Source organism: Balearica regulorum, chromosome 12 (genome assembly GCF_011004875.1).
Source record: "Balearica regulorum gibbericeps isolate bBalReg1 chromosome 12, bBalReg1.pri, whole genome shotgun sequence".
Taxonomy (NCBI): Eukaryota; Metazoa; Chordata; class Aves; order Gruiformes; family Gruidae; genus Balearica; species Balearica regulorum.
Window position 1 is genome coordinate 19,906,213 of NC_046195.1, and position 144,179 is coordinate 20,050,391.

Here is a 144,179-nt window from a genome sequence, read left to right on the forward strand (position 1 = left end):
TTTCCATTCATGAATTGCGCAGGAAAAAAAAAAGGTCATTTCCAGCAATCGCTGTTACCTCTTAAGAAAGGTGTGAGTCACCCAGCCTCTTCCAGGTAACGGAAAAACTTGGGAAGGAATTAGTTCCTGAACAAGTCCTCACTGGAAAGCTGGGAGGGAATGGAGAGCAGAGTGGAGGACTCTGCAAGGTGGGGAAACCAAGGAAATCCTTACACAGATACCTGTTTTTAAAAAACAGTTATTTATAGTGTGTAGCATAACCAACCAGACAAATTCAGTGGCGTTAAGAACAACAACAACAACAAGATAATTATACAGAATAATGCAAATTGACAAAATGAGTTCTGTGGAGTTAAGGGAGATCTGTAAATCAAATCCAGAGTAGATTGTTAAATGTATGTAGTGAACAAGTACAGAGGCAGCACGGTATACACAGACAGGAGGACCTGAGCAAAATTCAGAGGAATTAAATGGAACAGAAGAGTTTCCGCTGAGTTTAATGGACTAAGATTCCATTTTCCGTGTAGAATTCTATCACAAATATTTTGGCATGGTCAAAGTGACACAGCAAAACCAGATGCACAGTGTCTAAGCGTTAAACCAGGGCCCATTTTGTGAAATGGTCAAAATAATGCAGTAGAGTCTGTCATCTGTGCTCATACACACTGCCTACGGTTGTTCTGCACTTGCATTTTGAGACTCTTCTCAGGACAACATTAAAAAAATGTGACGGTCATTGAATAGACTGAAAATCTTGAAGCACCATGATATGAATTTCTTTAACATGAATCGTGTTCCCCATGACCTCGGCTTCTTGTTTCTGAGTTTCTGTCAGTAAAAAGTAGAAAATGAAACGCGTGACTTCAGGAATGACAAACCTGATGTTACCACAGCACACGTGGCCAGTCCCACTGTGACACCCCATTCCCACTCCTTTCTGTGCTGTGGGTGCTTATCCTCAGTTATCTAGTGGTTTATGGGCAGAATTTTTAGGGGTCATCGCTTTGGTTGGCCGTGACAGTAACCCCCTTGAATGGCCTTCTGTGAGCTTGCTACCTTCCGTACCCCTAACTGCAGTGTGATGTAGTTATTTGGCTGTTTTCTGTACTTAGACTGAATCTTCACCTTCAGGACATTATTTTCTGTATTCCTCTGTACTCACCCAAAATTTGCCTCAACATTTTATGTTTGAATCTATTTATCTGCCTTTTACTCTTCCTTTAAGACCCTAGTTTCACATCAACTTAAAACAACAGGTCTTGCAATTAGGTTGGATACTGCAATGCAAAATTTTTCCTTAGCAAAACTCTAATAGAGTTAATTGGCTTCAGTGGGAGACTTGTCTGAGTAGGAAGGGCAAGATTTGGCCTCAACGAGACTATAAATTCCAGTTTAAAACTCAGTAGTTGTTCAGAGGCTCACTCCTGTGACAACATTATTCTTCGTGTTTCTTTCCCTGAATTCCCTTCCTAGTCATAGCAGGAAAACTTTCTGGCACCAAAATCAAATGATAATACCCTGGCCATCTCCCAAACCCCCGTTACGTCTGGTAGAAAGCATCGTTGTCTCCACTGCTCTCAAAGGGAACGTAAAGCCTCCAAGACGTCGGGTTTCTCCATTTTGTTAGGAAAGGACACTTCTTTTTGTGTAGGCAATAAACAGGTCCCAATAAGCAACTGTGATCTTGCCAAACTCACCAGTTGCTTTAGATGATGTAATAAGTACTTACACATCCAATAAATCCACACTGCAGTATTTAAGGTATTCTTCACAGCTATGTAAGGACACATGCTGCTATACAACAGCTACTGAGGGAATTCTGCCTGCTCAGCCTGAGCGGCACCACTGAACTACAAGCACTGGTTCAGGAGTCCCATCCCGCTACTGCACATTTCCCGTCCCTCTGAGAAGCTGTAGGCCATTCTCCTTTCTTGGTGTAATTCTCTTTGTGGTAAAACACAAGCATTTAGGATATTACATGGTCCAAAATACAAGTAAAAATTAAACACAGCCTAGTTCAACAGGCGATACGTAGGTATTTTCACACTACCAGTCTCTATAACAAAGTACTCCTACAGTTTCTTGTAACTGCACAGAAAACACTTCATTCTTCATATCTGAGATCCAAAAACATTTCCCATTCTTTCAAATGCTTCAGTCACTGAATTACATTCCCCTTTGCCAAGGAAATCTTGAGAAAACAAGTCAGTCATACAGCACTTCCCGTAGGTCACCAAGATCATGCCTGAGCTGCCGTAAGGGGAAAAGAGCTTTTCCAAACCAAAAGCTCTGCACTGAGGGTGTTTTAGCAATGGTCCCCCTGGTCTCTACCAAGGCACTGGATTTAGTTTACCAAATTATCTCAGCTACTGTAGAACCACATGGAGAGCCTCTCACCTCTAAAACTTACGACACGAAACATTTATGACCTTGTGAGCTAAACGCATCTGGAAATGAGACTGGTACCACCCTGTTTAAAAGGCCCAGGCTCTCCTTGGAAAGCCGTGGGACTAAAAGTGCTGCTGCACTCTGCACTAGCCTTCGAACAAAAGTGCAAACTTACGATAGAGGCACTTTTGGTAAGAGGAGCTGATAAAACATCCACTGTTCCTCCACTTCTTACAGCATAAACAACGGTATGTGGCCTAAGTCATATCCAAGTTTGGCTGCACCCAATGTGATTCATGATTTTCAAGAAGAACATGCAGATCCTGCTATGAAATGAATACCCAGCACCAACGATGTGACATTCCTTGCTCGTCCCAAGCTCCCCCAATGCCCAGATACGTGCAGGGGATACACAGGAACCACAAAACAGAATTTAGCAGACTCGCTCCTGAGAAGACAGTAATCCAACACCACTGTGCAAGACAAGCTCACAAGAAGGGAATGGATGAGATTAAAAATAAATCATCTGGGCTGTAGATGTCTCAGGAGCAAGGGGTGTTCAGCAGTTTTGAAGACAAATAAGAACTGCAAAAGAACCTGTGGAAAGACCCAATTTTCATTCGCTATCTTCCCTCCCCACTGCACCTTCTGTTCTAACACTGGGCCAGTGATTGAGATGAAAGATGTTTATGAAACCTGGAGCTCAGCAGGGAATCGGGGCCAAGTTTTGCTATTTCAACAGTAACTTTCTTGACAGGTAAATCGTAGAACACAATATTTGAGCTATCTATCATACAGCACAGTTCGGAGAAAGACTATACTTCTGCAGCGAAGCCAGCTCTTCACAGGCAAATAATTTGACTTCCTCCATGTTAGCTTCCACTGGCCTCCAGGAAATGAAGTCTAACTCACAAAAAATAGACATTTTGATGAGAGTTTAAAATGAAAAGTAAAGACTAAAATGCTAGTCACTGTACACCACTGTCACATTTTTCCCCACAGTGAGTAATTTTGGTTCCTAACGGAGTTCACACTCTCTACCTACCACAAAACATCTGTGAATTAAACAGCTTGGTGAAACATATCTTATATCAGACTGAAAAATGTTAGAATCAATGAGACACTAAATGATCTGATGCTCTTGAACTTTGACCTTGCTGAGGACTGTCAGTGAGCGCATCCAAACACTTAGTAACGATTCAGAAAGTGGGTCATTAAGACATTTTGTCATGTTATGCAATTTTTTCCTACCCTCTAAACAGGGCTTTTTTCCAGGCCCAGTAGCCAACAATAAATCGATCACAGTCTCTCATAAGCCTTTTGACTTAAATTCTATCCTGTAGGTTGGGTTAAAACCAGAGCAGAAATCACTGCAGGGGGTGAGGCGCGAGGGGGCTAGTGGTGACTGCAGGTTAGGAGATGTTTGCTTGACCCACAGCTGTTCTTGTTGCCATTCTTTGTGGACTCCTCTTCATTATCTGTAACAGAATCCTCCTCCTCTTCATCGCTCCGGTCATCTTTCAAGTCCTAGGGAGAAGAAAGCACCGTGAGCATATTCTATACTTACAGTATTTACTGTCAGGTAAGTTACTGGATTGTGATTATCAGTGCAGACCTTTCAAGAAGGCCTACAGGGACCAGACAAGCAAGTCTTTTATTTTTAAAGTGAACTGGGTATCTGGATCTTTGCAATGATTTTTAAAAAATAACCAATTTTAGTCAGGTGCCCCCACTTATAATTGCAAAATGAAAAGATGGTGCATAAATTTCAGAACACAAGACATTCTTTCTCCTGTCTTGGAAATTCCCCAACATCCTCTGAAGATAAAACTCCTCTGTCCTCCATTTGCCTCAGCCAAAACAAAACAAAACAAAACAAAAGGTGCTAAATGGAACAAATGAAAGGGAGCTCTAAGAACACTAGCCAATATCAAAACTGTCCCCCAGAAACAGCCCCTGCCCCCAAAATGGATACTGACATCCAAGGAGAGACCAGTTAACAACACTTCAAATCTCACAGAACCTAATGTTCTTCAGACAAAATTTCTTCTGTGACCTCAGCCCAGACATTTGACCTCCTCTTGCTTGTTTCCGCTTTCCCTTGTAAAGCGTTACTAGTAATCCCTAGGTGCTGTGGGATTAATTAACAATTACGAAGTGCAGAGAAGATGAATATTGTATAAAGGCTAAATATGATGAATACACTTACCTAAACATAGGAGTTGTGAGGCTGCCTGCTTCTAATGGGTATAAACTAAACAGTGACTACTTATGCCAGCATCTCCTGGTATGAACTTTGTTTCAAGAGGCTTACTGACCCTAAACTATTCTTCCCTGCTTGATGGTGTAAACATCATGTCGACATTTGCAAGGGGGAGACCATGTCTATACAGCTATCATATACATCTTGGGTGTACCATCCTGCTAGAGGGAATTGCCAGGGAGGAGGTGATGCCTGCTCCATTAGTAGCACTGAAAGGGAGTCAGTGAGACAGTCTGCCCTTATGAAAATTACTTCCCAGCTATAGAGAACAGCTTTTAACGTTTGGCAATCATGCTTCATCCCCAGCCAGTCAAACACAGCACTTGCTAACGAATGTTTCCACCATACAGAGAAAAGACATTGTGTCTACCCAGTATTTCACAGCAACGGATAGGGAGGGGTAAGACAACTTTGTGCTATTTGTCATGGCACATAAAATATACCATTAGTCTCTTATTTCTCAGCTCCTGCCGTAACCCAAGACCCTACAATGTCTTCAGAAGTTCAGTTCAAACAATCGAGGCTTTGGCATTAAAACCAAACACCTCTATTTCCCTTTCAGTTCAAGAAGCTTACAAGAGCTGTACCTGTCTCCCTGGAAGGACTTTCCATACCAACTGCTCTGCAGACTCAGGGTAGGATGCTCAAGGGAAAGACGCTGTAAATCAAGTAAATGCTTCCTTCTGCCTAAGCGGTGAGTGAGAACAGAAATGAGATCAAAGCAGGCACCTAAGAAACTTTTTCCACCTCCAGCAGTTTCCTGTGGGATTGGCAGCCACCAATGGTCGTCTCTTCCAGTTACTTTGGAAGGTGCCTGGTAGACCTGATACCACCTGATACCCTCTAGTTCTTGTGTTGGAAGAGATGGGCGATAGTCATTCCCTTTCCCGCATCTTGTGATTTAATAGACTACCTCTCACTGAGCTGGCAGGCACGTTAACCCTTGCGCAGACAATCTGCTGCCTGTACAACCACACCGGAGACTGCTCCATCATGGATAAATTTGTTGTCCTTGCCATATGTCCGGACCTCAACTAAACAGGCAGAGACTGCACGTTCTTCCTGCTCCTGAAGTGATGTGCCAAGGTCAGAGATGAGACACCGAAAGGACAAACCAGGGTTGTTCCTGCATGACCTGTATCTGCTCTCAAAACTAACAATTTCACTTTCTTAGCCTGCTGGTCTGAGGTCTTTCTTAAGCACCAAATTCATACAGAGAAAATAAGTGACAGCTCAGTAATAACTCATCCAATTGCAATCTCATATCCCTTTATATATTACGCTTCTAGTAAAATGTATAGGACTAGAAAGAAAATTAAAGCCTAAACTCCATCTCATCAGAAACTATAAACTTCCTGGAGATTTTCTTTTGCCTTTTCCCTAGCAACATACAAAGGGTATCAAAACAAACAAATCTTACTGTAAATACTGTAAAATAAACTTGGCATGCCATCAGTTAGAGAAAAGGAAAGACAGCCTTTCCCACACAAAGAATTTATGAGGTTCTGCCTCTTTCAGATCACCTCTCTCACTCCTGGTAGTTTTGCGATTTGTATTTGCAGTAAAAGACAAATGTTGAGGGTGTGGGGGGAGGCTTGTCACATTTTTGCCACCAGAAATGTTTCAGAAGCAAAAATGCAAACTAAACCTAAGTACAGCATCTGATGCAGAATCTGCTAGACCCACTGGAAGAACTCTTATCTTCCTGAGCAGCCTCTGGCTGAGGCTGCAACTGTGAGGAGCGACAGGGAGGAGTGCCTTTGTGCTCATTGCAGATAGACTTGAGTCAGGAACGTTTGCGAGTGCATATTTCACTTTGAGTACCTCCTTGGGGTCCACAGAAGTTGCTGGTACTCAAGCATATGCTTAAGAATAGCTGGCAATCTGCTTTGCTTTGAATGATAGCCGATACGTGACATCAATTCCTGTTTTCTATGGAAATAAGCTGGCATTTTCAGCTTGGAACTGGAAACTCGGGTAAGATTTGTTCCCCAGTTTTAATGCTGTCAAGCTGGATGCTCTGATTAAAGGCACTATATGCAGTAATTAAAAACCATGCAAACGTTTTTTCCAGCACACTGGAAATCCCTGCATTTAAGATAATGTCTTACATATTTCAAAGCAGCAGGAATTAAATGTCTTTGCATGCTGAAGCAACCACTGCAAACTTGCTTAATTCTGGGAAAGAGTACTACTTCTAAAATCCTGATATTAATCAAGAAAAAAATGCTGCTAAATCAAATCTATATTTTTTATTACACTTTTAATGATGAACCTGCTTCCTGACCAAGTGCCTCTACAAATTCTTGTTTTAGAAGAGTCTGGGCATTTTTGTCTAGCTTAAGTGACAGAACAAAACTTTAAATAGCCATACCTTCATCTGTAACTAGAAAACCAAACAAAACTGTCTTTGCAAACTGTTTAATAGACCATTATAAATATATTAAGAAATCGTAAGTGAAGTTTGTGCCCCTTAACTTTGACCTTCTAAGAATAACAAAAAAGTAACATTTCTAGGATTTCCCCTGCTTTAATATCAAGATGTTTTCTCTGAGCCCCTCACATCATATATTATAGCTGTGTTTTCCAACTCAAAGACTGCTCTTACTGTCCCTGAGCAACAACAGATGAATATACTATCAGAAACACAAGAGCTGGCAAACTGTAAATACCACAACTGAGTCCATCATTAATACTCAATGCTTTGGTTTAATGGCATCAACTGCATTTATTATACCTCAGATGGTTTAGGGTAACAGACAAAATGAATGTGTATATTTTATGTTCTGGATGACTAACCAATTTAATCTTTCTAAATGGATGAATGGTTTCAAGGTTTATGAGAAGCAACACTAATGCTATAAAGTCTGCAAGAGAGCCATTTGTAGTGAAGCCAAAGCCGCAAACTTTTATAATCTTTTTTCCTTTTGTTTAACCCTTCCACCTGCTGCTCAGTCTGCCTCTTTTAGTTAAATGAACCGGATTTGTTAAGGTAGTTTTGGCTTCTTGCATTTCACTGCTTTTAGAACGTGTATCATTCAAGTCATTAGCACCACATCTTATTACATGAACAGTAAAGGACCTTCCAAGAGACTTCACCAAGGAAAAAGACTTCTTGAAATTAAGAGATGACCTAACTTCATAGGCCACTTCCCAGCCTCTTGTAAGCAGGAAAACAGTGGTCAAATCTCCATCTAAACTAACAGAGAATTTACTCCTAATTGTGCAAGTTTGTCTCTCAATAAAGCACTCAGAAATCACTTCCCTCTTGACAAGCTCTTGGCGCTGCACTCTTTCTGCTGATGAGAGCATCGGGAGAAGGACACGGCTGTGCTGGAAGACAGACGGAAGTGTGGGTTTCCTGTTCCTATGTGCTGGTGCTACCACCTGAAGCTCAGTGATGGAGAAGTGGGACGGGGCAGACACTACCCTTCGCTCCTGCTCCCCTTTACTGGGCACACAGCATCTTTGTCCGTGTGCATGTTGAGGTTGCACCACAGCCATGGCTTCGTAGCTGCTATGCATAGTTAGAGAGGAAAGTGTAAAAGCAGAGGGAAAGACAGTGCCAAGCAGTATTAAAAAAAAAAAAAAAAGGCAAAAAGATATTGTAGCAATGAGGATTGATCCTATAAACAGTGAGGAAGCCTTAGCAACGTGCCTTCTGCTTTCTCAGAAGGGGAAGGGCACTCGCTAGTAAATGCATCGTTGGGTCAATGTGGCTTACTGCAGATTGTCAAGTCAAGGTCTCAGAACGTAAGCTGTTATTATAATGACATGCCTTGAAACAGAAATAGTCACTGAGTCACCCTTGAGAAAAAGAAAGAGAATCTGGCTGAGAGACATCTGAGCAGAAGATGTTTCTGCTGTGAAGTTCAGTTGCGGCAACATTTTTTTCATGAATCACCTTCCAATTCAGTTTCTTCCTGGTTCTCCCTGACAAAGGCACATACTTGTGAAGAGACATGCAGTAACTTCAGTCAACATTTACAAAGGCAATAGCGTAGTGTCTGCTTCACAAACTCATGGTGTGGGTTTGGGAGGACAGTGGTGCGGGGGATGTTCGTTCATTTGCTTTTTCAGCTAACCAGTTGAGTGGAAAAGGATGATACAGGCTTACTGTGCCTTACCATTGGCAAAAGTACGCAAGATCGGCCCAAATCAGTTCAAACTTTCTCATGGTATAACTGTATCCGTGTGTGCGGTGGGAGAGGCACCAGGCCTAACTCATCTGGTAGGGTCAACACTCACTCAAGGTTTCTCAGCAGCCCAAGGAGATTTCAATTTTGTCCCTGCCTGGACAAGACTAAAACCAATTAATCTTTTAGGTTAAGCATAATTTACATCCACAGAGTTAACTGGATTTCTTCTACCAGGTACAGATACATAAAAGCAATTTACAGCTGATTCTGGAGTTTTAATCATGTGTTTTCTGATTTGGGGAAATTTAGATTTTTGAATTTTCGAATATTTATTCTTATCCTTCAGTTAGAATTTCCTGACTCTTAAATGTATCTTATAGTAAAATTGGAATGTCCTAAATCTTATACCTTAATTCTACCTTAAGAATATTTTCATTTATATATCTACAAACATATTGACTAGATCTTGATTTTTCAATGTAAAGACAATAAATTCCACAGCACCTGCACATATGGAAACAGCTTGCAGTACAAAGATGAAAGCTATTAGTCAGGTCAGCAACCACTGACTCAAATAAAAGAGATAATAAACAAGAGAGATAATAAAAAGTCAGTCCAAATAGATAGAAGGGGGGTACTTTTCTAACAAATAATACTATAAAGTTGATGAATGTCTGAGTTCAGCATGTTTAATTCAACATCAATAATTCAACTCAGCTGACATATGACTTAATATGTCTTTACTTTCCTGTAGAGACTAAGCAATATACATTTGGATTCAAGCAAACTGTTCTACATTTCCAGCCTGGAAGATTTTACTGGAAAATGTATTTCCCTTTTCAGCTTATACATACTAGGCAACATAAATAATGTTGATCTTCCATGGAAGATGCGCTGCTGGACTCTTTCTTTAGTTTTTAAATGAAGATGCAGACCTTCTAGATTAATTGTACTAGACATCTTGTGGCCAAAACTACTCTTATTTAATCTCTCTCTTCTACGTAATAGCCATTCCCCAAGCTTTCTACTTGGAGTTTTCAGAGGGAACTCAGAGACAATGTGCGAAAAACAAATTAAAAGTTACACTAATTCCACAAATACTGAAAAGAATAGTCTCATAAAATGAGATGTTACTATCATAACATGTCTCTGATTTTGATTGAAGGAATAAATTTAACCTCAAAAAAACCCCTACCGTTTGTGTTGTCACTCAGCATAACACACCTGTAACTGGAGCTATAATACTCTGACTGTTCAGAAGAAATAAATCATTGTTTACAGTTAATCAGGTACTCTGTGGTTTCAATAAAGTCTGCTAGCTGTGTTATTGAAATCCACTAACTAAACCTTGCACTCAAGTGTATGTGGCTTTACGATAATGTCAAAAGCCCAGGAGGTACTGAGTGAGTCATAATGTCCCACTGCTTTTTGAATTATTCCAATTTTAAATCCACAGTTGGCAAAGAAACAAAGAACAATATAATAGGCAGTTGATGCTGTTCTCTATAGTGAACTTTTTTTTACCCTAGGACAGAACTTGCATTAAGCCAAGGAGTTCAGTGGTATGAACTTTTATCAGAACATGCACTTTTATTCCTTATAAATGCTTTTTTGGATACAAACCAGCTGATCAGACACTCACACTTTTCTCACTGAGAAAAGTATGATACCGCACTTAAGATGAATGTTTTGAAACAACACAGCTGCTAAAGAACATTCCTACAGAAGCCTCATAGCACCATTAAATTAACCTGAAACCACAAAGTACACAACCGTGTAAATGATAAGCACTTCTATCTGAGGTGCCCGTTAGGGTGCTCATTTCTCTATTTTCTTTGTTAGGAGGCATTCCATTCTTCTGGTGTATCGAAAGGTTATCTCCATACTTGAACATTATCAATCTAATTTTCAAGACACATACTTAACAAGTAACGTCTTTTCATTTGACATTCATATCACAAGATCTAAAATAATTTCAACACAGTATTTCTAAACACCCCGATATCGAGGCTGGATGTAGAATACTTTAAGTAGTACCTAATGAACAAAGTTTCTTAAATAGCATTAGAAGTCCCTGAGATTTGTGGGCTTAAGTCATTTGGGGGGGAATTTACTTCAGTGAAGTTCAGCATTTCGAAAATGGGGTATCTACTCTATAACCAACAGAACTGGGGCTCGCCAGAGGGTGACTTGCCACACCACCACCAGGCTGACAACATGGACTCAGTGACTTGCCCACTGGAAACACCACTCTTCCTCCACTGCTTACAGAGGGATCCTTGAACTTAAGCTAGGCACAGCTTAAGTTACGTGAGACAAATCCTGCCCTCACATGCTTCACACCCGTCACTGCCCGATTAGACCGAGACTGATCAGGTTGGTTTGTTTGCTTTCTGATGTGAACTCTGCAGCATGCAGTGCCTGGTCAAAAGTTGTTAGAATCGTGTTTTGGAGGGGAGACTGCTCCTTTTAAGATTTCCTCCTTCTTCGCATGTAATGAGGATTATGGAGCACTCCTAGGTTCTCCTGGGCAAACATATTTTCTTTAAACACAAGATAGAACAATTTCCTTTCTCAATTGGTATTAATCTATCATTAACTAGCTTTATTTCAAGCTTTTTTTTTTTTAATCTGTTCAGCAGGTTGCAGTACCGTGAACCTCTCTGAAAGTATGAGAATCACCTCGTAACAAAGTCACAATTCAAACTTCTGCAGCATACATTAAAAATAGTAAATGAAGGCATCAAAAGTTCTGTAGAAGGCCTAGGGTTTGCTCTGTGAATTGACTTTTGGCAATTGAAAAAATATATACATATGCACACCATTATATATATATATAGTTTTTATATAGGTGCATATATATAAAACTAGCAACAAATGGAACATTTCATAAATATCCTGCTAGAAAATTAAAAGATATGAGCAGTTAACTAGGGAAGCCAGAAAAACTGTCAGCAAATGCCCTTCTGTGAACAGCAAGGTAAATCAATTAATTTTAAAGCAAAAATTTTACCAACGTTTGTCTTTTATCTGAATTAGGAACTTTCACGTAAGAGTCATTTAGATCAGGGATTTACTACAAGTAGAGCTGCCTTGTGCCAGACATACATGCAGAGAGAGGGCTGGAGGTGCTTGTTTGGCCAGATCCATTGCTGGTGAAAACTAACACAATCCCACTGACTTCAAGTCGAGCCGTGCTCATTTATACCAGCTGAGAACCTGGCCCTGTATCAACACTGCAGACTTCTGCTGAACTGGCCAGGGCAGGAAGCTTTGCTTTCAGAATTACATCTAGTTTTGATTTTTCTATTCTTAGAGGCAATGGTCATCTGCAGGTTCTACTGAAGTCAAACTCAGCAACTTTGGAAACAGTAGACTTTTATTGCAGCATGTAAGAGACCTGCACAGCCCCATTTATGGCATGGCTAACATCAGAGAGGCAAAGGGAGCATCCACACACCCAATTTGTTGGACCATGGCCAGAGGACTGAGTCTGCTCTTGTATGTGCATAACAGGGCTGTGGAAGGGTACTTTGTCCTAATGCTCCCACCCCAGCATACCTTCACAGGCCTGTCTATTCCAATCAAATGCTCAGAAATATTTTTCTTCAGTTTTGCATTAGTTCATTCCTCTGCAATGGTCATAACAGTCCTTAACTTTTCTAAACTGTAGCTGATTTTTATATAATATTCAATTGAAAGATGTTGTGGAATTCTGGGCATTCCAAACAGTTTCTTTTAAAAATAAAGTAAAAACAAAATAAAAATTCCAGCAAAGAACATTGTTGCTGTTTTGAAATCTGAGAGGTACATTTTAGTGTATGGCATAACATACCTCCCTGGAAGTCATTGCTCAGCTGCTGACCCCTTTAATAATCTGGAGTAAAAAGTAAAGATTTAAACAGCAATCTGCCTTTTAAGTCACGGTGCCAGGAAATGAACTGGTTGAGGCAAAGGAGACCAGACCGCTCTTGGATTGGCACATAACATTTGTGCGGTAGAGAACTGGTGGTTTTTCCTCTTTCACAGACTCTGCTGGGCTACACACTTTGACAATGTACGTTACTGAGGTCAGCCTTGACTTCAAATCCCCAGTAAGGGAAGACTTCAGATCTCCCCAGCGTGCACACAGTGGCTTTTCTCCTTTTTGCCTATCATTGTAAATACCAGCCAGCAAATCTCTTACTCTTTTATGCTTTCTTCTGCCTGCCTCTCACCCCTCCTCCCTCAAATGAATTTGGCAGCATAAAGTGAGATATGTAGCCAGGCTTTCGGCTTAACTAGATTGCTGTAGCAGAATGGGAAATATGCAGATGAAAGAAAGTCATAACAGGAAGTAATTTCCCTTTACTAGGGCATGAGCCTTCATGCTGCTGACCTGGCTGGCTAGCTCCCATCTCCAGGCTATTAAAAAGCTCGTGTCCCAAAGGCAATAATTTGAATCAACTGGGAAAGTTCCCAGATAGACTGGTTTTCATCTCTAAGAGGGAAAACTTTCATTTGTCCTATTTTGTTTCCCTAAAAAGCTATCCTCATGAGAAAATCTGCTATAGATATTTATCTGTTGAGAACCAACAAATTCAACTTCTCCATAACCCATTTTTCTTTAAAATGGGAAAAAAGGCAACCCCTACAATTGAGTTCAATCTGTTTTGTGTTTGTCCTAAACCTTCACTTAGAGAACTCACAAAGCGGGACATCATCATGTTCTGGCCCTTCTCAGTCTAGAAGCAACCACAAAATCTCCAGTGAAAGCTTTTCCACAACTTCCCAGTCCCACAGATTCATGAAATTGTAACTAGATCATCATTATCCTCTAAAATGTACTACTGCTTTTAAAGTGACTACTTTGAGTTAAGGCAAGCACACCTCTTGGTCCATTTTATCAGCACCCTGATAGCCATTGGCACAGAGCAGGCTTAACAAAGCATGTAAGTAAAAGGAAACAAAACACTTACGTGCCTTTAGTTTAGGAAACTAAACCCTGTCGTCTGTTTAACTCCTGTAGAACGATGTATTTTCTGAAATGAATGCTTCTCACTGAATGTGTTAATTCTCATTAAATTTCATTTTCTCATTATAAATGTCCTGAAAATAGATTTTTTTACTGCTTCAGAAAGAAGAAAAAAAAAAATCAGCTGAAAGCCTGACTTTTTAGGAGCCTAATAAACTGCTGTGCATGCCAAAACTGAATATACATTTCATTTCATGCTTCATTTTCACATCCCAGTAATCACACGGTGTATGGAAGCGCAGCACTGTTGTGCACGATCAGGGGTCAAAGTTTATTAGCTGGGAGCAATCAGGCTCAGCTCACCTATGGTGTGTCTAGTGCACACCAAGCAGCACACAACTCAAGCACATGAACGCTAGTTCCAGTTCTATTTGCCACAAAAGACATTTAAAATGTAATCTCTCTAGAGGCCATTCTACTTTCATGTGACATAGTTTCTTTTCCCCCCTCTCTGTAGTTTTAAAAATAAGATTTCTGTTTAGGATTAAATATCAGAACAGCTAAGTGTTTGCAGCCACAGCACTCCTGGGTGAATGGAGGCTGAAGAGTGACTCTTGTTTAATAAAGCTAAACCAGTAGATTTTAACCACTGTGGATCCATGGTCTAATTCTAAAGCATATAGATCTGGTTCTAAAGGTAGGTAAGGAAAGCAAAGCAAGTGCTAGTGGCTTAGATTTGTCACACAGAAGCCTGTATTTCCATGGGAAAATGCTTAAGGACATGCAAACCAAAAAAAACCCCATTGCTTTAAACAATGTGCTGTGGGTCTGTGCTTCACAAACAAGAACATTTTCACCCAAGTTTAAAAAAAATTAGAATTTCAGTGCTAAAGAGTGACAAGTCCCAAAGTCTGCTCTACAGCATTGCAGGGTCTTTTCTGCTTCACAAAGAGGAAAGAACCACAGTGGATCAAATAAAACTGCAGCTGATGACTCCTAAATAATAGTGACCATTAGTAAGAAGGTCATTGCCTTACTTTAAGGCAGCCTGACAGTGACAAAACAATTAAAAGAGAAAGAAAACATATTCCTGGTCACATTACAGTCCATTAAAAACCTGCCATTACCTTCTGCCATTGATGGACTTTGCATCAGCCCTTAAGTATCTGAGTCATGTGGACATCATACCCATTTCCTACAACTTACACATATTTTTCAAGATTTAAAGCACTGTAGTCTCAAGACTTTAACTCAGTGTGTAATGGTTTTAACATATATTTTACATCTTAATTTGCCATAATAATGTGGCTATAAGCTGCTGTCATTCGCTCCCTTTTTCTGACCTTGGAAATAAAATGTTTAATCTCCATGGGATTTTCCTGGCGAGATATTTTAAATCAGTGCATATGTACATACTTTTCGATATGTTTTTTCAATTTTCCTAAAATATTCTCATATGTGCAGACATGATGACTAGACATGTTTCAGTGGTGCTTGAAACTTGATACAAGTGGGTAATTTAACCATGTAATTGAACAATATTACAGAAATACACGGAGTTTCCTAGCAACAAAAGGCCTTGCATATCAAGATGGCAGCCAGCAGCTAACATTGCAATTGCCGAACCTAACTTGAAAAGAAATTACACTGAAAAACGTCCTTCTTCCTTTCGTGGCAGAACTGATCTAAGATACATGGCTACAGGTCTGACCTTGAAGGGCTTTTCTTACATGCACATGCCCTACTCATATTCAGGGTCACAAAACATCATATGAGAAAGGACATTTGGGTTCCTTTTGGGGTATTTTTGTATTTTCCACAAGTAAGAACAATCTTTGATTTGAAAAATGTAATACTCCTGTGCCTATAGAAAATAAAAAGCTTCTTCATGCAAAGTAGCTGAGCACAGTTTAGCTTGTCGATGCAGAATTCCCCCTTGTTAGGGCATTTCTGGAGGACTGCGCCAGGGGAGAGGCGGCACAAGTCCCACGAGCCTGGAGACCAGCGCTGCTCTGTGCTACCAGAGACTCCTGTGCCTGAGAAAATAGGACACAGAGGGACAGTGCAAAATCACCTCCTCCATTCTTCCCTTTTTCCTCATTTTTATTTGCCTCTGGCTGCAGTATTGGGAGGAGGGAAATCACAAAATTTTAGTCCAAGTTCTTTTTTGCTGAAGCAAATCAGTCAGCTGAGCGGTTATCCCAGCGGACTGAGGATAATTGTCCCCTTTATTAGTGCAGAGGGGGCACTGAGATGAAGAGCTCCTGACCAGCCAGTCTCAGACCAAAGCCATCTCTTCCTGAGAGGGCAGAGTAAATCATAGAAGAAGCTATCATCTCACAAGGCTGCAGTACTCAGTCTCATTTCTGTACTAATTCCTGCCACAGTCTGGAGATAAGAGTATTAATTTTAGATACACAGCTCTAAACAAGATGAGACTCAGCTCTGTGCAACCCTTTGAATAACAGCAACAGACTTGGTGGGTATGTGACACCCTGGAGACTTGGGCCCTCCTGTTTACATCCCCCACCAAGTCCCACCTTTCACATCTGACCCAGACAAGTCCTTTAAGCTGTCCTTTGACAAGGGACAACAGCACCTCCCACTGAGAATAAATACATTCAAGCCCATTGACAGTGCAATGACACAATCCAGAAGGATACAACCAAGGGAGACACCTGCTCCTGGACGGATGGAGGAGCTGTCAGCTGCTGGACTGCAGTGGTTTTCACTGCTGACCCCAAGAACCCAGGGTAGCTCAAGGCACATAGGGAACTGGAAAAAATTCCTTACACCCTTGCTCTGCTCAGAGCTTCCTTCAGTTAAACAACAACATCAGTCTCTATTCCCAGTTACATCATGACTTCATTTTTTCCATCTGAAGTAGCTAACTGTTGCTTCAAGAAAAATGTCAAAAATTGCTTGTTTTCTGAATGAAAACTGAAAAGTCTTGGGCAGAGAAACAAAACCCTGCTAATACAAGGATGATGGTTTACTGGTATTTCACTAAAATAGCAACAGCTATTTGTGTGGAGTATGTCTATAACAAATATGTCGGTATAAAAATGCTGCCTTGCAAACACCATTCTCTTCAACGTTGCCTTTACAGCTTTGGAGGAACTGGCCGCTTTCACAGCCAAGTTTGCCACCGCTATGGAAAACAGGCTGCACATGCAAGCCAGCTGAAGTCATACAGACTGAAAAGGGCTAGAGCTGCTGCTGCTACCACTGTAAAAGTGTTATTTGGAAACCATCTTCTGAGAAAGCTGTATAAGGAATCAAAAATCCACGGTAGGGATGCAGGCTTGATGCTTTTCCATTTTTTAGCAATGACTAATACAAAAAAGCTCTTATCTCAAAATAAAACATTTCTGCCCCTTACAAAGGCATATAAGCAGGCAGGACAGACTGGCCTTATATAGCTGGCCTAGAAACGTCCTCTTCACCACTGTATCTGAAGACCTTCTTGCATTGTACTCTTGTAACCTCAACCAATGTGGATGAGAACCATGCCAAAGCCTTTCTCTTCCTCAGCTGGAAGGCAGAGGGATGTCCCTCTTGATTTCATCAGAAGAGTTGTGCAAAAATAGCGCAGAGACAAGGCCAAAATCAAAAAAGAAAATTAAAACACTAACACTCAATAAGCCAGGCCAGAAATAATTTTATAATTACTCTAACAGAGTTAAGTGACATGCAAGAAATACAAACGTCTCCGTGTCTAAGGGAACGTAGAAGCATGTTTTAGAAGCAGAACAATTCAAGCCATTTCTTCTGCTGATTTCTCCCTTATGTACAGCTGTTTGCTGTCTAACGAGGGTTGAGTTTGTAACTGCAGTTTTCTTCTAGGGTCTTCCTGTGATATCCAGCTGCCTATTTGCATAAGATTTGAAGGAATCCAATAATCCAAGAATTATAGAATGATTTCTGTTATCAAACAACAATTAACAAAAGTAGCAAGGAATATTTCTATTTCCTTAAGATGCTTCACAGTGTGAACTGCTTCAGATAAAAGGACACAGTCAGCTCAATTAAGTTTTTGCATCTTGTTCCTCAAAAGAAATACCATTTTATAATAGCACAACTTAAGTTTCACCTTAACTAACAAAATATACCTGGCAATGCTTATGCCAAATCTTAAGAAACATTCTCCGATGTCCTTTTCTAAATCCTTTTTGCTAAATGTTTTATCTGCACTGCACCACACTTCATACTTCATGACAAGAGACCTTGTGAAAATGTTAACTACTACAGGCAAACAAGACCTAGATTGCAGCAGTTTTCCTTACAGCTTTTTCCCACGTGAATTTTCTCTACAAGGTAAAAGTAGATTATGGCAGCACCAGACCTGCACTGTTTCTCCACTCCAGTTGAATACAATGGTATTTCATTGTGTCGTAATATAATACCAGATCAGCTTCATATGGTTTTCTTAATCCAAAAGCAGTGTTCAAGTAGGGCTGCCCTCAGATTTAGACAAATCTGAAGAACTTTAAATACAGCAGAAAGCTTGTAGCCAAAGATCTCATCACATATCGCTTTTTTTTTTTTTTTTTTTGGTATGCCCCTACAAAGTCCAGTGAGAAAAACCGCAAGATACAGGCAAAAAAAGGCTCTAGCTGAAGTCTTGATATTCTGATCTACAACCTTAGGTGTGACAATGAGAGGTAGAAAGCACATATGAACATCTCTATACTTTGTAGATCCCTATCAGAAACGCTGACACGGAAGTTCAGGAAAATAATAAGAAATTCTACGTAAATCTACTGGCAGCATTAGCATCTGTTCGATACTTCACACTTCTTTCCACAAATGCAAAATTGCTTACCTTTAAGAAAATGAACCTTCTCAAAATCTTGAAAATTAAGTAACCCCAATATAAATGCAAGCCTTGAAGGATCAATAGCTGCCCATTGAATAAAAAATATGCTATGACAGGAGTCGTGGAGTAGTATGTAGGCTGATACAATGTGGCACGAAGAATCCTGAAAAATAAAGGTCACTGTTATGGTGCAAGAATCCTTCTCTATGCTTAATTTCACATTCCAAACAAATTAACTACTTCCACAAAATATTAAAAAGCTCTGCAAAGATGACAGATTAATGAACAAGTCCTGTCTTAACTAGATTATGCACCTCTATTGAAATATACACTTCAGAAGATCAGAAATTTGAGTCTTGCATGAAAGTATTCTAAATAAGGTTAGAAAAAAATCCCATTTTTTTAAAATCTCGAGCTCTGTGTGGTCTAGATACTATGCAACTCAGAGCTTGTCTATGCTTTTTTTTTTTTTTTAATGCAAATTCTTTCTAATCTGAAATCCACACTCCAGAGAAAATCCTACATGCTTTGCAACAGAGTTTTTTGTTAATTAACATATGTTTTGTCCATCATCAGACTTCACTACTATTTTATTTGGGGCTTTTTGAATCCCTTTAATCTCATCATGTTTTGCTTCCAAGCTCAAGAACTTAAGAACAAGAAACTCAGTGAAGCAAAATGATTGGAGATCACTTGTATAGTTAATCAAAAAATAACAAGAAAGCAAAAGACATCAGCATATCTGAAAGAAAATACTACAGGAAATTAAAACCTTGTGTTGATCAATGTTCAGAACTATTAATTTAACCAGCTTGAGTCTCTAAGGGCTTGTCCATGTGCAGGGAGGGGCATGAAGGCAAAACTAGAGCAAGTCAACGAGACCGTGAATGTGAAACACATTAAATACTTTTAAAAAGCTAAACATGTCAAGCATTAAGCCCACTAAGCACCCATATGGATCCCCCAAAGCAGATTAAATCATAGCACTCCAAAGTCATGCGAGTATTTAGCAAGTTATGATTTATTTGCATTGACTTCATAAGTTGGTTCACCTGAACTTTTCTGAATGCTCCTCACGTGAGTGAGGTGAGGTACTACTCACGAACTAGGTAGCAAAAAGAAGGCTCTACAAAAAATTAACTACAATCATATAGGAACTGTACTGTACTCTGACTTTGCAGCTACAGCAGAAGGGATGGAATGAAAGGGGAAATGACTTCTAGTTAAGTAGCTCGATCTCCTCAAAAATGCAGAAGCTCATAGCATTTAACTACAATTTATGAAATTAAGTTAAATAATACATAAAAGCCTTTATTTAGGTGTCATGGTTTAACCCCAGTTGGCAACTAAGCACCACACAGCCCAAACCAGCACATTAAGTTAGCATATTTTCATGAGGCTCATTTAAAAACTATTTTTCCTTAATTTTTTTAAGAAAATGACAGTTTTTGTCAAGTCTTGTTGCTGGCCTTAGTACCCAACAATAGCAAAAGTTCTGCTTCTGCTCTTTTCCTTTTCCTTTCCTTTTCCTATCACAACCAATATGAACCTCTCAATGGAAATGAGAACGAAATAAAAGCCTGTGACTATATTGAATATTGCTTACCAGAAGGGGAACAGGATGATTCTTGTGATGAAAAATGCAATAGAAAAGATGATAAAGAGCATATTGCAGGTTTTCTCCCAGCGAGCATAATTAAACATTTTGGCAGCCTGCATTGAATAAAAAACATCAAACACATTACAAATATTGTCTGAAATAAGTCCCTTTCTGCATTTTCATAAACAAGGACTCATCTTCCACCTAAGCAGGAAGAAAATTTCCTCACTGTTTGACATGTAAGGCAATCATTTTACTGATGGCTAATAAAGCAGTATCAAAACAGATTCTTTGTTTATATTTCTCCTTTCATCTTAAAGGAAAGGGCTCTGTATCGAAGGCCTAAAGAACAGCTCTCCAATCAGAATATAAAAGTGTCACGAGAACACAAAGTGCTCTTGAAAACAGAGGTAATACCTCATTCCTGTACCAGACTCAAAACAGGCTGAATCAAAGAGGCCATATTTACAAGCTCAAGAATGGCAGTGACCCCTTATACCCAGGCATTCAGGTGCATTCATGTTACTGACCCTTCTCTGTGCCTAATTCAGCGTTGGTCTCTATCCTACTAATAAAGATTATAATTACTGCTTCTCCCCTAGCTGAACTGTACAACTCTCCATGCTTCATTTAGGAATCACCCTGGGTACTGTTGAATGAAACAGCTGTTCAAGAGTGAGCAAAGCTTCAGGTGCCAAGCCTGGGTTTCAAATAGCAGTTCGATGTACTTTTTTATTTTGAGTGGCAGGGCTGAATTCATTTATTCTGGTACCCAACTTCAGTTTCCATCTGAGTGCTGTCCTACTGGTTGTCAACTATTTGTAAGGCCACACAGTTAGTAGGACCACAAAGCAGTTCAGGGTTAAAAGTAGCCCAGCAAAAACCTAAACATATGTGTTTAATCTGAACCAATCCCAACTGCATGACCCCACAACTAGTTGTTCTAACACAACTGATGAAGTATCAGGAGCAGAAACGAACAGTGACAGACAGCAGCCTACAAGGACTGCTTACACTGGCATTGTCACCAGAAGAGGTGACGAAACTATGCTCTCAATCTTGGTGTTACAAACTCAGGATAACTCTACTGAAGGAAACACAGTGTGCATTCATCTACGAGAAACCCAGCAGCAAGTCTCTATGACCACAGTGCTGTGGACACTTCTTAAACATTTCTAAACATTGATATTTAGTTCAGGGAGGGGACTTCCCCTTCAGCCCAGGGGAAGAAACTTTTCTTCTGCGAGTAGATACAGCTGATACCTTGTTCACGGACAGCTTGAGTGCCTCCAGCCGGAACTGTATAATGTACGTGCACCCCTTGGGTCAACACAGTGGTGTGAAAGCTGTACTTTGGCTACTTTGGAGAAGTAGCCAAAATTTTGGCTGCTAAATTTGCTTGAGAATTGGTATCACGACAAGCCTTTCACAGGCTAGCCAACTTGGTCTAATTTTAACAGTGAAACAAGAATAATCCAGGGAGGCAGCTGTATTTCCAGTCCCCATTCTGTACTGAAGAACTTCTCTTCTGCTCTTTCCTCATAATGGATTCTGTAACATACTATCGAATTAAGTTAGCTAGAAGCTCTTTTTTATCTTACAGTTTATGAATCTGCGAAGCCATGTCTCTATGGGGATAGGAAGGGATTGTATAAAACTTGTGGCAAAAAGATTAAAAAGTCAATAAACATAACCTGGACACCAACCAAAAAAAAACCCCAAAACAAACACCAACAAAAAAACACAAACAAAAGGTGGAAGGCAGGGTTACCTCAAGCCAGAAATCTGCAGTATCGTGCACAAACATCACCAATGTTCCAAGACGCACGTAATTGCCACACCAAGAGCCGCTCATCAACCCAATGGCTGCCAAGTGATGAACAACATGAGCCAGAAAATCCTGTGAAAGAGAAAAGAAAAAAAAGGTAAAGCCAAGCAAGTACAGCCCTTGAGGGTCTGTCTCCGTGCAGATGAAGTGACGAGCAAGACTTGTCATGCACAGAGAGATGCCCTGGCAGTAATGGATGTGTGCAGGTGTGCCAGGGATAGACTGATGCTGCCCTCATGTGGCTGCACCACATCCAGTACCAGGACTGTGCTTTTCCTTATATTTTCCTTATAAACGTTTCCCCCTCCCCTCATAAAAACAGAGGTTCTCGCTACAAATAAGCATGACCACTTGCCTTCCTTTTGTTGTCAATCCCAAGCGTAAATAAGAGAGACCAGTAAAAACTAATCTCAGCCATGTAGTACCAATATTGGGATGGCAGCAGAGTCTGTAGTGAAGAAAAATACAGTTAACTCTGAGAATAGCAAAAAGTGAACGCCAAGTGAAATTACTTCTTTTTTCCTTTCCTCATTTCTTTTCCTCCTCTGCTGAGTCTTGCTTAAAAAATTAAACTAAACTAAATCCCTGTTCTGGGCTTCATTAAGAAGGATGTTCTGGGAGCCAAATATTTTAACCTTTACTCAGACCAAATTCTCAGTTTCTGCAGTTCCTCCCCCACCTCTGAATTTTAGCATGCTTTTTTTTTCTACATTTTTGTCAGAGAACTACACGCAGAGTGCTTCTGCATTTAATTACAAACAACTGCAAATAAATGAAGCCCTCCATTTTGGTGAACAATTAACATCTTAAACATTCACACAGCCCATGACTAAAACGTCAGCTATTTATGCTAAAATCTGATGCATCTGCTTAGGGCTAGATGCTGAGCTTGGCTGCTCCCTTGGTTCAATAGGTTTCCCAGGCAGCAGGAAGCAGGCTTCGTTATCAGGTCCCACAAGTAAGAGAAGCTGGGAAAACTCAGTTGGGAGGCAGAATTATTTTTATTTTTGACCTCTGAGTAGGACAGGAATAAGAGGGCAGTGTGATGGGTCATAGATTTATAAAAATAGCAGGGGGGGCACATAAGGACCTCTGGCAGGTGGGCAAGAAGGCAGTTTGCTTGGAGTGATCTGTTATGGGACTGTTAGTAAAATATTTTAGGAAGAAGCGAGAGCCTCGTAACCCTTGGTAACAACCAGAGTACTGAACAGAGATCCCCAGAGCAGGGACTCACATTACGCCAAACCAAATCACTGCAGCACTCCCGAGTAATAAAGCTCAGCAGACACACAGCTCTTGGCATAATCCTCTGCGTAACGCTATCCTGCAGTGCCTTGAAGAATCGTAAGGACTGGTGCAAGCTTAGGAATTCTGCACTGAAACCCGTAACACAGATAGATAGCATCTACTGCGCACCACTGGTAACCTGAGCTGGGTGGAAATAATAGTGGTCTGGCTGGAGGGCTGAGCTGCAGGCCCAGGCAGATCCCGGAGAAGTCCTGCAACAGTCAGCAGGAGGTACCAAAGAAGGGCAAAAGGCTTTGGTGCCACACCCCTCAGGTGTCAGGCGGTGCCCCTTGGGAGGGAGAAGCACTCCTGTGGATTACCCCTTCCAATGGGGAAATACTTGGAATGCCTTGAGGCCAACGGCCCAATGCCAAAAAGCTCACCTGAAATGGATAGCCAACCCACGTCTGCCATATGTCGTAAAACCAAGGTTTCTGGGGAAGACAGATGATTCAGAGACTGATCAGCTGAGCAATGGTAAGTCATCTTAACTCAAAATCTTCAATACTTAAAATTTCACTAAGTGGAGAAGGCTAAGAAGCAATAGGCTTGATAGCTCTTCTCCACCAATTTCTAAGGGGATCCTACATCTCAGATTTATTATATTGGTCCCAGCTTTTTGGCTTCTTTTCAGGACACCTGAAACGTTCCAGTTCATCATTTCATCATCCAAAGCAGTGGGTGTGTGTTTTATTACTGCAATTACTCAAGATATGTTGCCACAGTGATTAGATTTTGCTGTGTTTACCAGCCACACACACTACTGGTTCATGATGATAAACAGTGTTTGGGGAGAACAGTCAGAGGAACACAGACACGCTGAGAACTGTTCTGCTGCTCAGGAGAAGCATTAATGACACCCCAGGCAGTGCTCACATAGTTACAGGCAGCACTCTCTCTGTTATTCCCAACTTCTGACTCAGCAGCAACATCTCAATAAACAGACATGAAATACACCATTGTTGTGGCCCTCAAAAGTCCTGCCAGAAACGTTTATGGCCATGTGATGCATTTGTAGGTGTTAACAAGGCATGTTTTAACACTATCTGTGTGACTTTTAAAAACTTTCCTTAGAAATACTGATTACTCATAAATTATCACAGAAGTTCAAAAGAGAATTTAAAAATTGAGTAAAACCTGTCATCTAGATTACAAACATAGATTTAAACCCCAAAGAGCCACTGAAGCCAGTGAGTCTTTCAATGGGCTTCAAAAAGATCTAGAAATCAGTCTTTATTTTGTTAAAAAAAAAAAAAGAGTATCAATCCTTCAAAAAAAATTAACTTACATCATACAGAAATATAAATCCAGCAATAGAGGATGTAAGATAGAATGAAAATCGCCAGCTGCAAAATTAAAATGAAAAAGTAAGAACAAAGCATTATATTTTTTTATGGATATCATCCTAAGCCAGAATTACTGCAAATCATTGTATATCACAGACAATCTTCACATAAACGTGCTCTCATGCTCTACATTAACGGTTGTCACATATTAACTGTATCTGAATTATTAATATTTAAATACTTAAGCTTTGACTAATTGCTAAAGTAGTAAATTATTTTACATTATCACAATACAAATATCTTGACTGTGATTACAGCAGTAATTTTCCAGCCAGTCACGAGCTGATCAAGAGAACAGGCAGAGCAAATATAACAAATTCCCTAAAAATTAATATTTGATAACGCCACCCCTTCCTGCTGTATCAATCCCTCCAGACTATTCACACTAGACTAAGAACATCTCACAGTTCCCTGACTCCAGAAGGTCTTTCAGCCACATGGCACATACTTTCCAATCTGCTCAAACACTGTGAATGCTGTGAGCACCAACAGGGACTTGTTTCAATTTCTGGGTTAATTTCTTTTCATCTTTCTTAATACCGATTGTTGAAAACAGGGAAGCCCTATGAAACTTTAACAACAACTACTGGATTAGTTTATGTCTTACTACAGAGGTCTGAATTAACTCTAAACCTCAATCTTTGACTAGGTGTGCCAGCATTTAGCCTGTTTAAGCTTTTTGTGGCTTAAATGGATATCCATCAAGGCAGATAAAACTTTCAGGTTTTCACTACCGATCTAGTAAGTCAGCAAAGGGAAGAAAGTTCTTGTGTATCTCAGTGAACCGAAACTATGTCGTTGCTTATATATGTCAGAGCAGGATGCTGTGATTTGGAACTAGCAATCAGCGTTGTAATGACTCTGGAGCCTGCGTGGGAGGTATTGTCCCTGGGACTGGGTGCGGCTGGAGACTCAGCCAGAGCGTTCCCACTCCCACCTCTACAGGTGATGGAAAGCTTCTTCCTTTCCACTCTTCTCCTTGGCAGGAACAAGCCTGACCTTTCCCAGAGCAGCTCTTCAAGATCTTCAAGCTCTTCTTTAGCTCTTCAAGCAGGAAAACACTGCCAGGACTTCACGTGCTAAGAAAGGTCGTGATCACAGACAGACACATAGCCCCAAACCCAGTGAAAACATTTTATAGAACAAGAGGTATCCCAGAGGACAGCAGCAAACAGCCTCCCAGAAAACCTAAATTTGCTAAAAAGGAGGAGAGCGCTCCTCAGAAAGAACACTGTACTAATGAATTAAGATATGTATAAAAATAAGATTGTGGTCTTTGGCAAACATTAGTGAAGTACCGTATGACAGAAGATGATGAGAACCTGTCCAGTCAAAGCAGCCCCTCCTTTCTGAGCCCTACATTACCTGAAGGCTGATATCCTGGATGAAAGAATGAGATGTTCAAAGACTGAGCCAGCATTTTACAAGAAAAACAAACAAACAAAAGATGAGGACATGGAATGGCAGAGGCTAGACAAGCTAATGTGTCTCACACCTGTGGAAGTAGTCAAGAAAACAATTATAAAAATGCCACTTGATACACTGGTAATAAACAACTGTTTCACTTTTCAACTTTGAAGCATCTTTCCTCAGATTATTTGAAAATAATACTTCAGAACACCCACTGCGCAGACAGAAAAATTCAAAGGTACAAGGTGGAAATCAGGAGAGCAAATGGAAGGTGAGAGTGGAACCCACAAGTGATACCTGGTGCAGAGTTGACCAAGAGATGCTAGGAAAAACAACACCGTGACGTGGGACAGACATTGCACAGGGGCTGATTCTGCCCTCATGCCTCCTATTTCAAGGAAAGGAGGTGTGAGTAGTCCAGTGGATATAGCAGGACTTATTCTGTGTTGATTGTACAGTGTAAATAGTTTTCTGAATCAGATCCAAAGCACAGAGCACCTAACAAGACTGTGTCATTAATCCCCAGCCCTACATATACATATTGAACGCACTTGGCAATAAACACTCAGTACTTCAGATAAACTCAGACATGCAAGACTGCCAGAGCACTACCTCATTTTGCATTCAGCCAAACTTCTTTGTGAATTTGGTGAACAAAATCTAAAGTAAAACCCATCCAAATTCACCAAATTTTACCCAACAAGTGCCTTTTAAGCTCCAAAGCTGGCAACCAGAGAGAGCACTGAACAACAGCTATGCAAAAGGATTTTCTGATTTAACTTCAGGAATCTTTTCTCTTGAACTGAGTCTAACAAAAAAGAATTTAGTAGGTGAAGTTAAAGGCTGCTAAGTCTTTTATGGCATGGAAGGTTTCATGCAAAGGGCTTTCCAAACGCCAGTGTTGCTTAACCAGGAGCACTAATAGCTTAAGTATGGTTTAGATCCGGCTCATCGGATTTTCCTTGTGATTCAGAAAAATGATCCTGGAGATTGCAGGCTTTCAAAAATTTCATAACGCTCATAACACTGACTACTAACGTGGAATAACTCTGTTCCTCATTTGTTGCTTTGAGAATTACATCCAATTAAATTCACTGACAAAGAGCAGAGCAAGGTTCACAAAATTGCACAAGAGAAACCTGTTTGCTTCATTCTCACTCAAGCTGCCAAGCAAGTTTTAATTTCAGTCTTTGGCTGTGCATTACTAGAGATGTGGATCCGTGGCAGGTAGGTCTTTTATCAATAACAAAGGAAATTTTATTGTCACTTGTGAAACAAAATTAACTGATCCACAAAACAACAGCAAAAATAAACCATGCATGTCTGGTTGCCAGGACAGTTTACTCAACTCAGGCTTCAGAGCAACACATTTAAATGAGCTGGATTTATGCCCAGCAGAGGACATCATCAAATCATTATCATACTGGTTCACACTGAAAATAATCTTGATAAAGTACTCAACTTTGAGCTTTGTAGCTGTACTTTTAGTGTAGATTAGCTTAAGGAATGAAGGTTAAAAAAACTTAAATATTATAATCGTGAATTTTTGCCAATGTAATTACACTAATCAAAAAATCCAAATACAGAGGACATCAGGAAAGTGTTTTACACTGGTGCAGTTAATTTCAGTATCCAAAAGGGGCAAGCTATGTAAGTAAAGCCATGCCCATTTGGGGATTTGCAATTTGTATGAGATTTTGGATAACACTAGAATAGTCAAATAGTAAAATGTTTAGGTATTTAGAAGTTCTTACACACTCATGAAAAATCAGACTTTTAAATGCTTTTCCAGTTTTCAAACATACGCAGGTGGTTTTGAAACTTTATACATATTTATTATTATCACTCAAAATTGTTCAGTGGTCCACTCTCATCAGTGTATTTGAGCCCATGTTTTACACGTTCAAGCTATGACACCTATCATTTAGTTAGGATGCCATGATTCCTGCTCTTGAACTGACTTCTGGACACAAAATAGCATCCCAAAATGACAGCATGGGTACGTACATAGACGAGATCGAGTAAGCATTTTTGTTCTCTTATGATTACTGGCAGACAGAAAAATATTTCCCTATTCTCTGCATGTTTTCATTAAGCACTATGTAGCAGGAGCCTACAAATAAGTCATTACACAACAAAGAAAACTGTAAAATATTTTTGAGGGTTTTTTCCCCAGGAGAAACTGTTAACCTAATCTTTTAAAGTCACACCACTTGGAGAAATGCTACTAGATCCTTTCAATTTTTTGTGTATGCACAACCCAAAACCCTTGTCAGACAGACTCAGCTTTCCGGAAATAAGTCACCCTTGAAAAGGTACCTGAAGACCTCAATCTTTTTTTTTTTTTTTCAAAACAGTAAAATCAATAATAATCAAAAGCACTGTCTTTTCTTACAAAGCTTCCTGGAATTTCCGAAGCACTGTTGGGATCTCAAGGTTTCGCCGTCTCCTAAACCACTTTTCCACCAAACGGACTGTACAGTTGCACTTTTTGGCAAGGCCTTGAATCTCTGACTGCAAAAAAACAGAATAGCATTAGCAACAAGATGTACTCCAATGTCATTTTCATTTATTTTGTAGTTCACAGATCAGCTTCCCACTGTTGTAAGTTCTTCATTTAAAAACATGACTAACATAACTATCTATGGGGGTTTACCTTGCAGGCTTCCTGGTTTAATTTTTGAGTGACACTAACAGAAACCCTGGATTTTTGAGGCACTAACTTATATAAATAAAGCAAGCATGAAATGTACAGATCCACAATCTGTGCTATTTCCTTTCTGGTGGCTTCTGCTATGTTTTAAAGATGTAACTTCTACTGCTAAGCAAGAGGTTGGACTGGAGGGGGAAGTGCCATGTATCAACACACACGGTCATTGTATTTAATATCTTACCTAATTATAATTAATTATTAGATTATACTTAAATGAGTCTCGCAGGTGAGACACAGCCCTGGAATTAAGGCGACCCGAGTTCTGTTCTCAAATCCAAAGTCCTTCTGTGGTACAGGGCAAGTGAGTTAATCTTGCTGAGCAAAATCCAGACTGCCTTTCAATACCTAAAAATAAATTAGGGCTAGACCACTGCCTAGAAATGCATCCAGACATTCAAATGCAACAGTCAGGTGTCTGTGTCCTTTGAAGGTGAAGCTGCTCTGCCATGCAGCCATGCTAGCCTGTGCTAAGCACAAGGCAGCGCGACTCCTGCATTTCTGGGTGCTCAGCGCCCCACGTGCAGCAGCCTGTAGGCTTCCTCCCTCTCCTTCATCCCCAAGTGCGGAAGGTGTGGGCTGACCTTCCCTGGGGCTGCTGTAGGAGCAGAGGGAGTGTTCAATTCATCCCTGGGGAAGTTCTTTCCCAGCAAGGCTAGTATGCAAATAGTGGGTGGCAGCAACGCTGCATCCACCAAGGTAAGTCCAGTTCAGTTAGTCTCCTACCCTCAGAGAAAGCTCTGGCATGTGAGCAAAGGCACCTCAGCTGCCAGGAAGTGTTTGCCAGGAGTGCAAACAGGCTCTGTGTTCAGCCCATCCTGCTGGCTAGAGAGCTGTCTACTAGCCACACAGGAATACCGACTTTGTGCTCACAGACGATAGAGCCTAGATGCCCTCAATCACCAGCCAGGCCTCTGCATGCTTTCTCAGGCACACTGGTCCCCAAGCTGGGCACTTAAAGGAGGCAGCCTGAATCTTTCCCATGTACTGACAAGTATAAAAATGCTGTGCTTTCTTTCAGAGATTAACTGTCAAACTGTACTCATGCAGAGGGAAGGTATGAAACAGATTGTGATACTTGCGCAGGTAGAGAAGAGCTCATATGCGTACACAAATACATCTATTCCTGATTGTATCAGGCAAAAGGACACAGTAAGAGAACAGCAGAGTTAGGGATAGAAAGCAAATTTCCACATATCAATAATTATCAATACCTCTCATTACTAGAAAGCATATATTTCTTTTCAAAAAACAGTGCAGGAACTGCAATTGTTTGGTTAAGTGAACTTTCTGAGGCTGCATTCATAGCAAAGTACCTGTTTCCCATCAACAATCAAGTTGCCTCATTTTTTGAGATGGTAAACATTAGCTTTTTTTTTTTCTTGTTCAATTTTAAAAACAAACAGCAAGGTAATAGAAAGATTGCTTTTCTTTTTCACATAAGCCAGGATTAAGTATGCAGCAATATAACGGATCAAAAGGCTTCCATGCCTGCGTTCCAATATTATTGCTTGCAATAAATATGATACCACTTTCCAACAACAGATGTCAGCTGATGTTTTCTCCAGCCAGAATGAGTTAAAGATGGAACACTGATCTTCACTGGAAACATTATTAACAGTCTAACCTAGAATAGCATGCCAGAAAATTAAACATCTTAAGCGTATTTTCTGTTTTGGATGCCATATACCCTTGTCAGCAGAACAGCAACAAGAACCCAAATAAATTAAGTCATCTGTCAATCAGCTGGTACTCATCCCATGATGTCATTGCTGATAGCTGATTGAAACAGTAAGACTTGGGATTTTCCAAAACCAAAACTAGTTTAAAAGAATGAGAATCCTTACTTGGGATGGATGTTTTGAGCACTCCCGGAAATAACTCTCTAAAACAGGATTAGGCTGTGGCTTCACACGTCTTACATTCTTTATACCTAAGGCTTTTGCTAGAGGTATAGCAACATATCTGAAAAGACATACCGTGAAAAACTTTAAAAATACAACACAGTTACAAGACTTTAGCTATTCTCATGCCAGGATATGAAGAAAATAAGTCTGAAGCAATTTAATCTGCCATAGGATATGACAGTGCACTGTGAGAGAAAGGAATCTCCCTAATCCCAAGAGAGAACCATAGCATATTAGCAGTTATGCAAAAAAGCAGACCCAAGGATTCAAGTTTGTGGTTGTGAAAGGAAAGATCCTGATTTGTCTGTCCTTGTGCTTTTCACTGGCATACTGGAGTTAAGCAACAGTTAAGAGAGAGTGAAACAAGAACAGATGCTTTCTCTGTGCGAGCTGAAAGATTGCTACCGGGCTACTTTCTCCTAGTGGCAAATAGCCACTTCGCACATTGCTTCACCAGGCTACCAGTGCCCAAGATACTGGATTTGGCTCGTGGCACACAGCAACTCCCCCAGAGACTGAAGGCTTCTCTTTCTCTTCCATTTTCCAATACAAATTGCTGCAGAGCATGCCAAATGCTTCACTCTTCTACTTGTAAAGGCTTTACTGAAAAAGCCCCCCTGACTCATGCTGATATCAGCAATTGATTCCTTATTACTCATAGCAGTGGTCAGTTTTCCTCATTCATGGGTAGATTCACCGCAGGCCAGATGTGTGGGCTAATTATTCACATGAGTGATTTCCAATAGCAGCACAGTGAATTGGGCAAGCATTTACTCAGGACACACTGTGAATGGTTATAAACATATGATCCAAATTACTTTTCATCTTTAACATGAATGATCTTATTTGGTTCTTTTTTAAGTCTATCCAACTTATGACATTCCAAATTTCCTCATTCTATCCTGAAATAATTATAAAAAAACCTACTAATCACATTCTTTGGAGGAAAAAAAAAGTCAAGCAGAAAAGGCACAAATAAGTAAGTCAAAGCTCTGCAAATCTTAATATATTTGTAGCTTTCCTCTGTGGAGCCAACCTCTGCCTGTCCCATAAGATTCCTGCTGCAGAAGCAATCCATCTTTCAGTGCCAAAGTGAGAAAAAAAGGAATCAGCATTACTAGATCTGCATAAAACGTTCACATGAAACTTTGAGATCCCTCTGGTCTGCCTAGTTTTGCTGCAGCTAGACACCTGGGATCCATCAGCTTCACACTAATGTTCTGGTGGAGGACCAAATGAAAGGAGAGGTTTGGTTTGGAGGACAAATACCTCTACCCTTCCACCAAAGGAGGAAAAGCAAAAGGAAATCCAAATGGTTTTATATTAACTGTATCTCCAGCAAAAGGAGATAATTAGAATTATCCAAACGCTGTTCTAGAAAAGCTACATAGAAGTATTTTCCTTCTAGATTGGACTACAGCCACACATTCCTAACAGAAAAAATATTTCCCCATTTTTCACCTGCCATATTATCTGTACTAGATCTTTCTAGCAAACCACCAACTAATAATAATGTTATAAAAACATAAGAACATTGATCTAAAGATATCTTATTTTTCAAAAAATTTTAACATTAATGAGGATTAACATTAGCACAAAATTCCATTTGTGTTTCTTACCTTTCACTAAAGAATCGGATAATCAGTAATACAAAAGCATATGGTATTGTTGCATATAATTGATGTGGTTTTGGAAAGACAAGTCCATCACGGTCTACAAAATGTGCCCATGTGCAATTGATAGGCATCCAGATATTCTCCCACCAGAACCAGCTGTTGAGCGTCTTTAATATGTGTGCCATGCTAAGCAAATAAAGAGATAATTAAAAATTATTCTCGATGTATTAAACAGAAAATACGTGAAATAAAACATACTGAACCTTGCTGTATAGAACGGTGGTTCCCAGCTAGCAGGACATTTCCTAAAGATAAGGTACAAGCAAATAGTGTATGAGTCTTGGGTCCCACAAGAACAAACTGGAGAGGTAATCTGCTGTCTCATTTCAGTCATTCACACTAGACTGCTTAATAACTGCTCAAACCTTTTGCAACAATCACTTATAATCTATCACTCCAATACACAAAAGATACTAAAGAGAACTGATCTTCCCCAGGCTGCCTTTGTAAATTAAATGTAAGCGGGTGGAAGAACGGAAAAGAAGTGAGAAAGTCCAGGGGGTGACTCAGTTCTGTAATAATTAAGACATTTTGCTGTTGAATTACTGCTCCCTAGTATGCTAATGGAAATATACACCTTGATCCTGATTTTGCAAACATCTGTGCACAGGACCAAGTACAAAAATTACAGTGCACAGCAAACTTTTGGGGGGATTTGCAGGAAATGCTATGATTTAACTGTGACCAAACCCTAGATCGGAACAAAATGTCCAAAATCAGTTCTTGAAGGAAGGAGGGGAAAAAAAAAAAAAAAAGGAAAAAAAATCACTTAAACCCACTTAAACTGAAACATTTCATTCTTGTAAAAATCTCATTTTTAACCTTTGCATTCTACCTTATGCATTTAGAAGTTTCTGCTATCCCTCATTTAGTTGTAAGAACTTTACAGTACAAACATGTTATATATCCTATGAAAATATTCTAAAATTGAATGAAAATAGAAGTTACTATAATGTTTTCTATAAGGCTGAAAATAAGTAATTTTTCTATAATTTCTAGGAGTCATAAATTTAAATAACTTTTTCCAGACTAAAATTTCCTATAAACCAGAAAAAAATATGAGGAAATAATTGATTTCACCGAACCATAGTTTTGATAGGGAAACGGTTGAGCTGGGAGAATTTCAACTAAGTCTCCTCGTAGCATTAGATGTCCCATCAGACTATCTCACAGCAATATATGTATATAGGATCAAGTGCTGAGATCAAATCAAGACAAGGACAGACAGTAGTTCAGGCTGTTTCATGTTCCTCCATATTCAAGCAGGGGCCACATGACTTTAGTTTTACTTGCAGCCAGACGGAGCTTCCCCCCGTGCTGGATTTGGACATCATGCTTAGTGCACGCACGTCGGCTTTCAAGATTCAAGCACGGCTGGCTTTGAAGCCCGCTTTAATTAAACAGCTAAACGAACAATCACTGCAACCCATACATAGGCTGTTTCCACTAAGCTGAGGCCTTGCTGCAGGTTTGGGAAACGGTGACTTGTATTCATCAAGCAGAGCCAGGTTAACAGACACTGTGAGTCAATTTACTGGCCAAGCACAGTAGTCAGTATTGAAATATTAATAACCTAGCCATTTAATCTTTTTAAATGCCAAAAGGGGACAGTAAAAACCCACTGAATGACTTGTGTGTGTGTATAAACAAATGCAAAAATAAAGGAGGGAGAAATCATGATTGTTCCTGCACTGAGATTTTATATGGCCAGTTTCAGCCTAGAGCACTTTTTTACTGCTGAATTACAAACTCCTGGAAGTAGGGATTTATAATAGGGCTGCTAACAGACCCTTAACTGCAGCTAGCAGGCGCCATGATAATGAAGCAGGGCTTTGAAACATGACATTTTAGGTCAGACAGAAAAGCTCGCAGACAAACTGCCCTAGAAGACCAGGGGAGAGACTCATTACACAGTTCTGCTTCCTAATATATCTATATTTTTAAACTAGACTGTGCACTGCAAACTATCACAAACTAACTGGAATGAAAATAGGCCATTCTATTATAACACAGCAGAAAGAGGACTAACAGTTGGATTATGGTGAGATGGGTTGTGACTGAATATGCACCCAGTACACTTAAACCCTAGAAAAACCCAACAGTGCCTATTTTCGTACTGGATTCTTGGAATGTCACTAATTCATGTTTTCCTTCCACACATGGATGCCTTACTGTACGACTACCTTTTCAGGTCCTGAAGTGGTTAATACATCTCTATTCAACGAAGCTCACAAGCACATGCTTAATCTTTCAGGAAATTCTGGGATTTGGGGTCTGATCCAGAGTCCACAGATTTCAGTAGAAATCTTTCCCACAGACACCAGACTCACTCATTGAAAGGTGGGTTCTCTGATATTTCTTCCATAAGCCCCTGTATTTGTACCAGGTCTTGCCTTGCACACAGGGGATTAGACCATCTCTGATGAACATTGTCCAAATAATTAGAATACTGTTGATGAGATTCCACAGGTCTGCAGCCTATTCTTGTTTTATTACCCATAAATTGGATGTACACCCAACATCCAACCTATATTCTCACTGCAGCAAATCAGGCCATCCACTGGGCAATCTTGGAGATGTCCATCTTCGTAATAGCAGCTGTTTAAGTAGTTGGGCTGTTTTCCTGTCTCCCTTCAGCTTCAATTTTCATCATGAGGTTCCTGGAGCACCTAGAAGGTGAGGAAGTCCTTCCAAACACACTTAGGCAGCAGTGACCTGAGTATTTTACAGTTTCTCTTTCTGCCCTCTTTGCTCTTAAATGGCTGACAGCTGTGGCAGTAGTATTTTTATCCCTCCTTAAATCATGGAGATCCTGAAACACAGAGGAACTCCATAAATATTACTTTGTCACATACATCATATACAAGAAGGTTCTCTTCTCCTGTACTACAAGCTGTGGCCCCTTCAACTTGCTGAGAAGTATCTCATGAAACCCACACATCCTCTGTTATGTTTTTCTGTATGAAACAGAAGCTGATACCTGACAGGAGTCTCCCATCTCAGGAATCACCAAAGCAAAGCAGGAATAACTCAGTGCTAGCTGTATTTATCATCTTCTCCGCAAACACACGCTTGCTACTTCCTAGAAACCTTGACTAAAATTAGTACTGGAACTCAATTACATTTTTAAAGATGAAGCCATTTATTATACCTCCACCAAAAAGGTTCTTTCAATGCTCCCACAGCATCACCGATACAAACAATCCAGCTCTATGGTTTACTCACCGCATCTACAGCAACCACTGTCCCAAATGCTAATCCTCATTATCAGCTTTCTCCGCATTATGACTTGATCACTTCATTCTAAATTAATTACTTTGAATCCTTTTAACCCTAAACAATAGCTGTATAAATCATGAAAGAAGAGGCCAGAGGATGGAGAAAAGGAGACAGATAGAAAACACGCAGGTAATTCATCTCTGGCAAGCTTTGTCTGTTAGAAAAACCATCTCTGCTCCTTCCAGTTACCAGCTGCCTGGCACAACTGTGGCAGAGTGACTTCTCAGAACCCGTAATCCCACATCTGTGTCAATTCACCCGGCAGAGATTGAATGGCGAGAGCAAGCAAACTCTGCTTTCAGACCACATCAGGTCAAAGGCACATTGCCATTGCATAGGAGAGAAAATTTGCCTGTTACTGTTTGCACGCTACTTTTTCTGCAAAAAAAACATTTTGCCCCCACAAGGTCTGTAGCTCTGGCATATTACATCTAGACCAACCTCAAACACTTACATGTATTTTAAATAATGTTGTCTATACTGTTTAGTCTTGGTTTTAATCCAAAGATTTCTGGCAGCTTGTTGAATCCTAAGAGGTTAGGAAGACCAGCAACCCTTTGGCCATACAATCCTACACTGAGAACACCTCTTCTAAGTGCCCATACTGTGAGTGGAAAAGGGAAGGCATCACCACAGCTCTTCTTGTGGAAGGGACTAATAAATACATAGACATCTTTCAGCTGTCCCTTCTGCCACACAGGGGCTGTGAGGAGTGATGGTGAGGTAGACAGGCATTTCCTCATATAGTGCCCGAAATCTGGGTGAGAAATGGGAGAACCGATGTATTATCACTTGGCTGAGCGGAGTGTGTTTTGCAACAGGCTCATTTTATGCTGCCGAGAAATCTTCACCTCCGAGAAGCGCTATGACTGCAGTTCTTGAGACCCAGGTTCTTTTCCCTAGTACATCAGCGTAAATCTAGAGGACACTTACTTTTGTCAGGAGCTCGTTACCACACAAAGACATGTTCCAGTCTAACCACAAGTGGTGGCAACCAGTTCCAGTGCTGAGATGATGCTGTAGATGCTGGATTTCAAAGGCAGCTGTTCTTTTTAGTTTGCAGAAACTGTCACAAGTTGTTATTTTCCCCTTGCACACACTACTTCCAAAGAACAGGCAGCGGATACAAAGGCTCAGCTTGTCCTGATTTGGGATCAGCTCTAACAAGAAACTTGAAAGCCTACCCAGTCTGAACCTCCTATTCCTCAGAGTGCTGAGCTCAGAACATTTTTTTTTCTCCCCTTACTGCTCACAACAGCACCAAACAAGATGTGTTGACTGAGAAACGATAACAGCCAAGTGATCCATATTCTGCCCAACCTATGGTGAAAAAACCCTACTTCTTCCCAAATTCCTATCCATACACCAGAACCACCAATATCATTTTCATTGGTAAAACTAGAATCCTTGCCCTTGCTCTAGAAGGACCTAAAAGTCAGTCTAACAATAAAATAAAGATATTTTTAGAAAACTAGCAATTTCCCCTGCATCATGGAAATTAAATACACCAAATAAATCTAATCACCTCCTTGCTAAGGAAGGATCTCCTCTGTAGCCTAATCTAGTTTTAAATGGCCTAGTGCAAAACAGGAAAATCAGGAAAGATTACTTCAGAAACTGCATCCTTTATAATTAAAGGAAAGCCTACTCAGTAGGGAAGTACCAATGTGAAGTTTCTTTCAAAGCTCTGTTCCGTGGATCCTTGCTATATTCAATTAAAAAAAAAAAAATCTCGTATTTTTAATGCCATTAAGCAAAAAAGGCAAATTTTGGTTTCACAAAAGCTACACGGCTACATTTTGAAAAACAAATTCAGGAACTGCTTTGAAGTGGAATTTCTGGCTCCTGCAGTCTGGGGAATGAATAAAAAGAAACAGAACCAAAGCTTTATGTTCTCCGCACAAAAGTTCTTGCTTGCAAAAACCTGCATTTCTAAAATCAGAACTAAGAGAAGGCGATATCCAGGTTTGAAGGACGTGTTAGGATTTCCTATACTTATTTACTGAATAAATTAGAAAACCCAATGGATCACTAACACAAACATAGACGTGAAAGAAGTCTTAATTTCTCTAATCATTTTATTAGACTGTCTACTCAGTGTGACTCCAGAGGTGTAACAGGGAAAAAATGAAATGGGTGAAAAGAATAATGTAATTCTCCTATTTCTCTCCTCATTTGGTAGAACTGGTAAAGCTGGTGCAGTGACTGTTGGGAAGAATCAAGTCTCCGAGATATCAAAAGAGATAGCAAGGCTGTTCCAGGCTGTTAATCACCAACATTAGACCAAAGCGGTTTAAAAGAGTAAAGATCAGATCCACCATATCACAGGTTTCGGTTTTGCTTAAGACTAAACAATACGTGCAACACACAAGTTTCAGCAACAGATTTGTGTTCTGCTAAAAAGAGATAGCACTTTGTAGAATCCCAACTGCAATCACCACCATGAAATGGGTGAAAAAATATAGGATCTACACTTTGTTGCTAACAGTTATGCAACCTCTTCCCTACTGAGGATAGCAAAAGCACTACTTAAGATACACCTTAAAAAAAAAATCCTAATACTACAGAAAAGTGAGTTTTAATAAAATCCAAAAAAACCCATATGTACAAACCCTAGCTTGTTAATGGTTTAGTATTCATCCAAGCGTTGACAGCTGATATTGTGCCATACAGTCTTTCAAATGTACAAAAGATGTGTAAAGCAGCTGTTGGACGCACTTGCAACTTGCAAGTTTGAGAAATCACAGGATGTGACACCAGATTAGTTTCTCCACTGATCATTTTTATGCTAAAAAGTTATTAGTCCCAAAGGCAGTAAAAGCAACCCGGACCTCCACTGTTTTCTTCCACACAAAACCATTCATTCAGGCATCAGTTGTTAGTTGTAGGTATTTGCCAGTTGGAGACAGACGTGGCTTGCTCCTGCTTCTTGGCACTGCTTTTTGCATTTGATCAAGCAGTGTTTTGTGCCTAATTGGCATAAAGAGTTTGAACTACGGTTTGTGGAGGAAATAACTGAATGAAGGATATTGGATTGATGCTACCATCTCTTTCCATCTTGTCTGTCCAAATGTGACAACAGGAGTCCAGTTAAATTCCACACAACCCAAGCCACAGCGTGAATGCCATCTTACCAAGCCTACATGTACAACCAGTGGCAGCACAGAAGAAAAGAGCTGTTGGACTTAAGAGGTTCCTGTGATGAAACACTGAAATACTGCATACATATAAAACAGCTGAATTAAGATTGCTATGAGACTTTTAACTTCAAATTTACTCCCTAGCTTGTACAAATCTCAACTGTAAACTTTTAAAGTGCCTAGTTATAGGGCAATTAGAATATTTTACTTTTTACGGTTCCTTGTAACTTGGTTACTATATTGTAGCAGGCTAAAATGGCACTTTAAATAAATCTCAATTAAGGTGGCAAGTGAGTTTCATATTTTTCCCTGTTCTCTAGGGGGAAAAAATAGAACCAGACCTGATTGAAATAATTCATTTTCCAGGTGAAGGTTACCATGCTCTCTCTACTTAAAGGTAAATCATTTTTGAGTAGCTAAAATGGTTTTAGCTGATTGCAGGCAGCTGACGAAGGTGAAATACAGTTCTCACACTGTACAGTTACAGTGCAAACTGTCTACTTTTAAGCTTTAAAAATCCGTAACATTGATAGAGTTGGGTAAAGAGCTATGAATTAACTTAAATATCTGCAATAATTCTGAAGTAAAAAAATAGTTCTTGGGGGGAAAAAAAAAGCAAGCCCTATCCAAACTACAGGTTCTTAATAGATGCTTAATTCATAAAAAATTCAAACAGAGCTAAAGGACTAACACTAGTTGCTTCAAGAACTTGTTAGTAACGCTTGTCAGAACCTATGGAAAACTTTTTAAGTATGACACTTTTCTTCAAATTGTTACTATTGGGGAAAGATGCAAAAATGATTAATTTTTATAGCTTACCAAAATTTTATTTGAAATAAAAACCTGAAATCTAACTTAAAATTGTAAGTTATATAATGGAGATTTTACCAGAGTTGTGAGCCTTCTCAGTCACTTATTTAAGATAAGGGTTAAGGGCAGAGAAGAACAGAGAGGCATACGGGTAGACAGTGGGCAGGATAAGCACACTATTAAAAATACAACAGTACCACAAAACATGTGAAGACAGCAGAACAGTAGGAACTAGAGAGAGGACCTGAGGGTGCAGAGGCAAAGGTTGTTGGCTTCTTTACCTGCACAAGGGATGACTCAAGGTTTTAAATTAGCCCTTGGGAGGTTGGGAAAGGGACAGGGCCGGTGCCATTTGCGCTCTGGAAAACTGTCCAATTTTTAGCTTCCTGCAACAGCGATCATGGACACATAGTGGCTCAAGCTTGGACATTGACTTTATGATGTCTACACCAGCCTGAACCAGCAATTAAATGAAGTCTGTTGTGCTCCGCTGTTCTCAGTTCTGTTGGTTGTCCCCTCCTTTGCAGTTTAACCTGTCCAAATATCCTCCACCCACAAAGCCAATGAGAAGTGGAGCCAGAACATAACTGGTATTTCATTATTTCAGCCACTGTTTGGCATCCTTTTCATGTCCTAACAAATGCAAGGGAGAGATCTGCAGCTCAATCTGTACCAGCATAGCCTCTTCATCAACAGTGGTACTCCAGCTAAAGATTTGACCCAAGCTAGGAAGCTAGCTAAAAATAGGAATGCATTACAAAAAGTAAGAAGAAAAAAAAATGAACAGGGTTCCTCTATCTGTATGTTATAGCATTACTATGACAGCACTCTTTCTGGCAGCTTGTTTAAATGTGTTATTTATAGCACTAGCTTCTTCAGATCTTCAACAGGTAAGTCTTATTAAAAAAACCCTCTGTTAAACTGAATTTCTTATCGAACATGTTTTTCTTAGCATTTTAGAGAACAAAATTAGAACTAGCTTTTTCAAGCAACTTAAGTTCAAGGGGTTTGCTTTATGGTTGTTTTTTTTTAATGCAATCCCATTTACATCATTAGCTAACACTATTTTTCCTGTTAATAAATTTTCCTCCCTTCCAGTTCAGAAAGAAGTGGTCTTACAAGTGCTTAATAGAATAAATGATACAAGAAGTAGAAAAACAAAACTAATACTGTAACCTGTACTACTTTTCTCTAAAATAAAAAGCAGTTCTCACAGGTTGGAATGCTTAGTGGCAACATATAAGATCTCATTAACACCTATTCCACTCTGTATCCAAAGACTATTGTAAGAGTTACTCTAATTTTCCCTTATAAAACAGACAATGCTAGAGACCAGCAACTGATGTAGGGGGGGGGGGGGGGGGGGAAGGAAAAAAACCACAGAAAAAAGGAAAGAAAAATAAAATCCTACCTTTATGATGTTGCAGTCAAAGAGAACATAAGCACCTTAGCAGGGAAGAGGCATTACGCTCACTACTTTGACAAAAGTAAACACGCCCTATCTACAGAACCCTTTCAAATTCTTCAGAGACCCACCCAGCAAAGCTGCACTTCAAGATTTCTGACTGAAGGCAATCCTGATGTCATATGTATCTACTCAGTGAAACTCAGGAGTAGTAATGCTGAGTGCCTTCCCTTGTGCTTGTTTCAACATACTAGATGAAGAAACGTTTGAAGTCACGTGGTATTTTGTTGCACGATGAGAACTCGTCTCAGCTTATATTGCTCTATACGTGGCAGGGGAGGATGCTGCGCCTGCTGATTGAGCAGAAAAGGAAGCCCCAAATGCGCCACTTCATGCTGATATTTTTATACGCATTTTAGATGAAGTCTGGGATTTCAAATAAAGTTAGAGAAAGGTTTCTGCTCCTATTGACCAGCCTCAGGAATATTTCCAGCCTCAACCAACTAAATGTTTTACACAAAAGTGTTCCAGTTCCTCAGAAGATAGAAGCGGAATTTTTGAAATTCCTAAAGCAGAGGGAAACATACACTGGGTGTATGTTTGGTTAGAGATGCCATACAAGCATGTGTTTAATTATTTTTTTTTAAAATTCCACAACTAAGGAACAAGCCTCAAAGTCATACCTCACCAGCTCTCCCCAGTTTCAAATACTGGGCATTCAGTAAGAGCATTCAGAAATGTTGGCATTACTTAGCATTCTTAATGTTCACAAGGAAGGAGAGAACCTCACTGACAAGCCAGGAGCAGAGAACCTCTTATTAGCCCTTTCTTCCTGCTTGCAGTCAGCAAACAGCAACCCATGAAGTAGGAACAGGCATGTCAAAGTTAAACCAAAGTTTCACCTCACCCAGCATACTGTCTCTGAAGGCAGCTAATAGCAGATGACTAAGGAAGAGTACAAGAACAGAATAAACACAAAATAGTAACTGATGATATCCCCAGCCTTCAGTAGTTTGGAACTCACAGACTTCCTAAACCACAGATTGTGTCTATGTAAATAACACTGGAGAGGTTTCCTCCCCCTGGCCTTAATTTCCACAGCTCCTTTTGAGTATACTGAAACTTTGATAATCCAAAGGACTGCAATAAAAGAAGATGTAACCCAGACAATATTTGGATCCTGTCCATTTGTTTCCCTCCAGAGAAGAGTTTGGGCTTGTTCATATAGTTTTGCTTGGTGGGGTGGTTTTTTTTGAGGTATTATATTTTGCAACTATTGCAAGCCTTCAGTCCTTCCGTAAAACTGAGAGCAGTATTCAATAAACTGATGAGCCAGATTAATATTAAACATGAAGGATTATTTCAGAAAGGTAGCATTATGGTTTTGCTGTTGCTTTAAATTATCTCCATGCTTTCCCACATCTGAACCACTAGCATGAACCAAGCCGAACACTTAGGAACACTTTGCCAATTAGGAAAGCCTAGAGCAACCTGATTCATACATCACTTGGGTAATACTGTGCCAGTAATGTAATAGGTAATTGGCAGAAACACCTCTTTCTTATGCCTCAATCCATGATTTCTTCACTGTTACGCTAAATTACAAAAACCATGTTTGTTTGACTGGAGCAAATGTGGGGCTGCTACATATAATAAACTGGGAGAAAGTATTTTTATACACTTTTTGAGGAGCATTTGTTAGGTAGCACTCACCACCTACGTAGGACCCTATTACAAGATTAAAGATATTACATGGTAAATAATAAGCTAACCATAACCTCTTGATCAAAGCTGCCCACTGACCTTTCAATTATCACTCCACTTTCATAGTACTTATCCTTCAGGTATCTTACATTTGAACGCTGCAAAAAAGAAAACCAACCAACCAAAACATGCCATTGCAATCTGTATGTTTGAGAAAAAAAAGTGTTACTACTCCTTACTTGCAGCATAACACCTACTCAATCATACAATTATATTTAATTAGATAATGGAGGCATGTAATTGACCCAAATAATTATTTCACATATCACTGGAAATTATTTATAAGTTTTCAGTGGAAAAAATATTAGAACAAGAAAAATTCATAAAATTCACTTCTTTATGTTCCAGCCAGTTAAATACCTAAATTATAGCGAATCCACACATTGGATGTGAGCTTTCACCTGAGCTTCTAAGCAGTTACATAAGAAAGATTATAGCATTAGTTAACTTTCTCAGTAGAGAAAACCCTCTTGGCAAATCTTTGAGACTGTATCAAGTCTTAAACTTCTAGAATCAGAGCTGTTGAGTATGATGGCATCTGCAGGGGGAAGAAGAAAAACAACCCCAAAACCTCAGGGCTTTTTTTGTTTCCCTTTGTACAAAAACCTTAAAATTCATCTGGGGAACCCACAGATAAATGTTCTAAATGTATTGCCTATTAGTACCTAGTCATTTTTGCTAACTGATTATCTCAATGACAGAGTTAATCAAATGTCAGTCCTATATATACACAGAAAAAGCAGGAATCAATTTGATCTAATAATAATAGTTTGGCCTGAGTGAATCGCATGAAATTCAACAAGGCCAAGTGCAAGGTCCTGCACGTGGGTCAGCGCAATCCCAAGCACGACTACAGGCTGGGCGAGGAATGGATTGAAAGCAGCCCCGAGGAGAAGGACTGGGGGGTATTGATTGATGAGAAGCTCAACATGAGCCAGCAGTGTGCGCTTGCAGCCCAGAAAGCCAACTGTGTCCTGGGTTGCATCAAAAGAGGCGTGACCAGCAGGTCGAGGGAGGTGATCCTGCCCCTCCACTCCGCTCTTGTGAGACCCCACCCACAGTACTGCGTCCAGCTCTGGGGGGGCCCAGTACAGGAGAGACATGGAGCTGTTAGAGAGCCCAGAGGAGGGCCAGGAAGCTGACTGGAGGGATGGAGCATCTCTCCTATGAGGACAGGCTGAGAGAGTTGGGGTTGTTCAGCCTGGAGAAAAGGCGGCTCTGGGGAGATCTAATTGCAGCTTACCAGTTTCTGAAGGGGGCCTACAGGAAAGATGGTGAGGGACTGTTTATCAGGGAGTGTAGCGACAGGACAAGGGGGGAACAGGTTTAAGCTGAAGGAGGGTCGATTTAGATTAGATGTGAGAAAGAAATTCTTTACTGTTAGAGTGGTGAGGCACTGGCACAGGTTGCCCAGAGAGGTTGTGGAGGCCCCATCCCTGGAAGTGTTTAAGGCCAGGTTGGATGAGGCTTTGGGCAACATGGTCTAGTGGAGGGTGTCCCTGCCCATGGCAGGGGGGTTGGAACTAGATGATCTTTAAGGTCCCTTCCAACCCAAACCATTCTATGATTCTATGACCCTGAATTCTCTTTTCACCACCAGTGAAACGCACCTTCTTGTCATCTGGTATTCCTTCATGATTAAGGTAAAAAACCCTGATATTCCTATACTTTCTGCTCTTCAAGAATCAACAAATATCTGAAAATGAATCAGTCACATGTTCAAGGACATCAATATCATAACTCATAATCTTGCAATCTGTAGATTAAAAGCTAAGCTCCTCTTCACGTGAATCTGCATCTTCTAATCTACCAATCTTCCCCTACATAAAAGGGATGAAGACGACCATTTACAATCTCTTGAAAAGATCTCTCCTCAAGACCTTTCTTACTAGGAAGTATGACCTGGTTTGTAATCCATACAGAGTTTTAAGTAAGGAGAGGTTCATTTCTAATTAATTAATAATACCGTCTGTCATAATTGAAGACTAGATACCTGATTTTGAACAGAGCAAGCATTAAGGTAATAAACACTTTTTGTACATGAATGCCATTGCAGGACTAAATCAGGAATACACACAATGTGACAACATAGGCTGAAATCTTCAAAATGCTTAAATCTTTTTAAATCGTTTCAGAATTTAGTTCCTGTGAATTTTAATAAGAATTAGAGAATTTGAATTTGAGAATCTGGGCCTTAATATCAAGAAGAAAGATGACAATTGGATAAAAAGGGGATGTCAGTAGTAACACTGGAAGGATAAAGACAGTGGAGAGAAGTGAAGAAACACTAACAGACTCTACTGCTGACCCAAGCCACCATCATTTCACTAAAATGCAGAGAACAGGATTGTTAATAGGCTTCAAATATCCCTTAGAATCACAGAATACCAGGTTGGAAGGGACCTCAAGGATTATCTCATCCAATCTTTCTTGGCAAAAGCTCTGTCTAGACAAAGGCACCGCCTAGACGAGATGGCCTAGCACTCTATTCAGCCAAATTTCCAAAGCGTCCAATGTTGGGGAATCCACCATTTCCCCGGGGAGATTATTTCAATGGCTGATTGTTCTTATTTTGAAAAATTTTCCTCCATTGTCCAATCAGAATCTCCTCAGGAGTAACTTGCACCCATTACCCCTCATCTTTTCCATGTGACTCCTTTTAAAAAGGGGGTCTCCTTTTTCTTTGTAGCCACCCTTTAAGTACTGGAACATGGTGATGAGGTCTCCCCTAAGCTTTCTTAAGCTGAGCAAACCCAGTTCTCTCAGCCTTTCCTCATATGGCAGACTTCCCAGTCCTTTTATCATCGTGGTGGCCCTTCTCTGGACCCTCTCTAGTCTGTCCACATCTCTTTTGTATAGCAGGGACCAAAATTGAACACAGTATTCTAGGTGTGACCTGACAAGCGCTGAGTAGAGTGGAATAATGACTTTTTATCTACTGGTGATGCTGTTGTTGATGCAGCCCAGCATCCTGTTGGCTCTCTTTGCCACTGCAGCACACTGTTCACTCATATTGAGCTTGTTGTTCACCATGACCCCCAGGTCCCTCTCCAGAGAGCTGCTCTCCAGCCAGGTGGATCCCAGCTTGTGCTGCACTCCTGGATTATGTTTTCCCAGGTGCAAGACCTTACACCTGTCCTTGCTGAACTTCCTAAGGTTCTTGTTAGCCCACTCTTCCAGCCTCTCTAGGTCTTCCTGCAGGGTGGTTATCCCTTCCAAAGTGTCTGCTTCCCCACTCAGTGTGGTATCATCTGCAAACTTCATCAGGGTGCACTTGATCCCATCATCCAGATTACTTATGAAGATAAGCTTAGGAAAAAGGCTTCAGGAAAAGACATTACCTGGGGACTGCTTTCTAACCAATTTCTCTGCACACTTAACAATTGATGGATATAAATACCACAATTATGCTATCTCTTTCAAATTGTTAGAAACTCTTTGCTGTATTTAATTTAAATACTGAACACAGTGTATCAATAAGCCTCCAGGACAGCAATTAAGAATGCTCTTATATCCAGAGGCACAGAGATGTATGTGTGCTTTAGTGAATAATTCATCTGGTTACAGTTTGGTCAGCATTTTTTAAATGCAAAATCCTAGTCTGTTTTGTCTTTAAAATATCCTTGGTGAGAAGATTTTTTTCTTTCCCCTTGATTTAGCATCACCTTGTCCATACTTGTCAAATTCACCTTTCTAATAACCAGAAACACTAGTGCAATTCAAATATATAAAACTGCATATCTATATAAAGTACTTTCACTATGTTCTAATACATTTTAAAAGGTACATTTAGCAAGAAGAGTAACTCTGTTGCTCACATTTATAGTAAGCAGCGTGTTAAAACTTTCATGTTACTCAAAATCTTAGTTAGAACAACTGTATCTAAGGATTGACTTCTGTAGTTCACCCTTTCCATTCTAACTACAGCACTGTTAATTCACTCAAATAATACTCCGGTGTGCTCTTACTGGCTTAAGATGCAGGAGACTAATACACAAAATCTTCTGGCTGAAACACTAGAGATTTAATAATTAGTCCAACCAATTCATTCAGAAAGTTTTTTTAATTCATTTCCAACAGTCCAAATAACATAGGATTAAAAAAAAAAGATGCCTTGTTGATCCTTGGAGCTGGAAGCACTGGTTTAACAACCATATGAAAATAAACCTCAACAATTTGTAACACTTGCATATAAGACAACACTGCAAATGTTGTTTGATTACATTACTAGAAGACTCTTAGAGCATCAATCTTTATCCATCCACAGAGAACACAAAAGCAAAACATGAGCATTTGCTTGGTGGAACTGAAAGGCAATCCCTTTAATGCTTCACAGCCAGCAATTCCCCCTTCTGCATCAACTCATAATTGAAAATTACAGAAAACACTGGCATCATACTGGTCAATGTTTTTAGCTTAAGAATAGAAACACTCTTTTAAAGGGACCAATACTCTGCTAAAGATGACCAAGTACTAGATTCTCCCTTGAGGAGATAAATAATTAAAAAAAAATCAGTTTGGTTTTACATCTGATGCATAATGGATCTTTGCCTAATTCTGAGAGCAGCTGTACTGGTGTCAGCAGAAAGAGAACACCATCTCATACCTGATTTTCTTGAAGAATATAAACACTATCAAGGAAGTCAAGTACTGGAGCTAAGTTTCCAGAAGGCATTAATTTCTGTTTCAGTTAAATCCCTACATGTAATAGCTACAAAGGACTGTAGTAACAAAGTTACCCTAAGAGCTGACAAACTCTGAAAGATTACATTTGAAGATAAAGCTAGCAAGCAAAGAATGAACATTGTGAATGTAGGGATAAGCACACAAGATTTTGTCATTTGACAACAAATTTTTTTTTTACTTAATCAGTACATGTTGTTGTGCAAAATAGGTTTCAAAGTCTTATCCATTGTTTTTTATGAAGCTACTACTTCCTTCACAACACCTATGGACATTTGGAAGCTCTTTGAAGCTCCACAGAAAATCTTTCAGGTTTCAACTCTCTAGCACCAAGATAAGATGGAGCAGATCCTTAGACAACGATTAGCAGCTACACCTCCTGACACGGTTTCAGAGTATGTACGTACAAACCTTCCCTACAACCTTTTAATGAAACCAACATTCAGCAGTGCAATTACTTTTGAGGTTGTGTGTGCTACTTTTTCAAACATCTCACAATTTTTTCAAATCTTCCCCCTGAAAGGACACTGCTGACTGAGAAAACTCATGTTTTGTAGCACAGGCAAGTAGGAGCCAGAAATAACTAAGGATATTGTAATTCTCAATGTCAGCTTTTTACCACAAAATATATTGTTCTACTCCTTTCTTCCTTGCTGTATGTAACCAGCAGCAAGCCAGCTTGTGCATTAAGGAGTGTCCTGACAGTTACCAGCAACAAACTAATTTGCACAGTATTTAAGACAATGACTTGGAAAAGCCTAAATCCCCACTATGTTTCTCAACCAAGTCCAGGCCCATGCCTGCTGTTGAGCTAGTGATAGTAAAAGCCTGCCTGTCACCCATTCTGACACATACAACTGGCTTGTCTAACAAGATTTCAGAGTGAACCAGGTAACCCAACAGAGTTGTACAAAACACAAGAATTTACAAATTCATTTGGACAACTTTTAAGGGAAAATACACAGAAGGAAAACTGTAACGACCATAGTATTTTCACTCCTACTGACGCTGAAAGGCTGTGACAAATACTTGATACTGACTTCAGATGCCATCCCAGACTGACTTTGGAAGAGGTACAAACAACGCTTATCCTGCAGTGAAAAACCAGGGAACAACCAAGGCTCCTTATTCTCAGCTTTACAAGAGCACCACAAGTATAGAAATTCTCAAGGTTGGTTTTTGTTCTTGTATTACAGAATTAAAACTTGTATTACAAGTCTTAAAACTAGAATGGAAAGCAGTCATAAAAATACTGGAGGAAATCCAATTTTAAGAACCACAAGCATGGAACCACCTGGATTCAGCTGTAATTGCTATCAAGCTCTACAAATATGCAAGTTCAAAAATATTCTTTTTAAAAAAGCACATCCTGTAAGCAAGTTCTAGTGCTAACTGCTTACCTCATTAAAGCATAATTTATTCTATTGATGTTGAAGGTAAACTCCTCAAAACAACTGCACAGACATAAATGGAGACTCTGGACATTTCAGCATAAGGCCTCAGATAGAAAACTGTCTCCAGACAGGTCACCTGATTTGTTCTGTGTCTTGCTTTGAAATAATACAAGAAAAGTTCTTAGATATCAATATTCAAAGGTAAGGCACACCAACCTCCTAGTAATAAATTAGAACTTAGGAAGTAGGTCAGTTAACATAGGTAATAGGTTCTGCAGCTGAGTTAATTTGCTCTAACAAACAAAATAACAGCTCTGCCTAAAATAGTAGTAAATAGATAGTAAGAACTAAAGAAAAAAAAATATCAAACAAACCCCAACCATCCCACCTTATATACTCACCAATGGATTAAAACCCAAATTCTTTTGCAAGGTGTTTTCTTTGTGCTAGACTTTTCGAATATAGCCACAGATCTACTAGCTACCTTCACTGCTCACACTCATTTTGTGTGCAATAAAAACAAAAGTTGATTCACATCAGTTTTACTCCAGCTCAGGTCCTACAGTTCACAAATGGTAAAATATCAACACATTAAGGCATCTAGTTGCCAGACACAAACCACATTTACCCATTTTTAACATGAAAACATTCTGAGAATTAAAACAATGGCTTTCTGAGAAGTGAAACATGTGGGAATGATCACTACTAATAACCAACTGGGCACACAATCAACTTCATGCCTGTAACAATTAAATACAGTTGGATTGCAATTGGATTTGCTGTATTCAAAAATCAAGTTACAGGTCCTACGCTTCTTGCTAAATTCTACACATTGTTCCGAGATGTTTAAATTTTTTAATTCAAAAACGTTTTTATAGTTGTAGTAATCACTGACAAACAAGACTACAAGCACTTAAAACTGAAATTATCTCCCCATTCTACCTTTCCCACCTGGCTTATAAGTGTCTGAGAAACACTATTGTAATTTAGAGACTTCAAGTGGCAAAGTATAGACCAAGACATGCTGAACCATAGTATGTTCAGTGAAAACAGTTAATTTAGTTAAAATAAACTAGTCAGCAAAGGCTAGATTAGAAAAGAAGTGAAGATAGTGGGAAGGATTTCACTGAAGTCTGAGTACCTACATTTAAAATAGCAATCTTGAGACACTCTTGCTCAACTGCCTTGCCAAAGGCACTTCCCTTGTTTGAACTGAAAAGTTCCCAAGCTGTCTAGAGCTGCATCTTTGAACATGCCCAGATCCATTTTAGTCCTGACAGAAATGAGCTACTCAGCATCTAGAGCATAACCAAGTTCAAGCAGTAAAGAGAAACCAGGCTTTCTTCTGCCCTGGACAACTCAGAGGTTAGTTTTTAACCAGAGTAACAATAAGCATGAATGGAAAAGTTTCCATTCATTGACATTCTCACCCTATGCACAAAAGTTATCTCAGGAAGAAAACAAAGTACAACAAATGCACAGAATATTCAGATCTCCCACATGCCAGCAAAGGGCATCACTCTTTCCTACGTAACTGCCAAGTGATTACAGCTGTCATCCTGAAAGAGTAAGACTGAGGTTCAAACCTTGCTGTCTGAGATACCACGCAGGTGTATCTGGAGAGCACTCTAATTTCCAGCTAAATTATTCCATAAGCTTCACGTAGTTTTATTTCCTGACAGTGTTGGATTCACCAGTTCAGAGCTCTAGAAGATGGCCACAGAGATTTGGGGGGGTCAGAGTCACCTGCTCCAGAAACTGTTCATCTTAACTCAGTATCTACTTTAATTTAACATTAAATAGCTATTCAAAAAGAAAGACAGAACTTACTTGGCTCTCAATTAGAACAGAACACTTACCTTCAAGAGACAATCCTAAGAGGAAAACTGCTTCTTACAGTTCTGATGAGGTCTGAGATTTTCACAGCAGTCCCTGTCATCAGTACTTTCCCATTGCCAAACCCTTGTAAGAGCACTACAAGCTGCATGTTAAGCATACCAACATTAGGTGGTTTCCTGCTAAGTGCACACACTGGTTTGGATCCTGTTCCAAACTCACTTTCCCCAGGCAAAGTCTTAGACGCTTACTTTTCAGGTTATTCAAATTAGATCTAATAAAAGATAGTATAAGAATTTAAATTCAATATCCATCTCACTGCATTGCAGACACTTAATTTCTAGTTATCTGTTTCTGATTTAACAAATTTATTAAGTATATATTCTATACTTATATAAAGTACATAATGGATGTGAGGAATTCTGTTGGAATTTCATGTCTGCATTACCTAAGCTTGATTTTAGACATAATGCTCTACTGAAGTGTTCTATAAACAGGCAATATATGCCTTAGTCCCACATCTACCTTTCCTATTAAAGGAATATACCATAAAATATTATGAAAAATTAAATTCAATTTTCAGTGAAACGATAATGCTGCTGATTAAATCAGGTAAACAGTAAAAGCTAAAAAAAAATACAACCTAGACATCAGTTAAGCACTTAAGCCAAGAAAAACGTGGCATGGATTATTGTGGTAGCATATCTGAACATCCGCTTAAGGCAAAGCACCGATGTAGAACACACAGTATAAACACCAAAACCATCCCCAGCTAAAATATTTTATTTAGCTCAACCTCTAAGCAGTCAAGTGTCGCATTAACACTGCACTGTAGTCCATAAATCACTACCAATCTGGCAATGACTTCATATATAGAATGACCAAGTATAACTGACAATATGTGAAGTATCATATATTGTTGATATGCTTTCACATTAGTCATTTATTACCAAATTCTGAATACATAACAATTAATCCTTATATACCATACACTGACATACATACCATGAATAAGCTTAGGACCCCAAGGTAATGGATCATATCACTGAATGCAATTGCAGATTTTTAAGGTCTCAACCAAAACCATGTTTATCCTGTTTCAGGTTAAATACACTGACAGGTGCAAGCAGCATGAGCTTTAGAAGTCACTGATCTCATGGAAACGTTTCCTAGTGTACTAGTTAAAAAAAATCACTAGAACACTTCTTTAGATTATTGTGGATTCCCGTTCTTACTGATCTTCTCAATGTGGTTCAGTAGTTTCAACAATGCAGATGGATTATATGGGAAAAGATTTCTTCTCTGCAACCTAGAAATAGCTTTTTGCAGTTCTTCCAAACATTTTGTTGATCTGTAAAGCATTATTCTTAGGGGAATGATACTACCCGAAGACACTGTACAAGTCAAACAGGATGAGGTATTCAATCCCTTTTGTTTCAGGGGCAACACTTCAGACTTGAGTGTATTCCGTTTATCATCTGTGCAGCTACAACTGGTTTCCCTTATCCTCGTCTCACCCTCATTATTTAAAGGCACCTGCTTTGTGTTTACCAAGCACTCTTTTCCATCTGAGTCTAATTCAGAGTCTTCTGAGCTGTCATAACTAACAAGGCTTTGAAGAGAACCCAGCAGAGATGTACTATCAGTGCATATCAATGAGTTAGACTGGTTAGACTCTGGAACTTCATTATCACCTTGCTCTGTTGTAAGCACTAAGTAATGGTGAGAAGCCGCCAAAGATATCAGAGTCTGTGGTTCTGGTTCACAACAAGCATTTTGCAAACTCTCATCAGTCATACAGCTCTGTTTTTCTTGATGGGGTGGCTTGACAGAAGAAATTGATTGAAAACTGCCATGTTTGGTATCAAAATGGTTACAGATCTCTACAAACTGATGCCAGTCTTTTCTAAGAAGCTTTAAGTACCTTACCAAGTACTCCAGAAAGCAAGTTTCTGATGAAATCAAAAAATCTAGAAGTACTGTGGAATCAAATGCAATTTTTTCTAGAAAAAATAAAAAGATACAGTGAGGATTATATCCACTTGCATGCGTAACAAAATTCCAGCTTTCCTCCTCTTTTTGGCTTAAGTTACCAGCAGCATCATACCGTAACCTGAAAAGTAAGTCATAAAATAGATTAAATTCAATGCAAGTTTACAGTTTTTTTAAAAAAACAGGTATGTCCAGAAAATGGTATTCTTGCTCTTTTTTGATTTTTGTCAAAAAGTAAAAACCAAAAAGGGAAGTTTTTATATTAGAATGAGAAAGAATGAAGGCAGGTAAGGCTAGGAGATCGGACAGTTTAGGAAGCCGAAGCACTTAAAGCAGGCCTTCTTAAACAGCACTCCTCCTTAGGAAACATTCTGCAGTAAACAAAGTTACTTACATCACATCAATTGTTATTTTAAAATTTTTGTAATCCTGAACATAGATTAATTTTCAGGATGCTAAGCACGTTGGAAAAGACTGACCTACTTTTATTAAGGTGTCTAAAAAAAACTGCGTGTATCTAAGATACTATTTGCGATATCTTCTCATTTGAAGCTTGAGAGACCTTTTATAAATTAGGATAATATCTTGTATGGTAATTAAAACAACAATGAAGCAGTGAAGGTCCAGGACAAATTCATGAAGAACACAGTTCAGTTGTTAGCAATAAGAGTTTTTATCAACTAGTTAGAATTAACATGGGTCCAATCCTTAGAGGGCTACTTTGCCGGAAGTCCCTGAATTCTTGAAGTTTAATTATAATATCCCATTCTTGTCAAACTCTCAGTGTCAAAAGAAAACAATCTTGCCTTTTATCTGTGTCTAACCACTATTTTAGATTGTGAAGTCAATTATTCTGAATTACAGGATATGATAAAGTATTTAATAGGAAACTGTTGCACAACTCCCTCATTTCCATCCAAAAAACCACTTAATCAAATTATCAGTGAAGTTAACTGCTCTTACATCACACATTACTACATTGAATTCCTGCGGTTTGTTTTAGTTATTAAAAATATTTTTTCTTTATACAAAAGTAATCAATTGAAACGTTATGTATATCACAATAACCTCACTAAATGGCAATTCTTCATAGTTCTGTCAAATAAGATGTACACTAACCTATCAAGTTGTAAATAAATGAGTAATAAAGCTTTAGCAGCTTCCCACATATCATCATCTTGCTCTATGAAGATCAAGGAAAGCCATTCACAGTGATGTACAACTGAGCGAGACTGTGGGAAAGACTTCACATGACTCCTCCAGAATATCAACAGCTGGGACATGGAACTCTGAAAGTCTTTAAAAAAAAGTAACCATGAATTTTGCTATACATTTTTTGTTACTAAACAACGTATACTTTTTGTTTTTTAAATTAACAGTGCATAACGGTTCATGAATGCATTTATCATTCCCTAGCTCAACTAACTTAACACAGCATCAAATTTTATAGGTTAGTTTTTCCTTCTTGGTACCAAAGAAATAAAAAAATATTTTGCAGAAAGCCATAAGCAGTTCTCTAACCTTAAATTCAGTGTGAAAGACTATTAAACTCTAAACATACCAATGTTTAGATGCCAATGTTCACAATTATAAAAAACCTGCAGAAGATTAATGGACTCATTAGGTACCACCTCCCCCTCAGACAGATAAAACTTAAGGACACAATTTATTCATCTAACATTCTCTTTTTCCTTAGTGTTCAAGGAAGAATAATCAGAGGTGACCTAGAAAGTTTTGGCTACAACAGGGTGAATCCTCTCACACCTAAGTTTGCAGACTAACAAATGAAGATCACACCTCTAAAAATGTGCATATATCAGGAAACCTACAAAAATGTGACTATAACTACACAGCTGGGATTTACACTTTCCCTTAGCTCCCCAATTAGATAGCTTCATTGGTACATCACAAACTAAAGAAAGGTGAATTGTAATCAAGCCAATGCCACAGATGTAACAATCCAATAAGAGCACTTTACTGAGATTTCATCTCAGGTCGTTCTTCCCATATGAAATAATAATGCAACTGTAATGTTTTAACAGGACTGAAGCTAACCCCCCCTGTGTGATTCACTGTAGAAATTAACTGCAGTGATCTACAGTTGATGGAAAAAAACCTGTCATTTCTACAATAAAACAAAGTATGAAGCTTGTAATACAGCCATATTCTTTATAAAATAAATTCTTCATAGATGATGTACATTTTCAAGTACATACAGGCTTGGGATAAAGGTATACCTTCATGCTGGTATAAAATCCTTGCTGGAAGGATTAATATAAGCAGTATTTTTTCCTGTAAATCTCCCCCCCCCCCCAAACACTGCACTCCTGAACAGGAAAAACACCTCAAAATTTATGCCATCTTAGTGCAGTAGCTTACTCATAGAAATAACTCTGTATTCATACTACAGGCTCTTTCCCTTAAGTCAAGAAACTCACCTCTTCAATACTAATGACATACAGTAGTATGGTACCAGTTTTCATGTAACATAGCATACATTCAGTGTTTAGAAAACAGAAAAAATTATAAAGAAAAATGTATGTTTACCCCAAAGTAATCCTTAAGTAAGAAGTCTAATGCTGCTGGAAGTACATTATGGCTTGAAGAGCATAGTTGCATCATTTATATAAACAGTGATTACCGTTTTTGAAAAATTTCCTGCAACATGGGAATCAACTTTACTTACAAAACCATCATTATGTGGTTTTCCTTAATATTTGACTTGAAACTTTGCTTTTCCTCTTAGCAAATATCATCTTTGTTATTAATAGTTACTATTCAGATTGAATTTCTTCCCTGTAAATCAAAGCTATCTGGAAATTACTCTCAAAATTGAAATGAATTAAAGTTAAGCCATCATAATTCATGTTAATGAAAAAAGATAAGATCGACCAGCTTCCCAGAAGGGAAGTTAGCATATTAAAGCATTTTGGTTCTTGTTTTAACCACTTAATTTAATGTCACTAAAATAGAAGCACCATTCCTTTCAACTTGAAATTCCTCTTGACAGTTGGGGTATTTGAATCTAATTAAAGAACTCATTTTTGTGTCATGAATCTGGAAAAGAAAGGAGAAGTTTTTTCTTTGAGAAAGAATTTTCAGAGACATCTAAAATAGATTTAACCTACATTTTTTTTCTATTTACTTGTTCTTAGACAATCTCTATTCATTTTTCAGAAGGTGGATCATAAGTAAAATATTCTCTACAAATACTTAAAAAACTCTAAGCATGCAACTGGCATCACAAATATAACATCTTCCAAAATCTGGAAAAAAGTAGAAGCTGTCTTACAGAAGTCCGTAGCTCTTTTGCACAGTCAGATGAATTAAAAATTGATTTTATGCTTGCTATATAACATAGAAATATAAAAAGTAAAATAACACGTCTAGAACTTGTATTAAAATGCCTCATTGTATTTAAAATGGTGTAAAATTTCATCCTTGTTATATAAATTATTTTTTACTTTTTGCCACATCATCAATTGGTTGACAGTAAGAAACACCCATTCTCACTTGTATTTGACTAGAAACATTGCTTCAGAACTGCATTTTTGCTGTGAAGTCTGTAGTCCTGGGAAGCAATTTGCTTTGATCATAGCATTTGCACATCCATGTTTCTATGGCTTAGCATCAGAACATGTGCATCATGTGCCTCTCAGAGGTAAAGAGGCAAGTGGGAAGATGGGATTCCACAAGCGTGTCTCAGGCAAAAAGCCTCATCTCACCATTTCATTATAGCATAGGAGAAGACTACTGGCTACCAGCGTGACACAGCAACACATCCTCTCCCGTCAGGAACACAAGTTACACGGCGTTCATTCATTCCCTTGCCATCCCACTGCCAGCCTTGTGGCATAGCCCCAGCACAAGAACCTGATCTGCTCTTCTACTAATCCAATTCATCTGTTCAGCAGAACAAACATACTCAAGTAAGCAGGTATGAAAAGTATGCCTCGTACCTACTAATTCAAAGGGCTAGACCTATAAGTCAGGGTGAAGAACACAACCACTACACTCTGCCAAGTCCCATAATTTTCCTGTCTCTTACTTTATACTTCATTATTTTTAATTTTTCTACCACTACTCGTTTTGCCCAATTGCATTATTTGTCCAACAGTAACGTCCATACCTTCAATCAAGATAGGCACATATAGTAAAGTTCTACCTCCACATTAGAACACAGCCGTGTTACCTGCAGCTCCTTTTAGTTCCCCACTCTTTATAGAGTGGATGCTTGTGCTATGGGCTCTCTTCTTTTCCAACTGGAGAAAAGCCTAGTGTTCCCAAGCTGGCTCAACTATTTCAAATATGAACACATGTTCTTAACAGGAAAAGTTTTCAATCCCAAATGCAGCTGTTTCAAGCCCCCCCTATTACAGGGCTAAGGATAGGATAAAATGCAAGACAACTGATTAGGCAGGACACAGTGATTGCAGGCTTCCTGGGTGGGTCTTCTCTCTCCTCCCTCCCACCACCACTAATTCAGCTGATTTCTATTTACAGTCTTAACAAGCTGTGACTACAAAGTCTGAAAGCTTTAACACTCTTGCTGCTTAATGAACAAAATCAGAAGATACTATTACCTTTGATTTCAGCTTCTGTAGCAGAGTTCTGACACTTGAATTCCAATGCTTTAAGCACAATTAGACTTAAGGCTCTAAGAACAGTTTGGTCAGAACCACCTCGAGTATCATCTCCAGGAGCAGGTTCGCTACCTCCAAAGTAGCTGGCCTTTTCACTGAGTGGGATATGATTAAGCCAAGTCAAATTCACAACCTGCAGAACAGCATTACTCAGTGCAAGCATATCCTCATATAAAGATGGGGTTTGTAGGAACAGTGATCCACTTTTAGCATCTTCTCTAGACTTGTAAAGGACACATTTTTTAAGGAGCATAATAGACTTCTTCTTGATTAAATAGTGAACTGATGAGCTAATAAGGTTCAGGACATAAGAAACTTTCAAAAACAATACTCTCTGGCATCCAAGCAGTAGTTCTAATTCAATTCTGGAAGCCAAAAGTGCTTCAAGCAGATCTATAAAACCAATCAAATTGTTTGCAGCTTCAGAATAAGGTGAAGTATAGTGGTGACTGTCAAAATGATGGAACAGAATGGAATTATAAAATCCTTCAAGCACAGCATCAAGAGGAGCCAACAACTTCTTCAAAATACCTACAGCAACAAGAAGAATGTTATAAAGTTGGAGCGTAACCAACTAAATCATCAAATGAGCAAACAGGTGACTGTGACTATGCTCAGTTTTGGAGCATGTTTAAAGTACTCCATTTTTAATAGTACTCTGTCACTCCCTTCACAAGGGGGAAAATAGGTGTTGTTTAGACAAGCTGCTCTAGATGAGATCACAAGTAACATTCCTCCCCCTGGCGGGCACTTGTATATCGGTAACACCATAAAATTGCTACAGTACCTGCTTTGAGCGAAGCTTTCTCTTTCAGTATGTCCTTGATAATAGTACTAAGAGTCCACAGACATTCTGCTACCTGGGTACTCACAGGGAATCCTGAAAGAGTCTTCACACTAAAGGTGAGCCAGCTGACATTTAATGCATTCTAAAAAACAGTTCAAAAAACAATCACGTATGCTTTACAATTCCTATGCAAATTAAATTAAATCACAATAAAATGATTTAAAATTGTAGATTAAAAAGACTCAAATGTAGACATAGACAAAACACAGGTAGAAATAATCTGTCCAGCGCCTTTCAAGTACGTAGGCCTCTATTTATAAACACGAAGTCACATATGCATGCAATAGAAATTATCTATGTTTTCCAGAAAGGGAAAAACAATCCTCCCAATGTCATGTGACCTACCTAAAATCAGATAATATTGTAGACAGACCACATCTAAATTCATAATTCCCAACTTTGCAAGAAATATTACAAACATGTATTTCTGAGAGAAATCTATGTTCAGAGATGCTACAATATATATTCACCAAATATATATAGCAAGTAAAAAAAACCTCAAGTAATTGGAATATTCAAACAAGAAAATACAGAGAAGTATGTGATTGACTTTCAGTAGGTTATTACCTATTTCATCACCTAAAAGATCTCAAACAATTGTAAAAATATTGATAGTGTAGATTATTAGGGCTTTTTAAATACCTGTATTGCAACCTTAAAGAGATTATTTCCTGTCATCTAGGCACATTTTACCTATAAATAGTTCCATAAAATTCCAGAGTTTATAAATAAAGACATTCCACCTCACATTACAGACTTGTTACATACCTGATCTCCTTTCTTTCTCTACTCCACGCCCCTCCTAACACACCTGAAATACTCTCTTGGAATATTTATTACATATCTTCCCTATCTATCACTTACAAGCCAAAGCCCCTTAGGACACACTTTATGGGAGAACTATCGCATAGCATTATCTTGTACAACGTTCACATTGTTCCCGATACTGGAGCTAAACACGCTTCAACAAAACTGTACGGCATTTCGAAGGGACTAACAGAGTCTGCATTCTGAACATCAGCAGAATGCAGATGTGCCTTTTGGGAAGCTAAAGCACAGTAGACACACAGGACAGGAGCAGTTCTGAAGTTACTCTGTGGGTACACTTACAAAAGGAGCCTCTTTAGAAGTACTTTTGGATTTTACAGTAGTCATATAGTGACTGCTTTTGTGCCATATAAATACTATAAAAACTTGGCTTGAGTCAAATGGAACAACTCAAAGGCACATATTCATTAAGTCATTTTTTTTTTAAGCTGTGAAAAGTTATGCCATACTCACCTCTTCCTTCAGCTGGAAATACACAAGAGATGCTAAACTTTTTGAAGCCATGTGAGATAACAGCTGATCATAACTACTGAGCAGACAAATCTGCAGACACATAGAAAGAAAAAGTATCAAAGACATGTTCCTTTTTTTTTATTCTTTCACAAAAATCTTTTCAGTTTGTAAAAGCTTACCAATTTTGAGTCAATTTTTGCCTCCTTCAGGAGAAGGACAAAGATTTCACAGTACTTCTGTCTCATATTGAATTCAATTTCCTGGGACTCTGCTTTAGCAACCATCATCTTGATCAAGGTTAACTGAAGCAACATCACTTCTCGGGGATGGAATGAGGAGTTCAGGTTTGCAAAGCTATTTGATATATCATCTGTTGTAGAGACAACCACATCTGACATATCGGTGTCCTGATGGCTCCTAATACCACCATTAGTAGATGGAAGATGCACCTGATTACATGATTCATCTCTTTCTGGTGACTGTTCAACACAAAGATTAAGTAAAGAGGTATAGTGATGGCTTTTCTTCGCTAGTGGAATGCCTACCAGTACATCCTTATACATCTGCTGCAGAAGAGCAATCTTCATTATGAGATCATTCAATATTCCAGAAAATGCCGTAGTCTTCACTGATTATCCACTGTCGCTGCAAATCGGCTTTGAAGTTATTTTTATCCAGTAAGCGAAATAGAAGCATTGTTAGGCATTTCTCTTCAAAGTTACCTAGAAATAAATATTTTGCTATTACTGAACTTAACAGATAACTAGAAAGATACAAAAAACAACACACATTTTTAGAGTTAATACTACCATTATTAAACTTATTTTGAAAATACAAACTCACTGCTTAAAAGCAGTGAGAGTGATAGTTGCACAAAACTGTCCCAGTGAGATATTAAAATGATACAAGAATTACCACGCCCTGAAGCAGTTTACAGTTCCAATATTACACTACTGACACCAATTTGCTGGAACTAACAAAACCAAAGATGACTATTACTAGCGACTACTTCTGAAACAGATGAGAACTTGGATCAAATCATTCTCTACATTGCTAAAACTACTAAAACCTTGTTTCTTTTCTGACAGATTCCTCCAAAACCAGGCCCAAAGTTTCAACTGCAAATTTTCATCTGAACTGGCAATGTTTATTGCTCTGCTAAGGCTGGATATGGCAACACCCCTCACAAAAAAAAAACCCCAACCAGAAACCAAAAGACAAATCTTGTCTTCCACTGCACATATGCTCAAGGTGATTAGTGTGAATATATGGGAATGGAGAACTGGGCTCTGAATTAAGGAAAGAGGACCAAAGAATTCCTTAACATCTACACATGCAGAACTCTTATTCAGAGCACTTACATCTTCAAAGACAAAACCGGTTTTCACATAGTGCAAAGGACCAACAATGTCACAGGACTGGTCTCAAGGGCCCAGTGACTGAAAAGTTTGACATTAAAAAATACTTAAACAACAAAGTGTAAAACTTACTAAGAGCCAATACTTAACCATATTCAGGAAAGATATAAAAAAAAAAAATCACAAAGTCAATGGAACATATCTTTCAATCACAACACTGGAACATACACTATAGCTTAAAAAGAAGAGCTAAGAATTCAAATCTCTTTTTGAAGTGTAAGGACCTAAGCCTTAAGGACCTACAATTTTGAAGTGTAAGGACCTACAATTTTCTAACCATATGTAAATGTCTAAACTGATATCATATCTCCCCAGAAAAAGAAAAAAGATATACTTAAGAACATCAGAGTTTCTTTTTCTATATTAAGACTGATACTAGTCTGTAATATTCACCTTTTTAGGACAGTTTTAATACGTTCTCTAACCAGAACCCTTTTAATTAAAAATAAAACAACAACAAAAAAACCCCCCACAAAACCACCCAAAACAAACTCATTATCTTTATTTACTGTGAAGTTAGGAGCAGGGTTTATGTTCTTTACAGGAATTTTCTTTTTGCATGCTTTTTGAATCTTTGTCTTTAAGTCTGGCATAATCAACCAGGTAAACTTCCAGGTAGACTCCCGGAGCCAACTGTCTGTAGTTGGCTTTTATTTAAATGTTATGTTTCCCCCTTTCCCATCAATGGGACAAAACAGCTCAGCCCCCCAACTGGTAAGAAATTCTAAAGATCTTCCCATCTATTATCAATTACACCTGCATTTATCACCACATCAAATATTGTAAATTATTATTGGTTTTTAGCAGAATATTAGAAAACAATGACACTATAAAATTCAGTATACAACGCATATTTGGTTTAGTTTATAATTTTCACAAAGTTTTTAAAACACTATCAAAAACTGAGAATTACAATTTGGCTTTTGACTGCAACTGACGTATGCACTGACAAAATGGCTTCCCAAAGCTACAAAGTATTTGGGGTAGATCAAGACATGCTACTCGGACTCCTAATTTCTTCAACCATGGGACAGTATTTCCTTCAGAAAAGAATTTAAAATTAGAGAATAAGAAGTTGCCTGCAGGGAGTGATCTACAAATCACTCTGGTGTGGTATTTTAAAGACATATTCAGCAATGGCTGACCTGACAACTCCAAAATGTTATAGTACATTTCTCACCTAAACCTCACCTGATAGGACTAAGAATCCTCCCCCCATCCTTTCCCATATTCCACATTTTAGATGTTAAGAATAAATCTGATACTTCAGACAATAAATTCCTTCTTCGTTTGCAGAATCTATTTGGAATTCTACTTGAGGTGGAAATTTATGACCTGAAACCTCGTAAAATTTCTTCAGAAATCACTCTGAATATTTTATATAGCTATTGTTCCTATCTTTGAGTTTTATTTCTTCCAAAATGAATACCTAATAAAGTAAAATTATCTCAACACATTTACTTCCTTGTTCAAGACCAACTTGAATTATCATCCTACATGGTAAACGAACAGATCTCTCATGCACAAATTCATATGATACAGCAAGATTGCTAAGGCAGAAGAGATTTAGAACTCCACTAGGACATGCACTATGAGATTTTTACCATCACCACATAATATTGGTTGTGCTTTCGCTGATCCTACCATAATACATTTGTATTATACCATTAATTTGCAGAACACTTTGCAAAAATATCTATAAGATATGTCTCACACACACACAACAACAGTGCATGAATAGAAGTCATTAAAGGAAATGAAATGTGAGGGGGCTTATTTTGAAGAAGTTTACTTCAAGGAGAGGAAAAACGTCACACAATGACTAAATTTGTTTCAGACAGAGCACAGTGAAAAGCTCAAAGCTGAAGAGTAAAGAAAAGCAATCCTATTCAGACACAAGAAATGACAAACTCCAACCCTTACTTGTATTATTTATTTAGAGTTATTCATGGCAGCATCTAAAAACCAATTAACATAACGCCTCACAGTCCCAGACTCCTGCATAAACAACAGGAAACAGTTCTAAAAACCTTTATATAGAGAGTGATCAGGCAAAAGACAGAAAGGAAAACCATACAGGGAAAAAAAACACAAATATTTTGTTAGAAATTATTTTCATGACTACTTCAGTTAGGGTTTAAAAATCAAAGTCATGTGGAGCTGCAAACGGAATGAGAGAAGAAACTTGATGGAAAAGGAAACAAAGAACTGGAGATGATAACACAGGTGGCAGCTGAAGCCTGTAAGGCTTAAGTGCCATCATAAACCAAGCAAGTGAAGTTTAAGTGGTTGCAAATACCTCCAGAATACCCTAAATCAGAATTTAAAATATGTATATTTCTCCAGGGTGGGATACTTAATTTAGCACAAAGTTGTAGAAAGTATTGATTTGACTGGACTAATACTGTTGATATCACATTTTACTTGTTTTTACCTACTCAAATGGCTTATGATGATACACAATTACTCAGAGATATCAGCAAAGAGGCATGATGAGAAAAAGCTATTGTTAAGTCCCTGTATTAGTCTTTCCCTGTTATATATACTGTTAAATGTTAATTGCATGAGTAGCAACTGGGAGAAAGCAAACTATCAAAAACCTCCTGTTTTCATTACAAAAAATGTATCAGCTAAAACAAAATAAAACCACAGTCCATGACTTTTGGGTATGAGTTTGAAGGCTCTGGATCTCCTCACAGTGCAATGGTTGAATCATTTAAGAAATAAAATATTCTTTGGACTACTTGTACCTGCAACTTTGTAGGCTCATCTCTCAATAAAGAATACACTTCTGCTCAGTGCTGAAATACTGCAAACCTATCTAAAATAATGTCATTTCCCTCCAGAGGTTGCAAATAACCTCTGCTGCGAGCTGCCCAACCCCTGACTATTAACTTTGACACTAAAGCACGCCAGATGCCTCATACGCTTTTCTGCAAGCACCTTTAGACGCTACAGCCAGGACTAGGCAGACCCAATACGACCTCACTAGCCCCTTATTGTACCTCTCACCCCGGCGTTTCAGCAATGCCAGCACCGGGTTAGCGCTAAGAAGACCTCGCTAAAAGCGACCCCGCAGCCTGACTGGGACGGGAGAGCACGAACCTGTGGCATCACTGACCCACAGCGGCATAAGAAGCACGCAGGTACCAGGAGGAAAGGCCTAGTACGGCGTTGCCTCCGCCAGGGAGGAGAGCCCGCGCCGCCCTCCCGGCCTGCAGGCCCTCTCCCGCTTGTCCTCCTCCAGAAGGCCCCGTCAGCCTCCACAACCCCCGCCCGCCGGCCTGAGGGAAGCCGAAGCCTTCTGCGCCACCGTTCCCCTCAGCTCCTCCTCTGCCCTCCCCAAACCCCTCAACCGGCGCAGGTCCGCGCTCCTTCCCCCACCCAGGCGAGTTCCGAGCCCTCTCAACCCGCCTAACCCACCCCACGACCCCCGGCCTGCCCGCCGCCACCTCACGGCCCCCGGCGACGAGACCCCGCCCCTTTCCCCTCAAGCCCCGCCCCTCGCCCCCTCCCACCTTGGAAGCTCGCGGCCCCGCTTAGTCACCCCGAGCGCCGCGCAGACGCGCCCCTCCCCTTCTCGTGTCGTTCCTAGGCAACAGCTACTAGGCAACCGCCGCGACTCGCCCGCCCCCGGGAGAGAGGACGCTGTAAGGCCCAACTCTCCTCCGTCAAAACGCCAGAAGCGCCAGAAGCGCCACAACCGCCTCCTTTCCTTTCCTTTCCTTTCCCTTCCCCGCCCCTGTCGCAAAGCCCTCCCCCTCCTCGGCGCCTTTACGGCAAGGGGGAAGAACTACAGGCGGAGTCGCCGTCAGCTCGGAGCCCAATCAGACATAGCGCCGGAGCGCGGTTGAGGGCCGGCCCAGCGCGACGGCAGCCGATTGGCGGCGGCGGAGGTCAGTCCCTGCCCGCTGACCCCGGAGCGAGCCGAGGGGGGCGGCTCGGTGCAAGTGTCCCCACACGGCTCGGCCCCCTCCCGCCGCCGGCCCCGCCGCTCCCCCCCCCCCACCCCGCCGCCCAGCGCGGGGGGCGGCTGCGCAGGGGCGCGCGCCGACCCCCCTCACCCCCCCCCCATCCCCGGCGGCAGACAGGTAACGGCCGCGGGCGGCGGAGCCCCGTCTGCCCCCAGACTCCCTCACGGGAGGGGTGGGGGGGGTGGGGTGGGGGAAGCGCGACCCCGTGGCCCGCCGCTGGGCCTCCCCTCGCCGCTGCCGGGCGGTCCCTCCGGCGGGGCTCGCCGCCGGCCTGTACCACCCCGCTGCCCCTCAGCGGGCTGTGAGGGGGCTCCCCCCACCCCGCCCCGCTGCCTCCCCTCGGGAGGGGGGTGCTCAGCCCCCCCGCCGTCTCTGCCCCCCTCGGCCGCGGAGGGTAGGCAGGCAGGCTCCGGGCCATCCCGCCCGGCACTGGGCCCGCCGCCGCCGTGCTCCTGAGGCTGCTTGCGGAGGGGGGGGATCCCCGGGCGGAGGGGAGCCTTGGGCCCCTCCGGAGCGCGTCCCCCGCTTCCCCAGCTCCCGGGGGCGCCCTGGCTTGCCTTCCCCGCCGCCGGGCCTCGAAACTCTGCGCCGGGGCTCGGTCGGCTTTTTGTGCGTGTGTGTGTGAGTGTGTGTGTGCTTGACGGTTCCTGAAGCACGACGAACTCCTGCAAGGGAGTGATTTTAATTTCCCAGCAGCTCTCCTTTCTGGGTTACTTCCTGTCCCATTCTTTAGTACTTATCTTTTACTTCAGTTCCCTGGAGGAGCTGACTTGACAGGGTAGCGGTCCTGCTGTGATCGTCCCTCCAACTCTTTAATATCCCGAGAGAGTGCCCTTCTTTTTGAGTTGAGATCCCGATTTAGGTAAATAACCCTTCCTAATTTTTGAAGGTTCTTCCTATTTTGACCTGCTATTGCTTTGGTGTTAACCATTTTTTGTTCTCCATTCTCCCCTTTATGTCATTGTGTGGCTCAGTTCTACTTTTGTTTTTTTTTTAGGTTTAAGCTGCCTTAAAGGAGAATTAAAAATTGTGACTCCAAAGAACAAAATAAGCCAGAAGAGAGAAAACAGCACTCAAAAAAAACCCCAGAAAGGTGATAATTCATGTAGACTCTCCGAATCATCCTAGACACATGGTTTGGCTGGGATTGGGGCCTCTTGTTGTGTTCTTGATGGATTTGAATAGGTAGCATTAGATTTCTTCATTCTCTTAAAACCTACTTGCTATTGAGCTTTAATGGTTTGAAAGCCCTGAAGCCCATTTGAAATACGGTTCCTCTTCTTGTAAATCTTTGTCATTTTCTAAATTTAATCTGCAAATGTTATTTTGATTATGAATTGCTACGTAACGTTTTTTTTTTGTGTCTCCTCATCTTAGGAATGTCACTTAGAATTACTTCACTCTCCATACTTAAAAGGGTCTTTTCTTAAAGCCTTTTCACAAATTTATGGGTGCAACACTGGATTTGTTTCTTTCCTCTTTATCGGACCAGGTTGTGGTAATTGCATTATGTTGGTTTAGTCTGTAGCTAACTCTTGCGTGGGTCAGGTGTTTTTGTATTGTAACGAAGCTGCAAAGATTGAAATTAATTTAATTGGATGGTGTTTGTTTACAAGTACTTTTTGGGTTGAGATCACAGAAGGAGATAATGCTGTTAGGTGCTTAAGGGAGAAAATGAAAGGAGTCATCAAAAACTGAATGCTGCTGGTAGGAGGAAGGTTTGGTTTCAGGGGGAGAGCAGCTTGTAGGGAGAATTGCTTGTTTTACGTGGTAAGATGAAGAGATGGGCTCTAGAAGAAGAGAGTGGGGGGTGAATGATGTCAGTCAGCCTTTTTCTGCATCCTACTGTTAGTGCGCTGCTCCAAATAATGGAGTTCCTGCGCGTTCTTTTAATGCAAAGTCTGAATCCATTCTAATCTGTTTCAAATGTAGATGAGTTTGTGTTATTTTGGCAGATGTATCCTCTGTGTAGGTCCTTCTGGTCTTTGTCCTGTTTTCAGAGATGTCATTGACTGTACCAGAATGTGTTTTATTGTCAGCAATAAATTGTTTCTTAGCATTAGTTGCAGGGAAAGAGCAGTACCTGTTGCCAACAATCTTGGTCAAGGGTGGATCATTTCTCTAATAGAGTTGTCTTTAGCATATGATAAAAAGTAGCTGCCACACATCAAAGATTAAATAGAAAGTTCCCACATAACACAAGTGCAACAAATTCTGAGGTGCACTTTGAAAGTACAAGAAATGTTCCATGCTATGTTGATAGCATACTGCAAACCCATAAGTAATACTGGAACACGTGGATGTGCCCAGTGTGATTGTCAGAGGGATTTTTATGCTAATAGGTGAGACAGATGTGCATTTGTACAAACTTACCAGTGCAGTTATGGCACACGTGGTTTATCCAAAGATGGTTTATGATAACACCCTCTTTACAACCCATCCGGTGCATCTAACGTCGGGGCTTGCATTAATGTAGCTATTCCAACAGGACACCTCTTGGTGCTGATAAGCCATAAGATCTGTGGGATTTGGTCACGGAAGGAAATGTAAGTTTTCATTTGATTTGTGAAGCTGCTTCCTAATGTGCAATGCCAGTGCAGCAAAGTTTGATTCAGATGTGGAGATGGGAATTGAATTCACAGGAATCAGGGAATTAGCTTCTGGCAGAAATTTGCACATGGTCAAAACAAGGAACAGAGATAAATGAAATGTTGAAGTCCTGCTCTTGATCTCTGGAAGAAATGTGGCATATTGCAAGTATAGTTAGCCCCTTAGATAAAGTTGCACATCCTTTTTATTTTTTTTTTTTTATAATCTTCAGGCTATATACTCATCTTGGTTTTGTTTTGCCTTATTGTGAATTCTAAACCCTTAAAGGAAATGTGCTGACTGAGAGGCTGTTTTCCGTTGTTCCAGCATTTGCTTACAGAATTACACTATCACAGTGCAAAAAATTGCTTTACTTGCTGAGGTCGTCCAACAAATTTGGTCCACTTGGACTCTTTTAGGCTATATTAAAAAGAAATGCAGAGCAAATACAAGTCTTCCGGAGATTGAAATAAACTCTATAAGCGGCACTCAAGTTGTGCTATGAGTATTAGGGCTGAAGTGACTGCTTTAGTGTGATTTGAACTAGCGATTGTTTTCTGCTTCTGTCATTCTATGAAATACTGATGTTTGGATTCTTTAGTGATAGCAGGTCATGTTAAAATACATAAATCTTACATATTAATGCTTGCTATTAATTATTACTTACTTTTAAGGCAAAGCTTTCATCTGACTTTTACTGTTTAAAACTTAGTAACAGCATCACTGTAAGTTAGAAGAGAGATTGTATTTTATGCTTGGTACAAGAGGATCTCCAAGCATGCTGCAGAGCACAAGCTCCTCGCAGTTCGTCAGCATGCATCTTGAGGGAGGAGAGTTGTGGCTGTGCAAACCTGATGCAGCGTTCTCTACTGAAAAAGATCTGTAATGCCTTGCTTTAGCACTAGCATTGAGGTCCTTGATGTGGAAGGATTTGCAGTATTTTCTTCACTTTCTGCTTGTGTTCAAGGTTGCTGATGTACGAGTGGGAATTTTGGGGATGGTTAATGGCTGGTGTGTTACCAGTGCTATCTGAAGGTGAGGTCTCTTCTTTTGATCTCCAGTTTGGAGACTTGAAGTTACTCGAGCTGGGTGATTTCACTAATTCTCCATCAGGCCCAAAAGTCAGACCTCACAACCTCTCTGTGAAATGGGTGGTAGTTGGTAAAACCATACCTCTGTACTTCAGTTTCAGCCACCTGCAGAATGTAACAATGCAACAGCTGCTTATTAGTATATAACACCACCAGTCAGCATCGTACAGTGCTATAAACAAAGTTGGTGGAGGACTTTTAGATTAACTTTTTTAGTTATTTTAAATTTAGTGTGTCCAAGGTACAAGGTGGCATTACAGAAGCTCTGATGAGAAATGTGTAACTTTTAATGACCGCTTATGAAGAGCGAAGACTTCTTTCCTTTGAAGTAGCCATTCCTCTGTGATGTTTTGGATTCGTGTACTGTTAACTCATTGATTTCAGACCCGGCAATTCGCATGCATTGCTTGGTGATTTTCATCTCAGCCACTTGGATACCTCACTTGATGTCTGTCTGGGATGTAGCATAGAACTTCTAGCAGAAAATACATTCAGGATTGTAAGGCTCTGTGAAATTTTAATATTTCACATGTTGTTTGCAAACTTTACAATTGTGACATGAGAGCACAAATAACATGATTAAACAGTCATGCTTTACTCTTTTGTCTGAAGAGCTCCTGAAGTAGGAAGCTGAGCAACATATGAAGATGATAGTCACGTTTAGTTTCTTTGTCAAATGCATATTGACCATTTTTAAAATGCCATTTGGGTGAGAACACATTTAGCTTGTTTGAGTTTTGAAATGGGTGGGAGAAGTGGGTTGTGAGAATAATGAATGCTGATGTGATTATCCTTATTCCACAGAGCTTTTTTTGTTGTTGTTGATTTAAATGTCTTGGAATACTTCAACCACAGATAACTAGGATCTACACTGATTAGATCTGTGCTAGATACTAAATGTCATGTTTAATGGTACACTTTCCTTGTATAGAGTTAGGCTAGCATCAGTAAATTATGGTCCTTATTCTGCTCTTGGATGAGTAATCTTGGGGCTTAGGAATCAGGTCTATCTGTTAGGCCATCTAAATGAACAAAATACTGTATTATACAGTCTTGCTTTTGCTACCAACCTTGAACTTTCTTTAAAGTAAGTATATACATATGTCAGAATTAATTTTCCACATGATGTTTGCAATGACTTTAATGAAGTGACACATTGATGTGGAAAAGTCTAAGATCTCTTTGACAACATGAAACATTATCAATAGATAATGAAGATGTTTGGTGGGGGGGGTTTACTTAGTGTGCTACTTCTACTACAGTTATTAGTATTTTAAGCAAACTTTGTTAAGTCATTGAGTAAGTGAGCTTTACTTTCACTAAATATGACTTTTTTTTTATTAAAGTTGCAGATCTCACTCTTGCCATATGCAGCTAATTTTCCTTTGGGGGGAAAAAAGCTTGTTACTTTTTTAGTGGAGCAATCTGTTACCTTGTCTGTAGTCTGTGAAGTCAGTGCAATTCTAATTTGCATCAGCTAATAAAAAATGTGTGGGTTTTAAAGTGAAAATCATGCAAAATTAAAAAAAAAAGGTGAACTAACGACTGATCATCTATGCAAAAAAACAAGGCTAGAAATGTGATCAAATTAGGTCATGGCAGTGCAATTTTGTGCAGGGCTGTGAGCATATCTGCAGACCTTGTATGTTTTATCTTGGGAAGCAAAGCTCTTGGAAAATGTGCATAAGAGGGATGAAGAGAGCTTTTTTTTGCATCCTCCTCTTCTGAGCTATCCTCGAGAAAGCAAGATTTTATGTTGCATTAAGTGACAGAAATTTTAGCTTAAGCTAAAAGCTGCACAGTTCATATAATTGTTCTGGTGCAACTCATTTGCAGAAGAAACAAGTCACAGTTGGTTTTGTGTGATCTGCTATACAATGAAGTAATTAATGCTTTTATTATTTATTACATTATTGCAGTGTTCACACATGATAAGGGGTCCTGTTCACACATGATAAAGGGTCCTATCACAAGAAGCTTGCAGGAACGAAAGGCCAGATAGAGGTGTACAAAGAATTAATGAAATAACATTGATGAGTACGGACTCTCAACAGTACCATGAAAAATGGTCAAACCTTGGGACTGCTCCTGTTAACTGCAGATGACAAAGAGGGAGGATCAGGAGCACTAGTCTGAAGGTGGAAACTGGATTGGGATTGTGACTGGTGTTCAGTAAACTTTGATACTAAAAGGATAGGTTTTATATATGAAGAAAAGGGTGAAGATTTTTGAGGTGGTGGTATTGCTTGCATTGTGAAGGTATCTTTACCTGTTTGTGAAAGGCAGCGTGCGTGAGCCTGATCCATCATGTGAGGGAGACATGACTATCTGGTGGCACTAAAAGTCCAGTTGAAGGACCGAGGAAATAATGCTCTATGTTGTCAGGTTTTATTCTTTAGGTAGGAAAGCATAGATGGGATGGAGATTTAAAACAACAACAAAACCCCCCAAACCATCAAACAAAAAAACTCCACAAAAATGGGTTGGGAGGAACTAAATGGATCCCGAAGTTTTTTCCTGGCGTTTGACTGGCCCGGGGAGATGTTGAGCAGTCAAGCAGAAATACCTACTGTAACCTTTGCATCCATTCTTGTTCCATGGCAGGAGCAGATATATGTAATCCTTAGAAAAGAGTTTAGACCGTTTCTTCAAGGTTTACTCCAGATAAGTAGCACATCTCATTTCTCGTCTTCCATAAAATATTCTCTGTAGCTTTTTCCTCACCTGGCAAAGCAAACTCTCCCCACCCCAAACTCTGGAGGACTGTCTGATAATGAGAGAAAACACACTTCAGGGCCTTTTCTGGCATAACTGCATTAAAATGTAGCATTCTAGTACAGGTACAAAGTACAAGTAAGTAGACCTCTCACTTTTACTCTTTGTGACTAATAAGAAATATCATTTTTTTAAGGGGTAGCAGGTTTTGACACACATGGGCACACGAGATTATGAATAGTGAAGACAATGAAGAGTGGGACATCCATCAAAGAGTGACAACCTCTTATAAGGTAATTAAGGAACACATTGGGTTTATCCTGTTGTACTTGCAAAATAAATTAAGTAGTTATTGTTGTCCTCCATTTTTATGGCACTATGCAATCATTATAACCAAGAATGTATAGATACACTTTTTCCCCCCCTCTTCTTCATTCTTTTTTGGCTTGCGTGGAGAAAGCCAATATGTAGCAATACAGATGCATACCATGTTCTTAATGAGATTGATTACAGTTGCAAAAACATTAAATATTAAGTGCCAAATGGCTGATGACTTCCAGTAGTCTTCCTTTCCTTCGCCAAAGATTGATGGTGTAAATGGGGATTAGCAAGCAGGAATTTTAAATTATCTATGGAGCAGAAGTGAAAATGTTTTCAAAGCTGGTGTGTACCTAGAACTATCCTGAAACCTTTAATGTTACAGTTAAGAATTCTTGTAATTTGAATTTCATCGTTTGCTATAGGGGTGAGACAGAAGAGTAGATATTTACAGAAACTGCGCAAGTGATAAAAGGAGCTGCTTATGCCTGACTTTGTCTTCTGCTTTGTATGTTTTAGTACTTATGTACTTTAGTACTAGCTAATTTGAATAAGCTCTGCTAGTCACATGCAACATATGGGGCCAGTGCCAACTTTTTATAATGCTGCATTACAAATATACCCACCAGCTGAGAAGTGTGATATAAAGAGCTTTGCTTTTTCTTAACCAACTGTCTTCATAGATATTTTCAGGGGGGGATACTGCTGTCCCCTTAAATGAGAAATCCCATTTCTCTTCATGTGTGTAGTCATCCTAACTCTTTCTGTAGCATTTTGAGCAACTAGTTTGACCTTAATTTTCAGGATCACATGAGATCTTGCAAGTATTAGTCCTTTACAAGAAGGGACTGTAAAAATGGCAATAGAACATTTGTTTATATTAACTTTTCTCTCAAACTGAGATATCTGATCAAAAGTTTTCATATCTTGGTTTTGTACACATTCAGAAATTAGGGCCAAAGGGGCATGCTGTGATTTTTTTTTTTTTTAATTTTTTTTTTTTTTTTTTTAAGGCTCTCCCCTGGCTCATGCTTATCAGTCAGGTTCTATTATCAGTTTTCACCTGTAAATCCAAAGATAGATCTTGGTTTTGTAGTTGGAATTTCATTAACAGTACTATTAGTGGTGTGATCCAGAATGAAGTCAAGCTCACTGTCTTAGAGGTGAGCCTATTCTGAAGTGCTAATTGGAGTTTAGAAAAGAGCTTAGCAAAAGCTTATTAGAGTCAATAGAAATACCTCCACGGTCATCAGATTAACCAAGTTTGATTTTGGAATATGCTGCAAAAGCTGAACTATTGAGTTAGCAGTTGCCGGTTTGTAAATCCCCTTTTCGTCCTGTGTCAGATAATGGAGTTCATACTATAAAACAAACCAAAGCCGGTACCTAAGCCATGTATAACCTACTGAGCTAAAAAGTCTTCTTTCATAACCTTATGCTGAAATAGCGATTGTTGCCAGACATGGTACATTGAAGCATTTATAAATGTCAAAGATAGGCATTTGCTGTATGTAAGTTCCATATTTGCAATGTAAGTAGGGTCATTGTAGCCACCTGTTAATTATGAGTTTATGTCTTTCCAAGAAGCAGATAAATAACTTCTTTGCAATGCACACAACAAGGTTATAAAAGAGTGAATAGATATCTGTGTCTTTATCTGGAAAGATGGTAGTAATTGATGTTTTCACTTTTCTCTTGTCTGTGTGTGTATCTGGATCAGAGGAAAACAAGTGCCCAGTGGTATTTAGGGAGTTGATTGCAATGTCTTTCGAATGACCTGTGAATCATGAGGATCTGGAAATCCTTACGATTTACTTAAAAGAAGGTTTAGGTGATGATGTGGGTTGACATCCTAATAAGACAAGGTTACTGTAAATTTTAAGTTTTGCTTAAAATTCATTTTTGTCTTCAGAACTTTTCATCTTAATCTTGATTAACTTTACAGGAGTCTAAATAGATTTTTCTTTTGGGTTTTTTTGTTTGTTTTTTTAACTTCTAGGCCTGTGTTAACATTCATTGCAACAGTTTTTAAATATTTTGCTCAGCATTGCCTTTCTAATACCCTGCTTTTATTCTCTTTCTTGTCATGTTTCTTTCCATTCTAGGAATACCTGTTAATGGCATATGCTACACAATGTATGTGAAAATGTAAACACGTACAGACTTTGTGTACTCTGGAAGAATCCCTAAATACCTGTATTTTTTTCTTGTCCCCAGCTGGGTAGCAAGTAGAACTGCAGATGAGTACTTTTCAGAGCATGGAGTATAGTTATTCTTTCTTTCACAATATATGCTTGTATCTAGGCTCTTTTACAGTAGCTATTTTAGATAGCCTTTTGGCCCAGCTCGCTCATGTACTGTATCAAGGTAACTATAAATTGAATTGTTCCAGTATATGTTCTCATGGTGTTTGACAGGGCTATATTCACTGCACTTGTGTGTTTTCAGGTCTCGTATATTATCATCTCTGTGTTTGATTTTTGGAATATAGAGGTTCTTTGCACTCTTTAGGTACTAATAAAGAAATCCACAAGCCAAAATACAGACAGTAGACTCTAAATTAGAAAAAAAATAATGGGAGAAAAAGAAAAAAGAAAATCCAAGTTTTCAGTTTGGACATTAGTGTTACTAATATTCATGTGCAGTAGGTCACAGGAAAAGATTATATTAGTAAGATGAAACTGAAGCTTATAGGTGATATATTTCTAGAATAGAAATAAAGAATTTCATAGTTTGGTTGCTCTAGCAATGCAGTGCTGTTTCATGCAGCAGTTTAGATCATCTATTTAACCAGTATCTCTGGAGTTACTGATATTAACCATGTGTTGGGTTCTGGACATTTTTTCGTTTTGCTTATTGCTCAGGTGCTTTAACTGTGGACTGTTTGATGCTGTCATTTCTGAAGAAAACATTTACTACTTAGAATGTGTAAGTGTCCTTTTCTTTTGCAGTTCAGTGATGTGAACCATGTACTATGATTTTGCTAGCAACAGTGGAATTGTTTGGGTTTTTATCCTAGCTATAAGATGAGTTTGCTCTGCATATAGAGAGTAAATCTTAGCATTGCTTTTCATTAACACTGACTTTTTTTCTAGATATCTCTTTTCTGGTCCCAATCCTAATTTATTCATGCTTTATATTGATTCAAGGTGACTAGTGTGACCTCATGACGCTTCTGTAAAAGCCAGATTCAGCTAGGATGTTACACCATCACTGTCGAAGAAACCCTGAACTACAGGAAGAGTTGCAGATTCAGGCTGCAGTTGCTGCTGGCGATGTTCACACCGTGCGCAAGATGCTGGAGCAAGGATATTCTCCAAATGGTCGAGATGCCAATGGCTGGACCTTGCTTCATTTTTCTGCAGCAAGAGGGAAAGAGAGATGTGTCCGTGTCTTTCTTGAACATGGAGGTGAGTTACCGGGAGAGAAAAATCTTGATACCCATCTCACAGCTTTCTATCCCAATTTCCATTGTAGGGCTTTCCAGCACCAGTTAGTTATCTGACTATTGTGGTATACTCTGTGAATGAGGTAATAGATTAGCTTTATATCTTAATACCTTCTTTTTTTTTTTTTTCTTTTTCTTTTTTTCTTCTTTTTTTCAGAATTGCCTAGGAATTGTTAGAGTGAATAAGCATTATGAAAATAGGGCAGAAGGGCTCATTATAAAATTAAATGCGCTCACAGCACTCACTATTGGTTTTTCTTCTCAGTTAGGCGGTATTATTAGAGGAAGGCAGGTCCTTGAGTTGAAATCCTAGGGAAGTTTGTTTTGTAATTCTCAAGCAAGTTAACAAGTCGCATTAAAAGACAGAGTTTCTATATGGGCTTTAACACAGTCTGGTAAACTTAATGAAAACAGTACTCTTTGTGCAAGAACTTTAGCGTCAGTGTCCTGGTTTCAGCTGGGATAGAGTTAATTTTCTTCCTAACAGCTGGTATAGAGCTGTGTTTTGGATTTAGGATGAGAATGAGAATAATTTTGATAGCACACTAATATTTTAGTTGTTGCCAAGCAGTCAAGGACTTTTCAGCTTCTCATACTGGCCTGCCAATGAGAAGGTGGGGGGTGTCCAAGAAGCTGGGAGGGGACACAGCCAGGACAGCTGACCCAAACTGGCCAAAGGGATATTCTATACCATGTGACATCATGCCCAGTATGTAACTGGAGGAGTTGGCCGGGAGGCGGCGTGACTGAGGAACTAGCTGGGCATCGGTTCTAGGTGGTGAGCAGTTGTGTTGTGCATCACTTGTTTTGTATATTCTTTTATTATCATTATTATTACTATTTTCCTTTTCTGTCCCGTAAAACTTGTGGATTGAGATAAAAGACAGTTTAAACCATGACAGTCACTTCGTCCAGTTGATTTTACACCTCTCCTGCATCCATCTGTAGAGAAGCTTTATTTCAAGAACTGATTGAGTTTTGTTGGTTTAAGTGATATAATCACTTGGGTGATGATTATTACCCCTCAAATGGTGCAGTCAGAGTTTCTTTTTCCTATGTATTCTATTCCTATTCCTTCTTTCAAGGCGACCTAAAGTTTTAGAAATGGATAGTCTTCATCTTTTAATGTGATACTGGAGAGGGAAAATAAAAATCAGTAGATGTTTTTCACGTTCTGATCAGTGTTCTTCAAATAATACCATCCTCTTTTGTAGCGCTGTTCTTATCAAATGAATTATGAACTAAGATATTTTCAGTCCTAAGGAAACTGAAATTATCTTTTTGATGATTTCGTATCTGAGGCCATATGGGCCCCTTATGTGTGTCACAGTATTTGTTGGATATGTGGATCATCCTTAAAATTGAATGTCATTAATAGGTTGTGCTATTTGCAGGATATAGTGGCATGTTCTTTAAGAGCAATAGTGAAATACAGCCTGAACAACTCGACCCCGTTGATACACCTACTACAGATTCTAACCATATAATATTGGCAGACTTTTCTCTCATTATTGGGGGGGGGCGGGTGGGAAGCTGATAAATTGCACTAATAAATAACTTTAAATTCTACCTTTTAAATGTAATAGATGTGGATAAGCCTTCAGTTTGATAATTCAGAATTTTCAGGCTGTAAGTCTTGAAATTATGTTGGTTTTAGCTTTGTAAACTCGAAGATGATCTGAAGAAAAAAAAGCCCAAACTCTTATGTATTCCTATGAATTTTCATTTTATAGGTTTTGATATTAAATAGCTGCTGATGCAGTGTTTTGTTTTTATTTTTGTTGTTACTCTTTCCTATATGAAGTACCAGCTGAATCTGATGCTTTGTGAAAACTGCCTGTAATGAAACATCCTTGTTCTAGAAGCAGTATAGCATTTAATCACCAGGACCAGAAAGTTGAGTAACAAATAGTGTGAGGGTTAGTCATCTACAGCAGCTTTCCTGTAGCTGAGCCTCGCTTCAGAAAATTGGCACTGTTTTGTGCCTGGCCTTGTTTTCCCTCAAAACAGAGGCATTAAAGATAATGAGTATTTAAAACATAATAATGTCACAAATAAGCTATTAAGCAGTGAATGAGCTGACTCCTAAAGGCTGAGTTAATCATGCCTGCCTCATTCTTCAGAGGGAAGAAGGTGGAGACTGTGGGAAGAAGTGGATTATTTTGATGTTGGAGCTTGATCCCTGTGGATCAAAATGATATTGACGTGACAGAAAAAGTCATTTTCTAGTCTGAATCTTATGGTAAGCAGTGCATTGAACTGACTATATATATTAGTAATAAAGAAGATAGTGAGAGGGAGTGGATGGAGTTCTGGAGGACAGAGGGATCTGAGATGTTAGTGGGAAGGAAGGGGTAACCGGTGGTAGTTACGGCTGTCTGGAGGAATGATGAAGCTTAGCAGAGCTAGAGATATTTTCATAGAACAGGAATGAGAAAAAACACAGTGGGCTGTTGCTGAGGGTAGAGTGTTGTGCCTCAGATCTGAGATGCTGGAAGATAACTGACGTAGTCTTCGATGGTAGTGGGGTGGAGATGGAGTTTGGGTAATGGAGATGGAGAAGGAATCTGGTCACTGACCTGGAAATAAAAGGTAGCTGCTTATGGGAGTCGTGACCTGGCCGCCTCCTGCTCTTGCTGTTTTGTGCTTCTCTTCCATCATTGCTCAGCAGCAAAGAAAAGAGCCAGGGACAGCATTGTGTGTGCAGATTGGCTGATATGAGTGGAGGTGCTGGAACAGGAGGGAGCTTTTTATTAGCCGCTGAGCAAGGAGACACAGATAGATGGGGAAAAAGCATTAAAAAAACCAGTCCAGACTAAAGGATGAAGCCAGCAGGAATACCAGCTAGATACAGAGGTAATAGGTTGGATTATAAATATTCTTTAGCAAGTGAGGAAATGCAGAAAGTTGATCAGAACAATGGAAAAACTTCATTTTCATGAAAAACAATTAATTTGATTTTCTTAGTGTATTTGTCTCACTTTAATAAGATTCTATTAAGCCAATTCTTTCCATCCATCCAAAGCTTAACAGGAAGGCAACACAAAAATAGGGAATGTAGTTATTAGTAATCTTGGGGTTTTGTGTAACAACCCTTTTTTTCCCCTTTAGTGTACCTTTTTTTAGTTTGAAAATGACAAATTGAGACAGACAATCTGATACTGCAGAAGAGCTATTTTTTATTAATCCCCAACCACCACTGTTAACATTACAACCAGCTAAAGCCTTAAAAGTGTGTAGTTGTTAGCTGTCCCTTGGCAATGTTTTCTCAATACTAATTGAGCAGGACGGTTTTTGGTTACTTGTATTAAAGTGAAGAAATGATTCACTAAAGGTCCTAGAAGAATAACAGAAGGAAGTAGCCAAACAGACGTATTTATTTATTTTTAGTCTTGGGTGCAAGGTATCTAAATTTCAGTAAGTTCATGTAGAATCTGGGAGAAACTAGAGAATGCCAAATGCTCATCCCTCTAAACCAGCTCATAAAGTGTTTCTGTGTCTGAACAGTAATGCTTTCCTGGAGGTGTCTCATATCAATGTTGTCCTAGAAAATTCAAAACAGAAGCTATATGTAGCCGTGTTTCTAAACATTGTGGTCAGAATTAAGCCCTAGTTGGGGGAAGTGGACTTGAAATAATAGAAGTACTTTATCAAGCCAGAAGCATTGCTTTCTTGGCTTCTCAAATTAGGCTGTGACAGTGTGACCTAATGAAGATGTCATGAAAGAAGGGAAACTGATCCAATGAGCTGGAAATTGAAGCTCTGGAATATTACTCTTGTTTAGGAATCCTCTATATAACAGTATTAGAAAAGAGTTTCATTAACAGTAGAGTTTAAATGACTAGCTTAGGTGCTCAACTTTAACGTGAAATAAAATAATCTGGATATCGTTCAGTGTTGCAAATTTTCAATCTCAAGTGAGTCTGATTGTAGTAATTTGGTACCCTTGATAAGCAGTCCAGGGTTTATGCCACTATGATGTTCTTAAATATAAGGTATAATAGAAGTGACCAAATACAGTTGTTCCTATTTCTAGATTCTGCTATCCCCAAATTAATGGGAAGCTTGAGAAGAAATAACTGTAATTGTTTGACAATCAGGATGGAGGCAAGATAAAGAAAAGTTGGCAAGTGCTGGCTTCATCCCTTCCTAGTTAAATACACTTGTACCAGATACTTGTGTTTGGGTTTTTTTTAAACTCCTCTGCAGTTTGTGAAAGGTAAGCAAAGAGAATTCATTTCTACCTTGCTTGTGTTCCGGGGGAGAGAATTACTTCATAACATGATACCAATGCTGAAGCCTTTTAAAAAAAACAAACAAAAAACCCCACAACAACCCAAGTTCTTAAGGCAGCATCAGCTTTGTAGCATTACTTTTACTAACACAGGGACTGAACGGGTGGAAATTGTATGCAATGTAATGCAGGTCCAAGTTCTGCTAAAAGCCCTTGGGAAGTTCAAAAGTTTTCCAGGAGATGGCAGCAAAACATTGAGCAGCAACAGACAATGTTTTGGTCTTGTTAAAATTGTTTCCCTTATCAAGGGTGAGACTGGTACTATTAGCTCATTAGAAGTCCATAATCTTAACGGGAATTACAATGTTTTTATCATAAGGTTTTGCTACCAGGTTTACTTTTGCAAGGTTTGTTTTGCAATTGTTTGTGTTGCTTGGTTGCCCAACTGAGAGCCTTTTGTTCCTATTCTTGTTGAGATACTTCTATTGCATGACTTAGTATTTTTTTGGTTCACTTTAGTGGTCAAAAGCAGTGAAATTTTGGGAGTAGGGAAGGCATGGAAAGGTACTTAAAACCATAGGTAAAGGGCATCCTTATGCTGCAAGTAAATTCTTGGGTTTTGATAGCAGCTTGGATAAAAATGCTTAAGCATGCACACATAAAAGTTGGGGGATATCTGATTGAATTTGGGAATAGCACTGACTAAACAGGTTAGTGGCAGTATCCTGCATCTCAGCTGGGGAGTAGAAATTGCATGCCCTATGCAGCGTGGGGAGTAGAAAATGCATGCCCTATGCAGTGTGGTAGAGAGAAGGCACAACATGAATTAGTTTTGTTGTTGGTTTTTCTGTGGAAGACGGCCCTAGCTGCTGCTGTCTCCTTTCTATTCTGTCCATCTTGCTCCCTAATTCTGCCGCTCAGAATGTATCACCCCTCTGCATCTTAATTCTCATGCTTTTGCTACTCACTTTATTTATCACCAGTCAAGAGATAATCTAGATTAGTCTGAGCAGTGTGAAAAAAGAGACCCTGGGAGCAGCAAACCTCACTTTGAAATACTATCTTTGTCTTTAATGACTCTGTGGGTCGTACTGATTCTTTGCTGTATTTTGGACATCATCATAGTGCAGGTTAGAAATGACCTGTTCAGTCACTGACTTCATTTCCCTGCCAACCTGTGGATGCTTCATGAATTACTTTAACTCAGGTTAGTGTAACTTTACAGAGCACTGAAACTTCTGCTTTTCAAAGACCAGGAAGGCTGTGACTACGAAGGGACTAAACTTTCTCTCATTAATCTTTCTCTCATTATTTCTAGGTTCCTATTCTATACACTAGAGGCAGTTCTCATATTTTATTCCTCTGTGTAGTCAGGCTGCAATAGTTTGTATGTCGGTGTTTTTTCATTTGTTTTCCGCCCCTCGATCTTCACTTTAAGGATTTTTTTTTAAATGTAAAGTTGCTAGATCACTGTTGCAGCTGTGTTCTGTACTCTCTTGCCAGTCCTTTTATTTTGGTATGGTGTCTATCTCTGTGTGTTATCTGGATATGGTCACAGTAGGTCCATATGGAGAAGCTTATTCCTGTTGTTTTGTGTCATCGCCTTTGTGGGTTCAGACATGTTCAGGCTAAACTAGCTTGCTAATTATATTGTATTGTGAACTTAACTTGTAACAGGTCTGAATTTTGAGATACAAATCGGTGTTTCCCATCCTCTTCCCCTCTCCTGTTTGGGTGTGATGGCATCCGAGCAGAAAACTCTGCCCTCTCTATGTGATACAGGAGAGCAAGTTCTCCTCTTGAGCAATGTGTGTGAGCGTTGCATGTTCATAGCCTTCAGCCAAGTTTGTTTTAAACCTGCGTGGTCACAATGTCGTGTGTCCTGTCTTCCCCCCTCCCGCCCCCAGACTACTGCTACTTTCCTTCTGAACACAGTATGTCTAGATGAGGAAATTACAAAGAATTCAATGTGCCAGGATGCAAGGACAGGGCTGTCAAGGTTATGGAAGGTGGGCAGACACCCTTATGCTTGTCTGCACTTAGAGATGATGTGCTTTGTGATTGCAGAGCAGACAGCACAAGCAACTGTGAAGGACGGACCCCAGCAGTTGTTTCAATAGACACCCAGGAGTATTGAAAACGTGTCAACTTAAGGCTAGTGTCTTGTGCAGATAGTATCTCTCTTTACCAGCTGGGAGACTTAGGTTAGGAAAGTGCCTCAAACTTCCAAATTGTAGTTTGTACCTTTTAGCGCCTAACAGGCAACATCTACAGATGATGGAAGGAGAAACTTCGCAGCCTGGCTTGTTCTCTAGCCGAGAAATGGTAACGAGGCAGGCACCTTTCCTTCGGTAATTAATTTGGTACGTGGGAATAGTCACTTGCTTTAGAAGTCTAGGTGTATTGAGGAAATTAAGCAAATTGATTATTTTAATTTTTAAATTAATGAATCTGAGGTTTTTATGCTGTGGTGGGGGAGGGGAAAATAATCTGTGTAATCACTTGTATTCTGCACTAACATTTTTCCTGACTCCTTCCGTAAGGGATTGCTTACATTCTTGTAAAATCTTAAATTTTTGTGATACTATAAAGTCAGAACAGATTCATCATCTATAAAAACTGACTTTATCAAGATAATCTAAAATAACATATATCCTACATGCTTTGGAAATCCTGCAGACCACAGAGAAACATTTTACCTAATACAGTATTACACCCTAAAAACAATTCAATCCTGCCAGACCACAAAACATCTGCAATTTGGGACAGCAGATGTTTCTACACATGCTTCTTTTTAAGACCAAGAAGCAACACAAGGGAAAATAAAAAAGTTGAACATTGAGAAAGAAATGTAATATTGTAGAGCTGGAGGAAAACTGGATGGACAGAGAGATTTGAGTAAGTAGCCTAAGAGTGCTAGGAAGATGTGGAAACTATTTGTGAAATGGAAACATATGTATATGAAAGAAAAAGTCTTTTTTTTGTGTAACTCTTTCTTAAATATAAGCTAACTTTTTCTTAAAAGTAGCATTTTTGTGAAAGCTAGAATTAATTTGAAGTACAAAAAATCCTGTCATGCTATGCCTGAAAAGACTAACATTCAACCAATTGATTATTTTAATTTTTTTTGCAGCACTGGATTACTGTGATGCCTTCTAATTACTTTTTAATTTTATTTTAACTTCAGCTGATCCCACAGTTAAGGACTTAATTGGAGGCTTCACTGCTCTGCATTATGCAGCCATGCATGGCCGAGCGAGGATTGCACGCTTGATGTTGGAATCGGAATATAGAAGTGACATTATTAATGCAAAAAGCAACGATGGTTGGACTCCGCTCCATGTAGCAGCCCACTATGGCAGAGACTCATTTGTCAGACTCCTGTTGGAGTTCAAGGCTGAGGTTGATCCGCTCAGTGATAAAGGTACTACGCCGCTTCAGCTGGCCATTATCCGAGAGAGGTCAAGCTGTGTGAAAATCCTTCTGGATCACAATGCCAACATCGACATTCAAAATGGTTTCCTGTTACGATACGCTGTGATCAAAAGCAATCACTCTTACTGCCGAATGTTCCTTCAGAGAGGGGCGGATACAAACTTGGGTCGCTTGGAAGATGGACAGACACCCTTGCACTTGTCTGCTCTTAGAGATGATGTGCTTTGTGCACAAATGTTGTATAATTATGGAGCAGACACTAACACAAGGAACTATGAAGGACAGACCCCACTGGCTGTTTCAATAAGTATTTCTGGAAGTAGCCGACCCTGTCTGGATTTCTTACAAGAAGTGACAAGTATGTATGTAAGAGAAGTTAATCACAGGACACTGTGTCCTCTAAAAGCCTTCTTTGAATTTAGCCCCAGAAAAAAAATGCTTCCTCTCTGCCCCTTGATGCTATTTAAATGCACTAGAAAGTTTCTGGGAAGGTGAAGGGATTGTGATACTGGGAATCTCTTACTCGCAAAGGTGCTAATGTTAAGTATATTTCGTTTAAATATCTACAGGCAGCATTAATTTTTAAAAAGTGAACTGTAAAATCTCATTTTATTAATGACCTTAGCACACAAGATGTTTGCAGGTTTGGGTTTTATTTTGTTGTTTGGGTTTTTTTGGAGTTTTTTAGTGTCTTGCTTTTTTAAAATCGTCATGCAAATACTCTGCAGTTGCTGGCTTTTTCATCTGGTGCTACAACTAGGGCAGAAAAGATCTTTTGCTGCTTTGTGTTCTCCCACATTCTCTCTCCCTCTCTACCCTGCACTAGACAACAAAATGGCATAGTTCATTTGTGCAACTTGAAGGGGTTTCATGTGCTGTGTAGCTTTGATTTGATTTTGTTGATGACTTTGAAATATGAAAGAGATTTTAACTCATGATTTCTGATATTTAAAAAGAGTATTAGTGTCCTAATATTCTGGTCACTTTTGATTTCAGTTTTTGGTGTACTAGATCTACTGAAAGTTTTTTCTTCCTCTCTCATTCAACGTGGAATGCTATAGTAGTGTTTCATAATTATAGTATTGCCTAAAGCATTTAGGAATTGCTGATTAACAATTAGCAGGAGTTTGCTAATTCAAACATATTAAGATGGCCTGAGAAATTATCATCCTACTAGGATGATCTTTGCACTTCAGAGCATGGGGTATTTAATGTATCCTTTTTTTCCCCTACAGTTCCTTTTATTTATTTGGATGTGGTAGTTTTTAATGAGAATTAAGCATCTTATATACTCTACAAAGAAACTGAAATTTAGTGTAGGCTGGGAGTGAATCAGCTGAGATCTATTGTCAGTAGCTGACACACAGAAGCATTTGGAATTTCATTTTTGTCTTTATGATTTGCGATGTTATTTTTGTTCGTGTTTGAAATCTAAAGAGAATTTTTGGAAAGGTGGAAGTTATAAGAAATACAAGCAACTAATAGATTTTGTTTTAATTTGCCCCTTCTCACTCAAATGCATTTCTTTCTGGTTTCCTTTTTGGGAGCCTCTCACTATACAGTAGCACTGTCAGGTTTATTAGCAGACTTGCAGTTTTTCACAATCTTAGGATGTATTGGTAAGCATGAAGTCTTAGACTGCTTTGGTGTTTCCTCAACATCTAAAAACTAATTCAGAAAGTTGTAAACCAGTACTGTACCTTACTTTTAGTTTGCAGATTCTGTACCTTAAGGATTTAATGTTAAGTGAGAAGTAAACTCTGCTACAAAAAAGTAGCTTAAATTTGTGGCCGATGTAACAGTGCTGGAACTATCCCAATTTTGTGCTGATGGAGGCAGAACTAGGAAAACAGGGAGGACTGTGCTGACAAAAGCATTTCAGCTTTGTTCTTCTGAGCAAAATTACTACAAATACATGTTTACAAACAGCTATGAACAGACTCTACTGCCCTTATGATAAATATCCAAACACTGTCTTCCGCAGTTTTCATGAATAATCGCTTTAATAAGATGGTGTAGGAGAGATGAAATGGATAAAGAGTGAGCTGGGATTTTCATAGTGGAGTTCCCAATTAGATCAGACTGCGTACAGGGAATCATTGAGATCTCACGCTGTAGCACTTTGGGGAAGAATCTTGTTTCTGAGTCTATTGCAATATGTATTTACTAGAAGAAAAATTTATAAATTCTTTTAGAGAATTATTCTAGTGGAAGTCAGTCTTCCTGAAATGATCTCTTTCGGTTGGTAACAGCGCCTTGGTCATAGGGCTTAATGGGAATTTCTCGTTTGTTTATTTGAACATTATGCTAAGTGCTTAATATAGAAATCCGCAGCTGTAAGTTTTATACGTGCATCTGAAGTTTTGAAGAGTATATTTGATAGTAAAACAGGAAGTAGTTTTTACTTCTACAGTGCATGAAAATTTTTAAGCTTAAAGATCAATGTATCTGAAAGTTATCAAACTGATTTGTGTCTTCAAGTGAAAGTGGTTGCATGCTTCATATAAATGGGATCCTATTTAGCAATCTACATGTAAGATGTAAATAGCTATTTTTTTAATACTCTGAAAACATATTTGTACAGTTTCAGTTCTTCAGACAATATCATATGTGAATTTCTTTTTGTTTTGGTAGGTATTACAATCAATAATAATCGCAGCCTTTAGCCCAGGTCCCCAGTTGTAAGTAACAGGCAGGAAACCAAGCTCTCGGAAATACTCAGTATTGACCCCGAGGGTCTTCAAGAAGGTATTAGATTTTGGGGTGTGACTCTGCAGAGCTGATATTCTTCCTGGTTGTCGGTAGAGGTTCCTTTGCTCCTAGAATAATTCCAAGAGGAAGGACATTCGTTTGTAGTTGTGTCTCAGTATTTAAGCACAAAACTGGAATTTAGGAACAACAAAGTTTTTCTTCATGAGTCTGCCATTGACTTGGTGTTTAGACATTCATTCAATTTTTTTTTTCTTTTTTTTATAATACAAAAATGAGTAAAGTCTCCCTGTGAAAAAACAATACTGAAGATGAAAATTGCTCAATGATTTTCTTAATCCTTTTTCTTATCTGTATTATATTTTCTTACTCCAAAAAACATTTATTGGCAACCACCATAGTACCTGAGATCTTCTGATCAAGATTTGTTGTGGCACTTCAGTTTTAAGAGATCTGAACCTGCCTCTTCAGGAGTGTCAGTGGGTTAAGCTTGGAATACACTCATGCAAGATTAAGAGATGCATGTATATAATAATATATTAAGATAAATATAGACATTTTTATTTTTTTGGTAGTGTATATATCTACAGAATTAACATGTGCAATTACAGTCCTGGATGGAATGGTTTATGTTGAAGCTGAAGTTGAATGGCATTTGAGAATACGAAAACTTAGAATGCTGGAGGTAGGAAAAAAATGCAAGCATTAGAAAAATACTTACAGGTTTAAATAAACTTTAAAATACTAAAAATTCCAAAAAGGGGAATAATAAAAGCTTGAACCCTTTCCCCTCCCCATAGCTCTCATTTAATTTAATCACTGTTCAGCTACGTAGGGGACAAGAGAGTCTATAACTTGCTATGCGAGTTGCTTGTCTGTATCAAGGCAGATAGCTAAGTAAATGGATATGGCCACAGCAGTGTAATATGGCATGTATGTTAACAGCTATCAAAGAAATAATTTCAGATCTGGAACAAGATCTGAAGGTCACCAAATTAATTCAACTATAAATACTTAATTTCTTTTTTTAAATTTTTTTTATTTTTCAAAGGGCAAATCTTTGCCTTTGACTGGAAAGCCTAATTTTGTGTTTAGATTTATATAGCACTGTAAATATGCAGAAAAACTTAGACAAAAGTCTGGTTAAGGAAATCCTTATACATTCTTTGTCTCTGTTCCTTTCCTAAATAAAGATAACTTTTCACTAGGATTTTTTTTTTTTTTTTACTGGAAGAACATTTTAAAAAGGATCTCTGCATAGTTTAAACTTTCATGAATACAGAAGTGTCATAGTGAGTTAAGTAGATTTCTACATATTTTATAATGTGGATAATTGCAAAGGAAACAGTATCTTCATGTTTGTTATAACATAGAAGAACTTTACTGGAATTGCAAGCTGTGTCTGCTTCCTTGGGTGCTGCTGGAAGTCTTGCACTGATGAATGTGGTCTGCTTTGTCATCCAGAGTTATGCAGGGAACCAGAGTAAAAGGGTTATTTTATAGTTTTCATTTTAGCTGGATCAGCGATAAACTAATTCCATCTGAATCATGGTTACTTTCTGCAGATCGTGGGTACCTATTTGTTAAAGACCAGTATAGTTTTTGATACTTTTACAAAGACATAGCCCAATTATTTTCTTTCTAGAAAGAAGGAAGGTACCTTTCCAATAATTGTTTAACTCTAACTCAGAACTGCCTAGTGTGATGCTGAAAAATGTAGCTACTGATTCAGAGTGCACTGTTTATATTAAGCAGTTGAATCATTTTTTTAATAGCTACATACAAATATATATAGAGAAGAGTTTTTTGAAGAGGCCTATATAAAAAAAATTACCTATTTTTACATGTAGCATATAAGGAACAGTGACCCCCCACTTCTATTTGCACACCTATGTTGTACTCTGTTATAATGTAAAAATAGTGTAACAATGCATCTGACGCCTGTCTTTATGTTCAGAGCACTTCAGTGTCTCCTAAAAATAGATAAACATGATGGTATTGAAATTCTTAGCTGAATTTCCATAGCAATTTCAGTAAGACTGAAATTTATAGAAACGTTACAAAACATTTTTTTTTAAAAATCTTATACAAGCATAATCAAATCTTAATTTCATTGCTAAATACACCTGTTATATTTAACGTGGAACTTTACTGGCATTCTGCTTTTCCATATTTAAATTTTCAGTTCAAAATATACTCTTCCTTGGTACATATTTTCTGTGCCAGATATATCGATATTTGATAGACATCTAAATCTCATTGTGGAGAATTATTTTTCATAGAGCAATGAGAACATACTTCAAGCTCAAGTTTTCCAACAGAGGCATCCTGAATGCAAAATTAAACTAGAACTTTTAAAATACCCAGTTAAAAAGAATTAAAAGCTCTCTTTGTCCTGTTGAGCTAGATTCTGGTTCAAGGAGTTTGTTTGCTTTCTCAGTGAACACTCTGTGATTCTCTTTCTCTCTAAATTCAGCCCTGTATGTCTTATATTAATATTTCAGAGCTATAGATTCTTGATACTAGCTTTTTCTGGCATTTTGAATGCTGGAAACCCAAATACCCTCCCAGTTACTCTACTGTTTTTTTTTACAGAGTACAAGACAATGTATTTCCTACACTGTTAGACCTGCTCCTGTTGCAGTGAACCGCTGAATCCCCGTCCAACGCAGCATCAGCCATTTACTAGGTGTTCACATCCTTTCAGTATGATCCTCTTTGTGCATCCCCATCAATGTGTTTCTTGGCTGGTGGATGTGAGTTGTCAGTTAATAAGTTCAATTATCTTTTTTCATTCCACCACGCACACACACACACACAAAAAGCCAACAAAATCATAACTAAATTTAATTGCTAGTAGTAGCTGAGTTCCTTCACAGTTGTCAAATAAGAGATGGATATAATAGTTAGCTGTGAATATAAATACTTATTGTGATACTCTAGAGGAACTGAGCTGCTGCCAGCCATACATCAGCCTGATTTCCGCTTCTTTTTTAATGTTTCACAAAACTTTTATTTTTAAGTTTCCTTTGTAGCTAAAAAGAAACTACCAAATGGTTTCTTGCTACTGTTTTTAGCCTTTCACAATTCCCAGGGGAGGCAGAGGCTCAGTTTGAGAAATACCACTGTAAGCTTTTTTCTAAAGAAATGTATTAATATTGCAGAGAAAACTGTGGGCAGCTTCTGAAGTATGTCACTAATGTTATTTTTCATTTTTTAACTTCTTTAGAAACTGCCTATCCACTTCAAACCAATGACACTGGTTTTTTGCTTTTTAAAAGTACTTTTTTAATTTTAGTAGGTAGAACAATACATCAGAAAGGATCTTCTCACAGCTTACAGGTGTATTAATTTCAGTTACTCCTAAGTTTTCTTTTGGGTAACAAAACAGGTCAGTTCATGATTTTTGCTTTGTGCAGGTGCTCTTGTATCTTCGGTGGAGGAAAGTGGTAGGGATTCCTCCTTTCCACCTTTATAACATGTTTGCTTAAAACTGAGTGAGAGTCCTTACACGTCTAATATTTCACCTTAATGATCCTTAAATATAGACCTATTAGGTGAGTTAGTGTTTTATTTCTTGGGGGTATGGTCTGCATAGGAGAAACGGGCAGGCACAAGTCTAAACGCATAAGTTCTGGAGCACTTGTAACAATGACATACAGTTCTTTGTATAGGTAGTGAATCCTAAACATAAGTTTTGTCTGTGTCTAGGATAGTACAGCAAACTCCCAGATACACAGCAGAAAAATCTTGAAACTGCAAAAAGGAAAGGAATGGAGTATTGAGTGGAAATTCAGGATTAATTGTATTAATTTCTTGCTGTTAAAACATGCGCTTTTTTATCCCCTTGCTTTACTAGAGAAGGTAAATCTATTAATAATAATTTAAAAGGTGTATTTCATTATTTAAGCAAAATAATTATTAATTATTTACGGAGGGGGAAGCTCAGGAACTTTGTTAGCAGTTGAAGAACTGAGTTAGGAAAATATTTAAATTTTATATGTACTGAAGTCTGCTCCCTCTAGAGAGAAAAAAAATCGAAAAGCAATTCCTCTTCATTTTATAACTCTGTCTTACATTTCTTCAGTTTGGAAGAAACTTTTCTGTCATGTTTGGGAAACTATACACAAGAAGTGCGTTGGTGGGGATTTCTGCTTTCCATTACAGCACGCAGCATCAGCCACGGAAGACAAAAAATGATCTATACATCCCTTTTCCTGTAATTAATACTTCTAATTTATTTGATTATCACTATAAAGCTTGCAAAATAAATGGACTGAAGTATCTAACGTGTTCTGGTGAACATGTTAGCAAACCTTCAGCTCTGCACCAGTGGCAGGTGTTTGCTGCCCTGACGGGAACTCGGGTTGTGTAACAGCCTGACAATAACCCAACTGCTCCGGAATAACAGCGCTGCCGTCATCAGAGTGTCCGCAGGAGACCGGATCAGGGATGCATTGGGTTTTTTTAAGGTGATAGTAGTTTTATATCACTGTTTTTAATGATAGTGGTAATTAGGTCAATCTTACCTTTTATGTTTGTGGGGTTTTTGTTTCTTTTTTAATTCTCTTCCTTTCTAGCTTATTTGTCTAAATAACTTTCCAAACTTGTGATGCAGGATATAACCAAAGTTGCTACTTCCTAATCATTTTTAAACAGGACTTTATTCATCATTTAACATGTCTTACTTTGCCAAATTACTAATAACATTTTTCATTTGCCAAACCAAGGTTCACTGACATTGGTCTGTAATCCTTTATTTTTTTTCTTTTTCATTCAGATGCAACCAAGAATGAGTAAGTGTTCTAGACACCGTTTCTAATAAATCACAAATGCATTAATAACCCTGGAATTTGCAAGACGTGACCTAAGACACTAACAGCCACTAGATGTAGCAACTAGTGCTTAACACTGGAAATGTCCATTGTTAACACATTCCCAGGAAATATTTTTAGGCTTATCAGGGGAAAATGTCATACACTTGATAATCAGGTCTTTTTGAATTAACTGATGACCAATTTCTTCTGGGTATTTTAAGTTGTCTGTTCCATTTTGTTCTCAAAAAAACCCATAGGATGTTAATTAAAAGGCATTCATTTCTGAAACCAGAAATCAGTGTCTCATAGCTGTGTTATTGTGTACTCTACTACAGAAAATTCACAGATAGATCTGTAGTCCTGTATACCCTCCAACACTGCTGTTTGCAGTTAACTTTTGAAAAGGTGCATCCTTTCTGAACCCTGTTTGCATTCACATTTAAAGCATTAGAACTATTTCTTTATCACTGTAAAGATTCCTCTGCTTGGTTTCTTACCAAAAGTAACTTTTCTTTCCCTGAAGCTTGAGCATTCCATTGTTGTCCAAGTTGTATAAATTCATCCCTTCGGGGGGGGGGGGGAAATTGCTAAGAAGAAACCACCAGTGGACAAAGTAACTAATGATCTATATTCTAAGTGGCTGAAGGATATAATTAAAAATAAATTGACATTTAGATACTGTGGTGGTAAGTATAATAAAAGAATTTTAAACTTAAGGAAACTCCAATTTTCATGTTCTTTAATTTCAAATCAAATTTCTTAAAAAACAGGCTGAGACTATTTTCATGCATTACTTCTGCTAGCTTACCTTGGATAATTTTAGTGCTTAAGATAAATCCCAGTGTATACCTGTCTGTCAGCCCATTTCTATAGAAAAACCCATGCAGGGCGAAAAAAGGGGGAGCTCGCTGTAAAGGGTAACTGAAACCACGTACAAAATGCCCAGAGTAGAAAACAGGAAATAGTTGCATAATCTCTTCACTCTTTGCTTACCAGGAAAGTCTAATAAACTCATAAAGTCAATGTCTATTTAGCTGATAGAAGGTTTGTTGCTGAACTAGGAGGAGGGTGGAAGAAGGAATGGGCTCTGAAGTCAGCTCTGGGCCTGGCTCGGGCGACAAAAACCCTCCCGTCTCCTCAGAACGGGTTTTTGCCCGGTGAGCTGACAGCATCCTACTGTCCACCGCAAAGCCCGTCCGCATGGAGCCCTGTACAGAAGGCGTTTCCTCTTTCAAAAATGTCCTGCTTAGTTGGTAGCAGCTCAGGAAAGCTAATTGGAAACATCCACCTAAGTTATTTAAAGTCACTTTTGTTGTTTTGTACTGCTATTTAAAGAAAGGATCAATTCAAGTAGTCAGCTCAATAAAATCACCATGCCTTTCTTTGCAAAAGCAAGCACTGTCTTTTACCGTTAACGATGATACAGATAATGGAAGATTGCAGTAAGTTGCTCTGCTGGTGACAGATTATCTTGATACCGGCATAAGCACCTATGTTGTTCATGGTACCAAGTATTTTGACTCAAACAGCCATTGGGTGCTGTAACTGTGTAGTTAAGTTGATGATCAAAATACTGATTAGCACAATGTGTTACTGGGATAATTTCAGAAAAGAGATAGCAGAATGAGGAAAAAGCACAAAGGCAGGCAGCTAGTTTGGTCAGAGGTTTGGAGTGGTTCCCGTGGTGGGAGGTTATTAAATAGAGTCTTCAGCTTTGGAAAGAGGTACCAAGCATGAGTGGAGGATGGAGATTAATATAAAGGTATGTAAAATCATGACTGGCATGAGAACAATTATTCGTTATTTTTTTTGTAACTCAGAGAATGGTAGGCACGCAACAAAGTGATCAGGAAGCAGATCTAAAATAAATAAAAGCACTTTGTAGTTTTCCAGTGAACGCCTAATTACATTGTGAAATTTGTTGCCACAGGATGTTTTGGACACTGAAAGTATGAATGGGTTCAAAAAACATTAGACAGATTTACAAAGGGCAGGCTGTTCACAGCTATTAAAGACATAGATCTGTGTGCAATCGCTGGCTTAGGAAGGCCCAAAGGCACCGGTGCTGAAAGCTAGAAGGGTATATTGGGACAGGATTTCTCAATGTCTCTTGTTCTGCTGTTTTTCTGTTTCTTCCTTGGGATCCGTTGCTGTGTATGTTTAGATAGAAGGCTAGATTAACCTTTTTTACATTATGTTGCATGGGGGAGTCTTTGTCAAGGTGTTTGAATAGTTTCCTGTTAAGAACGAATTTGAAACGGAACCGATTATTTTGGAAAATCCTTGCCAGAAATTCTGAAGTTCATGTGATGTTAGTAAACCTTTTCCTCTGTGGACAGTGGTTAACTCATATTTTCATCTCTTTCTGTTTGACGAGGTAGTGGCTGCATCCAAAGCCTAAAGGCTTCGTCTTTTCATTTGAAGGGAAAAAGCAATCTTTAACTCTGCCACGCGATACTTGAATAACTTTTATAAAGCTTCGTTCTCGAAGGAAACTGTGTAGTCCTGTTACAGTTGAACATAGAAGTTTTTCTCTTAATGTTTGAAAAGAAGCAAGACTGAGGGTTTTCTTTCCCCAGGTATTACAAGGATAGGAAAAAAAACCCCACAAAGTTAAATGGAGGAGTTGTGCTGTTCTACAATGCTTAAGTGTATGTTGCCACCTCGTGGGAATCCTCACATTGATAATGTCACTTTACACTGGCATCAGTAAAATTATGTGCATGTAAAAATGTTTTTAGGATTCATCCCTTGATTTCATTGAGTTGTTACTCATTAGAAAGGTATTAACTTCCACCCTTTTTCTCTTGTAATTTTTCCCTTCCCTCTGCCTCTTAGAAAACAGCAAACATCTGTATTTTACTGAGTAAATGAACTCTTAAATGATCACATTTTAAACATACTTTTACTTTTATGTGTTCCTTTTGTCTTTTCAGGACAGCCCAGAAACTTGCAAGATCTATGCCGAATTAAAATCCGTCAGTGTATAGGCCTTCAAAACCTAAAACTACTTGATGAACTACCCATTGCCAAGGTCATGAAAGACTACTTAAAACACAAATTTGATGATATCTGATATCCATGAAGAGAAGAACTCTGAGCAAGATTAGTTATATTCCAGATACTGAAGAGGCTTGTTGCCTTGCACAAAGTATATCCTATGCAAATTCTGATTTTTCTGTAAAGTCAGAAGGCAGGTATACACTTCCTTGGGTTTTTTATACCACACGCTAGAAGGTCTTAATTTTTGGTTTCTTGGTCCAAGTTTACAAGGTCCAAGCTTTCTATACAATATTACATTTTAAAAATTGCTGTTGGCTTTTTGTTTGTTTGTTTTCACATTAAGTATGCAGACTTGCAGTGGAGATGGAAGGTGGCCTCTCAAGGGAAGCGGTTGGTTTGAATTGGCATGCTGAGCAATTATTCAAGAAAATAAAGTTTGGAAATCAAGGCACCAATCCTGCAAAAGGATACCCATAGAAAGACCTTCAGAGCCCTGTTGTCTCTGGGACTCTTGTCTCTGGCAGGGTGTATGTTTTTGCAGGATAGAGGGAAGAGTTGATAATCGACATGTCCTAGGGTACTGTATGAATATGATTTGGAAATTAGGGAAAGAATGCAGTTACCCTATCCAATTTGAGGGTCTATACATTGGCTTTTCTTATATTATTCTTTTCCTAATTACTGTAGTTGGGATGCCCATAAAATTCAGGCCCTCTTCTTTCCTGACTTTCCTTGTTAAATGGGCGGCTGTTTGTAAGTCTATTTTTAACAGTGACAGTACACTACAGAGAGGCATAGCCTCTGTATTTTTTACATTAACTTAAGAGTAAACAAATTTAGATTTTTTTTTTGAAGCCAGTGTATTCTGTTTCTCATACAGTGCCTCCTGTGCAATAATCTTTCTGATGTATCTTCCCTTTATGTGTGATTTCCCACACACACTATTCCTCATTTTGTCTCAGTGCATTATTTGTGAGAATAGGAACTGCTGCCTCAACGTAGTGTTGACGTGACATTACTAACGTGATGTGGCAGTTGCTGTTCGTTATTACTCCCTGAATTTCATGAATGTATTACCTGCTTTATTTCACTTTCAGTTGAGATTTTTATCTACGGGTTCTCAGCTAAATTATGTCCATGTAAAAAAAAAAAGAAAAGAAATTGGCTAAACGCTTTTATGTTAAAGGCAGTGATGGATTTTTTTTTTTTTTTTTTTTTGGTTACTCTGAAATTCACTTTGTTTCAGGATGGAGAGTGGGAAGTGCACATAAGTTAAGATGCGTTTTATATGTGCACTAACAAGAAAAGACATTGGAAGTTTAAATTTTGCAAAAAACATTAAAGGGTTTCCAATTAATCTGAAAGCAGCAGCTGAAAGGAGTACTGGAATTCGGCTACTGAATGTGTTTTCCATACTAAATATTAAAAAGATCTGTTAAAGAGTTTTGTTTCTGATCATAAAAAAAAAAAAAGTTCTTGGTATCGAAAAAATATTGGGCCAAAATGTGCAGTTGTTTCACTCTATTTTCAAAGGATAATGGAGTCGTCATAAGGTTCTCACCAGTGTCCTCTACTTTTGTTTTGCCATCCTGCTGGCTCCCAAAGAGCCTCTCCGATTCAGGAGTGCTTTTGTACCAATTACGCCAATGGAGGCGGGGAGATGAAAGGAATGGTGGTGGCTTTTAAGTTTAACACTGTCACTTTCAAAGTATTTAACATTAAAAAGATGAAAAGCAAGGTGAAGCAGGTATACTCATGTTATTTAACTCCGCTAGTTCCTTTTAATATCATATAACCCTGGACTGCAGTTCCTTGAGCACGAACCTTATCATTGCTAATGGATGCACCGGAACTGTGGCAAGCAAGGAGGATTAACTCTCTCTATTGTGCCTGGCATTGCATCAGGTTTCCAAACAATAAGTGATTTTGGAGATTCATGGCTCAGAGGATTGTTAATGGGATATTGAACCTTTTTATCTCCAGCTTGTATTGGTTCAAGTCCAGCCTGCTTGAGCAGTAACCAAAAGTTGATGGCTCAGCAGCACGTGCGAGCAAGGACGTCCAGCCTTAACACCATGCAGTGGTCACCTCTAGGCAGTGGAGCTTTATAGTGCTTCCTCCAGGTTGTAAGTAATGCTGGTGTCATTGCAGCAGGGACAACCTGAGAGCCTGAGTGGGGTGTGCGTGTGAGCCAATGTGCCTGATGGTGTCTGTCAGTTCCTATTGAAGCAAGAAAGATCAGGCGTTGGGATCTTTAAGCTCTCCAGTACTGAAATAGGACAGATGTTAAGAATTGACTGGCAAGTTTTAAGCATGAATCTTCAGTTTTGTGACATGAGATCAGAACCTAAAAATTGCTTTCTTTTTCTAAAAAAATACTTAGTATTGTTCACTACATTTGTAAATTGGTCTAAGCCAATGTCCTTCCCCACTGAATTTTTACAGTAATATTTTCTAAGGTAATTTAGAGTATATTTTAGTTGCAATCTATATTAAGGCAAATTATTTGTTCTGTCTGTTGCTGTGACTGAAGAAAATTATGGAAGACTTTGTTGGTAACAAGAATGCTATTTAATGAAGAAATGTGTAATTCCATTATTTATTGTTTGAGGTTTGTTTTTTGGTTATTTCTTTAAAGTAACTGACATTTTAAAGGGAACACACCTACATTTCAGGCCAGTAAAAAAGCCTTTCTTTTAAATTCATTTTCACCCTATCCTCCCTCTCCCCTCCTCAAGGTGGAGGGAAGCCCTCGCCCTTTCTCACAATGCGAAGCCATCTCTTGTAGCTGGTTTCTCTGACCTTGATTCTGCAAAGCACCGCAGCACGTGTGTGTCTCCGAACCTACCGATAGTCCCGTTCGCTATCTGAAGTTATACATGTGCTCGAGTGCAAGTGAAGTGTGATTATTCATTGTTAATCCTACCCAAATTTCAATAATGGGGATTCTGGTCTTTTTTTTTTTTTTTTTTAATTATTCTTTTAAATGTTGTGCACAAATACTTTGAAGAACAAACTGAAGTTTGTTTTTCATTCAGACTAGAATGTAGAAGGAGCAGTGCATAATATAGACTCCTATGTAGCCTAGTTCCATTACCTTAAAATTCACGGTCGGACACTTTCAATAAACCTTAAAAAATTGGCAAATACACCAAAGAATCAATATGAGTAAAAGACTCTGATCATTAACAAACTGCAAACCTCATCCTTTAAAACAAAGCAGAAAGTTTTTGTAAATATTTATGTTTATAAATGTACAGCAGAGTAAGAGTGTTTTTTAGATTATTTAATTACCATATTTCTAAACTATTTACATTATAGACAATACTTGTTAGTTTGAAAAGCTCTTGAGTGTTTTTTCTTTGTTTTGTTTTGGTTTTGGTTGGGTTTTTTAAAAAGAAAAATTCATTATCACTCATGCTTGGAATAACTCTGGCTTCCTCAGGATAGCGTGGAAAATTCAGTTTTCTGGCTGTAGTTGGCAATCGTAGGAGAACACATCTGGACAAACTCATCAGATAAATACCCAGAGGCAAAAGAGAATATGTAGCGTGTTTATCAGGGTGGACCTGGGCTAGATGAAAAAATTGGATCCTGACTTTCTCAGTTAAATCTGTGGACAGCCCCCAATGACATTGTGACAAGAGCGACTTGCCCACAAGTCTAGCTTCCATGCAACGCTGTGTTACCAATATCATAATGTATTTTGTTCTTCCTTTGCAATGTAAGTTTTTGCTTTGGGTCAATTCAAATTTAAAAAAAAAAAAAAAAGTTAAACCTGGTTAAAATCTTTTTTTGTTTATGTTCTGTTTATTTCTAATGTAATGTTTTAATAACATAATACCACTTTACACATTTTCTCTCCATGTTTGTCTGTCTCTTCTGCTCCTTTTCCCTTCTCTGGTGCACGTGATTCTGATAATTCATTTGGTACTCAAATTTGCCCCCACAAATAGGAGTTCAGATGTCTCATGAATTGTAATGTGATTTTTTTAAAAATTTTTTTTTTTTTTTAGCCAGTAAATAGGAGCTTAAAACTCACTCCAGAGCTGGATTTCAGAAGGAGGAACAAACTGGTGTTTAGCTATGAGTAGTTACGTTTTCCCTGCTCAGATTGCAGTGCAGGCACTTCAGGGTTTTCTGAAAGGTTCACCTTTCCTCCTCAAGTTCACGTACCGACTAAGATAGAAAAAATGGACCAAACAGAGATCTTATTTCATGGTTGAATCTGTTTTGTACCCATTTACTACTAATAAAAGTTAAGGGGGATGCATACCAATATTCCTGGCACACAAATGGGAACCGGAAGCATTTGATTTCGGTTATGGGAGTAACATACAACCAAAAGTTTGCAGTAAGGTTTTGGACCCTAAAAATTTGGAGAGGAAGGAGACTAGATGTACTAGATTACTGCTAAAGGGTAGTAGGGAAGAAAAAAAAAAAAGAAAAGGCATTTTCCATTGCTTAGTAGCAAACTATACAAACATCACTGGGAGTACGTACACTGTACAATCAACAGTTGTGTTTAGAACTGTTGATGATGGTGACTAACAGACTGGCCAGACTTCCACTGGTCTATTTACTGAATGCTGTGTTAAAGACACTGTTCCTGTTTATGTATCATATTTCCTGTTTGAGTGTTCACTTGTTAAGTTTAAAACAATTAACGATTAATGGTACTACTTTAAAAAACCTGATTTACAAGCTGTTGACAAATGATGTGTTTAGAATACACAATCTTTCCATATATTGGTAGAAGCGTGCGATAAGGAAGCGTACTTATTTTATATGGCAAAACACTTTTTTACCATAGTGTATAACAAAACTTTTGTCCCTTTGAAAGGAAAAGTAATGGAGCCAGTGAAAATGAGCAAAGAACAGGCTCTGCCATGTCTTTCCCCAGACAGCCTGGGCTTGAAGCATTTAAATTCTCTTTGCTTTAGTCTCTCCCCTCTGCTTTGGTTGAGGCTACCACCACCTCAAAGGTTTTATACTATTCTTTGCAACTGGAATAGTATTGAAAGGTTAAAGTTTGTTTTCTTCCTATATCACTGGAATCTCTTCTGTACAAGTTTACTTCTTGACTTAGGTTATTAGCCAAAGTAAAGCTCAACATCTGATTTAATCCCATGACAATAAGAAACAAACCAGATCTATACGTAGCTTTATGAAACCATGCTACCAGGAATTCCTCAGCCAGTGCATTCCCCAAGGATCCACAACATGCAGCTGGAACAGCAAAAAGTTGGGATTGAAAGCTGTGTTGACTTTTATTGGGAAATCTCCAGCTGTCTAGTGAAGAAATCGGAACTCCAGCTGTTTCCTCCACATCTGGGATCTCTAATGCTGCTGACTCCTGTTTGTGAGGTCCCAGGTAAGTTTTGAATGCTGTTACGGCTTGTCTTCATGTTTGCAGGAAGGATGTTTGACACATCTACAGAGGGTGCTTGTAAGGGGTCTGAAAGCATTTCTGTGCCTTCTCTAAACTTGCCAGGGTTTTCTGTATAGTGGAGTTTGTGTAGTCTCAGAGCAAGCGTGTTTGAGAGCAATGGGCGCTACAGAGCGTATTTCCCAGAGTTTGACTTAATCTGTTGCAGTGTTTTGCAGATCCCTCAGCATCTGTGAAATATTCCTAAAAGGTCTGGGAAAGGTGAATGAAAAGCAAGCTTATAGGCAGTAGGTTATACAAGGGTGAATGTTTTTTAAGAGAAGAATTAAGTCTGTAAACAACTAATGTACAGCAAAGAGCATCTAGTCTTTGTTAAAGACCACGAAATTGGCCATAACTCCTGTTCTGACTTGCAAAAATAGTGTATTTGCCGTCGTCTTACTCTCCAAATATATCAGAAGATCATCTCCTCCTGTTCTGTCACAAGTAACTAAGAGTTAATGGAAGTATTATACTAAACTCTGTCCTCATTTTCTGACTTAGACTGTTGTAACTCCACTGAAGGTGGTGGTTACTCAACATTTAATCTACTGTGAACAAGCAAATAATTGATTTGGATGGCCAGCTTGCAGTCCTGCTCCTTGCTTTATGGCCTAATGAGGAGAGTATTTTTGGAAAGTGTTTACAAAACACTTTGTGAATGAGTGCTAAAAGAGATTCTGTGCTTGGGGCCAAATTTATAATCAACCAGTAGACTTTTTTCCCCCCTAAAAACATGGCCAATTAAATAACAATTGCTTAAATACTTTGATATCTAGTCCTGAGTTGGTGAGAGACATTTCAGTTTGATTTCAGATTTTCCATTTTGTATCCTGAGAAACTTACCTGCTTATTCTCTTAATCCAGCAGATTAGTTAAAGTAGATCTGCAATGAAATGTAAACTCATTTTATTTTAAAGGCTTCATTAATTTTATAGCCATTACATATTAAAATTTATATACGTCAGTGTAACAGCAAGTGCTTCTGTTCTTTGCTGAATGCATGCTTGCTTGCAGCCAGCAGTCTGCATTCACAATGTGTTTAAAATACGAGGTTGTGAATTTGAGTAGCATCGTGTTAGCTGAAATAGTTAGAGCTGCCCTTATCGCTGGTAAGTCTAAGCCTAAAGTGAGTGGGAAAAGTTACATGTCTGTCCTGTTTAGCGAAAAGCCAGTTCTGCATGACCTTTAGGTTCTCATCTGTTACTACCTGAGTGTAGCATTTGCATGGGGTAATAGAAATGTAGGTGCAACTTCATTTAGTGCTTGATTTTTAAACCTCAGGGAGTGCCCAGCTGCAGGACATGGGTTATTGAAATCTGACTTCCAAGCTGTTCCTGTCTCAAGCAGCTCAGCTTGAGATCCATCCCCCAGCTATGTGGATATTACTCATCTTGTAATGGGTTTTAATATTGCTGTTAGGAAGCAAAATCAAATAACTTTTAGAGAGCAGTCAGTCTGAAAATGAAGTGACTGTGCTGTTTGGTAGGAGGATGAAGTTGAGGTGGGGGTTTTGTGTGAGAGAGAGCAGAAAATGTGGCTTTTGATCTTACAGAAATGTTTGGTATGTGGGTTGTTAGGCTCAGAAGTTTGAATGTCCTTAATATAAAATAATCTGCATGAGTATTTGAGTCTGTTCCTTTTCTACTTTGTGTGTGCTATTTAATGGTTAGTGAGCCAGAAAAAAATCACTGTGTTTTCTGATGGTTCAGACACCCTCCTGATGAGTGGAAGACTTGAATTCAAGTTCCCACTCTGAACCAGGCAAAGCAATTAAGGATGGGGGTTTGCACTCGTGTTCCCACCTTTTAGTGCTGTGATTACAGATTTGTAAAATTATGCCATAGAGAGAGAACATAACAAAACTGTTACACAATCTCCAAGGTTGACCCTGAAAAGTCATTCAAAGCAGGTACCCAGCTGGATGGAGCTCACCCTTATGTCTCTTGCATGTGTGAACAAACGACTGATGTTCGTGGGGGTTTTTTGTCCGTATTTATCTGTAATCTACCTGGAAAAAATAATTCAGACCTCTTCTGGTTCCCTGGAGCTCTGGTGGCATTTGTATTTATGGGTACTCGCCTGCTTCCAGCTCTAGTCTTTGACATCAGCGCCAACCTTCTCTTCCTCATCCGAATCTCCCCTCCAGACCAGGTCACTGAGGAAGGCAGGGAATGACACCTTCCTCGCTCCGAAGGAAACCGTCCTAGCAGGTGGATTGAATGGTGGGATATCAGGCATTGTGTAGTGTAGTGGTGACATTCACCAGTCCCAAATCTAGTGCTTGGCAAGCTCAGATCCACCGAGGAATGGATGATCTCTGCAGGCATCTGAGAGAGGGAGTCAGAGGTGTCTGAGTTTGCTATTGATCTGTTGTTAATCTACGTGAAAAATCTAAGGTGGTGCTAGGTTTTGTGATACTGCTCAGGACTCCTATATGCTTTGTTTTTATTTTATTTTACTCTGCTTGGCTAAAGAAGCAATACTTTTTTTTTTTAAAAACTTAAAATATCTTACTCTGCATTTTCATTTACTTGACTTCCCGTGTTTCATCCCAGATCACTGATTTATCTTGTGGTGGTGTTTCAAAACTCAGAACTGCTTAGCATACTTCTTTCTCATCACAACCAGTTCCTATTTTAATAGATCAAACTGAGTATGGGTACAACAAAATCCTGTAGTGACATATCTGCATTATTAGTACTATATTCTGTAACTCTGCTTTTAATTTGTTCATGTCCAAGTAAATTAAATTAAGTGGCTTTCTTTTAAGTCTCATCAGTTGTTAGTAACCAGTATTAGAAAGCACTTTAAATGATTCCAAATAAGACTTCTTTGAAAGGTGATCCAGATATGGGCAATTTCGATCTTATCTGGTAAAAGAGCTTCAGATAACTTCTGCTGCTAATTGAGTCTTGTGTTTTTGTGGGTTTTTTTCTTCCCAAGCTTGGGTACAACTCTGATTATTTTTTCCCTCAAGACATTTTGCCAAAATTTTTTCAATCTACCATTTTGAGCAAAGAAAAGCTTTGCTGAACTTGAATTGTTTTTGCAGTTCACTGGCCTTCTGACTGCTTTTAATGAGAGTAGACCCCTTGTTTTAAAGGGCATTTTTTAACAGCCCCTACATTTTGCCCAGATATTCAGTGTCTTATCTAGTATTTTGTTAATTTGTAGTTATCTTGTCAATAAGTGGGGGTTTTCATCAGATACATGTAGTATAACAGTTATTAGTTATATTCGTATATACAGCTTAACTCGCTGGCTTTGAGTATTTCCTGTGCTTCATAAATACTTGTATAATCTGTTGTGCAGGCTCAGCTGTTCTTAATTCTAATGTGATTCATATTGTGCTTAGAAATCTGACATTCTTGGCTTGTCAGAAATATTAATATATGTTAGTGCCATATCTATTGAAAATTGACATGTTTTTTTGCAGTGCTTTAATTTTCACTTCTTTATATTGCAGCATTCCATATTGAGCAACACGGCATTGTTTGCTTTTAAATTTCCCTCTCTCACTCAGTCCTGAGAAACCAGAAATAATTAGATTATATCTTTCTCTTGGCTTGCATAGTTTTCACTTGTGGTGAATTAATGTCATACAAAACTGTATCCCTCCAGTGAGAATTTGGTTGTCATTGCTAGGAGCTACATCTGGACTGTGTAATACTTTGTACTTTGCACTACAAAGACTTTTTGCCCATGGCTCAGAGTCAGAAACCGTACCTCACTGGCAAGTAGTAATAGCTCTTTCCTCGAGTAGAAGTGCCACGTTTAACCTCCCCAGGTCTTTCTGCAGTGGACAGAGCTGTTGTATGGATGGGATGCTCTAAAGCTCCAAAGCTGGGATGACCTTGATTTATAATAGCGAGCCAAAAGTATTAAGGGAATGTTGAGCTCCGGTGTGGACAGGTCGCCTTTCTTCAATGGGTTGTGGGAGACCAGAAAGAAAACTCAGACTTCCATCTACTTGAGCCAAATAATCTGTCCCGGTAGTTTATCTTCAGGAAAGCAGTTTGAATGTACCTTTAAGTTCCACATGATGGCAAATCAAAAGCCTTTACTGTTCAGCCACTTCTGTGTTTAATTACCTTACCGCAGAGGAGCTGAAGCTTTTGTTTCCAGGTTGAGTCTTCCTGAAGTCAGCTGGGAAGTAATGAAGGTTCCTGTCTATGTACAGTCTTTCATCTTGCTGATGATACCATTTTCTTGTATAATCATGGCGGTAGTAAATAATTATTATTCAGACTTCCTCTTTAAAATGAGATGTAAAGAGTTTGTGTCTCTCACTCCCCACATTGTTTTTGTTGCTGTCATCTCTTAGGCCGTGCTCTTTATCCAACATTTGTGTGCTATAGACCCACTAGTTCTTTACTGGGGCTGCTTAATTCTGACAAGGCATTATAAAACCAAACCTTTTTTCTTGTTTATGAAGTAATGAAGAAGCAATGGCACTTGGTTGCCCAGAGAACATAATTAAAAATGTATGGACTTTGGAGTTGGGTGTTTGGGGTTTGGTTCCCTGCACCCTCCTCCAGCCTATCTGCTAGGTCAAGAAAACATCAAGTGCTCCAAGCAAAAATGCCCTGTAGACCGAAACCTTGGAGGTTGCTTTAATTGCTGATCCCTACAATTTTTCCTTGCATAAGAGCCGTACTCAGAGCTGGTGCTGAAAGAAACACTCTTGTTGAAGCATAGAGGTGTACTAATTGTGAATTGAAATAGCATTTAAGTGCCATCTTTCTTTGTCCACACAGAAGAAAACGCACAGCTCGTTTTTGAAGCTTCACCTCTCTTGTCTTCCTGTCCTCATCCATGTCCTCTCCCATCTCTTTTTCCCAAATATATTACAGTACCAGCAAAGTCAACTTTTCTGCAACAAAAAATCTACTTTGAGTGGAAATCCTAAATATCTGTTTTGTATACTATTAAGGAACTTAGGTTTTTATTATAGAGTGTAAGTGAAGTCCGGATATGGCTCCACAGCTTGCTATTGATCTCTGTGTAGTGTGATCTCTTGTAAAGACAGGAGATGAGCTGATGCTCGGTGAAGTTCCCTTGACTCATCTGTCTTAGCAGAACATACCGTAGCATAGATACGTCATGTTTTTAAGGAGCGTTTATTCTCAAAGTAGCTAGTCCCAGCTGCCTTTTATTCCTGCAGTGCACAGATGTGAGGTTACAGTACAGTTCTTCCCCCAGAATGATGTATTGCTATCGTGACCTTGACTTCTGCTCTTACGGAGGTTCATGGCCATAAAAATCACTTTGTTCAAGAGCAGTGGCTGTAACAAATAAGCTTAGCTAAACCATCACTTTTTCACTTTTACTGATTTCACTCTTCTGCTTTATGACAGAGGTTAATACAGAGAATTAGATTTCAGTGACATTGTTTAAACCTCTTTATCCTTGTCTAATTAAACTGAATACTTTAAAGATGATTCATATTGCCTGACACTCTTGCATCTAAATACTCTTTCTTTTAGATGGAAAGTAAAGGAAATGTGCAGACTAGAAATTCAAATCAGCCTTCCTTTCAGATATTGAGAGAGGGTGAGTTTTGTTTTTAAACTTTCACTAGAAAGCGCTATACTTTTCCAGTATCTGGTGTGATGATAGCCAGTTCCCAGATAGACACATTCCCAGAAAATGTGTGTTAAAGGGAAGAGCCATCAAGGTAACCCCGATTTCAATGCAGAGTGGCACCAATGAGTTTTGGAGGTTATGCCTTCACCCGAGCTGCATGCTGATGGTATGTTGGTAGGACCCAGGACCGGGTACAATCTTGCCTCAACCCCACCACCCATCTCCCCATGCATCCAACTTTCAGGTCTTGGGAGCTACAGTGTACTCCGGTGAAGAAGTTTATGGCAGGCGGGAGCAGGACTCATTGATGCTCTGTGTAATGTTCCTCCCACCATAGGACAGCTGTGGTCTTGTGGCAGATTCTTTTACTTTTTGTCAACTCGGTCAACAAGGCGACGCTGAAATGAAAGTTTTCTGCCTTATAGTGAATACTTCTTACTAAGCTACAAGGAATTACTTGGTTTTGCATAATGTTTCGTGTACTGTCCCATCCAGAAGGCGTGGTGTGAGTAACAAAGGCAGGGTTGAAAGACACTATGGTTTCCCTTCCTCCTCATTGCAGGACTTAATGATATAAAAAGCACAGTATTTCATTGATGTTTGTTTCTGTTTGTGGGCTTTTCACAATACTGCGGTCAGGAAGATGACAAGATAAACAATGACTAGTGTAGATCTGCTCCCTCTTAGAATAGGAATAACCCCCTTTTCTGATTATATTTCCTCTTCCCTCCCTTGGAAAAGTTGACTCAGAAATCCATCACAAAGGAAATAAGTTCATTTGAATTTCTATTGAACCTTGAAAAGCTGCTTTTTTAAAGTACTTTTTGGAAGCTTTCAACAGTGGGGCTTTGACAAGAGCAGAAGGCAAAACTGAAACTCCCAGTCCAAATACTCCAGTGTCAGTGGCTTGCCCTTGACTCTTGCGCCATATCGCAGATGGAAAATGAGACCATTACTCATTCTTGAGGGTATGCTGTGTGCTCCGAGTCCTCGATAGCTGTACTAGTAAGAATCTCTACCATACAAGGAAAAATTACTGTTAGCTAATTGAAAAAAATGCCAGCAGAAATCTGCTTTACTCTATTTGGAGGTGAGAGGAGAAGGAACTGGCTGAATGCGATGACTTGTTTCCCTGTCCATTTACAAAATTTCTCATGTTGTTCTACATAAGAATTTGTACATTCAGCCTTCATTTTTGATAGCGTGTTAAATGGTGATCATATGTACCCAGAAGAAAGGCTACTTTTTTTTCTTTGAGATAGCATAACTCAGAAGAACAAAAGTCTCCAACAGAATCAGAGATGAAAACGTGTCTGTTCTCAGTCCCATGCCGCGTGTGTTTTGGGAGCAAAATGGTTGTTCTCTGTTCTCATCACAACGTGGAAAAAGGTGCATGGTGCTGCAAACAAGAGCAGCTACATTAGGAATATAGAATAGGTGCATCTGCGTGAATACAACTGTCAGTAATTGCATCACTGGGCTTCCTGTGCTGAAAGAAGCTATGGTTGCCCTTGTCAAAAGTTAACATTTAAGCTACCATCAGATTTGCAAGCATTGTTCTGAATTCGATGTAAATCGTGGATATGTGGTCTTGCTCCAAAGAGGCAACGTGGTCTGCATTGTTATCAGAACTTTTTCTGACTGTGCAAGCAAAGAGAAGTTATAGAGCAAAGATACTGGTTCCTTCAGCTGAAAAAAAAACTTTGTTCCTTAATGTAAGGCTTTAAATCCAACTGGATTTTTCTTTTTTCTTTCCAAAGTCACTCAGTAAGATACATGAAAAGCACCCATCAGTGTGTACAGAGGGAAGCTTGTCAAGGGTGCAGGGTTTGCATGTGCACAGTGACGAGTGCTTGAGCCCTGCTTTCATCTTCACTCTTCCCATCCGAAAGCAAACCCTTCCTCTTAAAGGCTAGAAATAAAAAGCTGTTTATGCATTTTTCATCTTCTATAGGGTAACTGGAGGCCTCTAGATGGTTAAAAAATACTGGTGTATCAAACTGAGTCGTACTTGTTAAGCAATAATTAAGACGGAGATGAAATTAGGAGTAGGCTTCGGCTGTGCTTACTCTTGGACAAGTGATTCAGTGCAGAAAAAAAACAATTGGCACATTGTCGTTTTAGTTGGGCAAGATACAATTTTTAAATAAATAACCTTTCCCTGGTTAACTGTGGTACTGAGCCGCTTATTCCAGAGCTGGTGTTTGCGTGCTGCTGTCGCACAGGACAGGCTGCCCCGCTCTTTGTGGGTTGCACAGGTTATTCAAACTTTGTTCTCCATAACTCGTTCTGCTGAACTATAGCTGATACCAACAGTTTTTCTTCAGGTAATACAACTTGGGATGATGTGGAAACTCTCTTTTTCCCTTTTGATTGTCTTGTCTTGAAAGAGAAGTTTTAAAGAGCAACCTAATGTGTCTGTAAAAGATGCCTACCTGCTTTTTGACATGAGTTACAGATGTCTGACACCTGATGTTCGACAGCAAGGTAATTCTCTGAAGTTTGGAAAAATCTCCCCGAGTTCAGGGTTATTTTTGTAAATCAAGTTTCTGTACACTGGACTTTACTACTAAAAATGTCTTTTAAAAACATACAGTAATAATGTTATAGATCTGTTTGGTATAACACTTGGTTATGTGTTTCTTGTATTGAAACAGTTCTCAACAGGTGGCAGGAGGAAAGCAAATAATGGGAGTAAAATGAGGCCACGACTTGAGAAATGCTTTTTTCTTACACCAACATTGGCGTTTTTCTCAAGGGCTAAAATCTGACAAGTCACTTCTGTACTTATGCCTAATTATATACCAGTCTGAATCCACAAAATTCAGCCCTCAGCCTCTGTAGCTTGTTTATCTGGCCAAACCCCTGACATCTCTACCATTGAAATTACTTTTTTCTTTTTCCATTAAAAATACAGGGAGTGGGGGAGATGTTGTAGATAATCCTTAGACAAGGTCACTTTTGGCATTTTTTTGAGCAAGTTGTTTTTGCAACTCTCGTACTGTTAAATAGAATGAGGAGCCTCGTGGAGGCCTCGTGGAGGCCTGGGAATCGGTGCTAGGCCGCTGCTGGCAGCCACCCGCGCGGTCCTGGCCCGGGATGGGGCACAGTGTCACTTGGCCCTGCCATGGCTGTTCCTTTCTCATGGCTCCCCCACAACGGCTGACCCTGAATTTTCTAGACTAAACAGAAGAGATGTGTAATGGCCATTAGGGTCAGGAAGGACAAGAAATGAATGGGTTCAGACTGTGAGTATTTTACTATAGCTTGCTAGTTTGTGCATGGGGATGAAAATGTGCATGCTTAGTAAGTGTCTTTTAAAAATGGATAATCTGTATAACAAAGCCTGGTCTTTATTAGCAGTCTGTTTTAATTTGAACATTTGCATTCTGAATTCTGCCTTCCGGTTCCTGTAACTCAGGGGTGTGTATTTACAACAGTGGCTTGAATCCTACGGGGTTTTCCCTCAAACCACCATTTCTTATTGAGGGTTTCTAACATGGTTTTCTTCTTTTTTTTCTTTTTTAATATAGGCACAGTGGTTAATGGATTGTTCCCTGCTTGAGTTCACTTCAGGCAGTTATTTGCATCCACTCTTTTTGTAATAACAGAATTGAAGGGTGTGTTAAAAAGACTTACGAGCAGCAAATTAAGCAATAAGCAAGCAAATAGCATTTGTATGCAAATGCTGTAAGTGTTTTGTCATGGTCTGGGATCTGTCAGCTACCTCCATGCTTCCAAAACTTCATCCCCATCAGTTCTCTGCTGAGGCTTTATGCCAAAGCCTGCTGAAGTCAGTGAGTCTTCCACTGCCACTGGTGGGCTTCCAACTTGGGTCTGAGACAGGAGAGAAGCAAGATGTTACCAGCCACTCTGATTTCACCAGGAACTTCCCTGTATTAGGAAGACTTTTTCTGTGTTGTGAATAAAACCAACTCACAAGAGCCAAAGAATAGCCCAGCTTTGGAAACTCTTGCATTGTTGTCTGCATCAGCCACTGTCTTGATCTAGTGACCTCAAGAGCTGAAAACATTGAGCCTGTACTGCCTCTGTGAAAGAGCCAGCCACTTTAGCTGGAACTGGAAGAGATTAACAGTTTTTGTAGCTTCTGGCAAAAAAAGAGAACAGGAAGCATGTTGACCAATGTGTTAAAGCTCAGTTTCCTTGTGTAGAGTATATATGATCTGTCGGGTTCACAGTGATGTTATCCCTTTAGTTTGCAGAGTAGGTGATTTCCATCCTTCTCCCCCATCCCTCGTGCCTGTAGTGTCTCATGTAAACTGATAGTCCTGGGTAATCCCTCCGTTCCTCAGCTGAGACAGGTTGGAGAGCTTCCAAACCATGTCCCATCAGTACCGTTACCTTTATTACTAGGAATCGCGAGGTGCTGTAGTGCTGGGGGTAATGAGTGAAATCTATGTTGATTTTATGTGGGTTTTGCGTTGTTTAAATGACTCTAATAAGCTGCTTTGCGTTATAGGATAGGCAGATCAGTATCTCAAGAGATCTCCTAAGTTTGGCCTTTTTTCCTTGAGCTTGATAAGCAGGAAGGATAGTCCCTAATGGGAGGAGAGGGAGAGAAGGAGCAAGGAGACATGTGGCATGTGCAACCTGGAAAACTTGTCTATGAGCTTGACTTGATTCCATCTAGGGAAGGAAGCTGATGCTAATTTCTCTGCATGAGATAACAAATTATACTCGAGCATGTGTTTTCTGTATTCATTACAATATGTCATGGGGGGTGGAGAAACAGGATGTATAGTGTGCGTGTATTTCTGGAGCCTCAGGAGAGCTACCCAGATGTTGAAAAGAAGTAAGGAAGAGTTGGAGATAAAGGAGAAAGACCTCCAGGGTGGGACTGTAAAAGCTGATCCAGAATAAGAGTCATTATGTTTTGCTCACAGTCACACCAGCTGGCTTCAAGTGGCAGGGGAGCTTTCCAGATAAGCTGTGGACAGTAGGAGCATAAATCAGGAATTTGTTCCAAAAGGGGTGAAATAAAAAAACTGAAGGATGCAATACACCCATAAATAATTATTTAAACAAGCTCTCCTTAAAACAGCTACTGGGTAGACTGTCCTAATGTGAGCCTTAGGTGTGGTGTGAAATATGGTGATAGTCTGCCATTTGTTGATAGTTGTTGTGCAGTGATCTTAAACAGGATGTTTAAGGAAACACTCTTGTAATCGCATCGCCATGTGTAGCTGTGCATTGGAGATGTTTCTGATCCATGTGGTTAGCTGTCAGGGGCTGCATTAGTGACTGATGTAACTCAGTACACTTGATCGCTCTGTGCTCGCAGCATATGGTTTTGAATGAATTATCCCATTCTGGTCCTTCCCCAAGGCTTTCCCAAGACTTTCCTCCTGTCCTTCATAGCCTCTCTGGCAGGATGGCAGTGGGGTAGGTGCAGCAGCCTGGTGGTTGCCTGGCAATGCTTCCTTTTTTCTCATTGCTCTAGTGATATTCTGCTGTATTTTAATTTAATCTCTGATCCTGCTAAAAACAGTTCAGGATCTCTTCTGTTGCCTTTCTTGTCCCAATCAAAGGGAATACTTTTCTCTATGCACAACTTCTGTAGGGAAGAAAACCCCACGAATTAAAATTTACAGGCTTCCCCACTATTCACTGTCATTTTGTGTATTTGCAAGAATCAAGATGCTGCTGCTATAACTTGGTAAGGAAACCCCAGAACATTTGGCTTGTGAGTAATATCATGTTTTAGTTGTCATATATTTAGTATACATAAACTCCACTTAGTTATTCCCCCAAAAATACAATGCTATCAGATAAATTAGAAACCCATTTCCTGCTCTCACTGATCTGTTCCCATGTCCTTGTCTTTCTCGCAACTGGATTTTCGGAAGTGAGTTGTGCTTCTGCAAAGCCCTTCTTGGCAGAAACTTCTCAGATGCATCAGCCCTGCAGAGAGTTTGCATACTGGAAAATGCCTGTGACTTCTATCAGCTATTCGCTGTCCAGGCCATAGTGGGGTGAAAAGAGATGTCTGCTAAGTGTGTTACAGGCTTTTCATTGTACCTCAGGTGTCTTGTTGTAGAAGCACTGAACCGTGTTTGGTCCCACTCATAAAGTCAATCACAGAATCATAAAATGGTTTGGGTTGGAAGGGACCTTAAAGATCATCTGGTTCCAACCCCCCTGCCATGGGCAGGGACACCCTCCACTAGACCAAGTTGCCCAAAGCCCCATTCAGCCTGGAGTTGAACACTTCCAGGATGGAGCATCCACAACTTCTCTGGGCAACCTAAGCCACGATCTTCTGAGCATTTAGGCAAGGCAAGATTTGTTGGGGAAGAGACTCCTCCTATTTGACTTTAATAGTTTTGAGGGGAAGAAACACTCCCCAAATTACTACTTTTCTACCCAGCCTTGCCTGAAGTTATCTCAGCAGAAGTGTGACTATGACTGGCAGCTATTCATGCGATAAGCTCATGTTGCAATTAGTCTGTTGAAATTCTACTGCGGATAGATTTGCTCAATCAATCAAACATGTTGGGGGACTACAGCCTTTCCAGTGTCCCAAAGGAGGTCAATGCTCACCCTTCCTCTGCTCCAAGGAAAGCAAAGATAATCTGTAGGGGCACACTTTGATGGCTTCAGCTAAATACTTGAAAATGGCAGAATTTTATCCAAACTGTTGTAACTTCTTGTGTCTGCTAATGTTGGAGTCAAGTGGGTGGATGACAGAGTAAATCAGCAGAGAGCTCTGAAGCTTGGGATGATGGGCAGTGCAGTGCAGCGCAGCTGACAGATAATGGGATGATGTCATCCATTTCCTGGAAAATGAAATGTTTCTGGCCAAAGCATTCCAGACCCCAAGTGCTTAAGTGAGCTGGAGAGTTCCTGGAATATTTTAAACAGAAATTTCAGTAGTCCAGGTGTAATGTGATTAAGGATGAGTAATGGCAAGATATGACTTAAAATAAAGATTTCTGGTAACTTTTCTGTAGGCAACAGTAAGAATTGCAGGCAAGGGAAGTGAGGGGGACTGAGAGCTATGGTCAAGATGTGGGAAAAAATTAACATGGGCTCATGAAGTGGTTTAACCTTTGTCAGGAGCAGAGAGCATTCTGGGCTGTGTTACCATCAAATACCAGAACCTTTAAGTTTAGATTTTTTTTTTTCCCCCTTTATAGGAAGACTCATGAATTTGAAGTATTGAAACACCCAAAAATGTTGTAAGGGAGGGGAAGGTTAGGAAACAGCAGACAACTTGCACGTCAGACAGGTGGTTTGGAAGAAGATTGCATTGCAATTGCAATCCAGATTGCCTTTGGAAGAAGGGTGACTCCTGAATTTTGCATAGCAAGGAAGATGATTTTTGGTTACTCGTATCAGTTACCTTCTGCTGAGTTTGATGTCTATGTTCAGTCATAACACATGGACAGAGTCCTTATGAGAGAGGCCCAGCATCAATGCTGAAAGGTGGTAAGAGACTTTCTGGATATTATAGACAACTTGAAAGACCAACAAGGATTTTACTGGACAGTTGCTTGGCTTCAAACTTAAAATGAAGCAAAATCTGGACAGAGAATTTGTACATTTACTTCTGTGGTGATAAATGTAAGCAAAATGGTGTCTTGGGGTGGGAGGACGGAGGAACTGCTCTAGCACTGAAGTAAGGATTCTCATGAGCAGACACACCTGGATCACTTGTGCCGAAGCAGATACTCCCATCAGGGCAAGCTGTTTTGAGCTCCTCTACTGAAAGAGACTAGAAAAAGAATGAGAATTAAGAAGTAAAAAGAATACACAATGTCAACATAAATGAAGAGAGCTACAGGTGAACCTTAGTAACACATCCAACATCTTTCCATCACAATCCTCAGAACCAGAAAATTAACCCAGGGCTGTACATGCTTTGTCCAGCTGCTGTATGTGGTGGTATGTTAAGACAGAACCCGCCTGTCTGGGCTGCTAATAGGTAATTGTGCTTAGGAGGATCTTTAGAAGATAAGCACATGCCCCTACTCACCCCAGTGGAATGTCTCATCCTAATAGTATTCTGTGCTTAGCGTATCTGGCAAATGTGAGCTAATCTTTTCTCAACCTTGTAAGATCAGTTGGCCAACAATGAGTATCTAATTATCTTGATACTGACTGGTTTGACTTAGTGTTTACAAATTGTCTCCTGTGAGGAGACATTGAGTGTGGGTGAATGGGGGTCAGGGAGGATAGAGATGGTTGGGACTAAGGACAAGTCATATTTCGTTTACTGGGAAATTAATACCTTTGTGAAAGTGAAGCCCCATGATCCATATTATGTATTGGGATCTTCTAAAAGTCAAAGGAAATCAGTCCCAAAGGACAGGGAATGGCACACAGGAGAATCCCAGTGGTATATTTAGTAGTAGGATCCCAGCTTGTCTGGGGATGGCAGGTACGTGCAACAAGCTCTGCTTTTAGTTGGGACTATCTAGGTGTTGCAGGTTTAAAGAAAACTGATTCTGTTAAAACTGTCAAAATTTCATTTGGAACCAGTGGCTGTTCATCAGTCAGGGTAGTTGCCTGGCAGGTGACATCTCCTGGCTCTCTCCTTTATCACGTTTTATCTTCATTATCACTAAATTAGCTGTATAGTCATGTAGGATCTTAAGAGTATGTGGTTTTCCTGTACCAGAACCCAGAAATATTATATAGTGGGATGTTTTTAGTGCAGAAGGTGGAGGCAGGAATGGAGATGGGAGCAGAGCAATGCTCTGAGAAGGAGTAAGGAGATGTGGCAAAAGCCTTGAAGAGAGCCAAGGTAAATAATGCTCATATTGCCCTAAAACAGGTAGCAGGTAGGAAACGAGATCTGGAATCATATGCAGAATGTGTTAATATGTTCTTGGAAGCTGTAGACGAAGGGGCCCTGCAACGTGATGGCTCCATTAGAGAGCACAGCTGCTGCGTGTGGGGTGCCACGGGCAGGAGTGGTGGTTTCTGGCAGCATCTGCAGGGTAGCAAGGATGGACCTTGATTTTTATGAGTTTAAAATCAATCTTTTGCCAAACTCCAAAACTGTAATCCGTCATGTCAGGCAACAGATTAATAGTTTAATGACCTTATAATGGGGGAAAATGCCTAAAATATGTTTTTAAACTCTCTTTTGAAAAGCAGTGAGGGCTGTTTGTGGTACTTAAATTCCAGACGAGTACCTTTGGAGCAATCCGTGTTGCTTTCTAAAACACTGCTAAGTAGAAAGCCAACAACCAGATTACCTAATTATGTGGCTAACAGTTTTTAAAGTAGAGTTGTTTTGAATTCTTACACATTATTGAAAACCATGAAAGAAAATGTGTCAGAGGGTCAAGTGAGTTAATCTATGCAGATTTCAGACTGCAAGTACATGTAATAGCAAAATACTGCGGAAAAGCCCTGGTAGCAAAGATGTTCCTTGATCTTGTAAGTTGGTTAGTAAACAAAACTGGGTATAGAAGAGGCAGGAACCCCTTTTGAGCTGATCAGGACAATGCAGAGACTGAATCTCCTGAGAGCTTTGAAAAATCAGTGGCAGTTTTTATTTTTTCCCCATTGGAAGGGAGGTAGAGGGTGGTCGTAGGAGTAAGAGGCCCCTGAGCACTGTTGAGCTTTCTGGTCCTAAGCACCACCTGCAGTCCGCTGGGATTGTGTGCAGGGGACATGGACATCCTACTCCCATCCCAGAAGTTCCTTAGTAATTTCTCTTTTTCACTCATAATAGACCCATCTCACTTTGACAGTAGCTAGTGGTTGTTACTTAGAGAAAAATAAGGCGGCGGCACGCATCACTTCCCCGATCTCTTCTTGTGGCTCATGCTGATTTGTTGCGTCTCCATCCCAGGGCTTTAACAGCCCTCACTACATCATCTGCCCTTACTTCCTCTATCTCTTTGAATCCATTTATAATTTGGCATCCAAAACATCCTGTGGCAATGACTTCCACAATCAAATGACTGTTGTGCAGAAAAACATACTTTCCTTTTCTGCCTGTTTATTTCATTGGTTTTCCCCTAATTTTTTCATGTTACAAGAAAAAAGTGAATTGTTTCTTCATCTTTTCCATTCAATTCATGCATTGAGCTGTCTTTGCACTTCACCTCCAGTTCCAGCCGTCATTCACATACTCTTCTCTTTGCACGTAGCCTGGTTTTTTTATCACTTTTCTGGTTTTACTACAAACTCCTGAGGTGTAGGGAAGGGCAATTCTAGAGCTAAATGCCACGCTCAGGCCATGGGTGAGCTGTGGATGTACGGAACAGAATAGCATCACTTATTTTGCTGGATTCTCTGCTCTGTCTGCATTTGTGACAGCTGTTGGGCATTTTTTTTAAAGTAGTACTCGTGATAATGGCAAGACTTCTTTTCTTAGCGGTGATAGCTAATTTGATCGCCGCTGTCTGCATGGCATCAGTAGTGGTTTTCTCCATGTGTGTTACTTTGCATTACCATTGTGGTACAAAGGCAGATGAAATTCATGGTATCATTTTGCAACACTTCACAGTAGGTTCTAGTTTTGAATACCCTGAAGGATTTTGCACTATCGATAAGATTAATTGCCTTTGTGTTTGCTTTTATGAGCCAGTTATGAATGTGGACCATTCACAATGTCTCATCCTCAATGACTGAGGATGGGAAAGGCCAAGACATGAGCTTTTCTCACAGTTTAGTAAGAACACATCAATACTAAAGGAATAGGCGGCCAAATTAATAGCAACCAGAGTGGAACAGGGACTTCCAGCCTCTGAGCAAGCAGTGGAATAGATGAGGTGCTTTCAGCCAGAAACAGGTGGCACAGCTCACAGGAGAGGGGCAGAAGCAGAGCTTACTGGAACTGGCTTTAATAGTTATTTTGGGAGGTAGCTGCCTTAAAATGAATGGTGAACAATGTGGTTGGATGGAAAGTACTAAGAAATACAGGCATTTTTCCTGCATCCATGAGCAGCTACTGGGGACAGGCTCTTCTGGTGATGAATATGCCTGGCTCTTTGGGTTTGTTTTTTCCTCCATCAGAGAGTCAGCCACTAAAGTTGTTAGGTTAAGATATTTTCTGGAATCCAGGGGCTCCATCTGCTCCTTCAAGCACTATTGCTTCTGTTCCAGTGGGCTGTTTTGTTTTGATTCAGTTAAGTTTAATGGCAAGGGTTTGGGTAATTTCATCTCTAACCCCTTGCAGTTCAGCAGGCTGTATAGGAGGGCAGGACCTCTTCTGAAGTCCTATGAGGAAATTCATGCAGACTGAAGGAGTTTCTCATAAACAAACTAAATGTACGTTGGGGTGGAAATTCATCTTTTGAGATATAAACAAGAAAAGTACATGTACGTGTAACAAGGAGTGAAGCTTGGAACGTAAGTGCCTGGATGTCCAGTCCATTTTCTGGATGGCCACTTGAGCTGATAGAATTTTAGACTTTATATTGGAAAGGAAACAACCCGAGTATCTTGAATTTTCTAGTACATAATGGAGGATGTTCCTTTTGCACATGAGCTTCTGAGGTCTTACCCGGTGCCTGCAGGAGGGATGATCTAACAGAGGCAGAGCCGAATGAGCTGCTTAAACTTTCTGAATTGGTTACCTGAGTTGCTAAGCTTTGGTCTTGTTACTTGATAGATGCTTTTGCTCTTTGGTTAACTACAAGATCGATTTAATATCTTTATATAATCCTGTAGGATGAGCAATATAGCCCACCCCTACATTAAACCAGCAACACTGATTTTACAAAATGTAGATACCAAACTGATTTCTTGTTTGTACTGGTTGGGAATGCCAGTATTGCTACTGTGGTGCAAAGGAAATGAAATACATCCACAAAACTGCAACCTGTTTTTAAATGTTTGGTTTGAAAATACAACACAGGATGCAATTTTTACCCCGGGGCAGCTGTGTTTGGCTTTGTTTTCAAGTGCGTGCAGCTATACAGGCAGCTGCAATGTAGCTGCCGTAGTGAGCACTTCATGGGAAGAATGAGTTTGGTATTTATATTCCTTTTACTGTCAGAGGCGTTATTTTTCACATTTTACAAGGCGTAATCTATGCCTTGTTAGGAGACATTTTAAAAGCATTATTCCAGGAAGTTAAATTACCAAATTTCTTCATTTTCCACATCCCCCCCCCTTCCCTCAAGGGACATTCCGCACCACTCCAGTTACAAGCTACCTCTTCACATACTGTTTGTAAACACTGCAGACTTCCCTGCTTCCCTTCGCCAACACGTTTCCTCCCCAAAACGGGCTGTCCGAAATAAGCTTTGACAGAGAGCAGCGCTCCGGGTTTCTTTTATTTTTCCTTATGATGGATCTTTGTGCCATCTGAAGCTTCGTTCTGTTGTTCTATTTTTCCATCTAAAAGTGCTGTCAGATTTCTGTGCTCGCCTGAAGTTTCTCAGTTTTCACTTGCGGGATTTCGTCCTTGCTGTTACCCTGTGCAGCTCCTCCTTATTTGCTATAAAGTGATTTGTTCCGGGATTGCACTGCTCAGGACTAATATCAACCTTAGCATAGCAATGCATTACAGAATTAGGGCATTGCTTCTGACAACGCAGTGGTTGTGTCTTTTTATTGGTTGTAGTTGAAGTATTTTTTGCAATATAGCTTACTTTATCATACCTGTCTGATAAATGCAAGTATATAGTGTTATCATCTATCGAAGATGCAGCAGTAAAGGGCGTATTGTTACTGTATTTCTCTTGAACTTCAGCATCTGAAGGCAGTTTCGTGAACTATGCCACCTTTGACTTCACTGAAAACAGTTACCTCTGTGATATCAGTACACAGTGATAACTGATAAGAATACAGTGATTTTGAGAGTGAGAAAATACCCAAACTACTGCTTTTATTCTCTTTCATAATCAAATTTGGATTTGTAGTTTCTAGTTCCCCCAAAATGCCTTTGTTTGCCAGCTTAGTAGATGCCATATTTGTAGTTTTTATGTGTATTTTCCAAACTCAAGCTGTCACCTAGTAATTACTTCTTGTCATGGGATAAGGTTTAAATGAGTATTATGATTTTTGTCTATTTATGAAGAGAGTTGAGCATGCCTTTGTTTCTCCTGTTTCTGTATGTACTAGAAATTAGGTTTTACCTGGCAGAAGTTTGGGCAATTATCATGACAGCAACACCGTGAGAGCCAGGAAAATAAAAATCAGAAAGCTCTCTGATACCAGAATAAATCTGGGTACATGTTTATGGACAAGTCTCTTGGAACCAGTATTATTCGGGGTGAGTGAGCAATAGTACACACCAAGGTCCTTGGTAGGTTTGTACTGAAGAAAGAGCTGTGCCGTTACTACTGTATGTGGTAACATCCCCTTGGTTCTGGAGATGAAATCTATGTGCTGTAATCCAGTTGATGGGTGTGCTGCCGTGGATGGAGGGGTTTCTGCCCCAGCTGCCCCATTCTGCTCCCTTCCTTCAGCCACTCATGCAGCGATGTAGCGGGGTCAGTGGCTGGAAACCAAGCTTTTTGTTTAAGGCATTTTCAGTGTTGTTAGAGTGACTTTCTGCAGTCATTCCCAACAATCATCTTCCTGTCTTACTGCAGAAATTTTGTATCCTCTGCAGAGGAAGCGTATTCCTGAATGGATTTATAAGCTCTAAAGGCATGATTTAACTTGACTTTTGAATCCCAAGCATCGGATTTCCAAGGTCAGCTCAGCAATGCCACTTGCCAGACGCGCCAAGAGATAAGTGCTCTTTGCTTTTAATGCAGGTGCGTGAATGGCAAAGTCTGACTTAATGATAAAGTCTCTTTTGCTGTTTCATTCAGTAACGCCGTGATTTCCCCTATCCCTTACCTTTCTAATTTGCTTCGCTTAGCAGCATTCAGGCTCATTAATGAGTTTAGGCTTGGGATGAGGGGTGAGTTTTTTGTTACTGCTAGTGCATTTATGAAGTTAGTTGGAGACTTTCTGTACAATAAGGTGTTCTGACATGTTTGAGCTAGGCTTTTCTTTGCCTTCTCCATAGGAAGAGCACTGAAGCTATCATGGAAGCAGAATTAAATCATACAGCAGGTTATTTAAACAATGTCTATTATGTACTCCACGGTGTAACAGAGGAAAAAATCATGTAATTATTCCTGCTAGATATTAAAACCTAGTTCAGCTCAAAGATGATCTGGAAAGCAAACAGCTCCCTTTCTAATATCATCAGTGGGTGGTTTTTCAATATCCTGTATAATTTAGGACTGAAAGCACCTGTCTTCTCAACCAGATGTACAAGGCACTGAGGCATGACCGGCTGAAACCCGGGCACTGGAATGCCCTCCTGCTGAGTTATTTCTTTAACCATAATCTACAATCACTATTTATCTGCAATCAGACTTCATATTGCATTTCCTATAGGCCTAGTGAGACTGAAAAGCATTATGAAAACTTGCTTTTGAACCAGAGACAGCAGCAGCATAAGTGTGCGTGTGCAAACCAGCGAAGTCTCACATCTCTGCAACTGGACATCTCTAACACCTCTAAGAGCAGAAGAAGGGCTTGATACAAAACAGTAAGGGCTCTATTTCAGTGTAAAAGTTGGAAAAAATAATATGAAACCTGAGCTGATTAGCTGAGTCTTAAATACTTGAAGTATCTAGCGATTGCATGATAGTTTATCGTGATATTAGCCTGACAAGGCCAACCTTGGTGACAGCCAAGGGGCCGTACATTTCTTGAAATAATTAAGCAAAAATATCTCACACATGGCTTCTCCCTGAGAATGTGGCCTTATCAGGTTTCAATTTTATTTTGGTTTTGTTCTGCATTATGGCTTGTTCTTCCCTGCTTGAGGTTGGGGGGGGGGGGGTGGTGGTGTGTGTCAGGGGAAGCTGAGAGGGAAAGAGCAGAGTATGCTTCATTTATTTTGGAAAAATACGTATGACTTGCAGACGAACAACTGCTCTGATACGTTTACATTACCGCTTGTGATTGTAGCACTAAATGAAGATGATATTAATAATAAATCTGATGATGTATGTTCAAGTGTTGAGATATTTCAGTGATCAGTATTACAGAAAGTCTTTTGTTTGTAAGGATGAACTTATATGATGTTGTTGAACTTGAAAACGATTGTTAGGCACTGAAACAATGAGAATTGGATTTCTTGTTGCTAAATAAGCCGGTAACTTTTGGTCAATGGTAGTCAGTAGTAAGGGGCAATAGCTTTGTGTCGTCTTTCTGGTCTAAAGCCACTGGGAATTTTGACAGAAGCCATGCAAGCATGAGCCAGGTCACCATAGGTAGTGTCCAGGTAGTTCTGATTTAGTTTAAAAAACAAACAGCAATATTGTTAAAACGGCTGTGTGTGCTGATTGAGGGCGGCCTTTCTCACTGGACATATGTCCTCATATTATTAACAAGGATGGATTAACTGGATGAAAGAGGATCCTTTTTGAATCTTGGTTTGGAGCATGAAGAAAAATAGTTTTTGTTTATTTTGAGGCTTGGAAAAATGAACTTGCTGCTTACATCTCCCTTCAAACTCCTTTCTTGTTTGCATAACTTTGCAGAAGTTTGAGTTTGCAAAAAGCAGCCAGTGATTTCAGTCCCTCAGGTGGTATTTTGTGAGTACTTCAAGTTGATAAAAAGGCAAGATGCTGCCAAAAGGCAAAGTTTCACTTTTCCTCTTCATCCCAATCATGGATTTCCACCCACCCTCTCATGCTCGTGCTAAAACCCATACACCAATGTGGTCATCAGAAGTCTGATAGGCACTAGGCTTGATTTTTTTTTTTTTTTTTTTTTTTTTTAAATAACTGTGCAAAACCTGGTGCTGGCTGGCTGGAGGAAGGACATGAGGCCAGAAGGAGATGGTTTGGCCTGAGTTGTCAGCAGGTAGCACTTAGATGAGCTTAAAATGAATGTCGGCTCTGGTTGTACTGCCAGCGAAAGTCAGCTTCAACAACAGTCAACCTACTGGACTGTGTCCTAAAAAAAAAAAAAGAAAAGTGAAACTCTTCTCTGGCTGTTCAGAGATTTGAGGGCTGCTCAGAAGCAGAATGACCAGTGCTGGGTTGTGGTGATGCTGCCTTTTAAAAGGAAGCTCAGAGCTCCAGCCCCTCAGAAGGACATCTTCTCAGGCACAGCTGAACATCTGGATTGCCATTGCAATGCTCTGGATAACCCTGGCAATGGTCAGGGCCGGAGTCTGTCTGTCTTCCATCCTGGTCTCTGTGACCTCTGTGGGAGCATCAAAGCCTCACTGTGGTGTCAGGGTACATTCAAAGGCACAGAAGTTTACAGAGGTCTACAGAAGAAGCTGTAGAAACACTTTAGCTTGCTATTCCAGCATCAGGAAAGAAGTAATGAGGCTGGAAAAATTAATCCTTATTTACTGTTCTTATGTTACTTGAAAGATGGTTCTTCTTTTGATACCTTGAAAGTTAGCACATGGAAATAATTGGTTGCATCATTTCATAGTAGTTGTTGAAACCTCTCAGTAGCTTCAAACTTAGTAGCTGGAGAAGGTCATGGGACACTCACCACTTGGCGTGCAGTTCATGGTTTTTATTGTTCTGGGGAAATAAGAGGAACTGTTGCAGGGAAATCTGGTAGAACAGATGTAATAATAGATCCAGAAGTACTTGCTGGATACAAATGCTAAGCTTTGCTTCTTCAAAACAAAGTAAACACGAACATCTCTTCACTTTCTCTTTTGTAACTTAGTCTTTTTTTTTCTTCTTTTTTTTCCTTTTTTTTTTTTTTTTTAAGTTCTGAATTCAAAATCATTGTGTTTAGAGGTATGGAATGATTGCTTGGGCATAACCTGGAGATTTTGGGAGTTTATGCTTGTGATCAATTGACCCATTGTATATGGAACATAGTAATACCCCACCTACGTGTGCGTGCGGTTTGTGCTCCAGTCGTCTCATTGCTGTTTTGATAACCTTGCATCTTTCCTAAATGAACAGAAATCCAAGGAAGTTGGGTTGTTTAGTTTGGGGTTGTTCAGTTAACAATATGTCTTGGCTCCAAAGGCTGGAATTGGTATCTTGCAATTTTTGAACCAATTATTCTATTGTGGCAAGTTAATGTATAGTTTTGACAATTACTTTGAATACCCTTCAGCACAACTTCACTGGAGTTATGGCCAGTACCTTCCTGGTCCGTTGGACAAACCCTTGGTATACAGACACCTGGTTAGTCATTTGTTGTTGCCTTTTTGCCACCATCACTTGCCAGGACATTTGCAGAATCACCCTGTCGTTGATCTGATTTCCGTGGGGCTGCACGGTGGTAACAAGAAGTTGGGCTGAAGCAGAAAACAGCATATTGCTGCTCAATGCAGAACTGAGGAGGTGATCTGAGTTTTCCCTTAAAATGAAACCAATTTAAGATGGGCTTGTTTCTATCCATCAATTCCTCCTGGTATGTTTGGACCCACTAACCCAGTTCAACAACGTAAGAAAGGAATGGAGTTCCCAAAGGTACTACGTCCTTAGCAGATTTCAGTAGAATTGGCAAGTGAGTAATGGGGACCCAGCTGTAGGGTTTCCATCACAGACAAGCTTGGAGGAGCTCAAGTGATCATAGATGGTTGCCTTAACCATCAAATGTTGATCACCTCAAGATGCTGGAGGTGGTTAGTTCCTACAGATCTCTAAGCAAGCTGTGGTGACCTGACCATGTGGTCCAAGAACACCAGAGGCAATGGGAGTAGAAATAGGAAGTGTAAAGAGTGAAAACTGGGGACGCAGGACACAAATCTGCAGTGAATCAGTTTCCATCATTACTGCAATACAGGGAACATGGGTTCTTACATGCCAGTTGGGATGAAATTGGTCCCATCTAGGGCCGTATAAAAGTACTCAGTATTCTACCCAATTTTCTCCCCTTTTTGTCATTTTTAGGGGGGATGGGGAGTGGGATTAGGTTCAAGTACTGTTAAAGGCTCAAGTACCGAGGTCCCTGCAGAAAATGAAGTACTCAGAAGGATAGCCATTTTCTGTAAGTGGACTTAATCAAGCATAGATAATGGGGAGTTAGACCATCTTTGAAAATCATGATGTGTGTCACATAAAAGGATTGGAGACTTACTGTTATAAGTTTATTTAAGTGAAGAGAGATTTGGCTTCATATGGATTTGAATCCTTCTAGGGACAATTGGCATGGAAAATTAAGAGGGATTTTGCTGGGGAGGTGCCTGGAGGCATTGCCTCTGTCTTGGTCATATTTATGCACACAAAAAGAACCAGAAACAGGATTGTTAGCCTCTCAGACTTCTCCAAGGCATTGAATAGAGGCTTGTGTTTCACTGAGAGAAAGCAGGATGTCATCTGCTAAAAAAGCAATTTTATATTCTTTATCGTGGGTTGTGATGCCCTGAATCTAATTTAAGGCTTTGAAGTATTCTGAACCTACTTGCATTATCACCAAATCCCCTCCAGTTAACATGTTAAGGGAATGGCACATAACTTAAAAGAAATAGCCACGCAAGGAGCCTTCCCCATGATAGCTGAGACTTTCGTGCAGACATTGCAAAGCGTAATCTAAAACTTCCTTGGCTGCAATTAAGTAAATCTTGTGTCCTACAGCAGTGAGATAATATCTCCACAGAAATGCTTTTTAAAAGTTTCCTGTTTCCATTGTGTTCTCAATCCCCATGGGATAATATTCTCATTCTCTAAGTCCTGGGCCCTTAAAAAAATAATAATTAAAACAGGTGTGAGTCAATGGGATTCCCCAACTTTTGTTTGGTTTTTGCTTAAGGAGCATTACAACACGCACGGTTTATTTGAGCAGTCTGGGGAGATGCCGGTGTTTGCACACAGTTGGGTGAGCCCAGACACATGAGGGTCTGGCGAAGGAAAATGTGGATTCTCAGGATGCATATCAGACGCTTTTGTTCCATACTTTGCTTGCACTGGCAAAAGTTTTCCCTCTGTCTGTCCCATCACACTGTTTGTGTTTCAGCTCCTCTCGCTGAGGAAGTTCTGTCTCATGATGAGCACACCAGTACCTCGTACACGTGGATTCACCCCCAGCTCTGCTCTGATTCAGTGCATCCTCCAGCAAATGACTTCACGTGCCTCAGTTTCTCCAACTGTAATGAAAGCCAACTGAAAACAAGGACATAAAAATAATGCTGCGGTTCCCAAATCTTTTTAACCCACTGGGCTCACTACCCAGCTTGGGAGCCACTAGCTTACTCTTCAGGAGGCATTTTGAGCTTCTCCAGTGAAAGCTGTTTGACAAGTGAAACCTTTATGCATCTGTCTGGTTGCAGATGATGTCTGGTTCTCCAGATGAACCTAATCCACAACTGAGTGGTTTGACTCTGTCTCCCTGATCTGCTGGAGACACTGCTCTGAAGTACATTTTAGGAGGAGACCACTGTGTTTCTAAGGGCATTTTGGGTCTGTTGCTCTCTGCTAGGGAACAGGAGGAGGAGAAAATGGTCCATAAAATTTCCATTACTCTGAAAAGCAGAAACATCTGTTGGAGACTGCAAGTGAGGTTGGAAGTGGTATTTACCAGCAAGAAGCTGGCATCTAGTCTGTTCAGACCCTCTGCAAAATAACTCTTGCTTCCTCCCGTGGAAAATAACGTGGAGGAATCTCTGAGTCAAGATCTGCCCCAGGCACTTAAAGGCAGCAAACTCGGCTCTTCTTAGCCAGGCTGTTGTGCATGTATGTATGTATGTACGTGGTGCGTGTGCCTGTGCTCGGAATGAGGTGGATCTCATGAAATCGCAGTTCAGCAATGAACTGTTTCTAATAACAAGTCTTACATAAAGTCAGCTGTTCTGCATCACACATTTTGGGTTTAGAAACTCAGCTCTTTAAAGCAGAGTATCAGAAAATAAGCTGTGTTTTATTTTTTTATTAAAGGAGGGAATTGGAAGAAGTGGCAAAGTTCCCAAGATATCCAGAGACCTATGGTCCCTCCATTCCCAGGAAAAACATGTTAGGGAAAGGGAAACGGCCTACTTTCTAAGAGAGTGCCTTGGGTCTACGTGATGCTTAGTCCACGTATAGCCCATGACTGCCTTTTTTTGTGGTAATTTTGGTGCCAGAAGGGCAGACCCTTCCCTCTGATTGCAGAGCTGCCCCATGAGAAGCTGCTAGCAGGAGTTAGAGGTCTTCAGTGCAGACAGTTCTCTTTTCCTCCTGTTATTCCAGAGGATGGAAACATGCTTTCCCAGCATTATTCTGGGTCCCGTTAAATCAGCTCTCAAATATGGAGAAATGAACTGCACCTGGATTAGTCAAATGTCCACATGTTTTAAATGAATGAGAGGTATGTGTCTGTCTGAGGTGGGTATCCATTTCTCTTCCTCCTCCTCAGTTTGGTCCTTCACCAGACCCCAGGTAAGACCAGGTGTGCTGTGGGTGCCAACCAGAGCAGGATCTCCCAGGAAAAGAGTACAAAATCCAGAGGCTGTAAGCTACTGTGGACAACCTCCTCCTGGTAGCATGCTCTCCTGCCAGGTAGGGGTCTTGCATTCCTAACTGATGGCGAATTTATCATATAAGGTATGGCAGGAAGGCAATTAACATCTTTGGCTTTCATAGTGAGATGCTTTGCCAGCTTCTTCTTCCCGTCTGTTTTATTGTGGAGCAACTCATTAAAATGTACCAGGATTTAAATGGTGGTTTGAAAACCAAGAAGCAAGAAAGCCTCTTCTGTGTCATCCTGGTGCAGTGTTTCATAGTCACAAGGCACTTCTTTTGTTCAAATCCCTACCTTGCCCCAAGACATCTGATGAGTAAATGAGTCACAGTGCGTGCTGAGCAGAGGCTGGTCCTAGGCTGGGAGATTGGCTGCATTTTGGAATTAAATTAATTGTCAGTTCTATGCTTATGCTGAGCTGACTACCTGTAATATTGGTTGATTTAACAGGTTATTTCCTTTTGCTTTGTGTAAATCATTTTGACGGGTTGCTACCGCTTCCCACGCCATGCGGCGTTATCTGAAGAGTTGTCTTGAGTTGCCCACCCTAGCACGGGAGGGCACAGGAATGCTGAAGGTGCCAGGGAATGATCCCACGTGCATGACAAGATCCTGATCCCCCTGCCTGGGGCTGATGCAATGCTTTGAATCTGTTTTGCTCCCTTCCACCTGTGCTGCACAGCTGGAGAGTTGTTCAAGTGTGCAGTTGTTTAGGGGGTTACGCGCATCCCTCTCAAGCATCCAGACTGAGTGCTGTCAGATACAACATCCCAGGCTAAACCATTAGTTTGACTATGCATGGCATTTCTTTCTGTCCTTTTGCCAGGTTTTCTTCTGAGAATAATATATGTACGTTGCAATGTTAGCTAATGATGCCAAGGACTGCTGGAGGAACTCTTGCAAATGACCTGGGTTTTGTGAGATAATCTGTGGGTTATTAAAAAGACATATATTTAAAAATCCTAAAGTCAACAGATTTGCATGAAAAATTGTCTGCCTTGTCTGGCTTACTTGACACTTTGGCTGTCTCAGAACAGATGGGACAGTATCCAGCTGTGGGAAAGGAAATACATTTAATGTTCATATTGTGGTCATTGAAATGTGAGGGGCACCAACAGGCTCATAAGGAACCATTGAGAAAATCCCCAAAGCCTATCAAAGCCTAGGTTGCATAATTTTGACATAAGAGTGCTGTTCAGAGTAGCTGTGCTAAATCTAATAGCTGTCCAGGCTGTTCTGTCCTGTCATGAAAGATTAGGTTTGATTAAGACCAGTATGTTTCAAGAAATCATTTGTCCCTGCAGATCCACGCAGGATGTTCTTGTGGGCTTAAAGAAGAACCTCTGAGGAAGCAGAAAGCTAGCTGTTTCTGGAGGGGGGAAAAAACCTGCAAGACACAGACTGGATTGAAAATCAAAAAGACCCTCAACTGTCCCTAATTTTCATTAACATTCCCAGTAAAAGAGATTTCCTCCTCTGGTAGGATCAATCATTTATTGCCCTAGTGGGTAGGAGTTGCTTTGGGTGGCTTTGGCCATGCAATGCTTTCTCGAAAGAGTAGAACTGACCCCCCAGAAAATCCTTCTGTATAAAAAAACCTAGAGGTGAATTAAAAACTGGCAACAGCTTCATCCATACCGCTCCTCTTTGTTGCCTTCTTGCAGGGAGTTTTGGCAATGGCAGGACCAGCCAGGACCACAAGAGCCCTTATTGCTGTATGCTGGAGCACGCTCGAAGCTCTGCTAGCTTGATGCCAAGGTCTGAACTGGCCCCGCGGCGTGGAGGGGCAGCTGCCTTACTGCAGCTTTCTTCCAGCCGAGTAGGGTCCCCTGCAGTATTTCATAGCTTCCCTCTTCTTATGATTTTTTTTTTTCCTTCTTTTTGCTTAGAGATGAGCCTGGGTTTACCCCTTCCTGACTCTTGATAAAATTGATCTATGGACCGTCTTAGCTGTGCAAAGCGGATAGAACAAAAGCTCTGACCCGAAAATCTTGAGTGTTCAGATCCACCTCCAAACTCCACAGCTTGAGCCCATCTCCATTTTTAATTATACCAGACCATTCCCATGTGTCTTTGTCTGTAAAAGACGCATCCCCTCATATCTGTATCTGCTTTAAAATTATATCAATTGCCATTTTCCTAAATCCCTCTATCAAAGAAATCCTCTCCCCTCCCTACTAAATCTCTTGCACTTGGAACTTCAGGGAACAGAGCAGATGCAGTTTGATGCCCTCATCCAAACTAATGATTTGTTTCTGGCCGAGAACATGTTACCATCAAGGGATTTTAATATTCTGCAGAATTTAGTGGAGGCCAATAGAGTAGGAGGGGGTTAGATGCTTTGCCTTTGCCAAGATGTTTATGCAGCAGGAATGTTATTTATGTAAATCTGGAAGCACTCTTGAAGCGATAGCCTTGCTCTTGCATCTCAGACTTTTTTCATTAAGTCGTTGATCTTCCTTCAAAAAAAACCTTTTTTTAAAAAAAAAAAAAAAAGAAAAATCCCTCTGAAAACCTAAAACTCAAGCATGAAAAGTGCTTGGGGAAAAATATTTACTGCACAACTGCTCCAAACTACCCACATTATACAGACCACGGCAATTTCTTGAAGAATGCTGGGGTAACAACTGCCTGATTCAGGGTTTCACACATCCTCTCCCCCTCTTCTCCAGCTGCCTCCTTTCTCCTTCTAAATGAAGTGATTGCATGCTCCAGCATCTGACTGTCCTCTTTAGGGTAAGCCTGTTTCACCTAAACAGGCCATGCACAGACACTAAATTAAAAAATAAAGCTTGGAGAAAATCCTAATTGCCCAAGTACCTGCGCTTAAGGACAAGTACCACTCCTCATCTTCAAGTTGTTCCTTTCTTACTGCTAGGAAGCCCTGCAGAGACCACATTTCTTGCGTGAAGCAATCAAATTCTGGCAAAACTCAGTTTGTGCTCCTGAGTTTTTTTTGAAAGACTTGCTCTCCTTGTAAAGTTTTTAACATGTTTTATAAATGTCCTCCCTGTAAAGAGCATGATAAATGTGCCGCTCACAACTTTGTCTGTTAAAACCCAACACATAATGAGAAAGCTTGGCAGGATGGACTGCAGGGCACAAGGTGGACGTCTATGAATGTTTGTTATCGTAGGAGAAATCAGGTGAAAGCCCAAGTGCTGGCGCAGGGCAGCATTGGCTGTGGTATGGCCTGCTGGGTGCTCGGTGTGTGTATCTGTGTGACATGTAGCTTTTGGGCTGAGGAGTCAGGGATGCAGACTCAGTTACTGAGGTGGTGGCAGGTAGAGAAAACCTGGATGAGTGTGTTGCTCAGAGATCAGGGTGTGTATGAAGCTTCACATATTCAGTCTTACCCGCCTTCCTTAGAGGGACATGGGTGACAAACTTGCGGAAGCACTTCTCCAGAGCCCAGTTATCTGTCCTGAAGAGCTTCAAAAATATCTCCAAAAAGGCTAATGGCAATTCTGGGTCCCTGTGTGGATACACTGTGAAAGATCACCAAAGCTGGTGATGCTGTTACCTGCTCACTTTGCCTTCAGGTGCCCAATGAAGCTCCCACTGTGCTGAAGAGGCTCCCTGGGTGGGATTATTCTGCACACCATGGAAATCAAGAGCTGTAGTGAAGTGGATGCTGTGTTTCAGGTATTTGAATGCGATGATTCCCACATCGGAACAAGCCTTCAAAATTGTTAACTTGTGTTCTGCAGCCCATGTCGTTGCTGGAGCAGCTAGTGGGCTCCTGATGCCACGTGTTAATATAGCATGTGAAATGAAGCAGCGAGCTTGATAAGCAATGCGTTCCTGCAAGCGAATAACATGAACCACTCGTCACTGGAAGTAAGCAAAGACTGAAATACCCTGGGAAATAACACTGATCAATAACGTTGCCAATTGCTAGGGTTAATGGGGAGTTTAGCCCATACAACTCTGATTCCTGATTTAATGCAAAACTCTTTGCTTGGCATGTAATTCCTGTGACTTATTGCAGATAATTGACCTCGCTTATCTTTTGGGGATTTGCATTATCTGCACTAGCAGCAGAATTTGACCATATCTGATCCTCTCAGAACCCCAGCCAATCCAATGGCAAAATATAAACATCTGCCTGGAAACTATTTTAGAAGGGCATATATGGTAATGAAGATGATTCAAAGACAGAAGAAATGCACCTACAGATAGCACAGCTGGCATCCCAGACCACTGTCTTCTGCCTGTTGCTCAGGGATTCTTCTGAGTATAGCACACTTATGTAGCTCACAGCAGTAGCAAAAGCAGTGAAACAAATGGTGACAACAAGCCAAATATTAATGCTTTTATAACAGAGCAACACAAGCACTTTCTGAATGCTGGGGGGAAACAAAAGCTGTTTCACAGTCAGCACCTGACCACAGTGAGGTCATCATCATCCAAGTTTGTCCAAAGCTGAAAGAACACAGGGAAACATCTTGAATCCCCCGTTAATTAACCCTTTACATTTTTGCATCCCAAGCCATCTGAGATGGCTAGTTTTGACAAAGGAGGAAAGAAGTCCTATGGACCAGACCCACGGAAGTTGGCAGATTATACCAAATGTGTATCTGCCTTTAAGCTCCAGCTGTGGACCTAAGATTAGCTTTTAGAAAAGAATGTTAAAAGCAACCAAGGTGCATTTTTATTACACATTTTCATTTGTCATGTATTTTGTTGGGTTTTTGCTTCTCATAGTAGGTATGAGACCAATTATCTGCATTTTCTCCGAGCAGTTGTTACTGAGATTTATTAACATCTGGAGTTTGACCTAGACCATCAGTGTGTGGCACTGGTAGCAAACAGGATTATGATGTGGCAAGGGGACATTCTTATGTGTATAAAGAATTCTTGGACTCCTTCCTGCTAGGGATGCTTGGATCCCTCAGAGATGGGTGTGGGGTTTATGAGGAGGGGGAGGAGGGGTTACTTGCTGGTTTTTGAGTCTTGATGGGTAACACCCTACCCGTGGGGCAAATAGCAGGCAAATCAGAACCAGGAAGTGATGTGGCACATGCACATGAAAAATGATGGGTGGGGAATGTTAACCAAACTCGAAAGGAACTTGGGCTAGGTGCCAGGTCATGTTCTGGTTCAAGCTCTTTGCTCAGCTCCTAGTTCGTCTCAATGCAGTGGCCCACTCGGTAAAACCCATACCTCTGAGAAGACCTATGCAGTGAGAGGCAGGAAGGAAGCAACTCTTTGTTTTTGTTTTTAAACATGATTTGGACCAGGACGTGACAGGGATTGTCGCTTGGACAATTGCTTACTCATGGCTGTTGCATTGCTCAGAACCCTTCCTACTCTTTATCACGCGGTTCATCTTGAAAGCAACTAATGCTGTCAGCATGTGTTGCTGATGTGATAGGAAGGGTTTCTAATGTATGCTTGGCTTCTTCAGTGCAGTCTAACAGCAAGACATTACTCCAGGAGCCAGAGCTCAGCCAGCAGTTGTAGCACTTCACAAGTTTTAAAGGAAACCTGGAAGCAGCTAGGCTTGGAAAATCACTCGAGGTCACCTGCTGCCCTCTCAGGTCATTAAACTTCATGAAGGACAGTGGGTTCCTCGTAGAGCTTGATACTCAGTTTTCACTCCAGTATGGCTCCCTTGTCTTCATAGCAGGGTATCCTTTAGATACCCAGTAGTGTCAGTCTTCTGTGCTAGTCTAGCCATGATCTGGTGAAGATCCAAGTTTAGGTGGATGGTAGATCTCAGGTGTATTTATATGCCTCTGGTTGTGAGCCCTGAAATCAACCTGTGCTGGATCAGAGCTTTTACGCCTTCTTCCTATGAGAAGTCCAGTCAGCCCTGACATCACCCTGGAATGACCAGACCATAGCAGTGGTCAAGCCCTGTGTCCTCTCCAGAGATGCTGGGCTTCAGGAGGGCCTGTAAGAAGTGTAGGACCAGACCTCCTGCATCTCACGTGAGATCTTGTCCCAGCGTAATAGTTATTGACCTACAACATCATGTGAGAGGTGCAAAGTGACCATGAGACAGGATTTGTCTTTTGAAGGTAATTATTCAGTAGAACCAAAGACTGTGGATTAAAGAATGTCCTTCAAGAAATTCTGAGTATCTGAGCCCAGGAAACTGTTATATATAATTTGATGAAATAATTAAGAAAATATGCCTGGTTTCCTTCAATGAAACATGCAAGCTATCTCTACATGCTCATTTGTTATGTAGAGATTTTACTGCTTGGATCCTAATTTTTCACAGCTGTAAACAGAAGACAAAGGGTGGTGGAAAAAAACAGTCTTAAGTAGGAAGGAAGAGGTATGTGATCAGAAAACCTTTGGCAAGTTAAGAGGATTAAGAAAGGCCCCAATGTTCTGATTTTAAGTTGTCTGAGTTGGACTAACATCATGGATTAGATTTGGGTGGTTAAGAGGAAGAAAATACCTCATTAAAAAGAAGCAATTGGGTTTAAAGTTGTTGTAAGACAATGGCTGAAACAGCTCAACTGGAATGGTCTCGCTTGCTTAATTCTGGGGTTTTGTGTGCGTGTGTGTGTTTTAATACCCTCCCCCACCTCTTCACTCCCAATCTAAAAGCCTGCAGGATTTGCTTTAAAATACATTACTTTCTTTCCTTCTGCCCTCTTGGTATTGCTGTATTTGGGCTGTGTTGCACTCAACAGTGAAGCTGGGCTGACGTCGGGAGCTGGGAAACCTTTGCTCTGGGGGCTGCGAATGCTGAAAAGTGGCGCTGAAAAAATAAGTCTTATTTTTATCCAATTATTTCAAGTCCACCTCTTCCTTTACAAAAGTAACACTGGATCTTTGCGCCCTTATTCTTTGCAAGGTAGTAAACTGGTGGTAATTAAGCAGACAACCATTGCAGTGGAATTAAACTCTGCACCTGAGAAGGGGGCTCAGGGCTGAACTCTGCTGTCCCTTTCTCAGCTGAAGCCTTCTAAAAACACACACCAGCAAAATCACAGGAAGATTGGAGGGGCGCCGTATTTTGGAGAAAGAGTGGGATAAATACTGATCTGAAAGAGCAGGAGCGAGCAAGGTCAGCATGGCAAGACAGCAGCCAGGATCTTGTAGGGTGGTAAACGCTAAAGCCAAAAAAATTAAGCTGTGTTTGTGACCCCCTTTCCTGAGATATCACCTGAGGACTGTTTAGTGCGGGTTGAAGGTTCATGTGGCGAGGTTACCCATGATTTAAAGCTCTAAGGTGGCTTGTTGATGAGTGTTTACTTGTTCTTGGAAGCCAACAGAAGAGTTGAGAGTGCCGTGACTTGGGCAGGTGCAAGTCCTGTCAGCATCCTCCCACATGGAGCTCTGCCCAAGTGGGAGGTTAGTCCAAGAAGATGTCAGAAGATGCCATAATCCTCCTTGGTTAAGCAGGTTTGGGTTTGAAAGGGACTTGCGCTCTTCCCGATGTCAGCGCGTGCTGCCAGCAATGCCGGCAGCCAGCCTTCATTGACGTGTGCGGGACCCTGTTTGCTTGAACCATCTCGCTGTTACCTCAGCTGCCTTCTCTTGCGCCTGCCCTTCAACCAGGCAGATTTTTCTCATTTTCATACTGAAAGCAGAGCAGTTCCTCTGAGAGCAGCTTTCTCAGCCATAATATCTTGCCAATGGAAAAAGTGACACTAAAAATAAACTTGTTTCGGAAAGAAGCAAAGGCAGCTTCCAAAAATCCCAAACTAAAAAGAAAAAGGGAAAAAAAAAAACCCCAAAACCACCACCCCAGTCTAGACAGCTGCACTAGGTGGAGGCAATAACAACCAAAAGGAATAAATTAAACAGTGGTTAAGGGGAGAATTTGTCTCCCCTGATTGCAAGACAAAAGAAACCCAATTCCTTGTTTGTAGAAAGAGATGTTTGGGAATTTCTCGGGCCAGCTGAGGGCCTATTAGAGTGATGTGAACTGGAAATGGAGTTAGAGGGGTTTGGCTGGTTGCATGACCCAACTCCGGACCACACACAATATGCAAGGCTTTGACAAGGCAGCGAGTAGTGGTAGGTGGCAAAACAGTCTGTTATTCCACTGAAGAACAAAATGGACTTCTGCTGCGTGGCCTCGGCACCATCCGCGGTGGCGATGGAAGGAGGAACGAGTTTCTCTCCTTCCAGATGTCTACCTCTGGTTCTCAAAACTGCCCGGCAGCTATAGCTGTATCAGTAATTAATGGATGCAAGTTGTGACCGTGGTTTTAAAATTCACAAAGGAAAGTTGTGACTGTGGTTTTAAAATCTCTGAGGCGGTAGATTTCCCCTTTTTATCCTTCCAGTTGTGAGCAAATGGAAGGCTGGGTCCTGTCCGTGCTCTGGGTGGGTTTTGCTGGTTTTAGTTTCGTGTTATTCCTGGGTGTTGTGGCTGCAAGATTTGCAAAAGGGTTTGTGCTTTTTCTGTGTCCTAAGGCTTACACGTATGTATGTGTGCCACACAAACTTCGACTTGTTTGCCAGTTATTTGATTCAGTGTGGGCAGGATTTCATCCTGTGTCAGTGTTCACAGAGACTTCAATGGAAAAACTTTACCATGTTTGTTTATTTTTTAACTTCTAAAGGAAAAACTGAAAAATCATTTAAAGAAATAGCTATGGTCATATTCTCAGTCGTCTTTGTCCTCTTAATGAAATCTGTCATTTGTCTGCGTGTGTTCTGTCTTGTAAAAATGATGTATCTCTTCAAGAGTGGACTTTTAGAACATAGAAAAGAAATCTAAACATTGCTGTTTTGGGAACTGTACCTGGAGCCTGCCCGGGTGTTGGTTCCCATCCCACAGCACACGTAGCAGAGGGAGGATCTGTGGTTTATCACACTTTTGTGTCTTCTGTCCTGGAAATCAGCAGCTGACAGATAAAAATGAGGCCAGTTTGTCCACTTGTAGTCATTAAGGATCACTTGACGTTTGATAAAAGCCCCAGTGTTTTCCCCAGTGTCCAGACTGAATTCCAGTTTTGCTTATTAAGATTTTTCCTACATGAAAACCATTCCATAATTTCAGCTGAAATCCAGATTTTCCGTTGCTTTTCCTGCAGCCTTGCACTGCAGAGGGGCTGCATTTCAGTGGTAAACAAAATGTGGGGGTTTTTGGTATGACCAGTGAGTAAACTAGGTCAAGTACACTGACATCCAGCTGGAAAAAAGGGCTTGCATTTGGCTTATTTATTCACTGCTTTCAAGTTTCCTTTTTTAATTGAATTATTGTTGTTGAAAAATTGGATTATTATAAATTTTTAAGGTAGTAGCTAGCTGCTTACAACCAGACACATATAGTCAATGAAATCCCAGTACCTTGGCCCGGCAGATATTTGGTTTAATATCAAACCTGGCTGAGAATACGTGGAGTGTCATGGTATTTTCCAAGCCCCGGTGAGGGTATTGCTGGCACGACGGGCAATTGCAGAGGTTAAACTCAAGGAATTTAATGCTCAGAGAGGTTCAGTGAAGTATCCCTGTCCATGGGCTTGCTTCCTGCTTGCGGTCTGTGGCGGGCTGGGTTGGTTTGCTTGGGAAGTGGTAACACCACATAGACAGTTTGGGTTGGTTTTGGCTTGTCCTCTTCCTCTGTCAGGCAGGTTTTAATAAGCCATGTTGGGGGTTTAGCCTGCTTTCCTAAGGAAACAAGCCTGACGTGATCACACCATCTACATCAGTTTACATTCCTTTTTCCCCAGTGATATTTCCCACATTTTACGGTCTGCAAAATACCTGCAAGTTTTGTGAAAGCAGTTAGCTGGGGAGAGGCGAGAGGTGCGTGTTAGCATCCCACCGAGGGACCAGTCGAGCTGCCCTTGCACCCTGTTGTGAAACACCAGGGAGGGGAGACGTCATGGGTGCTCCAGCAAAAGATGCTTTACATAGAATTTGCTCCTTGGCATAAAGCGACCTGAGATGCAGAGCAACAGAAAATCCCTGCCTTGATGAGTGCTACTACTGATAGGAAGACTTTATCTAAGTATTCTATGATTCTATTTATGTTTGCCTGGAAGAAGCCATGCTGCTAAGCAGCAGATAAGCTCACCTGGAAATGATGAGCCAACTGAACCCCTTTAGTGTAAAGGGGAATCCACAAAGATCTCTGCAATAATAAATCCACCCTGCACAAACAAATAATAAACAGGACGATGGGAACCATGTGGTTTTCCCCGGCTGCTTTGCAAACATTAAACACCCCTGTGAGGTATGGGAGCCTGACTCAGCCGCAGACGGGTTTACTGTACAAGCCGCAGGGACCAGAGCAGCCCAAACAAGGATACAGATAGTTGTTGAGATGTTTCTGTATGAACAGTTGATAAAAGGCATCATGCTATTTCTCTCCCACCTGATCTGCTTCCTTCTCCTTTTGATGTTTGCTTTCATGGCGGTTTTTTACAATGTGAAATTCATCCTGGTTTTAATGGTTTGGGGATGATGTGGTTTTTCAGATGAACAGAACAAGGATGTAGAGCTCTGAAAGATGCCTCTGCTCTTTATCAGCAATTTCTTTCAAGTACTAAATGCTTTTTCTTTCCCTTTTTGTTCTGCAAAAGTAGATTCTTCCCCTGCGCTGTTTACTAATTAAAAGTTAGTTGGTAAAGAATAAGCATATTGTCCCTGCTGCGGTTTGATCTATTGTTATTAGGGCTCTGTGTTGTTACAGATGAGATCAAAGAATTTAATTTATGATGGGTGGATAGGTCAAGTTCAGTCGTCTGAAGCGAGTGCTGGGTAGGAAGCAGCAGAGTCAGACAATGTCCTAAGCAGTAGCCTGGGCAATAAGCTGTTCCTTGTAAATAATACAGCCTCACTTTCTCCATTTTTGACTCAAGAAAGTTAAGCAATCCTATGGATATAAATATTTGAGCACAGCTGGAGGCAGTCCATTAAGCCCCCTCAGCCTTCACTTGGTACGCTATCCGCAGGAGATAATACAATACCAGAGGCTTGGAGAATCATGGAATGGTTTGGGTCAGAAGGGACTTCAAAGGCCATCTACTTCCACTCCCCCTACCATGGGCAGGGCCACCCACCACTAGCCCAGGTTGCCCAAAGCCCCATCCAACCTGGCCTTGAACACTGCCAGGGATGGGGCATCCACAGCTTCTCTGGGCAGCCTGTGCCAGTGCCTCACTCACCACCCTCACAGGGAAGCATTTCTTCCTAATATCTCATCTAACTCTCCCCTCCTTCAGCTTCAGGCCATTCCCCCTTGTCCTGTCACTCCATGCCCTTGTTAACAGTCCCTCCCCAGCTTTCCTGTAGCCCCTTCAGGTACTGGAAGGTGCTCTAAGGTCTCCCCAGAGCCTTCTCTTCTCCAGGCTGAACAAGCCCAACTGTCTCAGCCTGTCCTCATAGCAGAGGTGCTCCAGCCTCTGGTCTTCTTCATGGCCTCCTCTGGACTCGCTGCAACAGGTCCACGTCCTTCTTGTCCTGGGGCCCCCAGAGCTGGATGCAGTACTGCGGGGGGGGGGGTGTCCCACCAGAGCGGAGTAGAGGGGGAGAATCCCCTCCATCAACCTGCTGGTCGTGCTGCTGGTGATGCAGCCCAGGACACGGTTGGCTTTCTGGGCTGCAAGCACACATTGCCAGGTCATGTTGAGCTTCTCATCCCCCAACACCCCCAAGTTCTTCTCCTCAGGGCTGCTCTCCATCCATTCTCCACCCAGCCTGTAGTTGTGCTTGGGATTGCCCCGACCCATGTCAAGGACCTTGCACTTGGCCTTGTTGAACTCCGTGCAGTTTGCACAGGCCCATCTCTCAAGCCTGTCTGGCATCCCTTCCCTCCAGCATGTCAACTGCACCACACAGCTCAGTGTCGTCAGCAAACTTGCTGAGGGTGCACTCGATCCCACTGACAATGTCGTCAACAAAGATGTTAAACAGCGCTGGTCCCAACACTGACCTCTGAGGAACGCCACTCATTAGATAAAGGAAAAATCCCGGGACCATGACTGTGTGTTTCAGCCAGTCGATTCACAGGTTTGTGTCGTGTCTGCATGCATGCTGCAACTTCCTATGATATTTTTTAAAAGATTATTTTAAAATATCACTTGAGCTCACAGCAAGAATCTCTAATTAAGACCTAAAGTTGATGCTGCAAAGTCTTAGTCACACCCTAATAACAAAAGGGGAATGGGGCAGGGGAACAAATTTATTGGGTCTGCTTATAGTCTCTAGCTGCAATATTTTCCTTGAACTCTGCTCAGAGGAATGGGTTGGATTATTTCCATTTCATCTTTATTTATTACACATCAGCATGCAGGACTGTTATGAAACCAAGACACCCAGCTCTCTCCTATGCCTATGGAAACCATGAGGACTGGCTTGACATGTAAGATGAGTAACCTGGGAGCAGTTTCTAGGCTCTATTATTAGTATGTGTCTATGAATGCACGGTTAACGTAGCTGTATACATGGTTTGTGCTTTCTTTGTATTCTGCCCAGCTGGAGCTTGGAAGCTGTTTTGGGTGGGAACCACGTCTCCTTGGGTCTGTTTGGAGAGCGCTCAGCACACCGTGGGCTGGTAGAAGAGGCAGGATAGCTTGGGGCTGTGGCTCGGCCTGTAATCAGGCAAGAGGAGCCTTACTTTCGGCTCCATCACTGAGCTCTGTCTCTCCGTGTATGTTTTTCTGTCCCAGCAAAGGCTGAGGTTGCTTTGGGCCAGGCACACTCATTACAAGAGAGCTAAGCTGCAGCCTTTGCATTAGAACCAAATGCAAAATGTCACTACTTTAAAAAAAAAAAAAAAAAAATATCCCTTTCCCTAACCTCTTCACAGAGGAGGAGGTAACACGTTAGTGCTCTATGGATGGGTTTTCGTGGGCGAGCAACCTCCATGCCTGGACATGGCAGCTCCACTTGCTCACTCAGACAGTCTGTGTTTTCCCTGCTGGTGAAGCTTTGGGCTTGATCAAAATCCCCATTTTAACACCCCAGGGTGCCCTCTCCCACACGGGGCTTCTGCTCCAGGTCCCTCTCTGTCTTGGCTGGCTATTTCTTTTCCACTTGGTGGCAGTTTCAGCATGTCATGCTGATGCCTCCAGCTCCTCTCTGTGTCTGCTGCTGCTCCCAAGCTGCAGCCTCCGTTCCTCAGTCGTACATGGCATGACCAGGGAACTGATATGGCATTAAAAAACAAAACCCATGGAAGTTACTTATAAACTGGAATTTTTTTGTGGGGTTATTTTGAAGTGAGAGCAGTTCCTCAGAGCTGTGCTGGTGGGGCAGAGGGATGTTGTGCATCAAGAGGGGAGAAGATGCCCAGAGAGAGGATGCCTTGCACCCATGTCTCGGCCAGGCTGCCACCCATGACACAGCCTCAGGAGAGCGGCTGCAAACCACGCGTGGTACAGAAACAGTTTCCTACGACGGTTGTGTTGGAGTCATAGGATTGGCAGCAGTATTTCAGCTGCGCCGACACAATCACAATATTTTCAGTTCCTGATAACACCCTCAGTTCCTGATTCACCTTTTTTAAGGATGACTTTTTTTTTGACTTTGAGAGGTCAAACTCTGTAAGGTGTAACTGCAGCTGGTACAACCCCACGCTGCTGCTTTGGTTCAGGGCAGGTTTGGTCAGGGCTGTTCTCCTATCGCTTTCCATTTTCTCACTCATCCGTACCTGTAGACTGATAATGCATGGCTGTAACAGGGCAATATTGGAAGAGCTGATGCTTTCAGGCCATTTTTTTAACCCTATAAGAAGCTGTGAATGTGTGATACCTCAGCATGTCCTTGTAAATCTTGCAACCCAAGAGTTAGATCCAGGAAACTCATACAGTCCGGATAAGCCTCGGGGATGCTCACACACATTGTGTTGCTCATCCAAACCCAAGCCCCAAAACTTTTAAAATTTTCCCATTACGGCTTTGTCTGCCAGTCAGCTTGGAAGCTTTAAAAGGGGAACTGGTGGGTGGTACAGTGTCTGTCTTAGTGTCTTCATCGCATTTACTGCCTCTTCATTTTCTGGAATAAAAGCTTAAGCTTTTATTTCTCATGACTTTATAATGTATCATCTTGGAAATCAATCTTCCTCTTTAGTTTACTTAATAATGCTGTCTGAAGTCATCAGCTCGAAAGCATTCAGTGGCAATTACAAATCTTTTCAAACCCCGCTCCCCTCTATAGTGAGTGAGAGGGACAAAGAAAATCCTTTACAATTTATTTTTTCTGTCTTAGTAAAATAAAAGCAGCCCCCTGAGAGGCATTAGTAACTGTTGAGAACCAATATTTAGATGTAGTAATTTATCTTCATGTTTATAGAAACCACAATTAAATATTTTTAAATCTCCAGAAAATTATAATTAGAGATCTGTAGCCAATTTTTTAGGGAGGGAGGAAAAGAAAAAAATTGAAAAGGCTTTTCATGTCTAGGGATTTGTATTGTTTGTTTCTGTTGACTAATATATACAGTAAACTGTCCGAGTCCCGAGGTGACTCACGGGCTGTGCAGATGGTGAGCTTTCCTCCAGGCTCACTGAGTTAATTGAGTAGGAAGAGATGCTGCGTAACCGCCTCCTCCAGTCCCATATCCTCGTCCCCTGCTGCAAAACCAGAGGGTGTGTGAAAACCCCTCCTGGAGACCCAGCTGCAGGAATATTGGGTTTTCCAGGCAATTACGTTTTTGGGAAGCTTGTGTTCTGACCCAATGTGAACAAAATGAGATTAGTTGGGGTCTTCTGGAGGCTGCCAAGGCAAAAGCCATGTGAAGGACGTAAGTATGTGGGAGGAGAATGGCTCTTGGAGGACAAAGAAGCTTTTTTCAGGGTCGAGTCTCCCAGGGCTGGTTCCTACCCAGGAGAGGTCTTGGTGTGAGCAGTGCTCTGCTTTCCTTTCATTGTAACTGAGCATTTGCCACCTTCATAATGATTTTGCAGAAAAGAAGGGGAGGAACCCCAACAAAAAAACAAACCAACCCAAACAAAAAGAAAAAAACCCAAAATCCCCAAAAAACCCAACCCACAACCAAAACCCCCTTACCCTGAGTGACCCCCTTCATTGCCTGTCCCTGCTGTTTTCAGGGTTGTGCATGGACCTGCAGAATGCAAATACTGCACGCAATTCCCTGCAGACCCCTTGTAAATTAATCTGGGGCTGCTCGAATGAGATGCTGCGAAGCTGTGGTCACTTCACCTGGCCTCTTCAGACACTGTGTTTCTTTACCCAAACTCACCTCTTGTTTAACTGTGCATTACCCAGCAAGCTGAAATGTCCTCATGCTTCATAGTCCCGATGACCATTGGTTTTGAAGCTAACTACCCATTCCCCGGTTTTATGCTGAGGAGTAGTTCCCTTTACGCACAGTGCAGGGAACAAAAGCTCCCACCTGAGTGATGCTGACCACAAGCTGATCACATCTAGCCAAAACAAAGGGTGACATCACATTTACTTCAGTTGAAGTCATCTGCTAATGGTGCCTAATTGGAAACTGAGCTCCTACATGGACCTGGCCCTGACTGTGAGTATCGAGCCTTTCTGAAAATCCTGACTTTATTATAGTATCTTTACTGCGCAAAGCCTCTTCTTGGCATGGGGATGGATGCAAGCTTGTAACGGTATGCACTTAGTTATAGATGTAATTTTATTTGCCTTTGTTAGAATCTTTAATATAAAACTCAGTAAAAAGACCTCTCTAATAAAAACGGCTCAGAGAAATAACAATAAACAGGTTTTATGATACGGAAGATGCATTAAAAAAAATCCTCCTAAGAAAAATGATCTTAAGAGTCTCAAAAAAATATGGAATATGGGAGATTTTTTCCCCCCTGCTCCAATCAAAGATGGGTGGTCTGCGTGCCATGTGAGCTTCCTCGCTCTGGCTCTTGCGGGCAGGAGAAGGGGAGCTGTGCTCTGTCTTAGTAATGAACTCTGACTGTCCAGGAAAGCATTTATTTTTGCAAAATTAAAAAGGGGGGGGGGGGGGGGGGGGGAAGTCAATGGATCTGTTTATAGCTGTATAAAAAAAGGCAGAAAAGTTAATGCTAACATATGTTGCTTCATGTTCCCAGAGCAAAAGCATTTGCAGGATAGTAGTCCGGAGTGCAGGTGGTAAGCGATCGCTACCTTTATTTATTTATTTTGAAGGGATGGCAGGACAGCTCACATAAGGGAGGAGGTGAGGTATCTATAGAGCCCCTATAGATACATATTCACGTGTGGACACTGTAGGCATTGTATTGCATAGACTTTAAGGGTCTGTACCCAGCTACCAGGATCTCTAAAGCTAAATCATCCTCTTTGCAAGTCACCAAAAACACAGATACATTCTCTTCTACTTGTGCTTCTACCTGCCACAGACATTAACGAGCCAGGCTGGGGAGTGTGCCCAGACCCCGGTGCTGAGGTCCTCCCAAGCACCCCGGGAGCCTGGGGCTGGGTTTCTGCATCTGCCCTCTCCTTGCTGTGAGGTTTTGCTCAGCAAAATGTGTCCACACCAAGTGGGGTGGCTCAGTGCTAAAGGGATGAAAGGACAACATGTGCCACGGGGCCAATTAGTGAACGACCGTGCAGGGGCTCCTCTCTGAATCATGGTCATGTCTCCATGGTCATGGAGAGAGAGCGATGCTCTACCCCGGGTGGAGCAGCAGTGTGAGTGCCCTCGTGACTACTGGATTCAATTTAGAAGATCCTGGCTAAATGACAAAAATTATATACCACTTCCAGTGTCACAGATCCCAGTCTATAAAATGCTGAAAATACTTTCTTTCTTCTCATTATTGATGTAGACTTTTGGGGTAAGGGACTGACTGCTGGCACAAGCTTTTAGACTATGTAGCCCAAAAGCTACAGGCTTTTGTAGGCAACTAATCATGTACTACTGTGATGACGATACCCAGACATGACATCTCTATTTACAGATCTACACGGGCTGTATATTTTTCTTTATGGATATATATTCTTAGAGATAAATCTTTTTTTCCCTAATCTCAAATATTTGATTGGCAATTACTTGTATCTCACACAGATTTCTTGAAGAGTCCTCTGGTGGTTAATTGTGACAGAACATGAACTTTTCATCTTGTCTGTTGCTGTAAATGGTCAGAGACAAAACCCTATTTTATGCCTTACTGTGTCTTCTCAGGGGGAAGCGGGGGGGCTGCTGGTGTGAGATCATCCCCTTTCAGAGGACGGTGAACTGGGCTATGAGACCACAATCTAAATACAGAGAACTGTCAAGGCTCTGAGATATTGCTTCAGGACTTCATATATCTTCCCTGCCTTTGGGATCCAGGTGTTGCAAGTTACAGGGTTGGTCCTCCTGACATCAAACAGGGTTTTCTCAATTCATAAGATCAACAGAAAGATTGACCAGAAAGATCCAGGACTTACAGGTGTTGTGATGATTTGATTTGCAGGGCATGTAGAGCTGACATTATCTTCCATGGAGAGGGAAGGTCCTAAGTGCTCATTGTGTCAGGCCCATAGTTTGCTTTCCCATTCAAACCAGGGCCAGGTACTCCACTATAAGTCAGGAACTTTGGAGCAGGGACTCACAGGCTCCAGGAGATGGTCTGGTGGGACAACAGGCAGGACTCAGAACGGTGTGGCAGGCTGGGCTCTGCTAGGACCCTGCCTGTTTTCCCTTGGACCATTGTCAATATTGACATTTTCATTGACCACTTTGATCACTGACAAATTGTTTTCTGCCAGAAATGTTCCACCAGAGAGTTTGCAGACCGATCTTAAGAGTAGGTTAACTAATAATTAATGATGCTTTTTCTACGTGCATTCCCACAGGACCCATTGCTGGCAGTTTGATTGAAAACATGAATGAGTTAGGCTTTACTCCACTTCTGCAAGTTAGAGAAATATGTAATTTTTATTTTTTTCAATAACACAGGCACTTTTTCAGAGCACTAGACTGGACACAATACCACAAAACTCAAGAGTTTTATCCATTTCCCCCTAACTGTTAACAGAGCTGAACATTTTCCCAGTGTAAATAGCAGGATCCCCCAACGCTGTGTACAAGGTCAGCCCCATCCAGCCCCACATCATGTCACACCCATGCAAAGGCGACCTGAAGACCAGCTGAGCAAGTCTGTCTTGGACTGGGTGTAATAAAAAGGGTTGGAGAAAATCATTCCAAAATTTGAAGACTTTCCTGATGTCTTTAATAGCAATATCTGTTTTAAAATCGAGTGAGCTCTGGCTTGGGTCTCTATCTTTTCCAGCTGTAGCATTATGGCATGGGGACAGAGGCACACTCCTAGGTGTGAAATACTGCAAGGAGTGAGTTCATTTTGAACACAAGGGTGGCCTGGCAGCAGGCGATACCATGGAGAGAAACAGTTAGACCAGCAAAGAGGCTGAACATTTTAACTGAAAATACATTTCAAGTTCTCTGGCTTTGAGAATGTTTCCTAGGTTTTTAATTCATCAGTTTGCTTGGTTTTGTAATGGGAACGATGGTGGTTGCCTCATCATTCTGGGCTCGTGCTGATGGAGGGTGCTGGGGGAAGATCAATCATTGCTGTTGTTGAGGCTTCACCGATAACCTCTGCCCACGGCTGGATGAAGCTACAAATGCTGCTTGGTCTTCTGAGATTGGAAAGTGCTTTTTTCCTCTGTTTTATATATTTCCTTAATGTGTGTTGATGCTATATGTTATTAAAATCGATTACCTCCTTCATTTATTTCCTTTCCTCTGGACTCAAATACTTTGCATCTCTCTTTTTTTTTTTTTTTTAATAAATAGATTGAAGCTGATACAAGAGAAATAATATCTAATCTGTATTTCTTAAGGTACAGGACCAGTCTGTCAGGCTGTTGGCAGAAAACAACAATTGTTTTATTGTCAGGGTAAGTAAATAAGAACAAGAAGTCTTAAGTATTGGCATATGTTGATACTTAGCCAAAAAGGTCTCTAAACAATACGTTTTCTATTCATTCCAGAAACCTCATACTCCGTTATTTCTCATTTAATGCTGTTGGCAAATACCCATGTCACCATCTAATTTTGACTGTAGTTCAACTTTTTTAGTGCAAAGCTAATCCTCATTATAGTTGTAAACATGTGTTTCATTTGGCCTCGTGCTCATGTGCTAAAGTGACAAAGGCAATCTAGGGTTTCTATCAGAAATGGAGATGTATAGGTAAGCATTTTGTTCAATCTACTTCATCTTTTATACAGTGAAAATCAGCCCAGTTGCTTAATAGGGAAGAATGTTTTTATAAGCCTCTCTGTGCTCTCGTGCTTGGCCTGTTTCCTGCTCTGCATCTTTTTTTGGAAAGATGGGACACACCAAGGAGAAAAAGTACAAGTGACTCTATGAACGACCATGAGAGCCATCAGGATCTTGTCTAGTGGTTGTGTGTCTTCATCTTTATGTGCTCTTCAGACACTTCTTTCCTTTTTTTTTTTTTTTTTTAATTTTAATGTGCCTCAGTTTTTATGAGGGAGATTTACAAGTTCAGTCCTTAATGAGCCCCTACTTGAAGTGATTCCTCTTTAAAATGAGACTTCTTCTAAGGGGTCACAAATCAGCATCTCTGAAGTCACAATTCACTTTCAGCCAATTTTATTTTGTAAAACGTCTTTTAATGGCAAAATTCAGCCTGATTTCCCTGCTTCCAGTGGAGCAAGTGACAAACTATTTAGCAAAATAATATGATTTATGAGAGACTATCAGTGACTACACCTGAGGTTTAAGTGTTGTCACCAGTCATGAAACTCCTTAAAATGCACTGTAAAA

General features: G+C 40.2%; 3 protein-coding genes across 13 annotated transcripts; 1 reads left to right on the forward strand and 2 right to left on the reverse strand.

Moving 5' to 3' along the window:
* Positions 1-331: 331 nt before the first annotated feature.
* On the reverse strand, positions 332-52,669 carry CERS3 (ceramide synthase 3). 5 transcript variants are annotated; one of them, XM_075763900.1, is made up of 11 exons: positions 52,568-52,669; positions 32,271-32,453; positions 30,592-30,709; positions 28,430-28,548; positions 24,567-24,624; positions 23,662-23,712; positions 22,347-22,439; positions 21,935-22,063; positions 20,170-20,276; positions 18,570-18,726; positions 332-3,915 (listed from the first exon to the last, which is right to left on the reverse strand). In XM_075763900.1, exons 2-11 carry the CDS (start codon positions 32,450-32,452, stop codon positions 3,784-3,786), a joined length of 1,146 nt encoding a protein of 381 aa, XP_075620015.1. In that variant the 5' UTR covers position 32,453; positions 52,568-52,669; the 3' UTR covers positions 332-3,783. The 5 variants fall into 5 exon arrangements, with proteins under 5 accessions (XP_075620015.1, XP_075620014.1, XP_075620013.1 ...); XM_075763899.1 differs by lacking the exon at positions 52,568-52,669 and adding an exon at positions 51,644-51,757; XM_075763898.1 differs by lacking the exon at positions 52,568-52,669 and adding an exon at positions 48,809-48,936.
* Positions 51,404-64,499, reverse strand: LINS1 (lines homolog 1). 5 transcript variants are annotated; one of them, XM_075763895.1, is made up of 8 exons: positions 63,925-64,181; positions 59,947-60,123; positions 59,581-59,818; positions 59,402-59,491; positions 58,061-58,202; positions 57,214-57,804; positions 53,750-53,927; positions 51,404-52,751 (listed from the first exon to the last, which is right to left on the reverse strand). In XM_075763895.1, the coding sequence occupies exons 2-8, from the start codon at positions 59,952-59,954 to the stop codon at positions 51,851-51,853; spliced, it is 2,148 nt and encodes a 715-aa protein (XP_075620010.1). In that variant the 5' UTR covers positions 59,955-60,123; positions 63,925-64,181; the 3' UTR covers positions 51,404-51,850. The 5 variants fall into 5 exon arrangements, with proteins under 5 accessions (XP_075620010.1, XP_075620006.1, XP_075620009.1 ...); XM_075763891.1 differs by lacking the exon at positions 63,925-64,181 and adding an exon at positions 64,367-64,499 and having other exon boundaries at positions 59,581-60,123; XM_075763894.1 differs by lacking the exon at positions 63,925-64,181 and adding an exon at positions 64,204-64,226 and having other exon boundaries at positions 59,581-60,123.
* Positions 64,500-64,755: 256 nt separating this feature from the next.
* Positions 64,756-96,940, forward strand: ASB7 (ankyrin repeat and SOCS box containing 7). 3 transcript variants are annotated; one of them, XM_075764117.1, is made up of 6 exons: positions 64,756-64,910; positions 65,791-65,886; positions 71,385-71,481; positions 74,656-74,916; positions 82,376-82,981; positions 93,086-96,940. In XM_075764117.1, exons 4-6 carry the CDS (start codon positions 74,706-74,708, stop codon positions 93,223-93,225), a joined length of 957 nt encoding a protein of 318 aa, XP_075620232.1. In that variant the 5' UTR covers positions 64,756-64,910; positions 65,791-65,886; positions 71,385-71,481; positions 74,656-74,705; the 3' UTR covers positions 93,226-96,940. The 3 variants fall into 3 exon arrangements, with proteins under 3 accessions (XP_075620232.1, XP_075620233.1, XP_010309286.2); XM_075764118.1 differs by lacking the exon at positions 64,756-64,910 and adding an exon at positions 65,557-65,655; XM_010310984.2 differs by lacking the exons at positions 64,756-64,910; positions 65,791-65,886; positions 71,385-71,481 and adding an exon at positions 74,333-74,434.
* Positions 96,941-144,179: the final 47,239 nt, after the last annotated feature.

Excerpts from the sequence above, each read along its gene's own strand:
- LINS1 (XM_075763891.1), bottom strand. The coding sequence starts at position 59,988 with ATGAAGATTGCTCTTCTGCAGCAGATGTATAAGGATGTACTGGTAGGC. Across the intron at positions 59,492-59,580 it reads CAAAAATTGACTCAAAATTG|ATTTGTCTGCTCAGTAGTTA; the intron begins GTAAGCTTTTAC and ends ATGTGTCTGCAG. Across the intron at positions 58,203-59,401 it reads ATTTCCAGCTGAAGGAAGAG|AATGCATTAAATGTCAGCTG; the intron begins GTGAGTATGGCA and ends ACTGTTTTTTAG.
- ASB7 (XM_075764117.1), top strand. The coding sequence starts at position 74,706 with ATGTTACACCATCACTGTCGAAGAAACCCTGAACTACAGGAAGAGTTG. Across the intron at positions 74,917-82,375 it reads TGTCTTTCTTGAACATGGAG|CTGATCCCACAGTTAAGGAC; the intron begins GTGAGTTACCGG and ends TTTTAACTTCAG. Across the intron at positions 82,982-93,085 it reads TTTCTTACAAGAAGTGACAA|GACAGCCCAGAAACTTGCAA; the intron begins GTATGTATGTAA and ends TTGTCTTTTCAG.
- CERS3 (XM_075763896.1), bottom strand. The coding sequence starts at position 34,827 with ATGGGTAATAAAACAAGAATAGGCTGCAGACCTGTGGAATCTCATCAA. Across the intron at positions 32,454-34,657 it reads GAGAACCCACCTTTCAATGA|CATGGCACACATATTAAAGA; the intron begins GTGAGTCTGGTG and ends TTATTTGCTTAG. Across the intron at positions 18,727-20,169 it reads ATCATCCTGTTCCCCTTCTG|GATTCTTCGTGCCACATTGT; the intron begins GTAAGCAATATT and ends TTTATTTTTCAG.